At 46.1% G+C, this 144179-nt stretch overlaps 1 protein-coding gene across 1 annotated transcript; it reads left to right on the forward strand.

Moving 5' to 3' along the window:
• The first annotated feature begins 19791 nt into the window (after nt 1-19791).
• Nucleotides 19792-104875, forward strand: LOC139255025 (cyclic nucleotide-binding domain-containing protein 2-like). The gene is made up of 11 exons (XM_070873858.1): nt 19792-19890; nt 28871-28927; nt 30424-30587; nt 50987-51143; nt 52304-52455; nt 65894-66023; nt 77625-77739; nt 78977-79247; nt 89500-89650; nt 100790-100953; nt 104554-104875. Exons 1-11 carry the CDS (start codon nt 19792-19794, stop codon nt 104873-104875), a joined length of 1782 nt encoding a protein of 593 aa, XP_070729959.1.
• Nucleotides 104876-144179: the final 39304 nt, after the last annotated feature.

Below are 144179 nucleotides of genomic sequence, written 5' to 3' on the forward strand. Positions count from 1 at the left end.
GGGTACCGCAAGGTTCTGTGCTGGGGCCCCAGCTGTTTACATTGTACATTAATGATTTGGACGAGGGGATTAAATGTAGTATCTCCAAATTTGTGGATGACACTAAGTTGGGTGGCAGTGTGAGCTGCGAATGGATTCTATGAGGCTGCAGAGTGACTTAGATAGGTTAGGTGAGTGGGCAAATGCATGGCAGATGAAGTATAATGTGGATAAATGTGAGGTTATTCACTTTGGTGGTAAAAACAGAGAGACAGACTATTATCTGAATGGTGACAGATTAGGAAAAGGGGAGGTGTAATGAGACCTGGGTGTCATGGTACATCAGTCATTGAAGGTTGGCATGCAGATACAGCAGGCGGTTAAGAAAGCAAATGGCATGTTGGCCTTCATCGCGAGGGGATTTGAGTACAGGGGCAGGGAGGTGTTACTACAGTTGTGCAGGGCCTTGGTATTATGTACAGTTTTGGTCTCCTAACTTGAGGAAGGACATTCTTGCTATTGAGGGAATGCAGCGAAGGTTCATCAGACTGATTCCCGGGATGGTGGGACTGACCTATCAAGAAAGACTGAATCAACTGGGCTTGTATTCACTGGAGTTCAGAAGAATGAGAGGGGATCTCATAGAAACGTTTAAAATTCTGATGGGTTTCGACAGGTTAGGTGCAGGAAGAATGTTCCCAATGTTGGGGAAGTCCAGAACCAGGGGCCACAGTAAAAGGATAAGGGGTAAGCCATTTAGGACTGAGATGAGGAGAAACTTCTTCACCCAGAGAGTGGTGAACCTGTGGAATTCTCTACCACAGGAAGTTGTTGAGGCCAATTCACTAAATATATTTAAAAAGGTGTTAGATGTAGTCCTTACTACTAGGGGGATCAAGGGATATGGTGAGAAAGCAGGAAAGGGTTACTGAAGTTGCATGTTCAGCCATGAACTCATTGAATGGTGGTGCAGGCTCGAAGGGCCGAATGGCCTACTCCTGCACCTATTTTCTATGTTTCTATGTTTCTAAGATTACTGTGCAATGGTGACCACCACGAGATCAAGAGGCCAGTGTCAAAAGAAAAGAAATCGCAGGACCTTGGTCAAATAGTTAGTGTAAGTAATATTTTCATTTATTGAATGGACTTGCAATTGTAAATGTGACCAACTGTATATGTCCCACCCCGCAGAAAGACACCCTCTCTAAAAAGTTGCATTTTCATTTTGCAGAGGAAAGTGGCACATAATAAAAGGGAAAGAACTCGATCAGGAGGAGGCCCAACAAATCTGCACCCACTGACACCCTTGGAAGAGAGGGTCGCTGCTTTGATGGGTCCTGCCTGGAGAAAAGCAATCAGTACTGCACAAGCTGGGCCTAAACTCCAGGGAGAGGGTAAGTCCTGCAAATTCATCGTGGTCCTTCAAATCAACCTGCTGCCTGGCCTGCGATGTGTGAGCCTACTCATGCCACCCACCCTGCCCCCTCCTCTGCTGCTAACCATTTGACTGTTCTGTTATATTTCGCAGAACTTGAGGCCAACCCTGACGATGCAGAAAAAGATTCAGATGTGGATGAGCCTGAAGAGGAGAACATCGTCCAATCCCACCCTCCAGACTAATATTGGGGTGAGAGGGAGGGGGAGGGGATGGAGCTGAATGAAGCTGACTTTGGAGGAGGTGCCACTCATGGAGGTGACAGCCCCTTCCGTGACTAGTGATTTGAGTGTTGTTGGGACATTCCCTGGTTTCACACCTTCCGAGGTTATGGGTCCCAGTGGTGGGGTGCGAGCCACACCCGTGGGGAGGAGGGGAAGGAGAGCTCGACCGCGCTCTCCTGAGGTGCAGGATCTAATGGATGTGGTTCAAATGATGTCATCGAGTGCGGAGATCATTGACCTTACCCGATCACTCCTGGACACCATCAGTGGGGTGACTGATGAGGTAGCGGGACTATCAGGAGAAGTAACAGCAATGACACGAGAAATGGGAACGATATCCGGGACCATCAGTGAGGGAATACTGGCCATGAGGGAGGGAATGTCAGAGGTAGTGCAAACCATGTCACTGACCATGAGGGAGGGAATGTTGCAGGTTGTTGAGGCACTGTCAGGGCACATGAGGGACGACATGTTGGAGTTGGCTGCTGCAATAAGGGAACATGCCTAGACCCTGCGTCCATTGACAGAATCAACTGTCATTCCCACTCCAATCCCCACATCAGCCTCTGAAGAGCCCAAAGCCGGGCCCTCCAACTTGCCACCTGACGCCGACGACCACCCCCTCAAGAGGTGCGCAGTACCCGAGATGTTAGAAAGAATAAGCTTGGTACCAAGCCCAGAAACACTGTGCCACCGCCTGTGGGCAGGGCTGGTGGAGTGTCCACGACCAAGCGCAGCGGGCGGTCTGAGAATAAGGGGGAGGAGAGATGGGTGTAGCCTTTCTTTGCTGTTGTTGTTGTTATTATTGTTGTAACATTTCTCAAGTTAAAAGTTTTTTGCAAGTTATGTAAATTTACAAGTTTAGGAGTGATCTTAAAATTTTTAAGTTATCTTAAAGTAAAGTTTGATACAAGAATAATTTTATTAACGTTAAGTTAAGTACATTGTAAACTTTTGAATAAAATATATTTTATATTAAAACTGAATCATGTTCCAGTAACACAACACAACATTACGGAACAGCTCCAAACAGTAAACATGTCCATCTGGAATAGTTGTCGCTGAGCCCTCAGGCATCAGTAAAGCGTTCACGGATGAGCTGCTGGTGCAAGGCTCGAGCAATCGTTAAAGGGGCACGATGGCCCTCCCTCCTCCGCCATCGTGCTCCGGCCTCAGGCACTTGCATGGTTTCCTCATCCTCGTCATCCTCCTCCTCCTCCTCCTCCTCCTCCTCCTCCTCCTCCTCCTCCTCCTCCTCCTCCTCCTCCTCCTCCTCCTCCTCCTGCTCGTCACCTGCATCTTCCACATCATTATCATCAACCACTCTCACCGCAGGTGGGTCTTCCACTACCAGGTGCTGCTGCCTCATGATGGCTATGTTATGCAGCATGCAGCACACAACAGTGAACTGACCAACAGTCTCAGGGGAGTACAGCAAGTAGCCTCCGGAATGGTCCAGGCATCGGAAACGCTGTTTCAAGATGCCAATGGTTCTCTCAATGATGCTGTGCGTCGCAATGTGCGACATGTTGTATTGACGGTCAGCTTCCATCCGGGTTAGGCGTAGGGGAGTCATGCGGCAGGTGACAAGGCCGTATTCTTTGTCTCCCAGTAGCCAGCTCTGCCCTTCTGGCTGCTGCTGCGGAAACATGGCAGATATAACGCTGTCGCGTAGAAAGAACACATCATGGGTGCTGCCAGGGTATCTTACATCGACTGACATGATGCGATGCATGTCATCACACATGAGCTGTACATTAATGGAGTGGAAGCCTTTTCTGTTCCTGTACATCTCGGAATCCTCCAAAGGTGCTCGCAAGGTGATGTGGGTAGAATCAATGCAGCCCTGCACCTTGCGAAAGCCAGCAATCCTGGAGAAGCCCACAGCCCCATCATGGATTGCTTGGACGGCCATGGGGAACTTTATAAAGTCATTCCTCTGCGCGTACAGTGCAGCATTCACCTGGTGAATGTAGACATGTGTTGCATGTTGAGAGATGGCACACACATCCCCAGTTGTAGCCTGAAACGATCCGGAGGCATAGAATGAAAGTGCAGCTGGAACCTTCACTTCAACAGACAAAACAGTCCTCCTGATGTTTCTAGGTTGCAGGTCTGCTTTGATCAACTCACAGATCTCACTTACAACTTCTTTGTGGAAATGCAGCCTTCTGACACAGTCTGCATCACTCAGGTGGAGGTACGAATGCCTGTCTCGATATACCCGAGGTGGGTAAAGCCTCCTGCCCAGCACCCTATGGGCTCTGATGTTCCTGATGCGATGAAGTCAAGTCAATTGTCTCCTACATAGCACCATGAAGCAGAAGGCTTGCACAAGGTATGGCATTGTCAGTATTGCCCCCATACTTAAATTTACCCTTTGAAAGAAACTCCAAATGGCAGGAAAGCAGGCAGGCAGGACAGATTCGCAGTTCTCGCTCTCCCCAAGATCTGTATGGATGGACCAAACCCAAAGGTCTTGTGACTTCTCCTCTCTTCCCCCCACCCCTCCCCCTTAACTAATTGGAGTCTTGTGATTTCTCCACTTTTCTCTCTCTTCCCACCCCCCCCCCCCACCCTCACTCATTGCAGTCTTCAACGGAGAAGGCACCCCGCTCCCCGGGCTACAAGTCTTTCAATCGACAACTCACTCTCTCTCTCTCTCCCTCCCCCCCCTCCACGGCTTGTTTTGTAGCTGAGCCCCAAGCCGATTTGGCCGGCCAAAACTACGATCCTCCAGCCCTGCTTTAAGACGCTTGGTGGTGGCGTGTGAGTGAGTAAAAAAATGAGAAAACTTCTGAAATCCAACAAATTTACACTTCTACGTTGACAGGTTAAAAAAAAGTTGAACTTTATTATTGATTTTGACAGTGTTCTTGACTCCCTCTAAAATCTTCGATTTAAAAACAATGGCGTCTTTCAGCGCAGATTTGTGAATGTGCGCTGGTTTTCTTAAGTGCCCAGAAGGTTTTTCAGGAGTGGCTAGATATGCCAACCTAAGAGGAAAAAATGTTGGCCAAACTGCGAACAATTGAAAAACTGACGCAGACATGAGAAAGCCCCCCAGATGTCAAAAATAACTGGCCTAGAAAAATCTTAACAAAGTCAGTTACGCCAGTGCAGATCGCAGGGGGAAACTTTGAAAAAATAAATACGTCCAAAAAACGGCGTGTGCCAAAAATCGGCACAAATGACTGGGGAAAATTGAGCCCTTAATAATGGACTCCAGCATTTTCCTGATGACATATGTTAGGTTAACTGGTCTATAGTTTCCTGCTTTCTGTCTCCCTCCTTTTTTAAATAGGGGCGTTACATTTGTGGTTTTCCAATCTGCTGGTACCTCTCCAGAATCCAAGAAATTTTGGTAGATTATAACCAATGCATTCACTATCTCTGCAGCCACTTCTTTTTAGACCTTAGGATGCAGGCCATCAAATCCAGGGGACTTGTCCACCTTTAGAGTCCCATTAGTTTTCCTAGTGCTTTTTCTGCAGTGATAGTGATTGTTTTAAGTCCCCCTCCCCCCTCCCTAAAGCCCCTTGATTATTAATTATTGGGATGATTTTAGTGTTTTCTACCATGAAGACCGATACAAAATATTTGTTCAAAGTCTCTGTCATTTCCATGTTTCCCATTATTAATTCCCCAGTCTCATCCTCGAAGGGACCAACGTTTACGTTACCTACTCTCTTCCTTTTTATATACCTGTAGAAGCTCTTACTGTCTGTTTTTTATATTTCGTGTTAGTTTACTCTCATAAACTATCTTCTCTCTCTTTATCATGTTTTTTTAGTCATCCTTTGCTGGTTTCTAAAAATTTCACAATCCTCTGCCCTTCCACAATTCTTCACAACATTGTATGCCTTTGTTTTCAATTTGATGCCATCCTTTACTTCCTTAGTTATCCACGGATTTTTAATTTTCCTCTTGGAGTCTTTCTTTCTTGCTGAGAGTTATGAGATATCTCCTGAAATGTTTGCCATTGCTCATCTCATCTTACCCTTTAATCTAGTTCCCTAGTCCACTTTAGCCAACTCTGCCTTCATACCTTTGCAATAGCATTTATTTAAGTTCAGGACATTAGTTTGAGACCGAGCTTTCTCACCCTCAAACTGAATTTGAAATTCTACCATGCTATGATCCACTCTTCCCAAGAGGATCCTTTATTATGAGATCATTAATTAATCCAGACCCATTACACATTACCAGATCTAAAATAGTCTGCTCCATGGTTGGTTCCACAATGTATTGTTCTAAGAAACCATCCCGAATACACTCTATGAACTCTTCCTCAAGGCTACCTTTGCCAATTTGATTTGTCCAATCAATATGAAGATTAAAATCGCCCAGGATTATTGCCGTACCTTTCTTACAAGCCTGCATTATTTCTTGTTTTATACTCTGTCCTACAGTGTGGCTACTGTTAGGGGGCCTATAGACTACTCCCACCAGTGACTTCTTTCCCTTATTATTTCTTATCCCCACCCAAACTAATTCTACATCTTGATCTCCTGAGCCAGTATCATTTCTCATTAATGCACTGATCTCATCCTTTATTAATAGAGCTACTCCACCTCATTTTCCTTTCTGCTTATCCTTCCGAAATGGCAAATACCCCTGAATAAGGGCACATGGGGTTAGGGGTAATGTATTAGCATGGATAAAAGATTAGTTAACAGACAAAAAGCAGAGCGTAGGGATAAACGGGTCATTTTCAGATTGGCAAGCTGTAACTAGTGGGGTGCCGCAAGGATCAGTGCTTGGGCCTCAGCTATTTACAATCTATATTAGATGAAGGGATTGAGTGCAATGTATCCAAATTTACTGACGATACAAAGCTTGGTGGAAAAGTAAGATGTGAGGAGGACGCAAAGGGACATACAGGTTAAGTGAGTGGGCAATAAGGTGACAGATGGAGTAAAATGTGGGGAAATGTGAGGTTATTCACTTTAGTAGGAAGAATAGAAAAACAGAATTATTTTCAATGGTGAGAAACTATTAAATGTTGGTGTTCAGAGAGATTTGGATGTCCTCATACAAGATATACAGAGCGTTAGCTTTCGGGTACAGCAAGCAATTGGGAAGGCAAATGGCATGTTGGCCTTTATTGCAAGGGCATTGGAGTACAAGAGTAAGGAAGTCTTGCTACAATTGTACAGGGCTGTGGTGAGACCTGGAGTACTGTGCACCGTTTTGTTCTCCTTATCTAAGGAAGGATATACTTGCCTTAGAGGCAGTGCAATGACGGTTCACTAGATTGATCCCTGGGATGAGAGGGTTGTTCTATGAGGAGAGATTGAGTAGATTAGGCCTATACTCTCTGGAGTTCAAAAGAGTGAGAGATGATCTCATTGAAACATATAAGATTCTGAGGGGGATTGATAGGGTAGATGCTGAGAGATTGTTTCCCCTGGCTGGAGAGTCTAGAACTAGGGGGCACAGTCTCTGGATAAGGTTTTATCCTTTTAAGACTGAGATGAGGAGGAATTTCTTCACTCAGAGTGTTGTGAATCTTGGGAATTCTCTATCCCAGAAGGCTGTGGATGCTGAGTCTCTGATTATATTCAAGGCTGAGATAGATAGATTGTTGGACTCCAGAGGAATGAAGGGATATGGGAATCGGGGAGGAAAGTGGAGTTGAGGTTGAAGATCAGCCATGAACTTATTGAATGGTGGAGCAGGCTCGAGGGGCCATATGGCCGACTTCTGCTCCTAATTTTTGTGTTCTTATGAGGCTACAACAGATGCCAAGGAATAACCAACTGGGGCTCGAGTAACGACGCGGACTTTACTGGTCCATTTCAGTTCCCAGTTTGTATTAAAAAAACTGTGCATCGCCAACCAGTGTCTGTAGGGGGTCATTGTAACCGAACCATCCTGGAGGGAAACCGAACGGCTGGTGATGAAAGCCGAGTTTTACACCTGCACCATTGTACTCTCCACTGAGAGCAAATTCGGGTGTGATCTAAAGCCGGCCTTCGACGTGATCTTGGAAGCGCTCCACCTGGCACGTTAGGTTAAAATTAGTCTCAGAAATATTTCAATTTGAATTTTAGTTCTCTGAAGCCTGCGACTCACACCAGGGTACAGTTCTACTGATTCCCCCGCTCCCTCCGCTCAAGTCCACGCTTGCCTCACCCAGGAGGTCAATCCACATGTCGAGTCACTGCTCACCACGCCCATGCAATTTGAGGCGGCAATAAAGAACAAGATTCAGATCCTTGTGAAGTGCGTGTGAGCTCAAACAATGAATGATGGAGGGAACTTTGAGTTTGGAGGGCCTTGCGAACGGAGCCTGGGCAACCAGTGGTAGGTGTAACTGGACAGTAATCGGGAGCAGGAACCCCGATGACATCAGGAACTTCAATGGAACAGGATGAAATCACTTGCTGAATTGCTGTTATTTTCTGACTTTCAAAGCTTGCGGGGATTCACATTCTCTTCACCCCTTCACTCTGTAGGAGCCTGCAGGCGGCGCTGAATCGCACAAGCTCCATGTAAGTTACACTGCTACCTATTTCTCTCACAATGTGCTGTGTGATATGTTTATAATGAAAACACTTCTGAGTGTGGCTATAGTGTCAGCTGTGGCTCAGTGGATCGTACTCCTGCCTCTCTGTCAGAAGGTTGTGGATTCCAGTCCCACTCCAGAGACTTGAGCACATAATCTAGGCTGACACTCCAGTGCAGTACTGAGGCAGTGCTGCACTGTCAGAAGTGCCATCTTTCGGATGAGACGTTAAACCGAAGCCCCGGCTGCCCCCTCAGGTGAATGTAAAAGATCCCATGGCATTATTTTGAAGAAGAGCAGGAGAGCTCTCCCCGGTGTCCTGGCCAATATTTAGCTCTCAACCAGCACCTAAAAGCAGATGATCTGGTGAGCATCACATTGCTGTTTGTGGAATTTTTTTAACTCAGCGAGTTATGATGATCTGAAAGGGTGGTGGAAGCAGATTCAATAGTAACTTTCAAAAGGGAATTAGAAAATGAATCATTTGCAGGGCTATGGGGAAAGAGCTGGGGAAGTGGGATTAATTAGTAGCTCTCTCAGAGAGCCAGCACAGACACAATGGGCCAAATGGTCTCTTTCTGTGCTGTGTGATTCTATGATAACTTTTATTTTGCATTAAAAAAAAAAATTTCCCCCTAGAGCTGGGACTCACATCAATAAAATTTGCTCTCTCATTGAGTCTAATTGTTGATCATTAGTGTTTGACTGTGTTGCTTGATTAAAATCAAAGCTCTCAGTTTTACTTTTCCTATTTTTAACCACTGTCTCAGGAGATTACGTGACTGGGGAAGAGCTCCGTCATGTATCTTACATTATTATATATAACTGTATCCTAACATGCTTTACATGACTGTAATAAGATATGACCTGTAACCACCAGCTTACCTTACCACCAGGGGTGCACTTGCAAGAGACAGGTATATAAGGACAGGTCTCAGGCAAGTGCAGCATTCCAGAGCTGTGAAATAAAGGTGCAGGTCCAGAGTGACCTTGACTTCACTACATGTCTCGTGTGAATCTGTACTGAGGGGATAGGACTTTACAAGTTGGCTCAGTGATGAATGAGGCTGCACCATGTACGAAGGGGACATCCAGGCAGGCTCGATAAACCAGACAGTCTTCTCACATCTTCCTTTTTTCCTGTGTTTGTATGTTGTGAACAAGATCATTTGACTGCGGCCCAGGGATGTAGGCACTCTAAAATAAGTGAGTCGTGGCTCCTGGGTTAACGTTTATGAAGCGCTATTGGTGGTGTTTGGCATCAGTATGTTGGAAACTAGGGGGCCGAAATTGCCCCTCTCTTTAAGGCCTGTTACCGCCGTGAATCAGTGCCCATGCTGCGGAGTGGAGTGGCCGCCGACTTTTCATGGAATGGCCGCTGATAGCCCAATTGCACTCACGAGTTTTCCCGGCAGTGCCCCGATCCACCCTCTACCGCTCCACTGCTGCTGATCCATGGTAAACGCGTCATCACCGTGTGCACTGCTGATCGAACCCCTCAACGGCGACATTCCCCTCTGAAAATCTTCAGCCCGCCTGTTTTTTTCCTGGTGCTCCAGTGAGGCTGTGGCTTTCTGCAGCGGTGGTGCAGCTTCCCTTAAAGGGGAGGATGCACTGCCGCTGCCGCCATGTGTTTTTTTTGTTGGCCGACTGCCATGCTGGGCCGACAATTATGCTCCTGGGTTCGGCCGGGCCGCCAACAGGCAGTCTGGCACCCCCTCTTGGGTGCCAGGCCGCTGGCCCGGCCTAAACCCTCCCTGGTGGCCTAGTGGGCCGAAGTTTTTAAATCGCGGAGGCTCTCCCCTTAAAGTGAAGGGGAGAGCCGTGGTGGCATGGTGCCATGATGACGTCATCGCAGCGGTCACTGCACCGCCCGCAACTTCTGCTCCTCAAGTGTTGCCACCGCCCTGTACCCGCCCCTCAACTGTCGTCACTGCCCCCATTAAGAGCGACTTCCGGATCCAAGGAAAAAAATAACAACAAAGAGCCGAATGTCGCTCAAGAGGTGACCTGAACCGCAGCTGTGGAAAAAAAACATCGATACAGGGTGGGAGTGCCCCGTTTCTGGCAGGGGGCAAGTTCTATGCCCAGGTTTTTTGGCTCTCCTCTGTGTACAGACCACCTCAGATACATTACCCATAGCAATATAGGAACAGGAGGAGGCCATTCAGCCCCTTGAGCCTCTTCCTCCATATAATTATGGCTGATCTGTATCTTAACCCCATCTACCTTCCTTGACACCGTATCCCTTAATAGATCAGAGTGGCCACAGCCATTGTGCACACCACGTGCTCGACTGAGACTCCGCCATTGAGTGGGGCCAGTGGTCGGCCAGAATGTCGTTGGAGGGAGGAAGGCTAGGATGTCGCCGGTGGGATGGAGGCCCGAACATCACCGGAGGGATGGAGTGCATACGCCCCAACACTCAACGTAACAGATGAGGCCAAAGAGGGATTTTAAACCAGCCTCGAACAATCCCTGTCCCGTGTCCCTACGGACGACAAACTGATGCTCCTCGGCGACTTCAATGTCAGAGTCGGTAAGGACACAGACCTCTTGGGAGGCGTGATCAGCAGAGAAGGAGTAGGGAAAACTAACTCCAGCGGTACCCTGCTCCTGACAAAATGCTTAGAACATAACCTTGTCATCACCAACACCCTGTTCCGCCAGAGGCACAAGTACAAAGCATCGTGGCAACACCCTCGCTCCAAGCACTGGCATCTGCTTGACTACGTCATTGTTCGAGCCAGGGATCGCAAGGATGTGCGCATCACCCACGCCATGACAGGAGCCGACGACTGCTGGATGGACCACTGCCTAATCCGTTCCGTCATCAACATTAATATAGCACCAAGGCAACAGAAGCAGTGCCGCAGAAAAATCAACGGCGGAGCACTCAAAGGCCCAGCTACAAGAGCCCTATACAGCCAGTGCCTCAATGCTAACCTGGTGACCCTTGATGACCCTGAGCCGCAGAGTGCCCACAGCGCTTGGTCTGCCCTCCAGGCCACCATAACCAGTGCCTGCGAAGAAACACTTGGTCACTCAACCAGGAAACACCAGGACTGGTTTGATGAGAATGACCAGGAGATCCAAGAGCTAATAGATCGCAAATGGAGGGCATTTCTGAACCTAAAACAACCCAACTCGGGAGCAGCAAAGCAGCTTTACAGACGGCTTAAGGCCGAGGTCCAACAAAAAACCTGTGACCTAAAGAATAGATGGTGAGTGGAGAAAGCACTGTAGATTCAGCAGCTGGCCTGACAGCCATGATGTGCGAGGTTTCTTCATCGCAGTCAAGGCCACCTATGGCCCAAGCACCTAAAGCCCCACCCCACTGCTGGCCAAGAACTGGGAGACACTCATCAAGGACACCGAGGCAGTCAGGACCCGCTGGAAGGAGCACTTCGAAGAGCTCCTCAACCGAGACTCTGCCTTTGTCTCGAGTGTCCTCGACTCCATCCCGCAGAATGTTACCCGCCACCACCTCAGCAAAACCCCAGCCCTGCACGAGGTAGAAAAAGCCTTCCGCCACCTTAACAACAACACGACTACGGGAACAGATGGAATCCCCGCTGAGGCACTAAAGTATGGCGGACAGGCACTATTGGCACAAATGCACAACCTCATCTCTCTCATCTGGAAGGAGGAGAGCATGCTGGGAGATCTCAGAGATGCAGTAATCGTGACCATCTTTTAAAAAGGGGACAAGTCCGACTGCAGCAACTACAGAGGAATCTCCCTATTGTTGGCCACTGGGAAAGTCATTGCTAGAATCCTCCTCAACCGTCTTCTCCCTGTGGCTGAGGAGCTCCTCCCGGAGTCACAGTACGGATTCCATCCACTACAGGGTACAACGGTCTTGATCTTTACAGCGCAACAACTACAAGAGAAATGCAGGGAACAGCACCAACCCTTGTATGTGGCCTTCTTTGACCTTACAAAGGCCTTTGACACTGCTAACAGCGAGGAACTATGGACCGTCCTCCTCCATTTCGGCTGCCCCCAAAAGTTTGTCGCCATCCTCCGCCTGCTCCATGACGACATGCAGGCCGTGATCCTGACCAACGGATCCACCACAGACCTAATGCACGTCCGGACCGGGGTCAAGCAGGGCTGCGTCATCGTGCCAACCCTCTTCTCGATCTTCCTCGCTGCAATACTCCATCTCACACTCAACAAGCTCCCCGCTGGAGTGGAACTAAACTATAGAACCAGTGGGAACCTGTTCAACCTTTGTTACCTCCAGGCTAGATCCAAGACCTTGCCATCCTCTGTCGTCGAACTACAGTATGCGGACGATGCTTGCGTCTGCGCACATTCTACGAAAGCATGGGCTTTACACTAAACATCCGCCAACCTGACCCCGCCACACAGCACTGCCCCCCCCCAGTCATCAAAATCCACGGCGCAGCCTTGGACAACATGGACCACTTTCCATACCTCGGGAGCCTATTATCAGCGAGGACAGGTTCAACACCGCCTCCAGTGCATCAGCGCAGCCGTTGGTCGCCTGAGGAAGTGAATGTTCGAAGATCAGACCTTCAAATCTGGCACCAAGGTTATGGTCTACAGGGCTGTAATAATACCCGCCCTCCTGTATGGCTCAGAGACATGGACCATATACAGTAGACACCTCAAATCGTTGGAGAAATACCACCAACGATGTCTCCGCAAGATCCTGAAAATCCCCTGGGAGGATAGCTGCACCAACATTAGTGACCTCGATCAGGCCAACATCCCCAGCATCGAAGCACTGACCACACTCGACCAGCTCTGTTGGGCGGGCTACATTGTCCGCATACCCGACACAAGACTCCAAACGCAAGCGCTCTACTCAGAACTCCAACATGGCAAGCAAGCCCCAGGTGGGCAGAGGAAACGTTTCAAGGACACCCTCAAAGCCTCCTTGATAAAGTGCAACATCATCACCAACACCTGGGAATCCCTGGCCAAAGACCGCCCTAAGTGGAGAAAGAGCATCCGGGAGGGCGCTGAGCACCTCGAGTCTAGTCACCGAGAGCGTGCAGAAAAAAAACGCAGGCAGCAGAAGGAGCGTGCAGCAAACCAGACTCCCCACCCACCCTTTCCTTCAACTATTGTCTGTCCCACCTGTGACAGAGGCTGTAATTCCTGTTTTGGACTGTACAGTCACCTGAGAACTCACTTTTAGAGTGGAAGCAAGTCTTCCTTGATTTTGAGGGACGGCCTATGATAATGATGATCCCTTAATACCTTTATCCAACAAAAATCTATCAATCACAGTTTTGAAATTTTCAATTGACCTCCAGCCTCACAGCTTTTTTGGGGAGAGAGTTTCAGATTTCCACGACCTTTAGTGTGAAGAAATGCTTCCTGAACAACCTCGCTCTAATTTTAAGGTTATTCTCCCTGTTCTGGACACCCCCACCAGAGGAAATAGTTTCTCTTGCTCCCTACCTTATCCAATCCTTTAATCATCTTAAACACCTCATTTAGAACACCCCATAATTTTCTATACTCGAAGGAATACAAGCTGAGCAACTTGTCTTCATAATTTAACTGTTTTAGCCTTTTGGTGAATCTGCAATGTACCCTCTCCCAGGCCGATATATCTTTCCTTTGGTACTGTGCCCAGAACTGGGCAAAGTTCTCCAGGTAATGGGGTCCCTTACTGAACTAATTACAGGGCACTATAGGGCATTAAGGAGCACTGCAGGGTAATAAATTGTTTCCAACCAAATATTCGTATTTTTAACAATAAGATATGCCACAAAATGCATACACAACGTCCTCCCATGGCCCAAGCTTGCTTTTCATTAGATCCTCTCAGGCCTGGAGAAGCTTTTTTATTGATCTGTTACTTGTTTTGACCTACATATGCTTCCGTAGCCCATGCCGCAGTGGAAAAAGATACGGTGAGTGATTTCGCGCATTTGATTGTAAATTTAGCTAGGGTTTGCCCCGCTGGCAGGGTCTTGCAGGCTGCAGGCACCAGTTTTGCAGCCCATGAATTTGGGGATGGTGAATTCAGGACACAAAATATTAAAATTTGACATTAGATCGTCAGGGTCTGAATGCTGTGAGTTCTGATGAAGCTCCTCCCACAGTTCTGGTCACAGTAGGAGTTCCAGAGCTTGCCTACTGAAGCAAGACCCTTAAAAAGGGAAATGAAAGCACTATTAGATCCAGGTCTGCCGCAGATATTTTCTCGGGCACAGAAGTGCTGGGCACTCCCATAAGTGATCCAAATATCTTATGTTCAGGATTGTTCCCTAAACTGCCCAATATCCCATTATACAACAGCGTAACGCAGGGGTGAAACAATAGGATCCCCCTTGTGATGTGAAATGTATATCCTGTCTTTTATACGTAGCCTCACGTGCACGCCTCTGACCTTTCAGTAGGTGGACTGCGAAACACTGGTGAGACTAGGCTGATTAAATTATGTTCGGTTGCTTTATTTTACAGGCGACATGTGAATGTACGGAGTGACAGTCAAAGTGAATTCCACTTCCTTCACTTGTGTTAATCAAGTGGTCGCACTATCTCACCACTGAGTTAGAAGGTTATGGGTTCAAGTCCCACTCCAGAGACTTGAGCACATAATCCAGGCTGAAACTCTCAGTGCTACCCTTGTTGGAGATGCATTCTTTCCGCTGAGAAATTACTCTCAAGTGGATGTAAAAGATCCCACAACACTATTTCGAAGAAGAGCAGGGGAAATCTCCCCAGTGTCCTGACCAATATTTATCCCTCACCCAACATCACTAAAACAGATTATCTGGTCATTTATCTCACTGCTGTTTGTGGGACCTTGCTATGCACAAATTGGCTACTGTGTTTCCTACATTACAACAGGGACTACTGTTATGTATTTAACCCCTTGTAACCTGTATTACACTACCACCAGAGGGCCTAGCTGTTGGAGTCCCAAGGGATCCCAGCATCCCTTGGGAACAGGGTATATAAGCAGGCCACCCACGAGGTACCTGCAATCAGGAGTTATTAAAGGAGCTAAGGTCACACTTGCTCATTGTACACAGTACTCAGTTTCACCCTTTATTATGAATGTACCAATTGGCAACAAGGTAACGAACAACCGTGCAAAAATGCAAAGAACAGTTAGTATGCTGGAGAAGTTCTTAGAAGGGGACAATTGGGAGAACTTCGTGGAGAGACTTGATTAATACTTCGTGGCCAACGAGCTGGAAGGGGACGAGGATGCTACCAAACATTGTGGGGCAACAACCTATGGCCTCATGAAGAATCTCCTAGCTCTGGCAAAACCAGCAGAGAAATCCTATGAAGAATTGTGTACACTGATCCGGGAGCACCTAAATCCTAAAGAAAGCGTTTTAATGGCAAGATATTGGTTCTACACGTGTCAACGACCGGAGGACCAGGAAGTGGCGAGCTATGTCGCCGAACTAAGGCGACTCACAGGACATTGTGAGTTTGACGGATTCCTAGAACAAATGCTTAGAGACTTTTTTGTACTGGGCATTGGCCATGAGACAATCCTTCGCAAGCTGTTGACTGTAGAAATTCCGAATCTAAGTAAAGCCATAATGATAGCCCAGGCATTTATGTCCACCAGCGACAACACCAAACAGATTTCGCAGAGTAAAGAAGTTTCGGCCAGTACTGTGCATAAAGCAACGTCGGTTTCGAGCAGAAATATACATGGCAGAACGTATACACCGGCTGCTGCTGCCCGACCTCAGTTGACCCAGAGTCCGCCGTCAATCGTTAATGCGAGGCAGTTAATACCTTGTTGGAATTGTGGAGGTGATCATCGGCCCCATCAATGCCGCTTCAAACACTATGCATGCAATGGTTGCAGAACAATGGGACACCTCCAATGAATGTGCAGGCGAGCTGCAAATCTTGCAAATCACCACGTTGCAAAGGAAGATCGATCCACTGTGGATCAGGCTGAATTGGAGACTTGTACCGAGGAGGCAGAAGTGTACGGGGTATACACATTCACGATGAAATGTCCACCAATAATGTTGAAAGTTGAACTGAACAGTATTCCAGTATCTATGGAACTGGACACGGGTGCAAGTCAGTCCATAATGAGTAAAAAGACCTTCGACAGGCTGTGGGGCAAAAAGGCATACAGGCCCAAACTCAGCCCCATTCACACCAAACTAAGGACTTACACCAAGGAACTAATCCCTGTAATTGGCAGTGCAGAAGTCAAAGTCTCCTATGACAGAGCAGTACATGAACTCCCACTGTGGATTGTGCCAGGGGATGACCCCACGTTGTTTGGCAGAAGCTGGCTGCGAAAAATCCGCTGGAACTGGGACGACATCCGAGCGCTTTCGTCTATTGAAGACGCCTCATGTGCCCAGGTTCTGAGCAAGTTCCCATCGTTGTTCGAGCCAGGCATTGGAAGCTTCTCAGGGGCGAAAGTGCAGATCCATTCGGTTCCCGGTCCATGACCCATCCACCACAAGGCACGGGTGGTACTCTACATGATGCGTGAGAAAGTGGAAATTGAGCTGGACAGACTGCATCATCGCGCCGGTGGAATTCAACGAGTAGGCTAGTCCGATTGTCCTGGTACTTAAAGAGGACGGCACGGTTAGAATTTGTGGGGACTATAAAGTAACGATTAACTGTTTTTCGCTACAGGACCAGTACCCACTACCCAAGGCAGATGACCTATTCGCGACCCTGGCTGGAGGGAAGATGTTCAGCAAGCTGAACCTGACCTCGGCCTACATGATGCAGGAGCTGGAGGAGTCTTCGAAAGGCCTTACCTACATCAACACGCACAAAGGTCTGTTCATCTATAACCGGTGCTCGTTCGAGATTCGGTTGGCCGCGGCAATCTTCCAAAGGAACATGGAGAGCCTGCTAAAGTCAGTTCCTCTCATCGTGATTTTCCAGGACGACATACTGGTTACAGGTCAGGACACCATTGAGCACTTGAAGAATCTGGAAGAGGTTCTTAGTCGGTTGGATTGCGTGGGGCTCAGGTTGAAATGCTCGAAGTGTGGTTTCCTGGCGCAGGAAGTCGAGTTCTTGGGAAGAGGAATCGCGGCAGACGGCATCAGACCCACTGACGCCAAGACGGAGGCCATCAAGATCGTGCCGAGACCACAGAACATGACTGAGCTGCAGTTGTTCCTGGGACTGCTTAACTATTTCGGTAATTTCCTACCTGGGTTAAGCACCCTGCTAGAACCCCTACATGTGCTACTGCGCAAGGGAGATGACTGGGTATGGGGGAAGTCACAAGAGGCTGCCTTTAAGAAAGTCAGAAATCTGTTGTGTTCAAACAAACTGCTTGTCCTGTATAATCCTTGTAAAATATTAGTGCTAGCTTGCGATGCATCGTCATACGGGGTCTGGTGTATTACAACAGGCTAACGAATCGGAGATCTTGCAACCGATCGCTTATGCATCCAGGAGTTTGTCCAAGGCCGAAAGGGCCTACAGAATGATTGAAAAAGAGACTCTAATGTGCATTTACAGGGTAAAAAAAATGCACCAGTACTTATTTGGACTCAAGTTTGAGCTTGAAACTGACCACAAGCCGCTCATATCGCTTTTCTCTGAGAGCAAAGGGATTAACACCAATGCCTCTGCCCAGATCCAAAGATGGGCGCTCACGCTGTCGGCATACAACTATGTAATCCGCCACAGACCAGGCACAGAGAACTACGCAGATGTTCTCAGTCGGCTGCCATTGCCCACCACCGGGGTGGAAATGGCACAGCCAGCGGACTTGCTCATGGTCATGGAGGCATTCGAAAACGATAAGACCCCCATTACGGCCCATCAGATCAGGACCTGGACCAGCCAGGATTCTTTACTGTCCTTGGTAAAAACCTGTGTCCTTCAGGGGAGCTGGTCCAGTGTCCCAGCGGAGATGCAGGAGGCGATTAAGCCATTCCACAGGTGCAAAGACGAAATGTCCCTGCAGGTGGATTGTCTGTTGTGAGGCAATCATGTGGTCTTGCCCAAGAAAGGCAGAGATACGTTTATATGTGAACTGCACAGCACCCTCCAAGGCATTGTAATGATGAAAGCCATAGCCAGATCCCATGTGTGGTGGTCTGGCATCGCCTCAGATTTAGAGTCATGCGTGCGCCAGTGCAACACTTGCTCTCAGCTGAGCAATGCACCCAGAGAGGCATCGCTAAGTTTGTAGTCGTGGCCCTCCAAACTGTGGTCAAGGATCCACGTGGACTATTTCTAGGCAAAATGTTTTTGGTTGTCGTGGACGCTTATTCAAAATGGATTGAATGTGCGATAATGTCTGTAAGCACGTCCACAGCCACTATTGAAAGCCTACGAGCCACGTTTGCCACGCACGGCTTGCCTGATGTCCTAGTCAGCGACAATGGGCCGTGCTTCTCCAGTGCTGAATTCAAGGAATTCATGACCCGCAATGGGATAAACACGTCACATCTGCTCCGTTCAAGCCCGCATCCAACGGCCAGACAGAACGGGCTATTCAGACCATCAAGCAAAGCTTGAAACGTGTTTCGGAAGGCTCCCTGCAGACCCAGCTGTCCCGAGTGCTGCTAAGCTACCGCACCAGACCTCACTCACTCACCAGGGTTCCCCCAGCCGAGCTGCTCATGAAAAGGGCGCTAAAAACAAGGCTCTCTCTTGTCCACCCTGATCTCCATGATCACGTGGAGGGCAGGCGGCATCAACAAAGTGTGTACCATGACTGCGTAAATTTGTCATGCGATATTGAGATCAATGATCCCGTGTTTGTGCTCAATTATGGACATGTTCTGAAATGGCTTGCTGGCACGGTCACAGCCAAAGAGGGGAATAGGGTGTTTCAGGTCAAATTGGCCAATGGACAAATGTACAGAATACATTTGGCCTATATCAAATTGTGGTTCACCAACAACTACGAACAACCTGAAGAAGACACCGCCAACTTTGACCCTCCAACACACACACATGTGGCAACTGACATCATGGTTGACCACGAAGCCGAACGCACCATCCCCAGCAGCCCGGCAAGGCCGGCTGCCCAACAGCCCAGTGAAGAACTAACCAACTTACCCACACCCGCATTTCTACCGAGACGATTGACAAGGGAGCGAAAAGCCCCAGATCGTCTCACCTTGTAAATAAGTATACTGTTAACTTCACGGGGGAGTGATGTTATGTATTTAACCCCTTGTAACCTGTATTACATTACCATCAGAGGGCCTACCTGTTGGAGTCCCAAGGGATCCCAGCATCCCTTGGGAGCACTATATATAAGCAGGCCACCCACAAGGAACCTGCACTCTGGAGTCTCATTAAAGGAGCTAAGGTCACACTTGCTCATTGTACACAGTACTCAGTTTCATCCTTTATTATGAGTGTACCAACTACATTTAAAATGTACTTCATTGGCTGTAAAGTGATTTGAATGACCCGAGGTCTTGAAAGGCACTATTTAAATGCAAGTTCTTTCTATTTTCATATATCGGTGTATAATGTGTGTGCTGAAAACATGCAGGAGTATCTAGTCCTGGAAGGTGGCCAGTTTCTTGAACCAGCCAGCAGTCTAAAGGGTAAAGGTTAACTGTGGGCCGGTTACAGCATATGCTCTTATTGTTTGCTTTTGAGTTCAAATTATGTTCTTCCAGTCACTTCACCAGTTCCTGCATGTCGCAAGAAAAGTGGTTCTGATGTGCCGTGTTGCCATGAATCTACGTGTGGCATCTAAGGCCTTCATGGAGGTCTGGGCGACATTGACAAAGTACGGCAGCAAGGATCAGACTGAAGAGGTAAGATCATCCACTATGTTCTGAAAATGTTGGCTGCAAATGTAATACTGTAGGTTGGAAGCTTAGCCCACCCGTTAGTGCAAATAACTAGTTTCACAGCACCTGTATAACAGGAATTCCTAGGAAAATTCATCAGTTTGAAGCTATAGATAGAGGTTGAGAAATGAGGAAAGTTAAATGAGTGTTAGAGAAGGGGAGCCATTTCCAGCTAGTTACAGGTCAGTTTTGGGTTGGTGAAACAGAATAAGGCAGGAACTGACAGTGTGTGCGGTCCATTCTAGCAACCGATGAATGATTTAGGCCATTCTTACCCTGATGCTATTGCATTTATCTCTCTGTTACTAACTGTCAGGAGACTTTGATTGAGTCTCTACTTTCATTGGTGCTTGTATGAGTTTGGGAGACAAGGGACGATCTAGATCGCCCATCAAAACTCAGAACTGAACACTTAGCTGGGCTTCAGAGGGCTATGGGTATAGCTGTGTGTTGCTTTTTGGCGGGGGGTGGGGGCGGGGATGGTGGAGGAGGAGAGAGGATGAGACACATGGAATTACAAAGAATTTACAGCTCAGGAATAGGCCTTTCAGCCCAACTGGTCTATGTTGATGTTTATGCTCCACACGAACCTCCCCCCACCTTCCCCGAGATTGCTAATTAATCCTCTCTCATTACACAACAGCCAGTCTAAGATGGCCTCCCCCCTAGTTGGTTCTTCGAAATATTGGTCCAGAAAACCATCCCTTATGCAATCCAGGAAATCCTCCTCCACCGTATTGCTTCCAGTTTGGTTAGCCCAATCTATATGCATATTAAAATCACCCATGATAACTGCTGCACCTTTATTGCATGCATCCCTAATTTCCTGTTTGATGCCCTACTACTGTTTGGAGCTCTGTACACAACTCCCACTAACATTTTTTGCCCTTTGGTGTTCTGCAGCTCTACCCATATAGATTCCACATCATCCAAACTAATGTCCTTCCTAACTATTGCATTAATCTCCTCTTTAACCAGCAATGCTACCCCACCACCTTTTCCTTTTATTCTATCCTCCCTGAATGTTGAATGCCCTTGGATGTTGAGTTCCCAGCCCTGATCATCCTGGAGCCACGTCTCTGTAATCCCAATCACATCATATTTGTTAACATCTATTTGCACAGTTAATTCATCCACCTTATTACGGATACTCCTTGCATTAAGACAGAAAACCTTCAGGCTTGTTTTTTTAACACGCTTTGTCCTTTTAGAATTATGATGTAGTGTGGCACTTTTTGTTTCTTTCCTTTGTTTACTCGGCCTTCCACTATTGCTTTTTACCTTTCGACCATCTGTTTCTGACTCCATATTACTTCACCCTATCTCGCTGCATAGGTTCCCATCCCCCTGCCATATTAGTTTAAACACTCCCAAACTGCATTAGCAAATGTTACCCCCAGGTCATAATTTCCAGTCCTGCCCAAGTGCAGACCGTCCCTTTTGTACAGGTCCCACTTCCCCCCAGAACTGGTTCCAATGTCCCAGGAATTTGAATCCCTCCCTCTTGCACCACTGCTCAAGCCACGTATTTATTCTAACTATCCTGCTCCATCTACTCTGATTAGCACATGGCACTGGTAGCAATCCAGAGATTACTACCTTTGAGGTCCTACTTTTTAATTTAACTCCTTGCTCCCTAAATTCAGCTTGTAGGACCTCTTCCTGCTTCTTACCTATATCGTTGGTACCTACATGTACCATGACAACTGGCTGTTCACCCTCCCTCTCCAAAATGCTCTGCAGCTGCTCCAAGACATCCTTAATCCTTGCACCAGGGAGGCAACATACCATCCTGGAGTCTCGGTTGTGGTCGCAGAAACTCCTATCTATTCCCCTTACAATAGAGTCCCCAATCACTATAGCTCTCCCACTCTTTTTCCCGCTCTTCTGTGCAGCAGAGCCACCCATGGTGCGATGAACCTGGCTGCTGGTGCCTCCTCCTGGTAAGTCAGCTCCCCTAACTGTATCCAAAACGGTATATCTGTTTTGGAGGGAGGTGACCGCAGGGGACTTCTGCACTACCTTCCTGCTCTTGCCTTGTCTCTTGGTCACACATTCACTATCTGTACTAATCCTTACCTGCGGTGTTACCAACTCACTAAATGTGCTATCCACAACATTCTCAGCATCGCGCATGCTCCAGAGTGAATCCATCCGCAGCTCCAGTGCCATCATGCGGTCTGTCAGGAGCTGCAGCTGGTCACACTTCCCGCACACATAGTAGTCAAGGACACTGGAAGTGTCCCTGACTTCCCACATAGCACAGGAGGAGCATGACACGGGTCCGAGCTCTCCTGCCATGACTTAACCCTTAAATTAATCTACATACTAAAATTTACTTAAATACCAAACAGTTACTTAGTAGTTCGCTGCCAATTAAACCAATCTAAAAGTCAGTCTAAAAGAGAGTTATACTTACCATTCGAACAGCCAACCACTTACCAGCTTGGCTCTGACATCGCCACTCAATTTCGCACCCCTCTATCTTTGCCTGCAGCTAGTTGGGCTGGTCACTGGGCCTCCGTCTCCTATTCTTGCACTCCTTATCAGCTGCTCTAGTGTCAGCACTGGTAGGAACAACAAGACAAAATAGCACCTGCCACCCCCATTTCCCGAACTCACCCACTTACCAAACTCACGAATGCCACTCTTTGCTGCTGCACTCTGTGCTCTGCACGAGCTGCCTCGTTTTAAACTGTATCTAGGTCAGATGACTCACTACTGGTCAGTTGTTTATGAACTGGTTTTAACTAGCTGCTAATTGCCTGCTACTGGAGAGTTACCTTGTTTTTCTCTGCCTAAACCTGAAAGATTCCCAACTATTTAAGTTTTCCCCTTTAAATTAAACTGCTACTTACTTAGAAGCTACTGGCAATTGCCATTAACAATTTACCCCAGCCTCCAAATGGTTTAAAGCGAATAACCCTGAAAACTCACCCCCTTACCAAACTCACGAATGCCACTCTTTGCTGCTGCACTCTGTGCTCTGCACGAGCTGCCTCGTTTTAAACTGTATCTAGGTCAGATGACTCACTACTGGTCAGTTGTTTACGAACTGGTTTTAACTAGCTGCTAATTGCCTGCTACTGGAGAGTTACCTAGTTTTTCTCTGCCTAAACCTGAAAGATTCCCAACTATTTAACTTTTCCCCTTTAAATTAAACTGTTGTTACTTAGAAGCTACTGGCAATTGCCATTAACAATTTACTCCAGCCTTCAAATGGTTTAAAGAGAAGAACCCTTAAAACTCACTCACTTACCAAACTCACGAATGCCACTCTTTGCTACTGCACTCTGTGCTCTGAACGAGCTGCCTCTTTTTAAACTGTATCTAGGTCAGATGACTCACTACTGGTCAGTTGTTTATGAACTGGTTTTAACTAGCTGCTAATTGCCTGCTACTGGAGAGTTACCTAGTTTTTCTCTGCCTAAACCTGAAAGATTCCCAACTATTTAACTTTTCCCCTTTAAATTAAACTGCTACTTACTTAGAAGCTACTGGCAATTGCCATTAACAATTTACCCCAGCCTCCAAATGGTTTAAAGCGAATAACCCTTGAAACTCACCCACTTACCAAACTCACGAATGCCACTCTTTGCTGCTGCACTCTGTGCTCTGAACGAGCTGCCTCTTTTTAAACTGTATCTAGGTCAGATTACTCACTATTGGTCAGTTGTTTACAGAACTGGTTTTAACGAGCTGCTAATTGCCTCCTACTGGAGAGTTACCTTGTTTTTCTCTGCCTGAACCTGAAAGATTCCCAACTATTTAACTTTTCCCCTTTAAATTAAACTTCTACTTACTTAGAAGCTACTGGCAATTGCCACTAACAATTTACTCCAGCCACAAATGGTTTAAAGAGCATAACCCTTGAAACTCACCCACTTACCAAACTCACGAATGCCACTCTTTGCTGCTGCACTCCGTGCTCTGCATGAGCTGCCTCTTTTTAAATTGTATCTAGGTCAGATTACTCACTACTGGTCAGTTGTTTACCGAACTGGTTTTAACTAGCTGCTAATTGCCTCCTACTGGAGAGTTACCTTGTTTTTCTCTGCCTAAACCTGAAAGATTCCCAAGCATTTAACTTTTCCCCTTTAAATTAAACTGCTACTTACTTAGAAGCTACTGGCAATTGCCACTAACAATTTACCCCAGCCTCCAAATGGTTTAAAGAGAATAACCCTTAAAACTCACCCACTTACCAAACTCACGAATGCCACTCTTTGCTGCTGCACTCCGTGCTCTGCAGGAGTTGCCTCGTTTTAAACTGTATCTAGGTCAGATGACTCACTACTGGTCAGTTGTTTACAGAACTGGTTTTAACTAACTGCTAATTGCCTCCTACTGGAGAGCTGCTTTGTTTTTCTCTGCCTAAACCTGAAAGATTCCCAACTATTTAAACTTTCCCCTTTCAATTAAACTGCTACTTACTTAGAAGCTACTGGCAATTGCCACTAACAATTTACTCCAGCCTCCAAATGGTTTAAAGAGAAGAACCCTTAAAACTCACCCACTTACCAAACTCACGAATGCCACTCTTTGCTGCTGCAGTCCGTGCTCTGCACGAGCTGCCTCTTTGTCCCTTGGGAAAGAGTGACCATAATATGGTGGAATTCTACATTAGGATGGAGAATGAAACAGTTAATTCAAAGACCATGGTCCAGAACTTAAAGAAGGGTAACTTTGAAGGTATGAGGAGTGAATTGGCTAGGATAGATTGGCGAATTATACTTAAGCGGTTGACAGTGGATGGGCAATGGCAGACATTTAGAGACCGCATGGATGAAGTACAACAATTGTACATTTCTGTCTGGCGTAAAAATAAAAAAGGGAAGGTGGCTGAACCGTGGCTATCAAGGGAAATCAGGGATAGTATTAAAGCCAAGGAAGTGGCATGCAAATTGGCCAAAAATAGCAGCTGGGGACTGGGAGAAATTTAGAACTCAGCAGAGGAGTACAAAGGGTTTGATTAGGGCTGGGAAAATAGAGTACGAGAGGAAGCTTGCAGGGAACATTAAGACGGACTGCAAAAGCTTCTATAGATATGTAAAGAGAAAAAGGTTAGTAAAAACAAATGTAGGTCCTCTGCAGTCAGAATCAAGGGAAGTCATAACGGGGAACAAAGGAATGGCAGACCAATTGAACAAGTACTTTGGTTCGGTATTCACTAAGGAGGACACAAACAACCTTCCGGATATAAAAGGGGTCAGAGGGTCTAGTAGGAAGGAGGAACTGAGGGAAATCCTTATTAGTCGGGAAATTGTGTTGGGGAAATTGATGGGATTGAAGGCCGATAAATCCCCAGGGCCTGATGGTCTGCATCCCAGAGTACTTAAGGAGGTGGCCTTGGAAATAGCGGATGCATTGACAGTCATTTTCCAACATTCCATAGACTCTGGATCAGTTCCTATCGAGTGGAGGGTAGCCAATGTAATCCCACTTTTTAAAAAAGGAGGGAGAGAGAAAACAGGGAATTATAGACCGGTCAGCCTAACCTCAGTAGTGGGTAAAATGATGGAATCGGTTATTAAGGATGTCATAGTAACGCATTTGGAAAGAGGTGACATGATAGGTCCAAGTCAGCATGGATTTGTGAAAGGGAAATCATGCTTGACAAATCTTCTGGAATTTTTTGAGGATGTTTCCAGTAGAGTGTACAAGGGAGAACCAGTTGATGTGGTGTATTTGGACTTTCAGAAGGCTTTCAACAAGGTCCCACACAAGAGATTAATGTGCAAAGTTAAAGCACATGGGATTGGGGGTAGTGTGCTGACGTGGATTGAGAACTGGTTGTCAGACAGGAAGCAAAGAGTAGGAGTAAATGGGTACTTTTCAGAATGGCAGGCAGTGACTAGTGGGGTACCGCAAGGTTCTGTGCTGAGGCCCCAGCTGTTTACACTGTACATTAATGATTTAGACGAGGGGATTAAATGTAGTATCTTCAAATTTGCAGATGACACTAAGTTGGGTGGCAGTGTGAGCTGCGAGGAGGATGCTATGAGGCTGCAGAGTGACTTGGATAGGTTAGGTGAGTGGGCAAATGCATGGCAGATGAAGTATAATGTGGATAAATGTGAGGTTATCCACTTTGGTGGTAAAAACAGAGAGACAGACTATTATCTGAATGGTGACAGATTAGGAAAAGGGGAGGTGCAACGAGACCTGGGTGTCATGGTACATCAGTCATTGAAGGTTGGCATGCAGGTACAGCAGGCGGGTAAGAAAGCAAATAGAAACATAGAAACATAGAAAATAGGTGCAGGAGTAGGCCATTTGGCCCTTCGAGCCTGCATCGCCATTCAATGAGTTCATGGCTGAACATGGCATGTTGGCCTTCATAGCGAGGGGATTTGAGTACAGGGGCAGGGAGGTGTTGCTACAGTTGTACAGGGCCTTGGTGAGGCCACATCTGGAGTATTGTGTACAGTTTTGGTCTCCTAACTTGAGGAAGGACATTCTTGCTATTGAGGGAGTGCAGCGAAAGTTCACCAGACTGATGCCCGGGATGGCGGGACTGACATATCAAGAAAGACTGGATCAACTGGAGTTCAGAAGAATGAGAGGGGATCTCATAGAAACGTTTAAAATTCTGACGGGTTTAGACAGGTTAGATGCAGGAAGAATGTTCCCAATGTTGGGGAAGTCCAGAACCAGGGGTCACAGTCTAAGGATAAGGGGTAAGCCATTTAGGACCGAGATGAGGAGAAACTTCTTCACCCAGAGAGTGGTGAACCTGTGGAATTCTCTACCACAGAAAGTTGTTGAGGCCAATTCACTAAATATATTCAAAAAGGAGTTAGATGTAGTCCTTACTACTAGGAGGATCAAGGGGTATGGCGAGAAAGCAGGAATGGGGTACTGAAGTTGCATGTTCAGCCATGAACTCATTGAATGACGGTGTAGGCTCGAAGGGCCGAATGGCCTACTCCTGCATCTATTTTCTATGTTTACTTCATCTCACTCTATCAGCATTACCTGCTATTCCTTGCTCCCTCATATGTTTATCTAGCTTCCCCTTAAATGCATCGATGCTATTTGCCTCAACTATTCCATGTGGTTGCTAGTTCCACATTCTAAGCACTCTGCTGAATCCTTTAATAGATTTATTAGTGAGTTATGGCCCTAGTTTTGGACTCCCCCACAAGTAGGAACATCTCCTCTACATTTACCCTATCGAACCCTTTCATAATTTAATAGACCTCTATCAGGTCACTCCTCAGCTTTCTCTTTTCTCGAGAAAAGATCCCCAGTCTGTTCAGTCTTTCCTGATAACCTCTCAGTATAACCTCTCAGTTCTGGTATCAGCCTTGTAAATCTCTTTCTGTAGCTTTTGCAGTGCCTCTATATACTGTTTGTAATATGGAGACCAGAACTGTTCACACTACGCCACAGTACTCCACAGTACTCCAAGGACATACCTCATTGGTTAAGGTATTTTGTCTAGCTTGCTACCCCTAGGATGGATAGGTACTTTAGTGTCTGCTTGCTGCCACTCTACAGCTGTGCAGCTGACACAGCACAATGCGTCGGCACAGACCGAATGGCGTCTCTCTGTGCTGTATGATTCTACCCTCTAGTGTCGGAGGGCTGAGTTATGCGGAAAGCTTAATAAAACTTGGAAATGAGGCAAATAGGAGGGATTCCGTGGAGCCATGTAAAAGATGAAGTTTATTGGAAAAGGTTAATCTTGAGCCCTATTTTAAGTTAAGCTCAAACTGTAGCTCAAGGGGGCATCAGTACTAACTCGATAAAGGCTAGTTCAGAAATAATATCAGAGAACACTTCTTCATGTGAACATCTGGGACTCTGAATTGGTTCCTGGGCTCGGATTTTAACTCTCCCCATCTGGCAGAAATTGGTCGAGGGGGCGGAGCGCAGTTAAAATGAGGCAAGTCACTCAGACCCATTGCCTCCCGCCATGTCCCGATGATAATATGCTCTTTTGAGCATGCGCGTGGGACACCCGCAGGAAGGAAGTGGGATCCTTCAATATTCAGATAGGGTCTTGGCGATGTAATTGGGAGCTATTTCAGTCAGCAGCTTCACTCTGCCCTCCACCCCCTGCCCAGGTTAGACCTGTCAGGAGGGGGACTGAGGACCTAGGCAGCTAAATTTTAACATTTCAATTGAGGCTTCCTGTGTGCGAGAGTGCTCCTTTGGGCCTTACAAGGAAGCCTTGGGCCTCCCACTTGTCCCCCACTGTGGCCTCCTGTGGCCCAAATTCCTGCTACTGCCTGCAGATCAGGTGGTGAAACTGGCCGGGTTCGGGTTCAGGTGGGGGTGGAGTCGAAGAAAATTGATGCACATGAAGCTTAGACGTTAAAATTGTCCCAGCTCTGACCTCTGAGTTAAGTCTGGGTGTGCAGTTCCCAACCCCGACCCCCATCCCCAACCCCCACTAAAATCAGGACTCTAGTTTCAGGATTCTAGATCCTGCACGACTACTACTTCGTATGGCTGATGTAGATGTGGAGCGACAACTATCATTTTATATTTAGGTGCCTAAGTCAGATAATTTCATCAGGAGTAGTGGAGTGTATCGCTGTGATGCCTCCTTGTATTTGTGAATTGGTTATTGAGTTATTGTATGTTTGATGGTCTGTTCTGGGTGACCACAGTCGCACACTGGAGAGGTTTTAATTCTCTATTTGTGCGACATGTATCTGCATCTGCCATGGTTTGTGCGGATACGGTTTAGGATTGCCCATAAGCATCACAGTAGATCAAAGCCAAGGATCTTCTACACCAGGTCTTTCACAAGATGTTTCTTTCCAAGCATCATCGGGGTTGAAGTCGTGAAGGAGGTGCAAATTACCACTACACAGAGCACGTTTGGTTTTGGCACCTTCAGTTTTCTCTTGGATCTTCTCTCCTGCCCTCCTGGGCTACCATTAGGCATACAAAGGATTAACATTGGTCGCTTTCTATTTTATTCTAACAGGAACAGAAGGAATGCAGCAGAGTAGCTTTTGACTTACAATACTTCAAGGCACAACATGTAAGTAGGTCCCCTGTATTCCTGGTTTGACTAATGTGCAAAATGGTCATTTGAAAAAGAAAAATTCAGGGACTCGGAGGGAAGTCGTTGCCCTTGATGCTTTGGTTAGATTGATAGTAGGCAGAAACCAACAGGCTAAATCTAGAATCTTACTTCAAAGTATGTCAGACCAGAGGACTTAAATTAGTGAAAAGGGCATTTGGAACACGTTACAAAGAAGGACATAGGAATTACAAGATAGAAACGGCCCAACTACTCCGTGTTGGTGTTTATCCTCGGTAGTAATCCTCATCCCATGTTCCCACCATGTTTCCACATCCTTTTATCCCCCTTTCCTTCAACCACCTATCTAACCTAGTCTTAAATGTTGACATGGTTGCTGCTTGGTAGCACTCTCATCTCTGAGTCAGAAAGTCATGGATTTGAGTCCCACTTCAGGGACTTGAGCCCAAAATCCAGCCTGACATTCCATTGCAGTACTGAGGGAGTGCTGCAGTGTCGGAGGTACCACCTTCCAGATGATATGTTAAACCGAGTTCCGTCTGCCCTCTCAGGTGGATGTAACAGATCCTACTATTTCGAAGAAGAGCAGGGGAGTCCTCCCTAGTGTCCTGGCCAATATTTATCCCTCAACCAACATCATAAAAACAGAATATCTGGTTATTATCACATTGCAGTTTGTGGGAGCTTGCTATGTACATTGGCTGCCGCGTTTCCTACATTACAACAGTGACTACACTCCAAGAAGTACCTCATTGGCTGTAAAGTATTTTGGGATGTTCTGAGATTGTGAAAGGCACTATATAACTGCAAGTTCTTTCTTTCAATCAGTAACTCCACTAGTGTAATCCACCATCTCACAGCCATCAGCGTAAAATAAAGGTTTCTCCTGCTCTCTGTCCCAAAACTCATATAGGATGTTAGGAAGAATTTCTTTACTCCAAGGATGATAAAGGTTCATAATAATGTCACGCAAAGTAATTGAGACATAAACAGCAAGGCTGGTCAAAGTGAAACAGTTTACTTAGGGTACTGAAGGGATGGGCTTTGATGGGCTAAATGGACTTTTCACACCCTTGACTGTTTTATCGGTGTCCCCAGGAACACCTTTTTAAATAATGAACTTTTCTTTTATTTAGCGACTTTCACGAATAACCCTCATCAAAACCTCAACCTGCCACGCTTAACACCAGGGAATGCACTAACATGGAATTTCCCAGTCATGTTCCATAAAAATTCAATCTGGGGATATGGGCTTCACTGACAAGGCCGACAGTTATTGTCCATCCCTAGTTGCCCTTGAGAAGGTGATGGTGGGCCTGCATCTTGAATTACTGCAGTCCGAGTGAGAAGGTGCTCCCACCGTGCTGTTAGGATATTTGTCATCGCTGGAGCAGATCACAGTGTCCCAATTCCATTCATTCTGTTCTTCATCCTATGTTAAACTTGAATATCTGAGGTTTCATTGTAATTGATAACTTATTTGTGTTCCACAGAATAAACTTTCCATCAGAGTGATTCAGATCACCATGAAAGTGCCCGAGCACAGGTCGCTGGAAGAGTTAGAATTGTTGTTAATTGCACTGAGATCTTTGCTAAGCTTCAGACAGTACAGCAAGTCCTACCAGCTTTTGCTGGCGAAAATAATGAGATATGAACGGTAGGTGGGCGACTTTGAGACATCCTCGACCAGGAGAATGAGTCAACAGTTAAAGCAGAGGGTTTTGGTACAAGCAGTAATGGGAAATAGAGTCTATTGCTGTATTGGCGCTCTCTACCGGAGTGTGCTAAAATACATAGTTATCTTCAGAATATGTTCCTGATTCATGTTCTCCGAGTGAGGCAAATATCCCAACTTACCTGGTATGGAATTTTGGGTAACTTGGCACGGTGGACTCGTGCCCACTGGAAAGTGGATTTTGTAAATAAAAAACAACTGTCCCATCAAGCCTAACCAAGCTTGGTGTGAGCTTGGTGTGTTGTAACTTGTGAACACCAGACTCCACTCCATTCCCATCTCACTCAGGAAGCCATGCAAACTCCTGAGAGAGACAAAATAATCTTAGGCCAATTTAGCAAATAAACGCTTAGAAAATTCCATCTGATCCCTGGTCACTGACGTCAATCAACCACACTCTAGGACACCATAGATATCAAATTCCAGGAGACTCTGTTAAGCAAGTTCCAGGAGTCCATCTGAAGCAAGTTCCAGGAGACCATGTTGAGCAAGTTCCAGGAGACCGTGGTCAATAAGTTCCAGAAGACCATATTAAGCAAGTTCCAGGAGACCATGTTCAAGGAGACCATGTTAAGCAAGTTCCCGGAGACTGTAAAGCAAGTTCCAGGAGTTCATGTTAAGTAAGTTCCAGGAGACCATTTTGAGGAATTTCCAGTAGACCATTTTAAGAATCTTCCAGGAGACCATGTTAAGCAAGTTCCAGGAGACCGTGTCAGCAAGTTACAGGAGATATTTTTAAATAAGTTCCAGGTGACCATGTTCAGCAACTTAAAGGAGACACTTTTAAGCAAGTTCCAGGAGACCATGTTAGCAGGTTGCAGGAGACCATGTTAAGCAAGTTCCCGGAGAACATATTAAGCAAGTTCAAGGAAACCATGTTAAGCAGGTTGTAGGAGACGGTTAAGCAAGTTCCAGGAGTTCATGTTAAGCAAGTTGCAGGAGACCATGTTGAAGAATGTTCCAGGAGACCATATTAAGCAAGTTCCAGGAGACCATGTTGAGCAAGTTCCTGGAGACCATTGAGCCAGTTCCAGGAGACCATGTTAAGCAGGTTCCAGGAGACCATGTTGAGGAATTTCCAGGAGACCATTTTAAGAATATTCCAGGAGACCATGTTAAGCAAGTTCCAGGAGACCATGTTAAGCAAGTTTCAGTTGAGCCAATTCCAGGAGACCATTGAACCAGTTCCAGGAGACCATTGAGCCAGTTCCAGGAGACCATGGTCAGCACGTTCCAGGAGACCATGTTAAGCAAGTTGCAGGAGACCCTGTTAAGCAAGTTCTAGGAGTCTCTGTTGAGCAAGTTCCAGGAGACCCTGTTGAGCAAGTTCCAGGAGACCCTGTTGAGCAAGTTCCAGGAGACCCTGTTCATCATCATCATAGGCAGTCCCTCGGAATCGAGGAAGACTTGCTTCCACTCCCAAAGTGAGTCCTTTGGTGGCTGAACAGTCCAATGTGAGAGCCACAGACCCTGTCACAGATGGGACAGACATTCGTCGGGTGAAGGGGAAAGTGGGACTGATTTGCCGCACGCTTCTTCTGCTGCCTGCGCCTGACTTCTTCATCCTCGCGCCGTTGAGATTCGAAGAGCTGAACGCCCTCCCGAATGCACTTTTTCCACCTAGGGCGGTCTTCGGCTAGGGACTCCCAGGAGTCAGGGCTTTGAGGGTGTCCTTGTAACGTTTCCGCTGCCCACCTTTGGATCATTTGCCGTGAAGGAGCTCCGTATAGAGCAATTGCTTAGGGAGCCGCATGTCTGGCATGCGAACTATGTGGCCAGTCCAGCGACGCTGATCGAGTGTGGTCAGTGCTTCAATACTGGGGATGTTAGCCTGGGCAAGGACACTAACGTTGGTGCGCCTATCCTCCCAGGGGATTTGCAGGATCTTGCAGAGACGTCTTTGGTGATATATCTCCAACGACTTGAGGTGTCTTCTGTACATCGTCCATGTCTCTGAGCCATACAGGAGGGCGGGTATTACTACAACCCTGTAGACCATGAGCTTGGTGGTAGATTTGAGGGCCTGGTCTTCGCACACTCTTTTCCTCAGGTGGCCAAAGGCTGCACTGGAGCACTGGAGGCGATGTTGAATCTCCGCATCAATGTCTGCCTTTGATGATAAAAGGCTCCCGAGATATGGGAAGTGGTCCACGTTGTTGAGGGCCGCGCCGTGAATCTTGATGACTGGGGGGCCGTGCTGTGCGGCGAGGACAAGCTGGTGGAGGACCTTTGTCTTACGGATGATAAGCATAAGGCCCATGCTTTCATATGCCTCGGTGAATACATTGACTATATTCTGGAGTTCAGCCTCAGAATGTGCGCAGACGCAGGCGTCGTCCGCATACTGCAGCTCAATGACAGAGGTTGGGGTGATCTTGGACCTAGCCTGGAGGCGGCGTAGGTTAAACAGCTTCCCACTGGTTCTGTAGTTTAGTTCCACTCCAGCGAGGTGGAGTATGGCAGCGAGGAAGATTGAGAAGGGGGTTGGAGCGATGACGCAGGATTGTTTGACCTCGGTCCAGACATGCATTGGGTCTGTAATTGAATCTGTTGATAAGGATCACGGCCTGCATGTCGTCGTGGAGCAGGTGAAGGATGTTGACAAACTTTTGGGGGCATCCGAAACGGAGGAGGACGCTCCATAATTGCTCATGGTTGACAGTGTCAAAGGCCTTTGTAAGATTGAAAAAGGTCATGTATAAGGGCTGGCGCTGCTCCCTGCATTTTTCCTACAGCTGTCGCGCTGCAAAGATCATGTCCATTGTGCCCCGTAGGGGACGAAATCTGCATTGTGATTCTGCGGGGAGCTCCTCGGCCACAGTGAGAAGACGGTTGAAGAGAACACTAGTAACAACCTTCCCAGTGGCTGAAAGCAGGGAGATTCCCCTGTATTTGCCGCAGTCGGACTTGTCCACTTTTAAAGATGGTCACAATCACTGCATCTCTGAGATCTCCCGGCATGCTCTCCTCCCTCCAACTGAGAGAGATGAGGTCATGTGTCTGCGCCCACAGCGCCTGTCCGCCATACTTTAGCGCCTCAGCAGGAATTCCATCCGCACCCGTAGCCTTGTTATTCTTGAGCTGTTTTATGGCTTTGCCTACCTCGTGCAACGTAGGGGTTTCACTGAGTGGTGGTGGGTCGCATGCTGCGGGATGGAGTTGAGAACACTCGAGTCAAAGGCAGAGTCTCGATTGAGGAGATCTTCAAAGTGCTCCTTCCAGCGGGCCCTGACAGCCTCGTGTCCTTGATGAGTGTTTCCCCGTCTTTGGTCAGGAATAGGGTGGGGCCTTGGGAGTTTGGACCGTAGGTGGCCTTGACTGCAATGAAGAATCCTCGCATATCATGGCTGACGGCCAGTTGTTGTATCTCCTGTGCTTTCTCCATTCACCACCTGTTCTTTAGGTCCCGGGTTTTTTGCTTGAGCCGTCTGTAATGTTGCTTTGCAGCTCCCGAGTTGGGTTGTTGCTTGAGGCTCAGAAATGCTCTGCGCTTACGATCTATTAGTTCTTGGATCTCCTGCTCAATTTCATCAAACCAGTCCTGGTGTTTTCTGGTTGAGTAACCAAGTGTCTCTTCACAGGCACTGGTTATGGAGACCTGGAGGGCAGACCAAGCGCTGTGGGCATTCAGCATCTCAGGGTCATCAAAACACACCAGAATAGCTGTGAGGCGCTGGCTGTACAGGGCTCTCTTAGCTGGGTCTTTAAGTGCTCCGGCATTAACTTTTTTGCGGCATTGCTTCTGCTGTCCCCTCTGCTTTGGGGCTATGTTTATATTGATGATGGATCAGATTAGGTGGTGGTCCATCCAGCAATCATCAGCTCCTGTCATGGTGTAGGTGATGCACGCATCCGTGCGATCCCTGGCTCGGACGATCGGACGATGACGTAGTTGAGCAGGTGCCAGTGTTTGCAGCGAGGGTGTTGCCATGATGCCTTGTATTTGTCCCTCTGGCGGAACAGGGTGTTGGTGATGAGGAGTTCGTGTTCTAGACATTTTGTCAGGAGTGGGGTAGCGCTGAGTTGGTTTTCCCTACCCCCTCTCTGCCAATCACGCCTCCCCAGATGGCTGTGTCTTTGCCGATCCTGGCATTAAAGTCACCCAGAAGGATCAATTTGTCGCCCGTGGGGATGTGGAACAGGGATGTCTCGAGGTTGGAATAAAAACCCTCTTTAGCCTCATCTGTTGCATCGAGTGTTGGGACGTATGCACTGATGACTGTGGCGCATTGGTTCCGGGATGGGGTAAGGTGAAGAGTCATGAGGCATTCGTTACCCCGCAGGGGGAGTCTTTGAGGCGGTCGACCAGTTCATTTTTGATGGTGAAGTCGACTCCATGAAAGTGCCGTTCTTTCTCTGGTTTTCCTTTCCAGTAAAAGGTGTAACCTCCACCATGTTCCTAGAGCTGGCCTTCCCCTGCCCGCCGGGTCTTGCTTAGGGCGGCGATGTCAATGTCAAAACGTCTAAGTTTCCAGGCAACTATGGCGGTGCGGCTTTCCGGCCTGTTCCTGTTGGAATTGTCCATAAGGGTCCTGACGTTCCAGGTCCCGAACTTCATATTGGCGAAGTGGAAGATGCCTGTGCGTGAGTTCTTTTAACGTGGGGTGGCCACTGCACACCGGCAACCACACGGGCTTAGCTGAGCAAGGTCTTGGTCCAGTGGCAAGGGGGTCCAAGACGACTGGAGACCAGGCACTGCCGTATAAGCCTAATTGCCTACGATGAGATGTTGGCCGCAATTCAGCGCCGAGTAGTGCCATTGATGGTAGATGGCCCGAGGCTTGGTTGGGGGACAGGCATTGGGAAGGTCAGCTGTCCACTGGGGTAGTTGTTTTAAAAGTTCAAGCATTTAAAAGTATTTCCAAATTATTTTTTTTTAAAGTTGCACAGGTTGATTGAAGGTTTAATAAATAAATTAAGAGTTGTTTAAAAGTTATAGGAAAAAAAAAGTTCTCCAAGTTGATAAAAATTTTTAAAGTTTTCCCGAATTGTTTAAGAAGTTTAGAAGTTGATTAAAAGTTTAAAAATTGAGTCCCTTCGGACGGTTCAGCACCGGCCCCGGAGTCCCTTTGGCTGGTTCGATGTCGGACCCGGAGTCCCTTTGGTTGGCTCAGCATCGGCCCCGCAGTCCCTTCGGCCGGTTGAGCACTGGCTCTGGGCAGAATGTTTCACAGTACTGCTGGAACACTCCACCCCAGCGCCTTTCTTGTGGCTGGCAGGCCAGCAGACCCAGAAGAGTCGGCGGGCCTCGAAGAGTCTCGGAAGAGTCGGCAGATCCTGGTGGGCCCCGAGGAGCCAGCGGGCCTCGAAGAGTCAGCGGGCCCTGAAGTGTTGGTGGGCCCCAGAAGAGATCCTGTTAAGCAAGTTTCAGAAGATCATGGTCAGCAAGTTCCAGGAGACCATTTTAAGCACGTTCCAGGAGACCATGTTAAGCAAGATACAGAAGTCATTTTTGTTGTGTATGGAGAACGAGTCAAACTGAACACTGTGAGCTCAAAGTAAAGTGTGACCTTAGTCTTTTATTGTAGGTCTCCAGAGTGCCTCTCCAACCTGTGAAGCCTCCTTAAATACCTGTGTTCCCAAGGGATTATGGGATCCCTTGGGACTCCAGAGGATGAGCCCTCTGGTGGCTGTATAGAGTAAATACAAGTTTACATATATAACAACAATCCCCCCCCCCCCACCAAAGTCAATAGTGTAACTATTTACAATGTGAGTCGATCTGGGGCCCTTGCCCTGGTTGATCGTCTCGGTGTGAAAGCTGGTGTTGTTGAATCATTTGTTGGGCCCTCGCTGGGCTGCTGTGCAGCTGGCCTTGCTGGGCTGCCTGGTGTGTTGGGTCCTGCTGGGCTGCTGTGGATGATGGGTTCTGCTTCGTGGCCAACCATGGTGCCAGTTGCCACTGGTGTGTATGTTGGGGGATCAAAAAAGATAGGGTCCAAGATGGGTTGCTCAGAATATTCCGTGAATCTGAGTTTGATTTGGTCCAAGTGTTTCCGGTGAATGAGTCCATTTGAAAGTTTGACCCGGAACACCCTGCTCCCCTCTTTGGCCACGACAGTGCCGGGAAGCCACTTGGGACCTTGCCCATAACTTGATACAAATACAGGATCATTGATTTCAATCTCGCGTGACACATTTGCGCTATCATGGTATGCACTTTGTTGAAGCCGCCTGCTCTCTACCTGTTCATGTAGATCAGGGTGAACTAACAAAAACCTTGTCTTAAGTGCTCTTTTCATGAGCAGTTCAGCAGGTGGGATCCCAGTGAGTGAGTGGGGTCTCGTGCGGTAGCTAAGCAGGACTCGGGATAGACGAGTCTGCAGTGAGCCTTCAGTTACCCTCTTCAAGCCTTGGTTGATGGTTTGCACTGCTCTCTCTGCCTGACCATTGGACGCTGGTTTAAATGGGGCAGATGTGACATGTTTGATCCTGTTGCGGGTCATGAATTCTTTGAACTCAGCACTGGTAAAACATGGCTCATTGTCGCTCACCAGGACATCGGGTAGGCCATGTGTGGCAAACACGGCCCGCAGGCTTTCAGTAGTGGCAGCGGACGTGCTAGCCGACATTATCTCACATTCCATCCACTTGGAGTACGCGTCTGCAACTACAAGGAACATTTTACACAAGAACGGGCCTGCATAGTCAACGTGTGCCCTAGACCATGGTTTGGAGAGTCAAGACCATAAACCTAGCGGCGCCTCCCTGGGTACATTGCTTAATTGCGAGCATGTATTACATCTGTGAATGCAGGACTCTAAGTCCGCATCGATACCGGGCCACGTGGGATCTGGCTATCGCTTTCATCATTACGATGCCTGGATGGGTACTGTGGAGGTAATTGATGAAGGTGTCTCTGCCCTTCTTGTGGACCACTACAGATTGCCCCACAGAAGGCAGTCTGCCTGTATAGACATTTCATCTTTGCGCTGCTGGAATGGCTTTATCTCTTTCTGCATTTCCACTGAGACACTGGACCAGCTCCCGTGAAGCACACAGCTTTTGACTAGGGATAATAAGGGGTCCTGGCTTGTCCAGGTTTTGATCTGCTGGGCAGTGACGGGTGATTGCTCACTCTCAAATGCTTTCATAACCATGGCTAGATCTGCGGGCTGCACCATTTCCACCCCCGTGATGGGCAATGGCAGCCTACTGAGAGCATCAGCGCAGTTTTCTGTGCCTGGCCTGTGGCGGATGGCGTAGTTGGATGCAGACAATGAGAGCAACCATCTCTGGATCCGGGCCGATGCATTGATATTTAACCCTTTACTCTCGGAGAACAGGGATATAAGTGGCTTATGGTCAGTTTCCAAATCGAATTTTAGCCCAAACAGGTATTGATGCATTTTCTTTACCCCATAGACACACGCTAACGCTTCTTTCTCAATCATGCTATAGGCTCTCTCAGCCTTAGACAGACTCCTGGATGCATAAGCAACCGGTTACAGTTTCCCGAAATCATTAGCTTGTTGCAATACACACCCGATGCCACATGACGACGCATCACATGATAGTACCAAACGTTTACATGGATCATACAACACAAGCAATTTGATAACAATTTTCTCGCTTGTACAAAGGCATCTTTTTGGCTTTTGCCCCAAACCCATTTGTCCCCTTTTCGTAGTAAGACATGCAGTGGTTCTAACAGTGTGCTGAGACCCGGTAAGAAGTTACCAAAGTAGTTCAGGAGTCCCAGCAACGACCGCAGCTCCGTCACGTTCTGTCGCCTCGGTGCGTTCTTGATTACCTCTGTCTTCACGTTGGTGGGCCTGATGCCGTCCGCCGCAATCCTCCTTCCCAGGAACTCCACTTCAGACACCAGGAAAATGCACTTCGAGCGTTTTAACCTGAGCCCCACGTGGTCAACTAAGAACTTCCTCCAGGTTCTGCAGATGCTCGACTGTGTTCCAACCTGTGACCAAGATGTCGTCCTGGAAGACCACGGTGTGCGGGACCGACTTCAGTAAGCTTTCCATGTTTCTCTGGAATATCGCTGCCGCAGATCAGATTCCAAATGGGCATCTATTATAAACAAAAAGACCTTTATGCGTGTTGAGGGCCTTCGATGATTCCTCTAGCTCCTGCATCATGTAAGCTGAAGTCAGATCCAGCTTGGTGAACATCTTTTCTCCCGCCAGCGTTGCAAAGAGGTCGTCGGCATTTGGTAGTGGGTATTGGTCCTGGAGGAAGAAACGATTGATAGTTACTTTGTAATCGCCACAGATTCTGACGGTGCCGTCTCCCTTGAGAACTGGGGCGATAGGACTGGCCCACTCGTTGAACTCGATCGGTGAAATGAAGCCCTCTTGTTGCAGCCGGTCCAGCTCGATCTCTACCCTTTCTCTCATCATGTACGGTACTGCTCTTGCCTTGTGATGGATGGGTCGCGCCTCTGGAATTAGGTGGATCTGCACTTTTGCTCCTTGGAATTTCCTGATGCCTGGTTCGAAGGAAATTTGATTAAGACCTGGGCACACGAAGTCTCATCAGCGGGCGATAGCGCTTAGACATCGTCCCAGTTCCAACATATCTTTCCCAGCCAGCTCCTGCCGAGCAGCATGGAACCATCGCCCGGTAGCACCCAGAATGGTAGCTTGTGCACCACTCCATCATAGGTGACCTTTACAGTAGCACTGCCGATTACAGGAATCAGTTCTTTCGTGTAAGTTCTTAGTTTCGTGCGAACTGGTGTTAAGACTGGCTTTGAGGCCTTGTTGCACCACAACCTTTTGAAAGTCTTTTTGCCCATGATGGACTGGCTCGCGCCCGTGTCCAGCTCCATTGACACCGGGAGTCCATTTAGTTCAACATTCAGCATTATCGGGGGACAATTCGTGGTGAATGTATGCACCCCATGTACCTCTGCCTCCTCGGTCTGAGGCTCTGGTTCATAGTGATTCTCTGTGGATCTGTCCTCCTCTGCAACATGGTGATTTGTAGGTTTAACAGGCTTTGCAGCTCGCCTGCACACTCGTTGGAGGTGTCCCATTGTTCCACAGCCCTTGAAATGTACTCTTTAATCAGCCTGAATGGAAACGATGATCATCCCCGCAACGGCAACAAGGTGTTAATGGCCTTGCATTCATCACCTTTGATGGTCGACTCTGAGACATCTGCGGACATGTAGCTGCAGGTATGTGTGACCTGCCCTGTACGTTACGATTCAAAAGCAACATCACTTTGTTCACAGTACTTGTAGCAGCACTTGTGTGCTGAGAGATTTGCTTCGTATTGTCACTGGTGGCTATTGCTATGGCCTTATTCAAAGTTGGGGTCTCCTCAGTCAAAAGTTTGCGAAGTATGGTTTCATGGCCAGTGCCAAGTACGAAAAAGTCTCTGAGCTCCAAATGTCCTTCAAATTCGCAATGTCCTGCAAGGCGTCTTAGCTCGGTGACATAACTCGCCTTCAGACCTTTTGTAGGTATAGAACCGGTACCTCGCCATCAGAACGCATTCCCTTGGGTTCAAATGCTCTCGGACCAGTGTGCACAAATCAGCATACGATTTCTCCATGGCTCTCGCTGGAGTGAGCAGATTCTTCATAAGGCCAAACACTGGTGCCCCACAGACGGTGAGGAGGATCGCCCTTTGTTTGGCAGCGCTCTCTTCCCCATCTAGCTCATTGGCCACAAAGTATTGGTCGAGTCGCTCCACAAAAGTTTCCCAATCATCTCCCTCTGAGAATTTCTCCAGGATACCCACTGTTCTCTGCATCGTTGGGTTCGCTATCTGTATCTCGTCGCCAGTTGTTGTGTATGAAGAAAGAGTCAGACTGAACACTGTGAGCTCAAAGTAAAATGTGACCTTAGTCTTTTATTGCAGGTCTCCAGAGTGTCTCTCCAACCTGTGAAGCCTCCTTAAATACCTGTGCTCCCAAGGGATTATGGGATCCCTTGGGACTCCAGGGGTTGAGCCCTCTGGTGGCTGTACAGAGTAAATATGAGTATACATATATAACAATTTTTAAGCCAGTTCCAGGAGACCCTGTTAAGCAAGTTCCAGAAGACCATTGAGCCAGTTCCAGGAGGCCATGTTAAGCAAGTTCCAGGAGACCATGGTCAGCAAGTTCCAGGAGACCATGGTCAGCAAGATCCAGGAGACCATGTTGAGGAATTTCCATGAGACCATATTAAGGAAGATCCAAGAGACCACTGTCTGCAAGTTCTAGGAGGCCATGTTAAGCAAGTTCTAGGAGACCATGTTAAGCAAGTTCCAGGAGAAAATATTAAGCAAGTTCTAGGAGACCCTGTTATACATCTTCCATGAGACTATGGTCAGCAAGTTCCAGGAGACCATGTTGAGGAAGTTCCAGGAGACCATATTAACAAGTTCCATGAGACCATGTTGAGGAAGTTCCAGGAGACCATATTAAGCAAGTTCCAGGGGTGCATGTTAAGCAGGTTCCAAGGGACCCTGTTCAGCATGTTCCAGGAGCTCTTGGTCAGCAAGTTACAAGAGTTATTTTTAAGCAAGTTCTAGGAGACCCTGTTCAGCAAGTTCCAGGAGACCATGTTAAGCAGGTTCCAGGAGACCATGTTAAGCAGGTTCCAGGAGACCATGTTAAGCAAGTTCCAGGAGAACATATTAAGCAAGTTCCAGGAGACCCTGTTATAAATGTTCCAGGAGACTATGGTCAGCAAGTTCCAGGAGATCATATTGAGGAGGTTACAGGAGACCATGTGAAGCAAGTTCCAGGAGACCATGTTGAGCAAGTTCCAGGAGTCCATTGTCAGCAAGTTCCAGGAGATCATGTTAATCAAGTTCCAGGAGATCATGTTAAGCAAGTTCCAGGAGACCATGTTAAGCAAGTTCCAGCAGACCCTGTTGAGCAAGTTCCAGGTGGCCACGTTGAGGAATTTCCAGGAGACCATGTTGAGGAAGTTCCAGGAGACCATTCTAAGTAAGTTCCAGGAGACTATATTAAGCAAGTTCCAGGAGACTCTGTTAAGCATGTTCCAGGAGACCTTTAAGTAAGTTCCAGGAGAGTCTGTTAAGCAAGTTCCAGGAGACCACGGTGAGGTATTTCCATGTTGAGGAAGTTCCAGGAGCCCATTCTAAGCAAGTTCCAGGAGACTATATTAAGCAAGTTCCAGGATGCCACGTTAAGCAAGTTCCAGGAGACCATGGTCAGCAAGTTCCAAGAGACCATATTGAGGAAGTTACAGGAAACAATGTTGAGGAAGTTCCAAGTGACTACTGTCAACAAGATCCAGAAGACCATGTTAAGCAAGTTCCAGGAGACGATTTTAAGCAAGTTCCAGGAGAGCATGGTCAGAAGTTCCAGGAGACTATATTAAGCAGGTTCCAGGAGATCATATTAAGCAAGTTCCAGGAGACCATTTTAAGCAAGTTCCAGGAGACCCTGCTGAGCAATTTCCAGGAGACCATTAAGGAAGTTCCAGGAGACCCTGTTAAGCAATTTCAGGAGAACATGTTAAGCACGTTCCAGGAGGCCATGGTCAACAAGGTCCAGGAAACCATTTTAAGCAAGTTCCAGGAGACCATGTTGAGGAATTTCCATGAAACCATGTTAAGCAAGATCCAAGAGACCACTGTCAGTAAATTCTAGGAGACCATGTTAAGGAAGTTCCAGGAGACCGTGTTAAGCAGGTTCCAGGAGACCATAGAAACATAGAAACATAGAAAATAGGTGCAGGAGGAGGCCATTCGGCCCTTCTAGCCTGCACCGCCATTCAATGAGTTCATGGCTGAACAGTACCCCATTCCTGCTTTCTCACCATACCCCTTGATTCCCCTAGTAGTAAGGACTTCATCTAACTCCTTTTTGAATATATTTAGTGAATTGGCCTCAACAACTTTCTGTGGTAGAGAATTCCACAGGTTCACCACTCTCTGGGTGAAGAAATTCCTCCTCATCTCGGTCCTAAATGGCTTCCCCCTTATCCTTAGAGTGTGTCCCCTGGTTCTGGACTTCCCCAACATTGGGAACATTCTTCCTGCATCTAACCTGTCTAAACCCGTCAGAATTTTAAACGTTTCTATGAGATCCCCTCTCATTCTTCTGAACTCCAGTGGATACAAGCCCAGTTGATCCAGTCTTTCTTGATAGGTCAGTCCCGCCATCCCGGGCATCAGTCTGGTGAACCTTCGCTGCACTCCCTCAATAGCAAGAATGTCCTTCCTCAGGTTAGGAGACCAAAACTGTACACAATACTCCAGGTGTGGCCTCACCAAGGCCCTGTACAATTGTAGCAACACCTCCCTGCCCCTGTACTCAAATCCCCTCGCTATGAAGGCCAACATGCCATTTGCTTTCTTAACCGCCTGCTGTACCTGCATGCCAACCTTCAATGACTGATGTACCATGACACCCAGGTCTCTTTGCACCTCCCCTTTTCCTAATCTGTCACCATTCAGATAATAGTCTGTCTCTCTGTTTTTACCACCAAAGTGGATAACCTCACATTTATCCACATTATACTTCATCTGCCATGCATTTGCCCACTCACCTAACCTATCCAAGTCGCTCTGCAGCCTCATAGCATTCTCCTCGCAGCTCACACTGCCACCCAACTTAGTGTCATCCGCAAATTTGGAGATACTACATTTAATCCCCTCGTCTAAATCATTAATGTACAGTGTAAACAGCTGGGGCCCCAGCACAGAACCTTGCGGTACCCCACTAGTCACTGCCTGCCATTCTGAAAAGTCCCCATTTACTCCTACTCTTTGCTTCCTGTCTGACAACCAGTTCTCAATCCATGTCAGCACACTACTTCCAATCCCATGTGCTTTAACTTTGCACATTAATCTCTTGTGTGGGACCTTGTCGAAAGCCTTCTGAAAGTCCAAATATACCACATCAACTGGTTCTCCCTTGTCCACTCTACTGGAAACATCCTCAAAAAATTCCAGAAGATTTGTCAAGCATGATTTCCCTTTCACAAATCCATGCTGACTTGGACCTATCATATTACCTCTTTCCAAATGCACTGCTATGACATCCTTAATAATTGATTCCATCATTTTACCCACTACCGATGTCAGGCTGACCGGTCCATAATTCCCTGTTTTCTCTCTCCCTCCTTTTTTAAAAAGTGGGATTACATTGGCTACCCTCCACTCCAAAGGAACTGATCCAGAGTCAATGGAATGTTGGAAAATGACTGTCAATGCATCCACTATTTCCTAGGCCACCTCCTTAAGTACTCTGGGATGCAGTCCATCAGGCCCTGGGGATTTATCGGCCTTCAATCCCATCAATTTCCCCAACACAATTTCCCGACTAATAAGGATTTCCCTCAGTTCCTCCTCCTTACTAGACACTCCGACCCCTTTTATATCCGGAAGGTTGTTTGTGTCCTCCTCAGTGAATACCGAACCAAAGTACTTGTTCAATTGGTCCGCCATTTCTTTGTTCCCCGTTATGACTTCCCCTGATTCTGACTGCAGGGGACCTACGTTTGTCTTTACTAACCTTTTTCTCTTTACATATCTATAGAAACTTTTGCAATCCGTCTTAATGTTCCCTGCAAGCTTCTTCTCGTACTCCATTTTCCCTGCCCTAATCAAACCCTTTGTCCTCCTCTGCTGAGTTCTAAATTTCTCCCAGTCCCCGGGTTCGCTGCTATTTCTGGCCAATTTGTATGCCACTTCCTTGGCTTTAATGCTATCTCTGATTTCCCTTGATAGCCACGGTTGAGCCATCTTCCCTTTTTTATTTTTACGCCAGACAGGAATGTACAATTGTTGTAGTTCATCCATGCGGTCTCTAAATGTCTGCCATTGCCCATCCACAGTCAACCCTTTCAGTATCATTCGCCAATCTATCCTAGCCAATTCACGCCTCATACCTTCAAAGTTACCCTTCTTTAAGTTCTGGACCATGGTCTCTGAATTAACTGTTTCATTCTCCATCCTAATGCAGAATTCCATCATATTATGGTCACTCTTCCCCAAGAGGCCTCGCACAACGAGATTGCTAATTAATCCTCTCTCATTACACAACACCCAGTCTAAGATGGCCTCCCCCCTAGTTGGTTCCTCGACATATTGGTCTAAAAAACCATCCCTTATGCACTCCAGGAAATCCTCCTCCACCGTATTGCTTCCAGTTTGGTTAACCAAATCTATGTGCATATTAAAGTCACCCATTATAACTGCTGCACTTTTATTGCACGCACCCCTAATTTCATGTTTGATGCCCTCCCCAACATCACTACTACTGTTTGGAGGTCTGTACACAACTCCCACTAACGTTTTTTGCCCTTTGGTATTCTGCAGCTCGACCCATATAGATTCCACATCATCCAAGCTAATGTCCTTCCGAACTATTGCCTTAATTTGCTCCTTAACCAGCAATGCTACCCCACCTCCTTTTCCTTTTATTCTATCTTTCCTGAATGTTGAATACCCCTGGATGTTGAGTTCCCAGCCCTGATCATCCTGGAGCCACGTCTCCATAATCCCAATCATATCATATTTGTTAACATCTATTTGCACAGTTAATTCATCCACCTTATTGCGGATACTCCTTGCATTAAGACACAAAGCCTTCAGGCTTGTTTTTTTAACACCCTTTGTCCTTTTAGAATTTTGCTGTACAGTGGCCCTTTTTGTTCTTTGCCTTGGGTTTCTCTGCCCTCCACTTTTCCTCATCTCCTTTCTGTCTTTTGCTTTTGCCTCCTTTTTGTTTCCCTCTGTCTCCCTGCATTGGTTCCCATCCCCCTGCCATATTAGTTTAACTCCTCCCCAACAGCACTAGCAAACACTCCCCCTAGGACATTGGTTCCATGTTAAGCAATTTCCAGGAGAACATATTAAGCAAGTTCTAGGAGACTAGGGCAAAAAACGTTAGTGTGAGTTGTGTACAGACCTCCAAACAGTAGTAGTGATGTTGGGGAGGGCATCAAACAGGAAATTAGGGGTGCATGCAATAAAGGTGCAGCAGTTATAATGGGTGACTTTAATATGCACATAGATTGGGCTAGCCAAACTGGAAGCAATACGGTGGAGGAGGATTTCCTGGAGTGCATAAGGGATGGTTTTCCTGACCAATATGTCGAGGAACCAACTAGGGGGGAGGCCATCTTAGACTGGGTGTTGTGTAATGAGAGAGGATTAATTAGCAATCTCGTTTGCGAGGCCCCTTGGGGAAGAGTGACCATAACATGGTGGAATTCTTCATTAGGATGGAGAATGAAACAGTTAATTCAGAGACCATGGTCCAGAACTTAAAGAAGGGTAACTTTGAAGGTATGAGGCGTGAATTGGCTAGGATAGATTGGCGAATGATACTTAAGGGGTTGACTGTGGATGGACAATGGCAGACATTTAGAGACCGCATGGATGAACTACAACAATTGTACATTCCTGTCTGGCGTAAAAATAAAAAAGGGAAGGTGGCTCAACCGTGGCTCAACCGTGGCTATCAAGGAAAATCAGGGATAGTATTAAAGTCAAGGAAGTGGCATACAAATTGGCCAGAAATAGCAGCGAACCCGGGGATTGGGAGAAATTCAGAACTCAGCAAAGGAGGACAAAGGGTTTGATTAGGGCAGGGAAAATGGAGTACGAGAAGAAGCTTGCAGGGAACATTAAGACGGATTGCAAAAGTTACACCGGAGAGGATGTAACATGGAGAGTGTATCGGAGAGGTTGTACCAGGGATGGTGTACCGGGGATGGTGTAACATGGAGAGTGTACCAAGGAGACTGTCCCGAGAGACAGGGAGAGTGTATCGGGAGGGTATAATGTGTAGAGTGTCCAGAGAGGGTGTACCAGGGGAGTGTACTGGGGAGGGTGTACCAGAGAGCATGTACCGGGGAGAGTGTATAGGGAGGGTGTACCAGCGAGAGTGTATTGGGGAGAGTGTATAGGAAGTGTGTGCCGGCGAGAGTGTATTGGGAGGGTGTACCGGTGAGTGCGTACCGGGGAGAGTGTATCGGGAGGGTATACCGGTGAGTGTGTACTGGGAAGAGTGTACCGGGGAAGATAAGAACATAGCCTAACATCTATGGTTGGGAAAATGTTGGAGTACATTATTAAAGAAACAGTAGCAGGACATTTGGAAAAGCATAATTCAGTCAGGCAGAGTCAGCATGGATTTATGAAGTGGAATTCATTTTTGACAAATTTTCTGGAATTCTTTGAGGATGTAACGAACAGGGTGGATATGGTGTGTTTGGACTTCAGAAGGCATTTGACAAGGTGCCACATTAAAGATTACTGCACAAGATAAAAGTTCAGGGGGTGGGGGGTAATATATTAGCATGGATGGAGGATTGGCTAACTAACAGAAAACAGAGAGTCGGGATAAATGGTTCATTTTCGGGTTGGCAATCAGTAACTAGTGGGGTGTCACAGGGATTAGTGCTGGGACCCCAACTATTTGCAATCTATATTAACGACATTGGAAGAAGGGACCGAGTGTGACATAGCCAAGTTTGATGACGATACAAAGATGGGAGTAAAAGCAATGTGTGAGGAGGACACAAAAAATCTGCCAAAGGACATGGACAGGCTAAGTGAGTGGGCAAAAATTTGGTCGATGGAGAATAATATTGGAAAGTGTGAGGTCATGCACTTTGGCAGAAAAAAATCAAAGAGCAAGTTATTATTTAAATGGAGAAAGATTGCAAAGTGCTGCAGTACAGAGGGACCTGGGGGTTCTTGTGCATGAAACACAAAAGGGTAGTATGCATGTACAGCAAGTGATCAGGAAGGCCAATGGAATCTTGGCCTTTATTGCAAAGGGGATGGAGTATAAAAACAGGGAAGTCTTGCTACAGTTATACGGGGTATTGGTGAGACCACACCTGGAACACTGCGTGCAGTTTTGGTTTCCATATTTGAGAAAGAATAAACTTGCGTGGAGGCAGTTCAAAGAAGGTTCACTAGGTTGATTCCAGAGATGAGGGGGTTGACTTATGAGGAAAGGTTGAGTAGGTTGAGCCTCTACTCATTGGAATTCAGAAGAATGAGAGATGATCTTATCAAAATGTGTAAGATTATGAGGGGGCTTGACAAGGTGGATGCAGAAAGGATGTTTCCACTGATGGGGGAAACTAGAACTAGAAGGCATAATCTTAGAATAAGGGGCTGCCCATTTAAGGAGGAGGAATTTCTTCTCTCAGAGGGTTGTAAATCTGTGGAATTCGCTGCCTCAGAGAGCTGTGGAAGCTGGGTCATTGAATAAATTTAAAACACCGGCCCTTTAGAATTCTGCTGTAAAGTGGCCCTTTTTGTTTTTTGCCTTGGGTTTCTCTGCCCTCCACTTTTACTCTTCTCCTTTCTATTTTTTGCTTCTGTCTCCCTTTTATTTCCCTCTGTCTCCCTGCATAGGTTCCCATCCCCCTGCCATATTAGTTTAACTCCTCCCAAACAGCACTAGCAAACACTCCCCGTAGGACATTGGTTCCGGCCCTACCCAGGTGCAGACCGTCCGGTTTGTACTGGTCCCACCTCCCCCAGAATCGGTTCCAATATCCCAGGAATTTGAATCCCTCCCTTCTGCACCACTGCTCAAGCCACGTATTCATCTGAGCTATACTGCGATTCCTACTCTGACTAGCACATGGCACTGGTAGCAATCCTGAGATTACTACTTTTGAGGTCCTACTTTTTAATTTAACTCCTAGCTCCTTAAATTCGTCTCGTAGGACCTCATCCTGTTTTTTACCTATATTGTTAGTACCTATGTGTACCACGACAACTGGCTGTTCACCCTCCCTTTTCAGAATGTCCTGCACCCGCTCCGAGACATCCTTGACCCTTGCACCAGGGAGGCAACATACCATCTTGGAGTCTCGGTTGCGGCCGCAGAAACACCTATCTATTCCCCTTACAATTGAATCCCCTATCACTATCGCTCTCCCACTCTTTTTCCTGCCCTCCTGTGCAGCAGAGCCAGCCATGGTGACATGAACTTGGCTGCTGCTGACCTCCCCTGATGAGTCATCCCCCTCAACAGTACCCAAAGCGGTGTATCTGTTTTGCAGGGGGATGACCGCAGGGGGCCCCTGCACTACCTTCCTTGCACTGCTCTTCCTGTTGGTCTTCCATTCCCTGTCTGGCTGTGGACCCTGCGGTAAGATCAACTCACTAAATGTGCTATTCACATCATTCTCAGCATCGTGCATGCTCCAGAGTGAATCCACCCGCAGCTCCAGTTCCGCAACGCGGTTCGTCAGGAGCTGGAGGCAGATACACTTCCCGCACACGTAGTCGTCAGGGACATCGGAGGCGTCCCTGATTTCCCACATGGTACTGGAGGAGCATAACACGTGTCCGAGCTCTCCTGCCATGACTTAACCCCTAGATTAACTTAATTTGGCAACAGCAATGCTAAATGTTACTTGCTGATTTAGAAAAGAAAAAGAAAAGCTACTTACCAATCACCTGCCAATCACTTACCCTCTTGGCTGTGACGTCACCTGTTGATTTCTTTCTACTTCTTTTTTGCCACATACCCCTGCTGCAGCTGCACAAGCACGCCTCAGCAACGAGCTCCTGACGGCCGCTTCGCCTCCGGCGATGCTGCTCCCCGGACTCCCTGCTGTGCCTTTTGTAGGCCTCAACAATGAACTCCTGAATGCCGCTCAGCCTCTGATGAGGAGGGGAAGGGTTAGAGGTGGGAAGAAAAAACGAGAGGGGGGAAGGAAAGTTAGGTGCATGTCCACAGGTGATGGCTGTGTTATACCTCCATCTGGGTGTATGCAATTTGTTGCAATGTATGGGGGCTGGGGGCCACGCTCCTGCTTTGCCTTTGTATTCTATGTTGGTGGACACGTTGACCATGTGATTTATGTCAATGGTGGAAAAAGTGAGATGTGGGCAGTGTTTGGGGGTTATTGACTGTGTTACTTATGATTTCAAACCAATGTTGGTACTAAATTTTTGTTATTGAACATAACCTTGTTGCGCATTGTCTCAGATAGCTGGACCATTACACACTGGTGATTCCTTACTGTGAAAGGGTTAAATACAACTTTACATCAATCAACATAACTTTAACTGGCACCAAGGTGATGGTCACCATTGATGTCTGAGCTGCACACACAGAGCAGTGTGTCAGCATTGTCACTCACATCAGCGCTCTTTCAGGCAAATCTTTCTGATATCAGCTCCTCACATAAGAGTGGGATTCAACAAATGCCAGCCACACCACTGGCGTCCATCCCTGTTAGTTCCACTTTTTGTGCGAGGTGGTGAAATTGACGATGGGCGATCTCCATGGCCGCTAGTTTGGGTAAATATGCTCTTTATGACAAAAAACAGTTGCTGGGTGTTATTGAATCTTGGCGTTAAGTCCACGAGGAAAGTAACGCTGGGCAATAACATGGGCATCGAAATCGTCCATTCTGCTGATACTGCCCCAAAAAAGTGGGGAGATGGTAATTTTTTTTCTCGGCATTAAACACATGGGGAAAATAACACTCAGCGATAAGTCTCCTAAAAAGGCCATCAGTTTCCATTTTGTGCCAAAATGGGCGATCATCTGGGCATTATACGTCATTTCAGTGGTTAAAATGGGCGTTAAGTTGGCGTTCAGGCAAAAAAAGTGGAGATTCTAGCCCATGGATTTTTTTTCCATGGTTACAAATCAAGCTTAACCACTTGTTTTTTTTGTTTCGAAAAGGATATCTTCGCTCTCAAACAATTTTTCAGGGTTTCATACACCTTGTGGCCTGCTTCAGTTAAGAAAATAGCCCATTTTCTCTCCAACTGCACCCGGTTACAGTTTTCATCAACGGGGACTTCGATGATACTATTTGTGGTGAAAAACATTTCTAGCTGCTCCACGTATGCTCCGAAAGTTTCACGGTGATGTTGGAACTCACCCAAGTGCCCTATTATTCCCATAGGCACGGCCATCTGGACTCTGGCAAATCAGCCAAGTGTGCTTGTAATTTACTTTGGATCTTTAGCTGTTAATCAAAGCATAGAAGCCCGCAAAGTCTCTCTGTCAGTTGGCTGAATTATCCATCAATAAAAATTTCAGCTAGGTTATCCAGAACTCCTATCCTTCGTCGCCAAATGTGATATCTTCTGTACAACCTCACAAACACACAAGCTTTAAGATGGCTGATAACTTCAGGAACCTGTCAGGTGACCTGTTCCCTCTTTATTGTTGTAAACAGCAATGGCTGCATTACCACAGTAGTCCACTGGGTAGAGCTATATATATTACAATAAGTGCAAGTTGTTGTTGTTGTACCCAGATGAGGTATTGAAGGACAATTCATGGAATGGTGCTGTAATGTGAGGCAAGTATGAAAAGAAAGGATATTGGGGGAGAAGCACGGAAATACAAGGTTGCATGATATTCACCCAGTTTGTTGCATCTGCCCTAGGTTTAGGAGGAGAAGGGTGATAACAAAGAAGGGGCATTGTGCAAACAGTTTCTATTTCATATACTCGGGGGGAGTTAGCTTCACCAGTGATGAAGATGGAAGCAGCGCGTTTGAAAATGAACATCAAGCTGACTTACGAAAGGGTGCCAGGTTTGGAGTGAGTATTCTCAGTGTACATGCTTATCCGGACATCTGAGGTGTAACATCTGGGATAGTGAAATGGGGAGGGATGGGATTGGATGCATCTTTACCCCTGTCCCTGTCTCCCACCAACCCCCAACTCCCAAAACACATGCTGAAAATAAGTCACAAAGATCCAATTTCAAGCCTTGGTATTTTGCTGCGTTTTTCAATGTGTTACATTTTTTTTAAATAGAAAATTGCAAGCCTTATCCTTAAATGGGTTAGTCAGCCAGGGCTCAGTGGGTAGCCCACTCGCCTCTGAGTCAGCAGGTTATGTATTCAAGTCCCACACCAGAGACTTGAGCACAAAATCTAGTACTGAGGGAGAGCTACACTGTCAAAGGTGCTGTCCTTTGGATGAGACATTAAACCGAGGTCTTGTTTGCCCTTTCAGGTGGATGTAAAAGATCCCTTGGCACCATTCAAGTCCTGGCCAATATTTATCCTTCAACCAACATCAAAAACATTATCTCGCCATTACCACATTGTTCCTTGTGGGAGCTTGCTGTGCACAAATTGCCTGCTGTGTTTCCTACATTACAACAGTGACTACACTCCAAAAAGTACTTCATTGACTGTAAAGCACTTTGGGATGTCCTGAGGTCATGAAAAGCTTTCTAAATACCTTTAGCTGCACTAGATATAATGTAACTTGTGTCAAAGTAATATTTGTACCCGACTCATTCATGCTTGTTTTGTTTGGCTCAGTTCATAGCACCATTGCCTCTTGGGCAGAAGGGTCAATGGGTTGAGCCCCACTCCAGAGTTTGCGCATACAATCCAGGCTGACACTCCAGTGCAGGACAGAGGGAGAGCTGCACTGCGGTGCGAGGAGCGAAGAGTGCCAACCTGTTCCAAGACATGGTGCTGCCATGAGAACCAATGAGAGTGGGCCTTGTGTATAGCTACCACTCCCTGCTTTCCCCTGTCCCCTTGTTGAGGAAGCCTCTTTTCCACTTGACACGTGAAATCATGAGCACGGCCAAGATAGGAAATTCACTAGCGTGCGATCCTACGCATAGGCAAATGGCCTGCCTTGGCCTAACATCCTCAGGCGCTTCATGAATGATTTGCGAGCTTCCTGTTTGCTAAGGGTCACATGGACCAGATGTAATCCTTTTCTTTCCATTGCAGGAAATTCCAGTGTTGAAAGCCCTGCGAAGGAACTTCACTGCTGTCTGCATGGAGGAGACTGAGCTACTGGTTGTAGACAAAGAGGACTTCTTTTCAAACAGACTTGACCAGGTGCTGGTGGAAGAATCTCATCAACGCTTTATATTTTTTAGGTAGAGCAGTTCCTGCAGTTTTCTGTTTATTTGTTATTGCCGATTCCTTTCCAAAAGTTAAAGAAAAGTTAAGTGACGTGAGTTATTCTGAGGTAGTTTACACATGAGATAGAAACTATTTGCATGCAGGACTCTACAAATCGCAGCTCATAAGAACATAAGAAATAGGAACAGGAGTAGGCCATACGGCCCCTCGAGCCTGCTCCGCATTCAATAAGATCATGGCTGATCTGATCATGGACTCAGCTCCACTTCCCTGCCCACTCCCCATAACCCCTTATCCTCTTATCGCTCAAGAAACTGTCTATTTCTGACTTAAATTTATTCAATGTCCCAGCTTCCACAGCTCTCTGAGGCACGAATTCCACAGATTTACAACCCTCTGAGAGAAGAAATTCCTCCTCATCTCAGCTTTAAATGGGTGGCCCCTTATTCTAAGATCATGCCCTCTAGTTCTAGTCTCCCCCACCAGTGGAAATATCCTCTCTGCATTCACCTTGTTAAGCTCCTCATAATCTTATACGTTTTGATAAGATTACCTCTCATTCTTCTGAACTCCAATGAGTAGAGGCCCAACCTACTCAACCATTCCTCATATGTCAACCCCCTCAACTCCGGAATCAACCTAGTGAACCTTCTCTGAACTGCCTCCAAAGCAAGTATATCCTTTTGTAAATATGGAAACCAAAACTGCACGCAGTATTCCAGGTGTGACCTTGTATAACTGTAGCAAGACGTTCATGCTTTTATACTCCATCCCCTTTTCAATAAAGGCCAAGATTCCATTGGCCTTCCTGATCACTTGCTGTACCTGCATACTAACCTTTTGTGTTTCATGCACAAGTACCCCCAGGTCCCGCTGTACTGCGGCACTTTGCAATCTTTCTCCATTTAAATAATAACTTGCTCTTTAGTTTTTTCTGCAAAAGTTCATGACCTCACACTTTCCAACATTATATTCCATCTGCTAAATTTTTGCCCACTCACTTAGCCTGTCTATGTCCTTTTGTAGAGTTTTGATAGAGTAAATAAGGAGAAACTGTTTCCACCGGCAGGAGGGTCAGTAACAAAATGACACAGATTTAAAGTAATTGGCAAAGGAACCAGGGGGGAGGTGAGGAGAATTTATTTTTACGCAGCAAGTTGTTATGATCTGGAATGTGCTGCCTGAAAGAGGGGTGAAAGCAGATTCAATTGTAACTTTCAAAAGGGAATTGGATAAGTACTTGAAAAGGAAAATTTACTGGGCTATGGGGAAAGAGCAGGGAGTGAGACTAATTAGACAGCTCTTTCAAAGAGCCAGCACAGGCACGATGGGCCAAATGATTTCCTTCTGCCTCAATGCGAGGAATATTCGGAATAAGGTGGACGAATTAACTGCACAGATAGCAGTTAATGGGTATGATGTAATTGGCATTACGGAGACATGGCTCCAGGGTGACCAAGGCTGGGAACTCAACATCCAGGGGTATTCAACATTTAGGAAGGATAGACAGAAAGGAAAAGGAGGTGCGGTAGCATTTGTAAAGCCCTGTCCCCTCAGTACAGATTCACACGAGGCATGTAGTGAAGTCAAGGTCACTCTGGACCTGCACCTTTATTTCACAGCTCTGGAATGCTGCACTTGCCTGAGACCTGTCCTTATATACCTGTCTCTTGCAAGTGCACCCATGGTGATAAGGTATGCTGGTGGTTACAGGTCATATCTTATTACAGTCATGTATAGCATGTTAGGATACAGTTATATATAATAATGTAAGATACATGACATCATCCTCCCCCAAGGTCTTATTATCTTTATAGGCTCAGTCTCTCAGGTGGTCTACGCTCTCGCGTGGAGTGTCTGAGTTGTGGCTCTGAGTTGCCTTGGTGTCTGTTTTTCTTTGGGTGTGGTTGCTGGTATCTCGCCTGGGCTGTCTGTTTCGATTGGTGTGATTGTTGTTGACTCGCCTGGGCTGTCTGTTGGGATTGCCCTTTCCTCAGGTTGTTCCCTCTGTCTGTCCACCAGGTGTGGTGCGAGTTCCACATTATAGTCTTTTACTAAGGATTACGTGGAGTCGCTGGCCGTCCAGGCTCTGATTTGGCGAGCCGTCATGGGCAAACCTGTGGACTCAAAGGCATTGATTGCCATGACTATCTCACAGTCCTGTTCCTCAGACCCTTCCGTGGTCGCCAGGGGTAGCCTGCTGAGCGCGTCGGCACAGTTGTCTGTGCCTGGTCTGTGCCTTATGGTATAGTCGTAGGATGCCAGCATGAGTGCCCACTGTTGAATTTGCGCCGAGGCGTTGGCGTTTATTGCCTTGCTCTCGGGTAGGAGGGACGTGAGGGGCTTGTGGTCGGTTTCTAACGCGAACTTGGCCCCGAAAAGGTATTTTTGACACCGTACACGCACGCGACCGCCTGCTTCTCTACAATTCTGTACCCGCGCTCCGCCCGCGAAAGTGACCTGGAAGCATAAGCTATGGGTTGTAATTTGCCTGCACTTTTGGCATGTTGCAAAATGCACCCGACCCCATACGCTGACGCATCGCATGTGAGAACTAGCTTTTTACCTGGGTCAAAGAAAGTCAAAACACTGTTGGAACACAGAAGGTTGCGTGCCTTATTGAAGGCGCGTTCCTGGGCGCACCCCTTTCTGAGTAGCACGTGGAGAGGCTCCAGCAGCGTGCTTAAGTTCTGCATAAAGTTCCCAAAGTAATTGAGTAGCCCGAGAAAGGCACGCAGTTCTGAGACATTCCGGAGCCTGGGTGCCAGGCAAATTGCTTCTGTTTTGGACTCTGATGGGCGGATTCCATCAGCAGCAATCCTTCTGCCCAAAAATTCAACCTCGGGTGCGAGAAACAGGCACTTGGATTTCTTGACTCATAGGCCTACTCGATCCAACCGCTTTAATACTTCCTCCAAATTACGGAGATGGGAGTCGGTGTCCCTGCCCGTGATAAGTTTGTCGTCTTGAAATACAACCGTCCCCGGGATGGAATATGGCAGCTGCCGACCTGATGCCGAATGGGCATCGATTGTACATGAAAAGGCCTCGATGTGTGTTGATGGTGGTGAGTAGCTTGGATTCCTCGGTCAATTCTTGCGTCATATATGCAGATGTGAGGTCTAATTTTGAGAAAAGTTTACCTCCAGCCAATGTGGCAAATAAGTCCTCCGCTCTGGGCAGCGGGTACTGGTCCTGAAGGGAGACTCTGTTTATGGTAGATTTGTAGTCCCCACAGATTCGTACGGATCCATCAGGCTTCATGACTGGGACGATGGGACTTGCCCAGTCGCTAAATTCCACAGGTGATATAATGCCTTCCCGCAGAAGCCTGTCTAGTTCGTGTTCAATCTTTTCCCTCATCACATAGGGTACAGCTCTGGCCTTGTGATGGACCGGTCTAGTATCCTGTGTGATATAGATTTTGACTTTGGCCCCTTTGAAAGTGCCCACACCTGGATGAAAAAGATGTTCAAATCGCTTTATAACTGTTGAGCAGGAGGTCCGTTCCTCTAATGACATGGCATGGACATCATCCCATTTCCAGTTTAGTTTTGCCAGCCAGCTTCTCCCCAGCAGTGCTGGGGGGTCTCCGGGGACAATCCACAGGGGAAGTTGGTTCACTGTCCCTTTGTGTGTGACAGAGAGCATGGCGCTGCCGAGGACTGGTACAATTTCTTTGGTGTAGGTCCTTAGTGTGGTGTCGACCCTTGTGAGTTTTGGTCTGTCTCTTTTATGCGGCCACAGTTGTTCAAATTGTTGAGCGCCCATGAGAGATTGACTCGCTCCCGTATCCAGCTCCATGTTGACAGATATCCCGTTGAGTAGGACTCTCATCATTATAGGAGGCATCCTGTTGTAGGAGCAACGGCCATTGATCGTGTTGACCCGCTATACACCGGTGTCCCGGGTACTGTCCCCACCTTCTTCTGGTCCGCTTTCCGACCCATCCGATTCATATACCAGCCGAGCTGCCATTTTTTGCACATGCGGGCCAAATGCCTTGTATATTCACAATTTCTGCAAACAGCCTGCTGAAATCGACATCCCCTTGCTGAGTGCCCACCCCCACACCTCCAGCACAGACCTGTTCCATTGTTCAAAGTGTTCCCAAAGAATGAGCTGCATCTGACTGATCTCTCCTGAGCTTCTCTCAGTTTGTAGTTGATTGCTCGCATTGTGGGTTGATGAGGTGTGAACGGCCGCCGTTCCTGTGGCCCTTGATGGCTTCTGCCTGCTGTTGAGAACCTGTTCTCCCGGTTTTGTCTGTGTGTGGGGGTAGCAGCTTGTTTTGTGCTGTGAACTTCTTGTTCCAATATTTCGTTAGTTGTCATACCTGCATTGTAAATCAACCTTGTTTCTTCTTCCCTACCAAGAATGTCTGTGCAACCAGTGCTGCTGCCTCTAAGGTCAGGTTCTTGGTCTCTATGAGTTTTCGGAATATGCCTGCGTGGCCTATTCCTTCAATGAAAAAGTCTCTCAGCATTTCTCTCCTCAGTTCATCGGAGAACTCACATAAACTAACCAACCTCCGAAGTTCCACCACGAAGTCGGGTATACTCTGGCCCACACAGCGTCTGTAGTTGTAGAACCTGTGTCTGGCCATGTGTAGGCTGCTCGCTAGCTTCAGGTGGTCTCTTACCAGTGTGCTCAATTCTTCAAACGACTTGCTTGCTGGTTTCTCGGGTGCCAACAGATCCTTCATTAAAGCGTATGTTTTCGAGCCAGAGCTGGTCAAGAGATGGGCTCTTCTCTTGTCTGCCTTATCGTCGCCTAATCAGTCTTTGGTTACAAAGCTTTGCTGGAGCCTTTCTATAAAGTCCTCCCAATTGTCTCCCGCATTGTACTTTTCATCTGATCCGTTGTTCACCATTCTGTGGATTCTGTAATCCCATCCTCGTCGCCACTGTAAAGTCCTGTCCCCTCAGTACAGATTCACACGAGGCATGTAGTGAAGTCAAGGTCACTCTGGACCTGCACCTTTATTTCACAGCTCTGGAATGCTGCACTTGCCTGAGACCTGCCCTTTTATACCTGTCTCTTGCAAGTGGACCCCTGGTGGAAAGGTATGCTGGTGGTTACAGGTCATATCTTATTACAGTCATGGAAAGCATGTTAGGATACAGTTATATATAATAATGTAAGATACATGACATCGTTACTGGTTAAAGAGGAAATCAATGTAATAGTAAGGAAGGACATTAGCTTGGATGATGTGGAATCGGTTTGGGTGGAGCTACGGAATGCCAAAGGCAGAAAATGCTAGTGGGAGTTGTGTACAGACCACCAAACAGTCGTAGTGAGGTTGGGGACAGCATTAAACAAGAAATTAGGGATGCGTGCAATAAAGGTACAGCAGTTATCATGGGCGACTTTAATCTACACATTGATTGGGCTAACCAAACTGGTAGCAATGCGGTGGAGGAGGATTTCCTGGAGTGTATAAGGGATGGTTTTTTAGACCAATATGTCGAGGAACCAACTAAAGGGCTGGCCATCCTAGACTGGGTGATGTGCAATGAGAAAGGACTAATTAACAATCTTATACGAGGCCCCTTGGAGAAGAGTGACCATAATATGGTAGAACTCTTTCTTAAGATGGGGAGTGACACAGTTAATTCAGAGACTAGGGTCCTGAACTTAAGGAAAGGTAACTTCGATGGTTTGAGACGTGAATTGGCTAGAATAGACTGGTGAGTGATACTTATAGGGTTGATGGTGGATAGGCAATAGCAAACATTTAAATATCACATGAATGAACTTCAACAATTGTACATCCCTGTCTGGAGTAAAAATAAAACGGGGAAGGTGGCTCAACCGTGGCTAACAAGGGAAATTAAGGATAGTGTTAAATCCAAGGAAGAGGCATATAAATTAGCCAGAAAAAGTAGCAAGCCAGAGGACTGGGAGAATTTTGTAATACAGCAGAGGAGGACAAAGGGTTTAATTAGGAAGGGGAAAATAGAGTATGAGAGGAAGTTTGCTGGGAACATAAAAACTGACTGCAAAAGTTTCTATAGATATGTGAAGAGAAAAAGATTAGTGAAGACAAACGTAGGTCCTTTGCAATCAGATTCAGGTGAATTTATAATGTGGAACAAAGAAATGGCAGACCAGTTAAACAAATACTTTGGTTCTGTCTTCACGAAGGAAGACACAAATAACCTTCCGGAAATACTAGGGGACCGAGGGTCTCGTGAGAAGGAGGAACTGAAGGAAATCCTTATTAGGCGGGAAATGGTGTTATAGAAATTGATGGGATTGAAGGCCGATAAATCCCCGGGGCCTGATAGTCTGCATTCCAGAGTATTTAATGAAGTGGCCCTAGAAATAGTGGATGCATTGGTGATCATTTTCCAACAGTCTATCGATTCTGGATTGGTTCCTATGGACTGAAGGGTAGCTAATGTAACACCACTTTTTAAGAAAGGAGGGAGAGAGAGAAAACGGGTAATTATAGACCGGTTAGCCTGACATCAGTAGTGGGGAAAATGTTGGAATCAATTATTAAAGATGAAATAGCAGCACATTTGGAAAGCAATGACAGGATCGGTCTAAGTCAGCATGGATTTATGAAAGAGAAATTCTGCTTGACAAATCTTTTAGAATTTTTTGAGGATGTAACTGGTAGAGGGAGAACCAGTGGATGTGGTATATTTGGACTTTCAAAAGGCTTTTGACAAGGACCCACACAAGGGATTGGTCTGCAAAACTAAAACACATGGTATGGGGGTAATGTACTGACGTGGATAGTGAACTGGTTGACAGACAGGAAGCAGGGAGTCGGGATAAACAGGTCCTTTTCAGAATGGCAGGCAGTGTCTAGTGGGTGCTGCAGGGCTCAGTGCTGGGACCCCAGCTCTTTACAATATACATTAATGATTTGGATGAGGGAATTAAGTGTAATATCTCCAAGTTTTCAGATGACACTAAGCTGGGTGGTGGTGTGATCTGTGAGGAGGACGCCAAAAGGTTGCAGGGTGACTTGGACAGGTTAGGTGAGTGGGCAAATGTGTGGCAGATTCAGTATAATGTGGATAAATGTGAGGTTATCCACTTTGGTGGCAAAAACACAAAGTCAGAATATTATCTGAATGGTGGCAGATTAGGAAAAGGGGAGGTGCAATGAGACCTGGGGGTCATGGTACATCAGTCATTGAAAGTTGGCATGCAGGTACAGCAGGCGGTGAAGAAGGCAAATGGTATGTTGGCCTTTATCGCAAGGGGATTTGAGTATAGGAGCAGGGAGGTCTTACTGCAGTTGGTACAGGGCCTTGGTGAGGCCTCACCTGGAATATTGTGTTCAGTTTTGGTCTCCTAATCTGAGGAAGGACGTTCTTGCTATTGAGGGAGTGCAGCGAAGGTTCACCAGACTGATTCCCAGGATGGCAGGACTGACATATGAGGAGAGACTGGAGAGACTGGGCCTGTATTCACTGGAGTTTAGAAGGATGAGAGGGGATCTCAGAAACATATAAAATTCTGACGGGACGGGACAGGTTAGATGCAGGAAGAATGTTCCCGAGGTTGGGGAAGTCCAGAACCAGGGAACATAGTCTAAGGATAAGGGGTAAGTCATTTAGGACTGAGATGAGGAGAAACTTCTTCACTCAGAGAGTTGTTAACCTGTGGAATTCCCTACCGCAGAGAGTTGTTGATGCCAGTTCATTGGATATATTGAAGAGGGAGTTAGATATGGCGCTTACGGCTAAAGGGATCAAGGGGTATGGAAATAAAGCAGGAAAGGGATACTGAGGTGAATGATCAGCCATGATCTTCTTGAATGGTGGTGCAGGCTCGAAGGGCTGAATGGCCTACTCCTGCACCTATTTTCTATGTTTCTATGTTTCTATGTTTCTTCTGCACTGTTTGATACTATGATTCTACATGCAGCCTCCAAGCCCTCAAAGTCAGTGAGTCAACTCTTTGCCTTTATATTTCTTATTCACTGGGCCATCGTGTTTGAACTTTGTGAGACTAGAGGTTGGTGCTGTGGCTTCATTGGTGCATAAACCTCAATTCAGAACGCCCAAGATCCTTTGGCATTAGTAGGTTGAGATGTAGCACCACAGTGCTGAATACTGGTGAGGGCATTGGTTCCTCTGGGGAGGACAGCCAGAGCCAAATCCACGGCACCATGGGTGACTCAGCTGTACAGTGGGGGAGGAAGATGATCGGGAAAGCAATAATGGTAGGGAATTCGATAGTTAGGGGAACAGACAGGCGTTTCTGTGGGCGCAGATATGATTCCAGAATGACATGTTACCTCCTTGGTGCCAGGGTCAAGGATGTCACTGAGCGGCTGCAGGACATTCTGAGGGGAGAGGATGAACAGCCAGAGGTCGTGGTCCATATCGGTACCAATGACATAGGTAGAAAGAGATATGAGGTCCTGCAGGCAGAGTTTAGGGAGATCGGAAACAGATTAAAAAGCAGGACTTCAAAGGTAGTAATCTCCGGATTACTCCCGGTGCCACAAGCTACTGAGTATAGAAATAGGGAAATAGAGCAGATGATTGCGTGGCTGGATGGATGGTGCAGGAGGGAGGGTTTAGATTCCTGAGGCATTGGGACCGTTTCTGGGGAAGGTGGGACCTGTACAAGCCGGACGGGTTGCACCTCAACAGAACCGGGACCAATATGCTCGGGGCGGGTGGTTTGCTAGTGCTGTTGGGGAGGGGTTAAACTCATTTGGCAGGGGGATGGGCACCAGGATATAGTATTAGAAAGGAGAAACAAGGTGCACAAAGGATTGGAACAGACGGATAGCACTAGAGTAAGAAATAGTACAATATTAGGTGGGGTCAGACTAAGAGAGAATAGAAAAAGATCTAAGATAGATATACTGTGTTTATAGGTATAAATGCACAGTGTATTCTGTAGGCCACCAAGTAGTGGGAAGGATATAGAGGAGCAAGTTTGCAGGGGAATTACAGAGAGGTGCAAGAACTATGGAGTAGTGATAATGGGGGACTTCAACTATCCGAATATTAGGCTCAATTTTCCCAGGTCATTTGCACCGTTTTTTTTGTGTATGCCGGGTTTTTTTGTGTAAGTATTTAAATCAAAGTTTCCCCAGGAATCTACGCCGATGCAACTGAGCTAGTTACGATTTTTTTTACGTTAAGTTTTTTTGACGTCATGTCTGCGCCAGTTTTGTTCATTTTTCAGTTTTCCCAAAAACATTTTCTGCTCGGTCAGCGAATCTGGCCACTCCTGAGTTAACAGAAAGCAGCGCTCATTGAGAAATCGGCACAGAAAGATGCCATTGTTTATCATCGAAGTTATATCCATAATAAAGATGAAATTTGTTTACCTTTCAACGGAGTACATGGAAGCTTGATGGAATTCTGAAGTTTTCATTTTTTTTTACTCATATGCCACCACCGACAGGATTAGTAATAGTAGAGAGGGAGAGGAATTTCTGAAGTGTGTTCAGGAGAACTTTCTTGCTCAGTACATTTCCAGCCCAACGAGGAAGGAGGCATTGCATTGCAGGATCTGTTTCGAGGGAATGAGGTGGGTCAAGTGGAGTGTCAGTAGGGGAACAGTGATCACAGTATCATAAAGTTTAGTTTAGCTATGGAAAAGGACAGGGACCAATCTAGAGTAAAAATACTTAATTGGAGGGAGGTCAATTTCAGTGGTTGAGATTGGATCTGGCCCGGGTAAATTGGAATCAAAGATAGGCAGGCAAAACTGTAATCGAACAATGGACTGCCTTTAAAGAAGAGATGGTTCGGGTACAGTTGAGGTACGTTCCCATGAGGGGGAAAGGTAGGGCAACCAAAGCCAGAGCTCCCTGGATGACAAAAGAGATATAGAGCAAGATAAAGCAGAAAAAGAACGCGTATGACAGATGTCAGGTTGAGAATACAAGTGAGAACCAGGCTGAATATAGAAAGTTCAAAGGGGTAGTGAAAAGGGAAATAAGTGAGAGTATGAGAATAGATTGGCAGCTGACATAAAAGGGAATCTGAAAGACTTGTATAGGCATATAAATAGTAAACGGATAGTAAGAGGAGGGGTGGAGCCAATTAGAAACCAAGAAGAAGACCTATGCATGGAGGCAGAGGGCATGGCTAAGGTATTAAATGAGTTATTTACATCTGCCTTTACCAAGGAAGAAGATGCTGCCAAAGTCATAGTGAAGAGGAGGTAGTTGTGATACCGGATGGGATAAAACAACAACAACAACAACAACTTATATTTATTTAGCATCTTTAATGTAGTGAAGCGTCCCGCTTCACAGGAGTATTATGGGATATAAAATTTGACACCTAGCCGCATAAGGAGAAATTAGGGCAGGTTGGTCAAAGAGGTAGGATTTAAGGAGCATCTTGAAGGAGAAAAGAGAGATAGAGAGGCGGAGAGGTTTAGGCAAGAAATTCCAGAGCTTGGGGCCAGGCAACAGAAGGCACGGCCACCAATGGTTGAGCGATTATAATCAGGGATGCTCAAGAGGGCAGAATTAGAGGAGCACAGACATCTTGGGGGGTTGTGGGGCTGGAGGAGATTATAGAGATAGTGAGGGGTGAGGAGTTGGAGGGATTTGAAAATAAGGATGAGAATTTTGAAATCGAGGCGTTGCTTAACCGGAAGCCAATGTAGGTCAGCAAGCACAGGGGTGATGGGTGAGCGGGACTTGGTGCGAGTTAGGAAACGAGCAGCTGAGTTTTGGATCACCTCATGTTTATGTAGGGTAGAATGTGGAAGGCCAGCCAGGAGTGCATTGGAATAGTCAAGTCTAGAGGTAACAAAGGCATGGATGAGAGCTTCAGCAACAGATGAGTTGAGTCAAGGATGGAGACGGGCGATGTTACGGAGGTGGAAATAGGTGGTCTTAGTTATGCAGCGGATATGCGATCAAAAGCTCATTTCAGAGTCAAATATGACACCTAGGTTGTGAACAGTCTGGTTCAGTCTCAGACAGAAGTTGGGGAGAGGAATGAAGTCAGTGGCTAGGGAACAGAGTTTATGGTGGGGACCGAAAACAATGGACCGAGAACAATGACTTTGGTCTTCCCAATATTCAATTGTAGAACATTTCTGCTCATCCAGAACTGGATGTTGGACAAGCAGTCTGACAATTTAGAGACCAAGGAGGAGTCGAAAGAAGTGATACTGAGGTAGAGCTGGATGTCAGTGTACATGTGGAAACTGATGCTGTGTTTTCGGATGATGTCGCCAAGGGGCAACATGTAGATGAGAAATAGGAGGGGGCCAAAGATAGATCCTTAGGGGACATCAGAGGTAACGATGCGGGGCGGGAAGAGAAGCCAGTGCAGGTGATTCCCTGACTACGATTAGATAGATAAGAATGGAACCAGGCGAGTGCAGTCCCACCCAGCTTGGCGATGGTGGAGAGGTGTTGGAGAAGGATAGAGTGGTCAACCGTGTCAAAGGCTGCAGGCAAGTCGAGGAGGATGAGGAGGGATAGTTTGCCTTTGTCACAGTCACAAAGGATGTCATTTGTGACTTTGATGAGAGCCGTTTCGGTACTGTGACAGGTGTGGAAACCAGATTGGAGGGATTCAAAACATGGAGTTGCGGGAAAGATGGGAACAGATTTGGGAGGCGACAACACATTCAAAGACTTTGGAGAGGAAATGAATGTTAGAGATGGGGTGGTAGTTTGCAAGGACGGAGGGGTCAAGGGTTGTTTTTTTGAGGAGAGGGGTGATGACGGCAGATTTGAGGGAAAGGGGGACAATATCTGAGGAGATAGAACCGTTAACAATGTCAGCTAACATGGGGGCCAGAAAAGGAATGGTCAGCAGTTCGTTGAGAATAGGATCAAGATGCAGGAAGTGGGTCTCATGGACAAGGTGAGCTCGGAAAGGCCATGAAGGGAGGCCGAAGAGCAACTGGAGAAAGATGTGAAGTCAGGACTAGGGCAGGGGGGATCCTTAGAGGAAGTTTGGCCCGGAGGGCTAGGAGAAGGAAGGGAAGAGGCAGAGGCGGCTGAACAGATGGTCTCAATCTTAGAGACAAAGAAGTCCATGAGCTCCTCACACTTATTGTCGGAGGTGAGGGTGGAGACTGGGGAGAGGGGTTTAAGAAGACAGTTAGCAGTGGAGAATAGAAGCCGGGGTTTATAGTGAACGATTTTGACAGACAAGCGCAGGACCTGATAATGCTTCATGTGGTCCAGCCAGATCTGGCAGTAAATGGCTAAATCTCTTGTCCTCCATATCCGTTCAAGTCTGCGTCCTTTGGACTTCAGGGAGCAAAGATCAGGGTTGTACCAGAGGGAACAGCCAATGTGAGAGAGAGTAATTGTTTTAATAGGGAATAGGGCATCAAAGGTGGTGAGAAACGGAGAGTTGTGGCGATTATTTTCGGACTGGAGGAAGGTACACAGTGGTGTTCCCCAATGGTCGGGACTGGGACTACTGCTTTTCTTGAAATATATATAAATAACTTGGACTTGGGTGTACAGGGCACAATTTCAAAATTTGCAGATGACACAAAACTTGGAAGTACAGTGAGAAGGATAGTGATCGACTTCAAGAGGACATAGACTGGACTGACAAGTGGCAGATGAAATTTAATGTAGAAAAATGCGAAGTGATACATTTTGGTTGGAAGAACAAGGAGAGGCAATATAAACTAAAAGGTACAATTCTAAAGTGGTTGCATGAACAGAGAGACCTCGGGGTATATGTGCACAAATCGTTGACGGTGGTAGGGCAGGTTGAGAAAGCGGTTAAAAAAGCATATGGGATCCTGAGCTTCATAAATAGAGGAGTAGAGTACAAAAACAAGGAAGTTATGATGAACCTGTATAAAACACTGGTTTGGCCTCAACTGGAGTATTGTGACCAATTCTGGGCAGCGCACTTTAGGAATGATGTGAAGGTCTTAGAGAGAGTGCAACAAAGATTTACAAGAGTGGTTGCAGGGATGAGGGACTTCAGTTACGTGGCAAGACTGGAGAAGCTGGGGTTGTTCTACTTGGAGCAGAGAAGATTGAGAGGAGTTTTCATAGAGGTGTTCAAAATCATGAGGGGTCTAGACTGAGTCGATAGAGAGAAACTGTTCCCATTGGCAGAAGGGTCGAGAACCAGAGGACACAGATTTAAAGTGATTGGCAGAAGAACCAAAGGTGACATGAGGCAAAATTTTCTTACGCAGCGAGTGGTCAGGATCTGGAATGCACTGCCTGAAAGTGTGGTGGAGGCAGATTCAATCAGGGTTTTCAAAAGAAAATTGGATATGTACCTGAAGGAAAAAGATTTGCAGGGCTATGGGGAAAGGATGGGGGAGTAGGACTAGCTGAAGAGCTCTTGCAGAGAGCCGGCACGGGGCTCGACGGGCCGAATGGCCTCCTCCTGTGCTGTAACCATTCTATGATTCTATATAAATGGCTGAGTCAAACTTCGTGGGCTTCTCCCGAATTACCAGGCAGGTCTGGGTTTTTTTACATGCAATCTTCCTTTACTCTTCCAGATCACTAAATCTTCTGGAGTCGTTACCTGACAGTTCCATTGCGGTCCTTTCCGATCATGCCAAAACAGAAGAGTTCCTATACGGTCAGGTTATTCCCAATTGTATGGACCACCTCATTTTCGTGACCAAGGTGAATTCCTCAACCTCTCCTGCTTCACAACATGGTGTGGTGCTGAGTTGTACACATTCGATGAGTCCCAGGTTTAGTCCCTTGGTGCTAATGTCCCTTGGTCCCAGAATGTACTTGGAACAGTGGTGAGGATGTTGGAGGTTGATTTTCTTATTCATAATTAGATGTTCTATTTATTTCTCAAAAATCAATCAGGTTCTTGAAACGTTGAGGTCAAGCGCTCATAGTTTTATTATTTGCAGTATGTGCAATAACATTTAAACCTACACTTAAAAGATTATACTTGCAACCATGGTTGGGGGTTCATAGGCGTTAGAGTTCTGAGCTTAGTATTCAGATTGATTGAACCTCTCAATGAACTTACAAATTGCCACTTTTTATACATTTGTCTTACCCTGACTATGTGATCCACAGCATGTCTCCACATTGTTTAGTTACAACAAAATGTAACAACTCCATATAAGGAAAAACAATCAGGATCTATCAATATTCAGTTAATAAACTGCTTCCCTCCCCATTGAGCTCTTTTTATCCTGTTGAACAGAAACATATCAGTATAGCTCCCGATTGTTAACTTTAACTTTCTCTTTGATTAAGTATCATTCAACACTGGTTTCATAGAATAATACAGCACAGAAGGAAGCCATTCGGCCTTTAAAAAAGAGCTGCCCAATTAGTCCCACTACCCTGCCCTTTCCCCATAGTCCTGCATATTGTTCACAGTTGGCGGCGAGATGGGATTTTTCAGATGATTTTAAGCTGAAATTTTGTTGGTGAAGGATTCAGCCAGCTGACAGAGAGACTTTGGGAGCGTCTCTGTCTTTGGAAAAAGCCACAAAATCCGAGGCAAAATACAGCAACATGCGTGAACAGCTAGAAATCAAAATGACAACACCCACAGGTGTAATGAAACATTTGGGTGAATATAGACACGACCGGGAACGTTTTAAAGCATATGTGGATCAGCTAGAAATGTTTATCACTGCAAATAACATAATCGAAGTTCCAGACAATGCAGTCCAAAATCAAGCAATATTGGAATGTAAGAGAGCAATTTTCTTATCGGAAGCAAGACTGGCACTGATAAATCTGCTTGTGCCTGACGAGCCAAAGGACACAACGCTTAAAGAGATTTTAACGAAGCTGGAGCAGCACTATAACCCCAAACCGTTAGAAATTGCTGAAAGCTATCGTTTAGGGATTCAGAATCAAAAGACTGATGAAAGTATCAGTGATTAGCATTGTAGCATTAAAAAAGCTATTGATTCACTGTAATTTCGGAAACTTTCAAAACCGAGCATCACGGGATTGTTTTGTTTGTGGGGTGAAAAATGATGCGATCAGAAGAAAGTTATTGATGACGGATGACTTGACTTTTGAGCTTGCGAGGTCGATGGGCATGGCCGATCAATATTCCCAAGAATTGCATAATAATTACGGTCGTCAGTCAACCGAGGTAAATTGCCTGCAGGTTCAAAGTAAAAGGCGGCGGGGGCCCAAAGTCTCAGAAACTGGAAATTCTAACAGAGCGTCGAAGTCGTGCTATAGGTGCCTGGGACAACACATTGCTCAAAGTTGTCCATATGTGAAGGCAGAGTGTTTCTTCTGCAAAAAGACTGGGCATCTTGCGAAGGCATGCCGACTGAAGGGTAAGCCAGCTTTTAAAGCTATGAGTCCAGCGTTCAAAGCTACAAGTAGAAATCCCTAGAGACTACATAGCATGGATGAACAACAACAGCATGAGGAGATGTTAGAGTTACACGTCATCAGGAGCACAAGGTTAACGGACAGCGATTCGGAAGGTATCAAAATCCACATAGATGTTGCGGGATTCAAGATACCAATGGAAATCAACACAGGTGCATCCTTGAGTGTAGTACCGGAGTCGCTATACCTCAACAAATTGCAGGAATTCCCATTGGAGAAATCCAAGATAGAGCTGCGAAGCTACTAGGGAGAGAAAATTCCTGTGGTAGGTTGTATCACCAAACCGGTGAAATACAAGGATCAATTTCAAACTTGCCTCTAATAGTAGTGAAAGGAGACAAGCCTGCCTTACTAGGAAGAAATTGGTTGAGATCACTGAAGCTGGATTGGAGTGAGATTTTTCGTGTGGAAGCGAGATTTGCATCAGAGGATGATGTCATCAAGAATTATCCGAAGGTGTTCTGTGAAACGGGCAGTCCGATCCAAGGCTTCAAGGCGAGTGTCAGGGTACAGAAGGATGCTAGATTGGTTTACTACAAGCTACGTTCCATACCATATGCACTCAAGGAGAAAGTTGAGCAAAAACTTAAAAGACTAGAGACTGAGAATATTATTTGTAAGATTGATCGATATAATTGGGCTACACCCATTGTTGTTGTACCTAAGTCCAATGGTAAGGTAAGATTGTGTGGTGATTATAAAGTAACCGTAAACCGGGTTCTAGAGAGTAATGTCCCCAATACATTGCCAAATATAGAAGATTTGTTCACAACACTGACAGGTGGTCAGATCTTCTCAAAATTGAATCTTACGAATACTTACTTACAGCTTGAACTAAATGAGGAGTCCAAGTCATGCTTGACTATAAATACTCATCTAGGCCTGTATCAATTTAATAGGCTACCGTTTGGAGTGTCTTCCGCCCCTGCCATATTCCAAGGGGTGATGAACCAGATTTTGCAAGGTATTGAAGGGGTAGTATGTTATTTGGATTACATACTAATTTCAGCACCAAACAGGCAAATTCATAATAACATGGAATGAAGTCCTCAAATGGCTAGAGAAGCACAGAGTACGAATGTCTGCCCGCAAGTGTGAGTTATTTAAAAACTCAGTGGAGTACTTAGGGTACAGAGTAGACAAAGATGGTTTACATCCAACCATGGGAAAGCTGGATGCAATTCGAAATGCACCCACTCCAAGGAATGTCACTGAACTTCGTTCATTCTTGGGTCTTTTGAACTATTATGGGAATGCCTACCAACTTTGGCAACAGTATTACATCCATTGAATGAACTATTGGAAAAACAGGTCCATTGGAAGTGGTCAAAAGAATGCGATACAGCATTTAAGGAGTGTAAAAGCAAATTGGTAGAGAGCACCATGTTAGTTCATTGTGACATATTTAAGGAGATTAAGCTACCATGTGATGCCTCTCCGTATGGAGTTGGGGCAGTAATCTCTCATGTATTACGTAGTGAGAAGGAGAGACCAATTGCTTTTGCTTCACGCACTCTCAGTGCCAGTGAAAGTAATTATGCGCAAATTGAAAGGGAAGCTTTGGCATTAATTTTTGGGGTCAAGAAGTTCCATAAATACTTGTATGGTCATAAGTTTACCATCGTTACGGACCATAAGCCCCTAACAGCAATCCTCCATCCAAAGTCCCCAGTTCCAACATTAGCTGCAGCCCGAATGTAGAGATGGGCTTTGATTTTGTCAGCATATACATATGATATTGAATACAGATGATCAGCTGATCACAGTAATGCTCATGCAATGTCTAGATTGCCTTCCACATCACAAGTTACACCCGATAGGGAAGAAGTGTTTTATTTTTCATACATTGATGAACTGCCAGTCACAGCTGAAGAGATTGGCAGAGCAACCAAACGTGACCCAGTGATGTCAAAGGTGTATGATTATATTGCAAATGGATGGCCAAACCATGTAACGGACAAAGATATTCATCCATTCTTCATTCAAAGGAATGAATTATCAGTCGATAAAGATTGTATCATGTGGGGTGCAAGAGTGGTTATACCAAATAAATTCAAGTCCAAATTATTAGGAGACCTCCATGACCAGCACCTGGGAATGTGCTTTACCAAGAGTTTTGCACGCAGTTATTTATGGTGGCCAGGTCTCGATAAAGATATAGAGTACATCGTGAGTCAGTGTACGACATGTCAATGGCAAGCAACCACCATAAATATCATTTTAGCAATGGAAATTACCTCCCAGGGTGTGGCAAAGGCTACATATCAATTTTGCTGAGTTAGAAGGACAACAATTGTTCATTGTGATTGATAGCCTTTTGAAGTGGGTTGAGGCGTTTGCAATGTGGAAAATAACAACAATAAAACATTGAACATTTTGCGAAGTTTATTTTCTTCATTTGGCCTCCCAGAAGAAATTGTTTCAGATAATGGACCACAATTTCATTCAGAAGAATTTGCACAGTTCACGAGCAAAAAATGTGTGAAACATACCAAGGTTCCACCATACCACCCTGCCTTGAATGGTGCAGCAGAGGGCACTGTACAAATTATAAAACGTGCCCTCATAAAACAAACGTTAGATCCAAATCCAAAGAAATGACAGTTGTCAGTGGATCACAAATTGGCTAATTTTTTGATTACATATCGTAATACTCCTCATACAACTACTAGTGGAACACCAGCAGAATTGTTTCTCAAACGACAGCCATGAACCAGATTCTCGTTGTTAAAACCAAATTTGGCACAGTCCGTAGAAGAGACACAATTAAGACAGAAAGAGAATCATGATAGAGGTAGAGTAAAAGAGAGAAGTGTGAAATTAAACCAGAAGGTGAGAGTGAAGAACCATCACCATAAATGGTTAAAGTGGTTACTAGGAAGAGTGGTGAAGATATGTGGTCCTCGCACATATTTGGTGAAGATGTTTGATAATGGACAGGTTAGGTTTGTTCATATTGATCATATTTTATCTACAGGCATAGAAGGAGTTGAAGGTGGGAATGATTCAATTATTTCTGACTCATCAGATAGTTGTGATATACCAGTAGCATATCCTAAATCCAATGTACTGGAAACAAATCCAAGAGAAAATCAGAATTTAAGTCTGAGTCCGAGTCAGGAAAACAAAGAGCCTGAAGTTAGAGTGAGTTCAAATGAAAATCAAGGAAATTCCGTGGAGGAAAACGTTCCTCAGGATGAGCCTCGAATGAGTTTAGATTCAACACCATGTTTGGAAGGTTCCATTCGAGAGCGAAGGTATCCTCTTTGAAACAGAAAACAAGTGGTTAAGTTAAATTTGTAAATATGGAAAAAAAGTCTATATCCTGTGTTATGTATAAACATGCAAGTTAGGTATGATGTTGTTATAATAACGCCTTCATTAAGGAGGGAAAAGTGTAATGTCTGTCAGCTTATAATGTTTGTAGTGCCACACTGTGGCTGTGGACGTATTGTGTACTGCAAATACAGAGTTAATAATAAACAGAACCAGGCATGTTCCGGTGGCTTCCGATAGAGCTGCCTGCCATGTTAGAAAGCTGTGAATGCTGTGCTCTATGAATATATCACACAAGTATTATCCAATTCCCGTTTGAAAGTTACTATTGAATTTGCATCCACCACCCTCTCAGGCAGTGAATTCCAGTTTTGATCCGATCAGTGATTTGATTCTAAACCTAGTTCGCGACAATGTTTTACAGGGATGTTTTGTCCTTGATTAGTGCTACGAGTGACTCAAGTGAAGTTGTAACCTTCCTGCTTTCCACTTTCTAAGGTTCCTTACCTCTTTCTCAGGGCACCGAGCCATGCTTTAATTACGTCTCAATGGGCTACTGCCAAGCAGTACCATGTTCATGTATCAGAGAACGTTAAGATGACAGGTGGGATCTGCTGATCATTAAACTACATGATGTAGCAGAGAATGGACTCCCTGATGTGCTGTTTCTATGGTTGTCTAACCTACTGTCAGCCGTGGCTCAATGGTGGTAACAGCCTCAGCTCTGAGTCAGAAAGTTGTGTGCTCAAATCCCCCTCCAGAGACCTGAGCACAAGATCCATTTTAGGTGCTGCACTATCGAAGAGGCCATCTTTTTGATGAGACATTAAACCGAGGCCACGTCCACTCTGTCACGTGGATGTATACGATACCACGGCACTATTTCGAAGAAGAGTAAAGGGGGTTCTGCCTGGTATCCAGGCCAATATTTATCCCTCAATCAACATCACTAAAGACCGATTATTTGTTCATTATTACATTGCTGTCTGTGGGATCTTGGAAATTGGCTGTTGCATTTCCGCTCACATCTCCGGAATGGGGCATGAGCATTAACCCACAATCTTCTGACTCAGAGGTGAGAGTATGACCATGCAGCCATGGCTGACACCTTAGCCCCAATATTGATGGGGCTGTGCGTTCGGTGCATGTGGGGGGCCCAGGGGAGGGAGTTATGGATGGGAAACCCAGAAGTATGGGTTTCACCAAGATCCTGCCGTTTTTAACTGCAGGACATCTTTTAGATAGAAAAGGATTCCCGGCTGACAGCCAGCCTGATTGACAGGTTGTCTACCTGTCGAGCGGGAAAAAGAAAAGAAAGAAAGCATTTATATAGCACCTTTCAACCACCGGGCATCCCAAGGCCTTTTACAGCCAATGAAGTACTTTTTGATGTGAGCTAAGCGATCTCACAATCAGATGATCAGATCAAAGATCTGCAGTCCTGCCACATCCAATCATGAATGGTGGTGGACAATTAAACAACTAACGGGAGGAGGAGGCTTCATGAACATCCCTATCCTCAATGATGATGGCACCCAACTTGCAAGTGCAAAAGACAAGGCTGAAGCATTTGCAACCGTCTTCAGCCAGAAGTGCCGAGTGGATGATCTATATCGGCCTCCTCCTGCGATCCCCACCATCACAGAAGCCAGTCTTCAACCAATTCGATTCACTCCACATGATATCAAGAAATGGCTGAGCACACTGGATACAGCAAAGGCTATAGGCTCCGACAATATCTTTGCTGTCATGCTGAAGACTTGTGCTCCAGAACTAGCTAAGCTGTTCCAGTACAGCTACAACAATAGCATCTACCCGACAATGTTGAAAACTACACAGGTATGTCCTGTCCGCAAAAAGCAGGACAAATCCAATCCGGCCAATTACCGCTCCACCAGTCATCATCAGCAAAGTGATGGAAGGTGTCATCGACAGTGCTATCAAGCGACACTTATTCACCAATAATCTGCTCACTGATGCCCAGTTTGGGTTCAACCAGGACCACTCGGCTTGAGACCTCATTAGAGCCTTGGTCCAAACATAGACAAGAGGTGATTTCCAATGGTGAGGTGAGTGACGGCCCTTGACATCAATACAGCATTTGACTGAGTGTGGCATCAAGGAGCCCTAGTAAAATTGAAGTCAATGGGAATCAGAGGGAAAACTCTACACTGGCTGGAGTCATACCTACCACAAAGGAAGATGGTTGTGGTTGTTGGAGGTCAATCATCACAGCCCCAGGACATCGCTGCAGGAGCTCCTCAGGGCAGTGTCCTAGGCCCAACCATCTTCAGCTGCTTCATCAATGACCTCCCCTTCATCAAAAGGTCAGAAGTGGGGATTTTCACTGATGACTGCACAGTGTTCAGTTCCATTCGCAACTCCTCAGAAAATGAAGCAGTCCATGCCCACATGCTACCCCTGGACAACATTCAGGCTTGGGCTGATAAATGGCAAGTAACATTCTCACCACACAAGTGCCAGGCAATGACCATTCACAACAAACGAGAGTCTAGCCACCTCCCCTTGACATCCAATGGCATTACCATTGCCGAATCCCCCACCATCAACATCCTGGAGGTCACCATTGACCAGAAACGTAACTGGCCCAGCCACATAAATAGACTGTGGCAACAAAAGCGGGTCAGAGGCTGGGTATTCTGCGGTGAGCGTCTCACCTCCTGACTCCCCAAAGCCTTTCCACCATCTACAAGGCACAAGTCAGGACTGTGATGGAATACTCTCCACTTGCCTGGATGAGTGCAGCTCCAATACTCAAGAAGGTCGACATCATCCAGGACAAAGCAGCCCGCTTGATTGGCACCCCATTCGCCAGCTTCAACATTCACTCCCTCCACCACCAACTCGCCAAGCTTCTTCGGCAGCACCTCCAAAACCTGTGACCTCTACCACTTAGAAGGACAAGGCCAGCAGGTGCATGGGAGCACCATTACCTGCAAGTTCCCCTCCAAGTTACACACCATCCTGACTTGGAAATACATCACCGTTCCTTCATCGTTGCTGGGTCAAAATCCTAGAACTCCCTCCCTAACAGCACTGTGGGAGTACCTTCACCACACACACTGCAGCAGTACAAGAAGGCTCACCACCACCTTCTCGAGGGCAATTAGGGTTGAGCAATAAATGCTGACCTCACCAGTGATGCCCACATCCCGGAATGATTAAAAACAACATCACTGTTGTAATGTAGGAAATGTGGCAGCCAATTTGGGCACAACAAGCTCCCACAAACAGCAATGTGATAATGACTAGATAATGTTTTTTTAATGATGTGGATTGAAGAATGAATATTAGCCAGGACACCAGGGATAACTCCCCTGCACTTCGAAATAGTACCATGGGACCTTTTACATCCACTTGAGAGAGCAGACGGGGCCTTGGTTTTACATCTCATCCAAAAGGTGGCACCTCCGACAGTGCAGCACTCCCTCAGCACTGCACTGGAATGTCAGCCTAGATTTGTGTGCTCAAGTCTCTGGAAGTAAGATTTGAACCAACAACCTTCTGACTCAGCGGTGGGTGTGCTACCAACTGAGCCATAGCTGACACAAAGCCTGCAGCATGCAGTGTAGGAGCAGGTAGGGAGGCAGGGATGAGATTGCTGTCGGGGTAGGTGGGGGGTGGTACGATCGTGGCAGACTGTGGTCGGGTGGTATCATCGCGGGAGGACGGGACAGATTGTGGGGTGGTTAACATGCAATGTTGCCGTTAAGCTGCGGCCATGCAGCGCTCTGCAGCTCCCGCGCAGCCGGCTCACCGGCTCTTAAATAGGAAAAAAATGCACATGTGGTGTTTTGAATGGTCTGTTCAGCTCCTTAATGAGGCACTTTGTTGGGCCTGGGGGAAAACCTCTGTTGTGTATGCACGCCTGTTTACTGTGTGATGTCTGTAACACTGTTATGCAACACTGAATGTACCCTTACACTGTGCACACCTTACCTGTACACCAGAGGTGCTGCTGCTGGAGACCTAAGGGTTGCCGGCACACGGCAGGTAACCCAGTATAAAAAGGAACTCACAGCTTGTTATCGGCACTCAGGAGCTGCAAACAAAGGACTACAGGTCGACATAGTTTTAAGTATCATACCCTGCCTCGTGGAGTCATTACTAAAGGTGCCTACATACACTACAACTGGCTACGGGAATACGAGGTTACGGACCACAAGCTCAGCATGTCGAATCTCAGCATCTCTCAGCAATTTACCGATGGGGAAGATTGGGATACTTTTGTAGAAAGATTGGAACACTCAAGGAGATCGGCTGCACCGTGCGACTTTGGCGACCACCTAAATAAAGCACTAAGGGACTCTAAACCGACGAGAGCAGTGCACCGCATTGATACTTCTAAGGGTAGAAATGCTGCCCCAAGTCCCGCAACCCTGAGTTCGCCACATGGGGCAAACCGGCTAGCCCCGTGCTGGCGCTGTGGAGGAAACCACAGGGCCCACCAGTGCCGCTACAAAGACTATGCATGCAAAGAGAAAAGGCACCTTCAAAGGATATGCAGAAAAAGCTTTACTCACCGCGTCTCTGATGAGTTGGCTGATCACCTTCATCTATGTCAGAGCCCCAGTGAAGGTGCTCAACCCCTGGAAGAAGAGTATGGAACTCATAGCTGCTCCACCGAAAGTTCTCCGTGGACAATGAAAGTAGACGTCGACAGTTTCTATGGAGAGCGACACAGGGGCAAGCCAGTCTGCGATGAGCCAAGCAACCTTTGAAGAACTTTGGATGAATCCCGCTAATCGACCACAACTGCATCCTGTCCAGCGAAGCTGCTTCCAGGCCTCTGGACTCCAGCAATCGACCTCGAACATGGATTTATCGCAGCATCCGGAGGTTCCATTATCCAGCTCGACTGCGAGCCGACGACTCCACAGCACCACGGTGAAATTTCCAGGGCCGAGGATCCAAACTCCACTTTCCGGGCCGAGGCAGGACTCCAAGAGGTGAACATCGCCAAAAGAAATGGATTCCCAACATCCAGGATCGAACCTGGAAGAAACGAGTACCACAGCCTACCTGCAGCAGGGCCAGAAAATGGCTACCGCACCACAAGCAACAGAACCTAAAATCATACCACGAGGAGCATTGGAGGAGCATCACATGACACCGAGCGGTCAATCGGATTTGAAGGCTCCCTTAAAGGAGACCGGTAACCAAAAAAAATTAAAGGGGAAGTTTCAACTATTTGAGTACACGGACTTTAAAGCTAAAGATGCAATTAAAGGGTGCAGGTATGAAAATGTATGCAATGTAACCATGAATTGTGATGCTGGTTCAACTAATGTGACTAATGAGATGAATGCAGGTGTCAGTAAGGTTAAGAACAAGTTTATTATGCTTAACAATAATGATAGAGAATGTGATGCCCCTTGCAGGACACACACACAGCCAGTGGGAGCACACCCACTACAGGGACAGTGGTCAATGGGCAGCCCAGCCACCACCAATGGCAACCTGCACCAGACCAGCCCTACAATCCCTGGCCACCAGGGCCAATACCAGGAGCATGAGGCCAATACACTCCAGCTTCCCTGGCAAACCCTGGGATGACCTGACCCTCATCCCAATTGGTGGACAAGGAGCCCACACAGTCTTGATGCCCTACCCACCAGCCCACAACAACGGTGGACAAGGAGCCCTCCCAGTCTTGTGGCCTTGCCCACAACTACAGTGTATACTCACCACCCACTGTTGCCGTGGTTACCCCCCCCCCTCCCCGAGGGATCCCACAACAGTGACAGCCACATGGTCTGCGTGTGAGGGAGGGGAAACATACGAGGCCAGTCTCAAGCACAGGGGTCACACCTGGCAACCACACAACCCTCACCACAACCTCCCATCACTGATCACCTCCCCTGGTCATGACAATAGGATATGAAAAATGCTTAGGGGGGAGTATTGTTCTGTATGCATGCCTGTTTACTGTGTGATGACTGTAACACTGTTATGCAACACTGAATGTACCCTTACATTGTACACACCTTGCCTGTACACCAGAGGGTGCTGCTACTGGAGACCTAAGGGTTGCCTGCACACTGCAGGTAACCCAGTATAAAAAGGAACTCACAGCTTGTTGTCGGCACTCAAGAGCTGCAACTAAAGGACTACAGGTCTACACAGTTTAAGTATCCTACCCTGCCTCGTGGAGTCATTACTAAAGATGCCTACATACACTACAACCTCCTGCTTCTCCTGGTCCACTAGTAGTGCTGTAAATGAATTTACTTTATTGATCCAGCTCTTCATGCTTAATTTTACCTGTTGGATCTCCGGAAGCCAGCGGGTTTAATGTGGATCGGGTTCCTGTTTCTGATTTTCACCATTTCAACTTCCCACCAATGTTCCCTGTAAGCTGCATGGCTGCGAAACACTCGAGGGAACCCGTGCAGCCGGTTTGCCAGTTTTTCAAGATAAAAACTGTGCATGTGTGGTATTTTGAATGGCTTGCGCTCAGCCCCTTAAAGGGACCCCTCAGCGCCAAACAACATTAGAGAGAATATTTCTTCTCACCTGACTTAAACCCACCCGTTTTGGGAGTTAAAATGACCTCCTTGAGTTGCTTCTTCTCTAATTATTTCCGTCTGTTTGCAGGGACGGTTTGTTATTCTACGGTTGGTGGATCTCACACTGTGTCACTCCTATCACAAGTTCATTGCTCAAGAGCTTCCTTTTATGAAAAGCACTTTGAAAACAATGGAATCAATAGGTGAGAATCAGAGAAAGTCAGCTCCATGGAGACTTGTTAAATGAGGGATCCTTGTTGGTGGAATTGTCTGCAGCAGAAATCACTGAATTAGCTGCACTATCACTACTAAGAAAGGTGGGAGGTTATCGGAGGCTGGCTAATGCATTGGGATAAACCATTTTCTTTCATCTCTGGTGTCTGGGTTAGAATCCATCAGAGACTGTGACTAAAAGAGTTAAATTATGAGGAGAGTTTGTATAGACTTGACTTGTATTCCCTCAGGAATAGAAGATTAAGGGTGATCAAATTGAGGTGTTTAAGATGATTAAAGGATTTGATAGAGTAGATAGAGAGACACTATTTCCTCTGGTGGGGAAATCCTGAACAAAGGGATGTAACCTAAAAATTAGAGCTAGGCTGTTCAGGTGCGATGTCAGGAAGCATTTCTTCATACAAAGGGTAATGGATATCTGGAACTCTCTCCTCCAAAAAGCTGCTGAGGCTAGGAGTCAATTGACATTTTCAAGACTGGGATTGGTAGAACTTTGTTAGGCCAGGTTATTAGGAATATGGAACCAGGAGGGTTATTGGAGTTGAGATACAAATCAGCTATGATCTAATTGAACAGACTCGATGGGCAGAATGGCCTCCTCCTGTTCCAATGTTCCTGCAAAGAAACTTAGAGCTGGCCCACAAAGTATAGGCTACCTAAATGAAAGGAGCGATGTATCGCTCATTGATGCTTTTCTCTCCAATTCACAGGGCATTCTATCTTTTGGGGATGGGGATGAGAAATCCTTTATACTGACAGCCTCCTCAGAGCCTTTGTCCATACCTTGCATAACAGACCCAACTTTCCTTAGTATCACATTTGGCTGTACTTGCTGGCAGTGGTGTGTCGACTGGTGTGCAGGTGCATCAACAACGCAAGAAAGCAGGTGTTCTCACTGGACACTATTCCCCTAGCACTCTTCCTGACCGGATGCAGGGGGGAGGGGCGGTGATGTAATTGGAAGTGATGTCACCTTCACAGGCACGCGGACGTGATGCCTTTGGATGCACTGGCACATATGGGCAGACGGATGACATCATTGGGCTGTCTGTCCACATGGATGTACCCGCATGGTGCTCCAATGACTCCGAAAGTTGTCAAAGGGAATGCCCAAATTCAGTAAAAGATTGAGGCCAACTTACTTGTGAAACAGACATTCCTTCAAATTGCAGGAACTATTGTGAATTGTATTTTTTTTGATGACAGATACTTTTCAAGTTGACAAAAGATTGCTCGACTTAACGAGTAGAAGATCTTCGAACCCCCGCCAAACCAACGTGACAGATACTCCTACTAAACCCAAAGACAAGCTACGGAGCGTAACCAGGTTCAGTGGCCGACGCTATACAGTCAGCAGCACTAAAGACATGGCTACCCTCAGTCCAACTAGTTCCACTCCTAGGGTGGTAATATCTTCTTCTGCTTCGCAACTTGAGAAGACAAGAACTGAAAAACGGAGACTGATAAAACTGAGCAGGTACATTTATCTACATATTGTCTATATATTTGTCTGTCTTGACATGGTATTATCTGATGTATCTGCAAGTGCAGCAACAGCAATTTGCATTTATATAGCACCATTAACATAATAAAACATCCCACAGTGCTTCACAGGAGTGTTATCAAACAAAATTTGACACCAAGCAGATATTGGGACAGGTGACCAAAAGAGGTAGGTTTTAATGAGCGTACTAATGTAAGAGAGAGCGATAGCGAGGCGGAAAGCTTTAGGGAGGGATTCCAGAGTTTAGGTCCAAATCGGCTGAAGGCACGGCCAGCAATGGTGGGGCGAGGGAAATCGGGGATGCGCAAGAGGCCAGAATTGGAGGAGTGCAGCTATCTTGGAGGGATAGAAACATAGAAACATAGAAAATAGGTACAAGAGTTGGCCATTTGGCCCTTCGAGCCTGCACCACCATTCAACAAGCTCATGGCTGATCATTCACCTCAGTACCCCTTTCCCGCTTTCTCTCCATACCCCTTGATCCCTTTAGCCATAAGGGCCATATCGAACTCCCTCTTGAATATATCCAATGAACTGGCATCAACAGCTCTCTGCGGTAGAGAATTCCACAGTTTAACTTCTCTGAGTGAAGAAGTTTCTCCTCATCTCAGTCCTAAATGGCTTACCCCTTATCCTTAGACTGTGTCCCCTGGTTCTGGACTTCCCCAACATCAGGAACATTCTTCCTGCCTTTAACCTGTCCAATGCCATCAGAATTTTATATGTTTCTATGAGATCCCCTCGCATCCTTCTAAACTTCAGTGAATACAGGCCCAGTCGATCAGGTCTCTCCTCATTTGCCAGTCCTGCCATCCCTGGAATCAGTATGGTGAACCTTCACTGCACTCCCTCAATAGCAAGAACATCCTTCCTCAGATTAGGAGACCAAAACTGAACACAATATTCCAGGTGAGGCCTCACCAAGGCCCTATACAACTGCAGTAAGACCTCCCTGTTCCTATACTCAAATCCCCTAGCTATGAAGGCCAACATACCATTTGCCTTCTTCACCACCTGCTGTACCTGCATGCCAACTTTCAATGACTGATGTACCATGACACCCAGGTCTCATTGCACCTCCCCTTTTCCTAAGCTGCCGCCATTCAGATAATATTTTGCCTTCGTGTTTTTGCCACTAAAGTATAACCTCACATTTATCCACATTATACTGCATCTGCCATGCATTTGCCCACTCACCTAACCTATCCAAGTCACCCTGCAGCCTTTTGGCGCCCTCCTCACAGCTCACACCGCCACCCAGCTTAGTGACATCTGCAAACTTGGAGATATTACATTCAATTCCTTCATCTAAATCACTAATGTATAATGTAAATAGCTGGAGTCCCAGCACTGAGCTCTGCGGCACCCCACTAGTCACTGCCTGCCATTCTGAAAAGGACCCGTTTATCCCGACTCTCTGCTTCCTGTCTGCCAACCAGTTCATTATCCACATCAGTACATTACCCCCAATACCATGTGCTTTAATTTTGCACACCAATCTCTTGTGTGGGACCTTGTCAAAAGCCTTTTGAATGTCCAAATACACCACATCCACTGGTTCTCCCTTGTCCAGTCTGCTAGTTACATACTTAAAAAATTCTAGAACATTTGTCAAGCATGATTTCCCTTTCATAAATCCATGCTGACTTGGACCGATCCTGTCACTGCTTTCCAAATGCGCTGCTATTGCATCTTTAATAATTGATTCCAACATTTTCCTCACTACTGATGTCAGGCTAACCTGTCTATAATTACCCATTTTCTCTCTCCCTCCTTTTTTAAAAAGTGGTGTTACATTAGCTACGCTCCAGTCCTTAGGAACTGAACCAGAATCGATAGACTGTTGGAAAATGATCACCAATGCATCCACTATTTCTAGGGCCACTTTCTTAAGTACTCTGGGATGCAGACTATCAGGACTCAGGGATTTATCGGCCTTTAATCCCATCAATTTTCATAATACAATTTCCCGCCTAATAAGGATTTCCTTCTGTTCCTCCTTCTCACTAGACCCTCGGTCCCCTAGTATTTCCGGAAGGTTATTTGTGTCTTCCTTCGTGAAGACAAAACAAAAGTATTTGTTCAACTGGTCTGCCATTTCTCTGTTCCCCATTTATAAATTCACCTGAATCTGACTGCAAGGGACCTACGTTTGTCTTCACTAATCTTTTTCTCTTCTCATATCTATAGAAGCTTTTGCAGTCAGTTTTTATGTTCCGAGCAAGCTTCCTCTCATACTCTATTTTCCCCCTCCTAATTAAACCCTTTGTCCTCCTCTGCTGCATTCTAAATTTCTCCCAGTCCTCAGGTTTGCTGCTTTGTCTGGCCAATTTATTTGCCTTTTCCTTGGATTTAATACTATCCTTAATTTCCCTTGTTAGCCACGGTTGAGCCACCTTCCCCGTTTTATTTTTACTCCAGACAGGGATGTACAGTTTTTGAAGTTCATCCATGTGATCTTTAAATATTTGTCATTGCCTATCCACCATCAACCCTTTCAGTATCATATGACAGTCTACTCTAGCCAATTCACGTCTCATACCATCGAAGTTACCTTTCCTTAAGTTCAGGACCTTAGTCTCTGAATTAACTTTGCCACTCTCCATCCTAATAAAGAATTCTACCATATTATGGTCACTCTTCCCCAAGGGGCCTTGCACAACAAGATTGCTAATTAGTCCTTTCTCATTCTCGAAGGGCTGAATGGCCTACTCCTGCACCTATTTTCTATTAAACATCACCCAGTCTAGGATGGCCAGCCCTCTAGTTGGTTCCTTGACATATTGGTCTAGAAAGTATCCCTAATACACTCCAGGAAATCCTCCTCCACCGGTATTGGTTAGCCCAATCTATATGTAGATTAAAGTCGCCCATGAAAACTGCTGTACCTTTATTGTACGCATCCATAATTTCTTGTTTGATGCTGTCCCCAACCTCACTACTACTGTTTGGTGGTCTGTACACAACTCCCACTAGCGTTTTCTGACCTTTGGTATTCCGCAGCTCTACGCATGCAGATTCCACATCATTCAAGCTAATGTCCTTCCTTACTACTGCGTTAATTTCCTCTTTAACCAGCAACGCTACCCCACCTCCTTTTCCTTTCTGTCTATCCTTCCTGAATGTTGAATACCCCTGAATGTTGAGTTCCCAGCCTTGGTCACCCTGGAGCCATGTCTCCGTGATGCCAATTATATCATATTCGTTAATTGCTGCCTGTGCAGTTAATTCGTCCACCTTATTATGAATACTCCTCGCATTGAGGCACAGAGCCTTCAGGCTTGTCTTTTTAACACACTTTGCCCCTTTAGAATTTTGCTGTATTGTGGCCCTTTTTGAGTTTTGCCCACCACTTTTACTTTTCTTCTTTCTATCTTTTGCTTCTGCCCCCATTCTACTTCCCTCTGTCTTCCTGCATAGGTACCCATCCCCCTGCCTTATTAGTTTAACTTCTCCCCAACAGCACTAGCAAACACTCCCCCTAGGACATTGGTTCCTGTCCTGCCCAGGTGCAGATTGTCCGGTTTGTACTGGTCCTACCTCCCCCAGAACCGGTTCCAATGTCCCAGGAATTTGAATCCCTCCCTTCTGCACCACTCCACAAGCCACATATTCATCTGAGCTATCCTGCAATTCCTACTCTGACTAGCACATGGCACTGGTAGCAATCCTGAGATTACTACCTTTGAGGTCCTACTTTTTCATTTAACTCCTAGCTCCCTAAATTCAGCTTGTAGGACCTCATCCCATTTTTTACCTATATCGTTGGTACCTATATGCACCACGACAACTGGCTGTTCACCCTCCCCCTTCAAAATGTCCTGCAGCCGCTCTGAGACATCCTTGACCCTTGCACCAGGGAGGCTACATACCATCCTAGAGTCTCGATTGCGGCCGCAGAAATGTCTATCTATTCCCCTTACAATAGAATCCCCTACCACTATAGCTCTCCCACTCTTTTTCCTGTCCTCCTGTGGAACAGAGCCACCCACGGTGCCATGAACTTGGCTGCTGCTGCCCTCCCCTGATGAGTTATCCCCCCCGCAACAGTACCCAAAACGGTGTATCTGTTTTGGAGGGGGATGACCGCAGAGGACCCCTGCACTACCTTCCTTCCATTGCTCTTCCTGCTGGTCACCCATCCCCTATCTGAGTGTGTAACATTTACCTGCGGTATGGCCAACTCACTAAACGTGCTATTCACGGCATCCTCAGCATTGTGGATGCTCCAGAGTGAATCCACCCACAGCTCCAGTGCCACAATGCGGTCTGTCAAGAGCTGCAGCAGGATACACTTCCCGCACATACAGTCGCCAGGGGCACTGGAAGCATCCCTGAGTTCCCACATAGCACAGGAAGAGCATGACACGTGTCTGAGCTCTCTTGCCGTGACTTAACCCCTAGATTAACTTAATTTGGCAACAACAATGATAAAGGTTACCTACTGATAAAGGAAAAGAAAAAGAAAAAGTATTCACCAATCACCAGCCAATCACTTACCCCCTTGGCTGTGATGTCACCCTTTGATTTCTTTCTACTTCTTTTTTGCTTTCTTTCCCTGCTGCAGCTGCACCAGCTGGCCTCCTCGATGAACGCCCACTGCTCCGACTGATGGTCCTTTTATAGGCCTCCCTCCGAACTCCCGCACCTCCTCGATCACCCGCCACTCCGACTGATGGTCCTTTTATAGGCCTCCCTCCGAACTCCCGCGCCTGCTCGATCTCCCACCGCTCTGACTGATGGTCCTTTTATAGGCCTCCCTCCGAACTCCCGCGCCTCCTCGATCACCCGCCGCTCCGACTAATGGGCCTTTTATCGACCTCCCTCCAATCTCCCGTGCCTCCTCGACGAACGCCCACTGCTCCGACTGATGGGTCTTTTATAGGCCTCCCTCCGAACTCCCACACCTCCTCGATCACCCGCCACTCCGACTGATGGTCCTTTTATAGGCCTCCGTCCGAACTCCCGCGCCTCCTCGATCTCCCGCCACTCCGATTGATGGGCCTTTTCTAGGCCTCCCTTCGAACTTCCGTGCCTCCTCGATCACCCGCCGCTGCGACTGATGGGCCTTTTACAGACCTCCCTCCGAGCTTCCACATCTCCTCGACGAACTCCCGCCGCTCCGACTGATGGGCCTTTTATAGGCCTCCATCCGATCTCCCACGCCTCCTCAACGGTTGCAGGGCTGGAAGAGATTTCAGAGATAGTGAGGGGCAAAGCCATGGAGCGATTTGAAAACAAGGATGAGAATTTTTAAAAGTGCAGGAAAATAAGTGTTTGCAAATGGGAGAAAATTAACCAGACTCAGCAGGTCCAAGGAATTTCTGGTTCCCAGGGTGAGCCGTTTAAATTTTTTAAATTCCTCTTTGGTACACAATATGGGTAATGTTCGGCACAGGCTGCTCGCTTTATATTCTGCACAATGTTTCTTGGCCTTAACTTCCCTGGAAAGGAAAATTGGATGGGATGTATGATGGGCAGTTGACCCATGGCCCATGTCAGTATTCTCCCTGGTCTAAGAATGGAATTGATCCCTCAGCGATACTCAAATATAGCCTCGTGGCTCATTTACTGCAATATTAACTCTATGCAACAAAATAATTAATCAAATACCAAAAAAAAATCTAAGAATTTACTTAGCATCCTTTTTCTTTCCTACATTACTCCAATGACTGTACTTCAAAAGTACTTCATTGGCTGTAAAGCGCTTTGGAATGTCCTGAGGTCATGAAAGGTGCTATTCTTTCATTTAATCTGAGAGATATGACATTATAAATGTGAATCTATCTTTTATTTGTTCTTCCAAATTCTCTTTGTCCTATTTTTATTATTTCAACTTTTAATACTGATGTAAACTCTATTCTAACAACCAAATTACTTTATTTTCTCTTAAATTAACTTTAAACACTTTTTCTTGGCCTCTCGAGTGTCAGCGTCCATTTTGGAAGTGGGTGTTGAAAAAAACCTAGCAGTGATTGGCTGAAGCTCAGTTCTTAAGGCTAGATTTTCTACATCCAATTATGGTTCATAAGTGTCAAGATTGACAGGTGCATGTCATACGTGTGGTCTGGCCAATCTTTGTGATAGCTTTTTAGCGACAAATCTGCAAGTTCTACCCACCTCCTCCCTAAATAAGCATATTTTGTCAGAAGCACTGGAAACCTAGTCCCATGAGGTAACTCATTCAGGATAAAAAACTTTTGGAAAGACTTGCATTTCTATGGTGCCTTTCATGACCACAGGACGTCCCCCCAAAGCGCTTTTCAGCCAATCAAGTACTTTTCTGACGTATAGTCATTTTTGTAATGTAGGAAACCCAGCAGACAATTTGCACACAACAAGGTCCCACAAACAACAATGTGATAATGACTAGATGATCTGTTTTAGTGATGTTGGTTGAGGGATAAATATTGTCCAGGACTCCGGGGAGAACTCTCCTGCTCTTCTCCGAAATAGTTCCATGGGATCTTTTACGTCCACCTGAGAGGGCAGACGTGGCCTCGTTTTAACATCTCAACAAAAAGACGGCACCTTGTGTAAATGCTGCCTGAATGCAGTCAGTCCCCTGACACCAGAATGAAGCAGAGTGAGACTCCCAGGAGGAGGGAATTCCCACTCCACTTCGGGCCTTCACATTTGACTTACATTCTAACTTCAGTGTGGTGCAAAATGATTTTGACTTCTCAGCGGCATTAACTTGTGTTATGTGAATATATCGATAATTACCTGCAAGTGCTCACATTATAGAGCATATAGGAACTCTCTATACATGAGATCTTCCCCTGAGAACTTCAGAAAGAAAGACAGAGGAAGAGAGAAAGAAAGACTTGCATTTATATGTCATCTTTTATGACCTCAAGATGTCCCATAGCGCTTTACAGCCAATAATGTACTCATATAGAAACATAGAAATTTCTGGATGAAATAGACCAAGTTCGCCTCCTGCCATCCTAGTAGTCACGAGATATAATGATACCGGAGTTGTTGACTAATTATAGAATACCATCTCCATCAATTAGTCTACAACAGACTCAGACATGACACAACATCCTTATCAAGGTTCTGCTAAATCATAAAGACATTGATTTGAAACATTACTGGGAAACTAGAGTTACTAGATATTGGCCCAGAAATTGGGTAAAAAACGTTTTTAAAAGGGGCACTTACGTGAAGCTGCTGTGCTCATGTGAGTTCCCGGTCCTGAGGCCTCCACTGACTGCGCATTGGAGCACGTGCACGTCAGGACGTGCGCAGATCTAGGAGCTGCAGTCACATGACTCTGGCTAGCCAATCAGGTAAAGTATGTTCTTATTCATAATAATGGGAACACCGTAAGTTGGAGTTCCCATTATTATGAATGAGAAACTCCCCCAAACACACAAAACATTGAATAAAAAATAGAAAAAATACACCACATATTTATCATTAATTTAAATTAAAGTTATTTATGTATTATTAAAAATATATATTTTTCCGACGTTTAAAAAAGTTTTTTTTAATTATGCTTTAAAATAAATTTAATGTAGTGGGCAGGGTTTTTAAAAATACAGTGTGTTTTTTTAATTTTATTTTTTATGTTTTAAATGTGTTTTAAAACTGCTTTTATCAGGCGCAAGGGTTTTCAGGACATTTGCTGGGCAAGTTATGGGTAAATACCACAATCTTGTCCCTTGCAAATGTCCTCGCTCCCAAGATATGGAAGAACTGTCAAGCTGCTTGACAGATCGGAAAAGCCAGTTTTCAGCGAATGCGCATTGTGCGCTGAAAACCGGCTTTTGCGCTGCCTTCCCAGGTCCGTAGGCATTCAGTACAGACCTGGGGAGGCCGGAATTTCTGCCCCAATGAATAACTTAAAACAGTGTTTTCTTCTAAGTTGCTAGGAGCAAGTTGGGACTAGTGGGTTGATGGTAGTGGTGAGTGAATGTGTTTGCGTTGAGTTGTGAGCAGGCCTCTGAAGGTTAGAGAATTCTTGAGATGTAGCGAAGAACTGAAGCAATGTGCAGATGATACCAAATTGAAGGGATAGAGCTAATAATGTGGCGGACCAAAATACAGGAAGACACTAAAGAGGCTTGTAGAGTGGGTAGAAAAATGGCAAATCAAATTTGACATAGTGAAATGTGAGATAGTTTGTTTTGGTAGGAGGAATAAGGAGGCCACTTATTGCTTGGGAAGTAAGAAACTAAGTCGTTAGAGGAGTAAAGAGATCTGGGACTACAGCTACAATTCGCTAAAAGTAGCAGCATAAGTTGATAAGGCCATAAAGAATGGAAAATAAGTACGAGGATTCATTGCTAGAGGAATAGATGACAAAAGTTAATGTTAACCTTGTATCGAACCTCGGTTGCACCACACTCGGAGTACTTTGCGCAATCTGGTCTCTATACTACAAAAAGAGAAAGTGCAGCAAAGATTCACGAGGATGTTACCAGAATTGAGAGGATGCAACTATCAGGAATGCTTGAGCAGGTTGGGGCTCCTTTTTCTAGAAAAGAGGAGACTGAGAGGAGACCTGATGGAGGCCTTTAAAATTATGAAGGTTTCGATAGGGTGGATGTTGAGAAACAGTTTCTGTTTGTGGGTGAGTCCTGAACAAGGAGGAAAATAATAAAATAGCCACTAATAGATAAAGTAAAGAATTTAGAAGGAATTTCTTCTCACAGAGAGGCGAGAATGTGGAACTCGTTGCCACGTAGAGTGGTTGAAGCAGATGGTATTACCACACTTAAGGGGAGGCTTGATGCACACATGAGGGAGCAGGGAATATAGGGATATGGGGCAGGGTGGGAAGTGATTATTAGATTGGGAGGAGGATCATGTGGCGTGTAAACACCGGCATAGATTAACTGGGCTGAGTGTGTTTAGCTCCTGTTGTGTGGCTCCATGTTCTGTCATAGCATCTTTGCACCTACACGATTTGTAAATTTTGAGAATAATTTGGAATAATATTCATTGAGAATGAATTCTGTAAATCGTGCGTTGGTAATTGGTTGTGAGGTAGAAGACACAGAGAGGAGATAAAGGGTATGTTCTCTGATTGTTGGGATGTGACAAGCCGTGTTCCCCGGGGATCTGTTCTGGGACCTCAGCTTTTCACCATATTTATTTAAGACTTGGATAAAGGAATAGTTGTATATAGTCTGTTCTATATCCAAGTTTGCAGATTACACTAAGTTAGGAAACTCAGCAACTTTTGTGGATTGGAGCAGGAAGGTATAATGGCACATAAGCTAAGTAAGTGGGCAAAACGATGACAGATTGAATTCTTTGGAACTGAGAAAGACAAATCAGAATATTTTCTCAATGGTGAGAGACTAGAAACTGTGGAGAACAAAGAGATTTAAATGTCCATGTACACAGGTCACTAAAAGCTGGTGCAAAGGTACAAAAAGTAATCAAAAAGGCTAATGGAATGTTGGCCTTTATCTCAAGGGGGTTGGAATTCAAAAATGAGGAAGTGATGCTTCAGTTGTATTGAGCCTTGGTCAGACTCCATCTGGAGTACTGCGTATTGTTCTGGGCACCGTACTTCAGGAACGATGTACTGGCCTTGGAGGGGATGCAGTGCAGATTCACCAGAATTATATCAGGGCTTAAGGGGTTAAATTATGAGGGCAGGTTGCAGAAATTTGGCTTGTATTTCCTTGAGTGTAGGTTATGGGGTGATCTAATCAAGGCCTTCAAAATGATGAAGATTTCAAGAGGGTAGATGCAGAGAAACCTTTTCTTCTGATGGGGATTCCAGAACAAGCAGGCGTAATCTAAAAAATTAAAGCTATGCCATTTAGGAGTGAAATCAGGAAGCACCTTTTCACACAAAGGGCAGTAGAAATCTGGAATTCGCTCCCCGAAACGGTGGTGGATACTGGGTCAATTGAAATTTTCAGGACTTGTGATCGCTAGATTTTTTTGGGTAAGAGTATCAAGGGATATGGAGCTAATGGAGGTAAATGGAGTTAAGATACAGATCAGCCATGATTTAACAGAATGGCAGAATAGGCTCGAGGGGCTTAATGGCTTCCTCCTGTTATTATGCTCCGATGGTTATTAAATGTAATGAATACAGAAATAAAGTTCAGGAAAGAATGGTTATCATTTGATGGTCAGAATTGGATGGGCCAAAGGTCTTCTCCTGTGGGTAATACTACAGGTATAGATCAATCTATTGATAAAAGTGTTAGAAATGTTCCAAGTATTCCCATTAAATATTTCTATATGTCTGCAGTGCCAAAAATTCTTCAGGGATGGAAAACATTCCGCTCTCAAAAAGAAAATCCACAAAGAAGCCAACTTTCATCCGGCAATCAGTGATCCCCAAAGCCCTGGCTGTTGCTGTCTACATGAAGATAGATTCAGTTCTACCAGAAGAAGTTTTTGTAAGTTGTTACTGTAGCGCTGCCAGTTTGAAAATGTATTGGACAATGGTTTGAGATATCCGATGAAGAAAAGGATGCAAGTTTTCACCATTTCCAACCTACCTATATGCTGTCACCCAAACCTACAGTGATACTTACTGACTAAGATAACATTGAGCAGGTGCTGAGTTACTACTATATTGGGGCTTAATTTGCGGCCCCTACAGTACGAGATGCACACGTGCCCGCAAGTTCCGGGTTTAGGCATGCACTGCATTCTCTTGACAGATCGTACGAGTCCCCGGGAGGAGGGCATCCGCGGGTGGAGAGTTGGGCTATTTACCCAACTTCTGCCCAGCGAATGCCCGTGATATTGTTATACCTGGTAAGAGTTTTAAAAAACAGAAAAATAAAAAGTTTTCAATCATTTTTACATTAAAAACCCCATGCAATAATGTAAGTTTATTTTTAATATATGTTCCAAGTATTCCCATTAAATATTTCTATATGTCTGCAGTACCGGCAGTTTGTCAAGGGTGGAAGACATTTTGCTCTCAATAGAACATTTTTAGAGCAGAACCTCTGGCCATCTTTGGCTCCCTTCCATAACCGCACGGCCGCGCCCTCCCCCCACCCCCCCTCCCTCCCCATCTTGGGTTTCTTTTCTTTTTTTCTCGCTGACTCTAATGGCAACTGTTCATTACTCCGTCATTCACACCCTATCCAGATTAACCTTTTTCTAACCTCTATCATTACCATTTCAATTCGGCCCATCATCCCTTTTGTCTCTCTAATCTCTCCTGCCTTCCACCCTATCACAGACCTTCCCTTTTGTTCTTTCTTCCCCTCCCCCTTTCAGTGTTTAAGAATGTGCTCTTTTCGAACATTCGACAGTCCTGACGAAGGGTCGTCGATCCGAAACGTTAACTTTATTTTTCTCCCACAGATACTACCTGACCCGCTGAGATTTCCAGCATTCTCTGTTTTTATTTCAGATTCCAGCATCTGCAGTATTTTGTTTTTGTATTAGTGTTTAATTCACTGCCACTTCTCTTCTAGGAATGCCCACCTTGAAGAAGTTATGCTCTTCCCTCAGACGGGATTTCCATTTGTCTCTTTTACCTTGTTCATCTTCTTTGTTTTCTGTTTCTCTTCTCGTGTTTGATTCAGTATCTGCCAAGACTCGCTTTCACAGCCACATCTCTTTCCTCAGTAACTGTCTCCGCCTCAGATTTTAATCCACATGGATTTCAATTGAAATTCCACCCTTCATGTTTTGGATCCACCCGGATTGCAGATATCTCCGAGATATTCAGCGTTCCTCAAACCACTGCTCTCGCCGCATCCTGGGATCCACACTCAACGCTATGTGCCACCACATGCACGCTCTCGACCTCTCTCTTCAGCAGCACTGACTCACTCTGTCTCTAAGCCGTCCTGGTCTGTAGTTCCATTTCATCCTTCGCCTCATCCAGTGCTTTAACCAAAAACTTTTTTTCCTTCCTTTCAGGTGCCAAGGATTGTAAACTTCAACAACTCTTGGACACCAACGCCCCTCCGGAACCTTCTTCCCCTACACTTCCCTCTGATCCCATCCCTTCTTCCAATCTCACCCTCTGCAGTATTTTCACTATCCCCTCTGACCTTCCTCTCTCTGACCCCGAACCATCAGTGCTTCATCCCCTTATGCCCCACCTCAATGAATTTTGAGCTCGGCACGATGCTGAGCACTTTTTCCACCGCCTTCGCCTCCGTGCCCACTTCTTCGGCCAGGAGTCTTCCCCCCACACAGCTGACCCTTTCTCCTACCATCTCTAGACCTCGTCATTGCAAATTGCTGAGGGGATATCGGCCGTCTCAATTTCTCTGCTCCCCTCACTCACTCCAACCTACCTCCCTCTGAACTTGCAGCACTCCACTCGCTCAGATCCAACCCCAACCTTGTCATTAAACCTGCTGACAAGGGTGGCGCTGTTGTTGTTTGGCAAACCGACCTCTACCTTACAGAGGCTGATCACCTCCTCCTACCTCCCCCTGGACCATGACCCCACTACTGAACATCAAAGCCATCATTTCCCAGACCGTCACTGCCCTCAGCTCCTCTGGAGATCTTCCCTCCACAGCCACCAACCTCATAATTCCCCTTACAGCCCGTTTTAACTCCTTCCCAAGATCCACAAACAGGACTGCCCCGGTAGATCCATCGTTTCAGCCTGCCCCACAGAACTTATTTCTTCCGATCTCGACTCTATTTTTTCCCCCCTTGTTCACTCTCTTCTCACCTACATCCGCGACTTCTCCGTCGCCCTCCATCACGTTAACAGTTTCCAGTTTTCTGGTCCCAATCGTCTCCTTTTCACCATGGACGTCCAATCCCTCTACACTTCCATCCCCCACCAGGATGGCCTGAAGGCGCTCCACTTCTTCCTCGAGCAGAGGCCCAACCAATCCCCATCCACCACCCCCCTCCTCCGCCTGACTGAACTTGTTCTCACATTGAACAACTTCTCCTTTAACACCACTCACTTTCTCCAAATTAAAGGTGTTGCTATGGGAACCTGCATGGGTCCTAGCTAAGCCTGCCTTTTTGTGGGATATGTGGAACATTCTTTGTTCCAGTCCTACTTGGGTCCCCTCCCTCACCTCTTTTTCTGGTACGTTGATGACTGTATCTGTGCCGTTTCCTGCTCTCACCTGAACTTGAAAATTTAATTCACTTTGCATCCAATTTCCACCCTTCCCTCACCTTCACATGGTCCATCTCCGACTCTTCCCTTCCCTTCCTCGACTTCTCTGTCTCCATTTCGGGGGATAGACTTTCGACCAGTATCCACTATAAGTTCACTGACTCCCACAGCTACCTGGACTACACTTCCTCCCGCCCTGCATCCTGTAACTTTTTGGCGTATTTTTTTCCAAGTTTCTCCCTGCGATCTGCGCCGGCATAACTGACTTAGTTACGATTTTTCTAGACCAGTTTTTTTTTACTTCATGTCTGCGCCGGTTTTTATAATTTTTCACAGTTTGGCCAACATTTTTTCCTCCTCGGTCGGCGTATCTGGCCACTCCCAAAAAACCTTCTGGGCACTTAAAACCAGCGCACATTGACAAATTGGCACTGAAAGATGCCATTGTTTTTAAATCGGAGATTTTGGAGGGAGTCAAGAACACTGTCAAAATCAATAATAAGTTCAACTTTTTTTTAACCTGTCAACATAGTAAATGTAAATTTGTTGGAGTTCAGAAGTTTTCTCATTTTTTTACTCACTCACAAGCCACTGTGGCTGTGGGCTTCTCCAGGATTGCTGGCTTCCCAAAGGTACAGGGCTGCATTAATTGTGCCCACATTGCCTTGCGAGCACCTTTGGAGGATTCCGAAATGTACAGGCAGAGAAAAGGCTTCCACTCCATTAATATACAGCTCGGGTGTGACGACATGCATGGCATCATGTCAGTCGATGCAAGATACGCTGGCAGCACCCATAATGCGTTCATCCTACACGACAACCATGTTTCAGCAGCAGCAGCCAGAAGGGCAGAGCTGGCTACAGGGAGACAAAAGGATATGGCCTCACTACCTGGCTCCTGACGCCTCTACGCGTAACCCGGACGGAAGCTGATCGGGAATACAATATGTCGCACATTGCGACACGCAGCATCATAGAGAGGACCATTGGCATCTTGAAACAGCGTTTCTGATGCCTGGACCATTCCAAAGGCTACTTGCTAAACTCCCCTGAGATTGTCAGTCAGTTCACTGACTTACCTTAGCCATAACTTAGCCATCATGAGGCAGCAGCACCTGGCAGTGGAAGACCCACCTGCGGTGAGAGTGGACGACGACGACGACAACGACGGGCGGTTGCGCAGTTTTTCTGGGCTTGGTATCAAGCTTATTCCTTCTCACATCTCGGGTACTGCGCACCTGTTGGGGGTGGGGGAGGGGTCGTGGCGGTGGCAGGCAACAAGTTGGAGGGCCTGGCTTTGGGCTCTTCAGAGGCTGGGTGGGGATTGGAGTGGCAGTTGATTCTGTCAATGGACGCGGGATCTGGGCGTGTTCACTTATTGCAGCAGCTAACTCCAACATACCGTCCCTCATGCGCCCTGACAGTGTCTCAACAACCTGCAACATTCCCTCTCTCATGTTGAGCAAAACTGTCTGAACTATCTGCAACATTTCCTTCCTCATGGTCAGTGACGTGGTTTGCATTACCTCTGACATTCCCTCCCTCATGGCCACTATTTCCTCACTGACGGTCCCGGATATCATTCCCATTCTTCATATCATTGCTGTTACTTCTCCCGACAGTCCCGCTACCTCATCACTCACCCCACTGATGGCGTCCAGCAGTGATCAGGTAAGGTCAATGCTCTCCACACTCAATTACATCATCTGAACCACATCTGTTAGATCCTGCACCTCAGGAGACCTCGGTTGAGCTCTCCTTCCCTTTCTCCGCACAGGTGTGCCTCGCACCACACCACTGGAACCCGCAGCCTGGGAGGTGGGGCCCTGGGTGTGCCTCACTGCACAACTGGGACCCCCAACCTCAGAAGGTGTGAAACCATGGAATGTCCCACTAACACTCAAACCACTAGTCATGGAAGGGGCTGTCCATGAGCAGCACCTCTTCCAAAGTCAGTACAACAGTGGGAGCTTCATCCAGCTCCATCATCTCCCCCTCACCCCCATGTTCTTGGTCTGGAGGGTTGGATTGGAATTTGTTCTCCTCTTCAGGCTCGTCCACGTATGAATCTTCTGCATCGTCAGGGTTGGCCTCAAGTGTTGCAAAATAAACAGAACACAGACAAATGGTTAGCAGCAGAGGAGTGGGCAGAGTGGGTGGCATGAGTAGGCTCACACAGCGCAGGCCAGGCAGTAGGCTGATTTGAAGGACTACGATGAATTTGCAGGACTTGCCCTCTCCCTTGAGTGTGGGCCCAGCTTGTGCAGTACTAATTGATTTTCTCCAGGCAGGACCCATCAAAGTAGCGACCCTCTCTTCCAAGGGTGTCAGTGGGTGCAGATTTGCCGGGCCTCCTCCTGTTCGAGCTCTTTCCCTTTTATTATGTGCCACCTTTGCAATGATGAAAACCTAACTTTTTAAAGAGGGTTTCTTTCTGCTGGGTGGAACATACAGATGGTCACATTAACAATTGCAATTCCATTGAATAAATGAAAATATTACTTACACTAACTACTTGACCAAGGTCCTGCCACTTCTTTTGACACTGGCCTCCAGATCTCGTGGTGGTCACCATTGCACAGTAATCTTCTGCAACTTGGTTCCAGCGTTTCTTCATTTCTTTGGGTGGAACTTTTATGTGACCTCTGCTGGTGTCCAGCTCCTGCCATCTGTTCTCAATCACAGTAACTAGTGTCTCCACTTCTTCCTGTAAGAAATTCTTGGTCCTTGCATCACATTGCATCTTGTATTGCTCCAGCTTCGATTTTTTCAATGTTCTCACACAGCGCTCAACGTTCTCTCACACACAACTGGCTCTTTAAAATCCATATGTTAACAAGAGCCTGGTGAAAACCCAGTTAGTCTGTGATTGGCCTGTAGGAGTTAAATACATTCACTGCAGTGATACTGAGGTGCTCCCTCGGTCCCAGCACATATTGCAGTCTCTGCAATTAATGCTTTGAACTTATTTGGAGATGAGTGACTGACCAGGTGAATGGATACAGGACTCTATCATGCAACCCTGTAAATTCAGGACCTTTAAAAAGTACAGTGGAACCTCTATTGTATGGCATAATGAAGGAGGGGATAATGGAAGTTGACGAATAATTTAGTGATGGGCTAAGGCATGGAAATAAATATCATTCGGAGTTATATATATCCCTTCACATCAATATCTAAAAATACTTCACACACCAAGTTACTTTTGGAGAATTGGAGGAGCGCAGTGATCTTGGAGGATTGTACGACTGGAGGAAGTTAGAGATAGGGATGCGCAAGGAAGGATTTAAAATGAAGGACGAGAATTTTAAAATCGAGTCATTGTTGACCAGGAGTCAATGTAGGTCAGCAAGCACATTTTTCATATTGTCGGCTCGATGCCAGTGTTGTAGCTGTACTAGAACAGCTTGGCTAGATACGTGGCTGGTTCTGGAGCACAAGCCTTCAGCACGACAGCTGGGTTGTTGTCGGGGCCCATAGATTTGCTATCTCCAATGCACTCAGCCATTTCTTGATATCACATGGAGTGAATCGAATTGGCTGAAGACAGGCTTCTGTGATGGTGGGAACCTCAGGAGGAGGCTGAGAAGGATCATCCACTCAGCACTTCTAACAGAAGATGGTTGCAAATGCTTCAGCCTTGTCTTGTGTGGTGGGCTCTGGCATCATTGCAGACGGGAATGTTCATGGAGCCTCTTCCTCCCATTTGTTGTTTAATTGTTCACCACCATTCACGACTGGATGTGGCAGGACTGCAGAGCTTTGATCTGATCTGTTGAATGTGGGATTGCTTAGCTCTGTCTATAGCATGCTGCTTCCACCGCTTAGCATGGATGTAGTCCTGTGTTGTAGCTTCAGCAGTTTCACCTCATTATTAGGTATGTCTGATTATGACTATGTCAGACTGTTGCTTTGACTAGTCTGTGAGACAGCTTTCCCAATTTTGGCACAACTCCCCAGATGTTAGTAAAACGACCTAGCAGGGATGACTGGACTGGATATCCATTTCTTGTTTGCGAATCCAATGCTGGCTGGTATCCGTTTTCATTCTTGTTATACTTTTTTGTAGCGGTTTGATACAACTGAGTAGCTTGCTAGGCCATTTTAGAGGGCAGTTAAGAGTAAACTATATTGCTTTGTTGCTAAGGGAAGAATGTTGGTCAGAACTTCAGAGGAAATTACTGCTCTTTTACATGATAACCTGACCGTCTACCTGAACTACCAGAACAGCAGACAGGTTATCACAATAGCGTCTCATCTGAAATCCCCCACCTCCAACAATGCAGTACTCTCTTGCACTGGAGTGTCAACCTAGATAAGTGCGAGTGTCGGGCTTGAACCCACAACCTTCTAAGCTGATGAGAGCCAGGTGAAAAGTTATGGAGAAGGCCCTTGTGTAAAATTTATTAGATCTGACTTGACTTGACTAATGAAAAATTTTCTTAATTAGGACAGAGTCAAGAATTATTTACGACTTGACTAATGTAAAACGTATTCAGAATTCGAACGTGTGAGACAAAGAAAACTAACATTGTAAAGAAAGCGGAAGTTTAACATCTAAACAAGTCATGGACCTAAAAGACTCTCCAGATCTCTTTTACTTGTATCCATCCATTGTGGATAATTCTTACTCAATTTATTTCTCCCTAGCTTTCAATTGTTTTTTTAAACTTAAACTTTAATCACTTTTTTAAACATACTTTCAATCCCTCTAACAGGTACCAGTGTGTTTCACTGTCTTCTGATTGTTTCATTAATTAGATAGTTTCTCGAGAAACTATGTGTCAATGCATTAAAAAGTCTCACTTCCTGAACCATATTAAATATTTCATGTCATGCTGTTGTCAGCATGTCTGAGGCCTGTTCTTCAGTGCAAATTCACCACGCATTTCCGCATGCTAATTGCTTCATATACTAAAAATCACATCTGGACACTCACACCAGTATCTTGATGCTGCCCGATACAAGCCATCTTGGGCTTTCAGGTGATCTTATCAAAAGATTATCTGGAGATCTTTGCTCATCTTCCACTGAATGTTCCCGATGTCTTGAGTAGTTGCCAGGCTATCAAATTAATTTCTTTTAAAGTTTTCCCTTAAACTTCAGTTAGATTTTCCTTTCTCGAGTATTTGAATAAAGAGCTCAAGGAGTTAATTTGACAAATCATAATAATGTCCAAAATCTTTAAAATTTCATACAGCAATTCAAAAAATGGACCCTTGCTGAATTTTTTTTTAAAACACTTGTCAGCGGAAAGGGTTAACTTCTTTCTAGGTTTAGAAGAAGGCGAAGAAAAACATCGATGTCCTGGCATCACATTAAAAAAACCCTTACCGATTTTTTTTTTTGTCTTCAAAACTTCCTCTCTCGATTTTACACATTAAATTCAATTTAAATTTCAAAAACAAGTGATAGTTTACAAATGTCTTAACATACAAGTGCTCACAATTCAAGTGCTCGCAAATTAATTTACAAGGCTGCTTCCATATCTTATCTCATCTCCCCCAAACGGCATTTCTGTCTCTCATCAGAGAAAATGGAATGTCTCAAAATTCTAATTCAAATACTGCCAATCTTTTATTTAAATCTCTTTTTCTGAACTAAAAGCTTTCAAGTAATTTAAAATAAAATATTCCAAACAACCAAACAGCAACTTTTATTTTTCCTTGCAAAATTCATTCTCAACATAGGGTGTCTTCATTCGTTTTTTTTTTCCAATGTGAAGTCTCATGTCCGGAACTAGGGACATTCACACTTTGAAATAACCAGAATTTTACCGTGGCCAGAATGAAATGCAGATTTTCATAGGTTAATTAATCTCAATAATTCTAATTAAGTTCAGACCAATATTTTTTTTTCAGAGCTAATATGTTATTAACTAAACACAATACAGAGCAGATAAAATAAAACAAAATAACATAGTAAGTTTCCATTGTCTTTTTCGGATCCAATTGACTGTAAAAATACTGAATATAACTGGAGAAACATTAGTTTTTGTATTTAACAAACTTCACACAAATTCTACACAAAAAGAAAAAGAGAGGGGAGCTTCCCTTAGCTTGCAGCTCCGAGAAATTTATGCAGGTTTTTTTTTAAAAAGGGACATTAAAGAAGATGGTGCTTTTTAAATGTTCAAATTGATTTGCTTGCAATAACCAAATTAAAAAGACAGTGCTTTGTTATGATTCAAATTGACTTAAAATGAGACCACACATTTTAATTTAAACTACACAAGACAATCGCAATTTTTTACTGTAATCTAATTAAAATGTCCAATTTATCATTTTTTTAGCAACTGTAACTTCAAGGCTGAAGTTTTATCTTTTGTTAAACAAACAATTCATAGCTCCGTAAATTGTAATCAAAATAAATCCACATCTGCGTTTCTAACTTAAAATACAATTCAATTCTAGGTGCACAATGTACATTTTTAACACTCAAATTATCCACACTCTCGTAAAACTTCCCACATCCATGACAAAAGGGTTAACCAGCTAGATTCTGCACAGAAGTGGGTGGAGCTTAATCAAACATAACAGACACTTTCTTTTAAAGAGACATTCACACCAACCTTTCACTCAACAAAGCTTATCTTTCTCTTTCTCGGCACAAAAGCTAAAGCTTCTGTGTCGGTTTTACTTTCTCTTTTTTTATATTATTATTAGTTTTTTGTTTCAGCAACTTATTTTCTAGTTCGCTGTTTTTTTCTTCCTTTGCGGAGTTCTTAGATCTTCCCACTCTATCTCCTACTCTCTCCTGCACTTTATACTTATCCTATTTCTGACGTTTCCGCGCTTCGCGCAGAGATGGATTATGTTAGCCAGTTTCTAACCAGCTTCTTTAAGTTTAGTTTTTTTTCCTCATTCACTTGGGATACTATCTCAGCCAAGCGCTTGCAATTTCCACCAGATTCATTACATTCTGGGCCATAATTTAAGTAAGGGTCACCAATTAAGGCTCCCCGTGAATCAGCTAATTGCCAAGTGAGGCGGTTATTATCTTTTGTTAGGGTGCCTATCTGACACCCAGCTTCGTCAAAATTCTGTTGTTCATACATTCTATCATTCTGGTTGAGGATGACAGCACTATCTCTCTCTGCGCAGTACATGCAATCAAACTTATTAGATACTCCACTACTAGTGTCTCTACCAGTGTCTCATCACATTACTTACCTAACTTTGCTTTATATTCCAAAGATCCCCTTTCAGCATCTTGGTGTACTTAAGAGACACTATCGGACAGTTAATACTGATGCTCCCTCTCATGAGGTTAACCCAACAAGGATTGATTCATTTGGCCCAATGAAACCCTTTCCTCTGTTGCCTTATTCACAATAAATCTGGTTTCAATTGAGGTCAAAGTCCCTTCCGTGGTAGCCAATTGTAAAATTTATTAGATCTGTCAGATTTATTATATCTGTCAGAAGAGACTTATGTCCGTGACCACAACAAACCATACTGGGTACAGGTATTTTGTAAATAAGCACAACAGATTTTATTACATAGTTTGCTTCCAGTACAAAGAAAAAATATTTAACAAGGCGAGTCAACAGTCTGTTCCTTGAAACCTCAACAGTAGCCCACTGAGTGAGTGCGGCGCTTGTCTCTTGCTGTGTTTTGTTGTGTGTAGTCCTCCTCCAGTCTTCTTCCCCAGTTTTCTTCTGTGTTAGCGCTGCCCCCCAAAATCCAATAGCTGTTACTTTATACCCTTTTCCTCTCATACAAATGCTGTGAGTGTCTGCAACTGTCTCAGGTTTACAATAGATCATTCTAAGTCTGTGCCTCTGACCTTCTATGTTATCTCTAGTTCTTCTCTGAGAACCTTTACAGAGACTGTGTCACAGAATCCATTACTGAGCTTGGCTTTACAAAATGATGCATGCTGCATACTTTTATCTTATTGATTATTATTTGGCCTTGGTCATTCTAGTTCTAAATGGAGCAGTTTCAGCAATGACAAAAATGGTTAACATAATAATGGCTCAATTTACCATGATGCTTTGCTTCTCAGTTTTTGCCATGGTTAACTAAGCTTATACACATTTTACTTACTTTCATCATATAACAGTTAAACAAAAGCATTATCAAAACACTACTATAACATGCAGGTAAGTTTTATCTTACACTTGAGCCAAATGCAGCCAAAGTGAGCCAGAGAGACACAATTCAGCGGTATTCTTCCCCCTTATAGGAAACTGCTTAGCTTCTTCCCTGGTAAGATGTGTGAGACCATGGACCATGGCGTGAGATATCAGTGCCCAGTCTTCAGCCACTCTGTGTTAGCGTGCTTATTTGGGATGTAGGGTTTTTGGCATTCTCTGATGGATGAATGATGTGGTGTTGAAACAGAAAGAATAAGGATGTCACACCTTTGACCTGTAGCCTGTGTTGATTTGCCTGATCTCTCACCATGTGCGATTAAGAAGCTAAATGATTGAGAGTGCTGTAACGATCTTGCTATTGTCTGTATGCAGGGCTTATGGCAATACTTTGTGCCCAATAACCTTAAGGATAGGCGACCCTTGAGTATCAAAAGCCAAGGCACGAAGATCGTAAGAATCGACATGAAGACTTTTGATGAAATAGCTGATCATCAAACATTGCAAAAAGTTAGGAAGCTGAAGTCTGTTTATCCAAGGTGAGTAAAAATCAAAGAATGGAGTGGCGGGGGAAGGAGTTGATCACATACATATCGATGGATAAAAATGGTCTGCAGTGACAGATGGCGGAATGGCATAGCACAAGAGAATGATCAGATGGCGAATGCCTGATCCCAGCCCTCCCACTGCATGGAGGTCCTGGACTAACTTCCCGACGGGGAAGAAGGGTCGCATCACAATCTGGTGTGCTACACAATGGCACAGAGTAGGTTCCCTGCTCCCCCTCTCTTTGCCTGAATATTGGAAATTAGACTGAAATCTCGCACAGTTGAATTATAGGGAACATAGGAACAGGAGTCGGCCATTCAGCCCCTCGAACCTGTTCCACCGTTTAATTAGATCACGGCCGATCTGTATCTCAACTCTATTTATCTGCCTTTGTTCTATATCCCTTAATAGTTTTACCCAACAATAATCTATCATTCTCAGTTGTGAAATTTAAAAAAAATTGAAAATTGAAGATGTTACTATTGTGGAGGAAACCAAAACTAATATAAGATAGTCACTAATAAATCCAATAGGAAATTCAGGAGAAACTTTTTTACCCAGAGAGTGGTTAAAATGTGGAACTCACTACCACATGGAGTAGTTGAGGTGAATAGCATAGATGAATTTAAGGCGAGGCTAGATAAGTACACAAGGGAGAAAGGAATAGAAAGTTATAATAATAGGGTGAGGTCAAGTTGGGTGGGAGGAAGCTCGTGTGGAGCATGAACCAGTTGGGCTGAATGGCCTGTTTCTGTGCTGTATATTCTATGTATGTAATTCTGTTTCACCAAGTCTAAACAGCTTTTGGTGGAGAGTTCTAGATTTACACCACCCTTTTTGTGAAATGGGTAGAGCTGCAGAACACCAAAGGGCAAAAAACGTTAGTGGGAGTTGTGTACAGACCTCCAAACAGTAGTAGTGATGTTGGGGAGGGCATCAAATTAGGGGTGCATGCAATAAAGGTGCAGCAGTTATCATGGGTGACTTTAATATGCATATAGATTGAGCTAACCAAACTGGAAGCAATACGGTGGAAGAGGATTTCCTGGAGTGCATAAGGGATGGTTTTCTAGACCAATATGTCAAGGAACCAACTAGGGGGGAGGCCATCTTAGACTGGGTGTTGTGTAATGAGAGAGGATTAATTAGCAATCTCATTGTGCAAGGCACCTTGGGGAAGAGTGACCATAATATGGTGGAATTTTACCTTAAGATGGAGAATGAAACAGTTAATTCAGAGACCATGGTCCAGAACTTAAAGAAGGGTAACTTTGAAGGTACGAGGTGTGAATTGGCTAGGATAGATTGGCGAATGATACTTAAGGGGTTGACTGTGGATGGGCAATGGTAGGCATTTAGAGACTGCATGGATCAACTACAACAATTGTACATCCCTGTCTGGCGTAAAAATAAAAAAGGGAAGGTGGCTCAACCGTGGCTATCAAGGGAAATCAGGGATAGTATTAAAGCCAAGGAAGTGGCATACAAATTGGCCAGAAATAGCAGCGAACCAGTGTTGGGGACTGGGAGAAATTTAGGACTCAGCAGAGGAGGACAAAGGGTTTGATTAGGGCAGGGAAAATAGAGTACGAGAGGAAGCTTGCAGGGAACATTAAGACGGATTGCAAAAGTTTCTATAGATATGTAAAGAGAAAAAGGTTAGTAAAGACAAACCCCTGCAGTCAGAATCAGGGGAAGTCATAACGGGGAACAAAGAAATGGCAGACCAATTGAACAAGTACTTTGGTTCGGTATTCACTAAGGAGGACACAAACAACCTTCCGGATATAAAAGGCGTCAGAGGGTCTAGTAAGAAGGAGGAACTGAGGGAAATCATTATTAGTCGGGAAATTGTGTTGGGGAAATTGATGGGATTGAAGGCCGATAAATCCCCAGGGCCTGATGGTCTGCATCCCAGAGTACTTAAGGAGGTGGCCTTGGAAGTAGCGGATGCATTGACAGTCATTTTCCAACATTCCATAGACTCTGGATCAGTTCCTATGGAGTTGAGGGTAGCCAATGTAACCCCACTTTTTAAAAAAGAAGGGAGAGAGAAAACAGGGAATTATAGACCGGTCAGCCTGACATCAGTAGTGGGTAAAATGATGGAATCAATTATTAAGGATGTCATAGCAGCGCATTTGGAAAGAGGTGACATGATAGGTCCAAGCCAGCATGGATTTGTGAAAGGGAAATCATGCTTGACAAATCTTCTGGAATTTTTTGAGGATGTTTCCAGTAGCGTGGACAAGGGAGAACCAGTTGATGTGGTGTATTTGGACTTTCAGAAGGCTTTCGACAAGGTCCCACACAAGAGATTAATGTGCAAAGTTAAAGCACATGGGATTGGGGGTAGTGTGCTGACATGGATTGAGAACTAGTTGTCAGACAGGAAGCAAAGAGTAGGAGTAAATTTGTACTTTTCAGAATGGCAGGCAGTGATTAGTGGGGTACCGCAAGGTTCTGTGCTGGGGCCCCAGCTGTTTACATTGCACATTAATGATTTAGACAAGGGGATTAAATGTAGTATCTCCAAATTTGCGGATGACACTAAGTTGGGTGGCAGTGTGAGCTGCGAGGAGGATGCTATGAGGCTGCAGAGTGACTTGGATAGGTTAGGTGAGTGGGCAAATGCATGGCAGATGACGTATAATGTGGATAAATGTGAGGTTATCCACTTTGGTGGTAAAAACAGAGAGACAGATTATTATCTGAATGGTGACAGATTAGGAAAAGGGGAGGTGCAATGAGACCTGGGTGTCATGGTACATCAGTCATTGAAGGTTGGCATGCAGGTACAGCAGGCGGTGAAGAAAGCAAATAGCATGTTGGCCTTCATAGCGAGGGGATTTGAGTACAGGGGCAGGGAGGTGTTGCTACAGTTGTACAGGGCCTTGGTGAGGCCACACCTGGAGTATTGTGTACAGTTTTGGTCTCCTAACTTGAGGAAGGACATTCTTGCTATTGAGGGAGTGCAGCGAAGATTTACCAGACTGATTCCCGGGATGGTGGGACTGACCTATCAAGAAAGACTGGATCAACTGGGCTTGTAGTCACTGGAGTTCAGAAGAATGAGAGGGGACCTCATAGAAACGTTTAAAATTCTGACGGGTTTAGACAGGTTAGATGCAGGAAGAATGTTCCCAATGTTGGGGAAGTCCAGAACCAGGGGTCACAGTCTCAGGATAAGGGGTAAGCCATTTAGGACCGAGATGAGGAGAAACTTCTTCACCCAGAGAGTGGTGAACCTGTGGAATTCTCTACCACAGAAAGTTGTTGAGGCCAATTCACTAAATATATTCAAAAAGGAGTTAGATGTAGTCCTTACTACTAGGAGGATCAAGGTGTATGGTGAGAAAGCAGGAATGGGGTACTGAAGTTGCATGTTCAGCCATGAACTCATTGAATGGTGGTGCAGGCTCGAAGGGCCGAATGGCCTACTCCTGCACCTATTTTCTATGTTTCTATATAAATTATCTAATACAACAGTTATTTTTGCAAGAAAAGTTGCCTTAAACTCTCTGTTAGTGTCAATTCAGCTACGCATCCACTGACAAAGTCAATGACTATTTTTTAAATCTCTTTTTAAGTGACGACCAGCTCTGTGAATACTTCATCAGGAATAATTTCTGGAAAATCTTTAAAAAGAATATGGTCGCTGAGCTCACCAGTAAGTCTCACCGCCATTCGACTCATCAAGGTGAGGCCATGTATGAGATTGACAAAACTGGCATCCTGAACCTTCCTGAAATTGCCAGCAACCCAAGTCTTGTTTACTCAAAGCCGACGTATTATGTAACGCCTCTTACAAGCGCAAAGGAAGATCATGGCACCACATCGTCAAAAAGAAACCTCCAACTGATTCATGGAATGGCAAAGTTTCCGTCGAGTATAAACTACCTGCTGTACTGAGCACATCCAGGCCACCAATACACTGTTTGCTTCCTCTTGATTGTGAATCTTCTTAGCCTGTTGCCGTTATTTGTTTACTATTATTTTGTTTCAGTTCCTATTCCCCATTGTTGCGATCGCTGCAAGAAATTCTGCTTGGATTTTTCTTTCACTTTTTATTGATCTTACACAAGTTTTATCTCTTGCTCATTCTCTCCCCAATTAATGCCACCAGCATCACCACAAGTGTTCATATAATGTGTCCCAGTCAGGAGACTTAGTGAAGACCCAAGATCACAAAACCCAGTGTCAGACAGACCCAGTGTCAGACAGACAGACCCAGTGTCATTGACCCAATGTCAGACAGACCCAGTGTCAGACAGACCCAGTGTCAGACAGACCCAATAATAACTGTTGTATTAGATAATTTATATAGAAACATAGAAAATAGGTGCAGGAGTAGGCCATTCGGCCCTTCGAGCCTGCACCACCATTCAATGAGTTCATGGCTGAACATGCAACTTCAGTACCCCATTCCTGCTTTCTCACCATACACCTTGATCCTCCTAGTAGTAAGGACTACATCTAACTCCTTTTTGAATATATTTAGTGAATTGGCCTCAACAACTTTCTGTGGTAGAGAATTCCACAGGTTCACCACTCTCTGGGTGAAGAAGTTTCTCCTCATCTCGGTCCTAAATGGCTTACCCCTTATCCTTAGACTGTGACCCCTGGTTCTGAACTCCCCCAACATTGGGAACATTCTTCCTGCATCTAACCTGTCTAAACCCGTCAGAATTTTAAACGTTTCTATGAGATCCCCTCTCATTCTTCTGAACTCCAGTGAATACAAGCCTAGTTGATCCAGTCTTTCTTGATATGTCAGTCCCACCATCCCGGGAATCAGTCTGGTAAACCTTCGCTGTACTCTCTCAATAGCAAGAATGTCCTTCCTCAAGTTAGGAGACCAAAACTGTACACAATACTCCAGGTGTGGCCTCACCAAGGCCCTGTACAACTGTAGTAACGCCTCCCTGCCCCTGTACTGAAATCCCCTCGCTATGAAGGCCAACATGCCATTTGCTTTCTTAATCGCCTGCTGTACCTGCATGCCAACCTTCAAAGACTGATGTACCATGACACCCAGGTCTCGTTGCACCTCCCCTTTTCCTAATCTGTCACCATTCAGATAATAGTCTGTCTCTCTGTTTTTACCAACAAAGTGGATAACCTCACATTTATCCACATTATACTTCATCTGCCATGCATTTGCCCACTCACCTAACCTATCCAAGTCACTCTGCAGCCTCATAGCATCCTCCTCGCAGCTCACACTGCCACCCAACTTAGTGTCATCTGCAAATTTGGAGATATTACATTTAATCCCCTTGTTTAAATCATTAATGTACAATGTAAACAGCTGGGGCCCCAGCACAGAACCTTGCGGTACCTCACTAGTCACTGCCTGCCATTCTGAAAAGTACCCATTTACTCCTACTCTTTGCTTCCTGTCTGACAATCAGTTCTCAATCCATGTCAGCACACTACCCCCAATCCCATGTGCTTTAACTTTGCACATTAATCTCTTGTGTGGGACCTTGTCGAAAGTCCAAATATACCACATCAACTGGTTCTCCCTTGTCCACTCTACTGGAAACATCCTCAAAAAATTCCAGAAGATTTGTCAAGCATGATTTCCCTATCACAAATTCATGCTGACTTGGACGTATCATGTCACCTCTTTCCAAATGCGCTGCTATGACATCCTTAATAATTGATTCCATCATTTTACCCACTACCGATGTCAGGCTGACCGGTCTATAATTCCCTGTTTTCTCTCTTCCTCTTTTTTAAAAAGTGGGGTTACATTGGCTACCCTCCACTCCATAGGAACTGATCCAGAGTCAATGGAATGTTGGAAAATGACTGTCAATGCATCCACTATTTCCAAGGCCACCTCCTTAAGTACTCTGGGATGCAGTCCATCAGGCCCTGGGGATTTATCGGCCTTCAATCCCATCAATTTCCCCAACACAATTTCCTGACTAATAAGGATTTCCCTCAGTTCCTCCTCCTTACTAGACCCTCTGACCCCTTTTATATCCGGAAGGTTGTTTGTGTCCTCCTTAGTGAATACCGAACCAAAGTACTTGTTCAATTGGTCTGCCATTTCTTTGTTCCCCGTTGTGTCTTCCCCTGATTCTGACTGCAGTTTGTCTTTACTAACCTTTTTCTCTTTACATATCTATAGAAGCTTTTGCAGTCCATCTTAATGTTCCCTGCAAGCTTCCTCTCGTACTCTATTTTCCCTGCCCTAATCAAACCCTTTGTCCTCCTCTGCTGAGTTCTAAATTTCTCCCCGTCCCCAGGTTCGCTGCTATTTCTGGCCAATTTGTATGCCACTTCCTTGGCTTTAATACTATCCCTGATTTCCCTTGATAGCCACGGTTGAGCCACCTTCCCTTTTTTATTTTTACGCCAGACAGGAATGTACAATTGTTGTAGTTCATCCATGCGGTCTCTAAATGTCTGCCATTGCCCATCCACTGTCAACCCCTTAAGTATCATTCGCCAATCTATCCTAGCCAATTCACGCCTCATACCTTCAAAGTTACCCTTCTTTAAGTTCTGGACCATAGTCTCTGAATTAACTGTTTCATTCTCCATCCTAATGTAGAATTCGACCATATTATGGTCACTCTTCCCCAAGGGGCCTTGCACAACGAGATTGCTAATTAATCCTCTCTCATTACACAACACCCAGTCTAAGATGGCCTCCCCCCCTAGTTGGTTCCTCGACATATTGGTCTAGAAAGCCATCCCTTATGCACTCCAGGAAATCCTCCTCCACCGTATTGCTTCCAGTTTGGTTAGCCCAATCTATATGCATATTAAAGTCACCCATGATAACTACTGCACCTCTATTGCATGCATCCCTAATTTCCTGTTTGATGCCCTCCCCAACATCACTACTACTGTTTGGTACACAATTCCCACATATTTTTTTTGCCCTTTGGTGTTCTGCAGCTCTACCCATATAGATTCTACATCATCCAAGCTAATGTCATTCCTAACTATTGCATTAATCTCCTCTTTAGCCAGCAATGCTACCCCACCTCCTGTTCCTTTTATTCTATCCTTCCTGAATGTTGAATACCCTTGGATGTTTAGTTCCCAGCCCTGATCATCCTGGAGCCATGTCTCTGTAATCCCAATCACATCATATCTGTTAACATCTATTTGCACAGTTAATTCATCCACCTTATTACAGATACTCCTTGCATTAAGACCTTCAGGCTTGTTTTTTGAACACCCTTTGTCCTTTTAGAATTATGATGTAGTGTGGCCCCTTTTGTTTCTTTCCTTTGTTTACTCGGTCTTCAACTATTGCTTTTTACATTTCTACCATTTGTTTCTGACTCCATATTACTTCGCCCTGTCTCGCTGCATAGGTGCCCATCCCCCTGCCATATTAATTTAAACACTCCCAAACTGCATTAGCAACTGTTACCCCCTGGTCATCATTTCCAGTCCTGCCCAAGTGCAGACCGTCCCTTTTGTACAGGTCCCACTTCCCCCAGAACTGGTTCCAATGTCCCAGGAATTTGAATCCCTCCCTCTTGCACCACTGCTTCAGCCATGTATTTATTCTAACTATCCTGCTCCCTCTACTCTGATTAGCATGTGGCACTGGTAGCAATCCAGAGATTACTAATTTTAAGGTCCTACTTTTTAATTTAACTCCTAGCTCCCTAAATTCAGCTTGTAGGACCTCTTCCCACTTCTTACCTATATCGTTGGTACCTACATGTACCATGACAACTGGCTGTTCACCCTCCCTCTCCAGAATGCTCTGCAGCTGCTCCAAGACATCCTTGACCCTTGCATCAGGGAGGCAACATACCATCCTGGAGTCTCGGTTGCGGCCACAGAAACTCCTATCTATTCCCCTTACAATAGAGTCCCCTATCACTATAGCTCTCCCACTCTTTTTCCCGGCCTTCTGTGCAGCAGAGCCACCCATGGTGCCATGAACCTGGCTGCTGGTGCCTTCCTCCTGGTAAGTTAACTCCCCCAACAGTATCCAAAACGTTTTGTAGAGGAATGACCACAGGGGACTCATGCACTACTTTCCTGCTCTTGCCTTGTCTCTTGGTCACCCTTTCACTATCTGTCCTAACCCTTACCTGTGGTGTTACTAACTCACTAAATGTGCTATCCACAACATTCTCAGCATCGCGCATGCTCCAGAGTGAGTCCATCCGCAGCTCCAGTGCCGTCATGCGGTCTGTCAGGAGCTGCAGCTGGTCACACTTCCCGCACACTGGAAGTGTCCCTGATTTCCCACATAGCAAAGAAGGAGCATGACACGGGCCCAAGCTCTCCTGCCATGACTTAACCCTTAAATTAATTTACTTACTAAAATTTACTTAAACACCAAACAGCTGCTTAGTAGTTCACTGCCAATTAAACCAATCTAAAAGTCAGTCTAAAAGAGAGTTATACTTACCAGTCGAACAGCCAACCACTTACCAGCTTGGCTGTGACGTCACCTCTCAATTTCGCACCCCTTTATCTTTGTCTGCAGCTGGTTGGGCTGGTCTCTGGGCCTCCGTCTCCTACTCTCGCACTCCTTATCAGCTGCTCTAGTGTCAGCACTGGTAGGAAAAACAAGACAAAACAGCACCTACCACCCCCACTTGCCCTTAAAACTCACCCACTTACCAAACTCACGAATGCCACTCTATGCTGCTGCACTCCGTGCTCTGCACGAGCTGCCTCTTTTTAAACTGTATCTAGGTCAGATGACTCACTACTGGTCAGTTGTTTACAGAACTTGTTTTAACTAGCTGCTAATTGCCTCCTACTGGAGAGTTACCTTGTTTTTCTCTGCCTAAACCTGAAAGATTCCCAACTATTTAACTTTTCCCCTTTAAATTAAACTGCTACTTACTTAGAAGCTACTGGCAATTGCCACTAACAATTTACTCCAGCCTACAAATGGTTTAAAGAGAATAACCCTCAAAACTCACCCACTTACCAAACTCACGAATGCCACTCTATGCTGATGCTAGACCATCATGTGTGGCAGCGGCTCAAAGTGAGCAACCAGGCTTGCTGCAGGTCCTGAGACCCCATTGAGGAGGAGCAGTAAGCGTAGGAGCTGGAGAAGGGAAGAGGTGGGAAAGCACTCAGCAAAACCCATTAAACAACTGGGGGATAGTGGCCACAGATGCTGGCCTTGTTAAAACTTGTTTAAATCAGAACTCATGTAAAATAGTTGCTCTTGGATGAACCAACAAACAATTATTTGATCGTCGCCAGAGATGGCTACCTTGTTCGAAAATGAACTCATGTAAATAGTTGCACTTGGATGTCGCTGGTAATGTTTGAAGCGGTCTTGTGGCTTTGATTATTTGCTGATGATTATGGCGTTATGCTGTGTTTCTTTACAGCACACTATGATTTTTCTGTTAAATAAATGAGGTATATACAGGGAGGCTTGCAGAGTGGGGAGCGATGTGTTCAGCCGATGCCAAGGTGTATAGGGTGGCCATTCAACTCCTCTAGCATCATTCACTGGAATCGATGCGCGATGAGTCTCTGACGAGCAGCTCTTCCAGCTGCAGCAATGACAGGCTCTGTCACCACCTATTTGCTGAATTGGAGCCCTCTTATGCATTCTTCCTCTTACATTCAGGTAAGAGTAATGCGCATTGTAAACCCTGCATGTGCACGGCCTCCTACCCTGATGTCTGGAGCCTCTCCTCTGGCGTGGACCCACATTCGCCATAAGCCATCTCTGTCGCCGGCACCTTTGAAGTCTACACTGCGGGATGACGTGGAGTGACATCACTGCCCCCATTGAGTTACAGAGGTAACAGCGAGATACGAGTTGCCAATGTCAATGACCTGAAGCCCACCAGTGTTTGGGAAATCCTAGTAACCAAGCTGAGTAGTCAGCAGACGCATCACGCCAACACATATGCACTGTGCGAGGAACAAACCCTGCATTGACCGCGACCTCTGTGCCCCGGCTGCAACTCCATTTCAAGGCTGTTCCAGAATCCTTACCTCACCTTGTGAACATCAACCTTTTGTTGCGTTTTCACCACCAGCTGGTAAGTGAGGTGGCAAAAGTGAATTTGGCAAGACCGGCGCAAACAATGCGTTCATTGCACATGAACTGATGCCATTATTTCCATGGCGGTGGTTGGCAGGGTGGCAATTCTTTATGCCCTTGCAAAACCACAACTGAATTTTGCACCAAGCATCAACGCCGCCTAACGCTAGTGCAAAGCCGCTGCTGCCCAGTCAATACCCAACGCCGGCATTATCAGCTGGTGTTAGCAACTGAATTTCGGCCCCCCATTCTCAGACAGAACCAATATCAAACAGACCCAATATCAGACGGACCCAATGTCAGACAAACCTACTGTCAGACAGAGCCAATGTCAGACAAACCTACTGTCAGACAGAGCCAATGTCAGACAAACCTACTGTCAGACAGAGCCGATGTCAGACAGACCCAATGTCCGACGGACCCAATATCAGACAGACCCAATGTCAGACAGAACCAATGTCAGAGTGATCTAATGTCCAACGGACCCAATGTCCGACAGACCCAAAGTCAGAGAGACCCATTTTCAGAAAGACCCAATGTCAGACAGAACTAATGTCAGAGAGCCCCATTGTCAGAGAGACCGTGATGGACTGTGGTGTTTCTTGACAGATTGGAGCCACCGTAGCTGTTTTACCGTTTCCTGCCACTGGGTGGCATTTTCCGATTAGACACAGACAGCCAGAAAGGCAGGGAGAGAGAGAAGCTGCATGGTCTGTCTCCATATTAGCCAGAACTATTTTAACTTTTGTTAATCAGAAATGAAACTTCTGTGTTTGTGAACCTTCTGAGAAGTACAGTTATTTAAGTAACTTCACCTTATCCAATCATTTTTTAATTATTGTATTTTATCTTTGATGTACAGTAAGAGATAAGTAACTTCTCTTTCTTGCTGATTTATTTGATTGTTCCTGTTGTAGTACAAGAATTCTAGATCTGTCTTTATTCTTTGCTAACAGTATACATTGCATTTATTAAAGGATTTGGATTCTGAAGCTCTGACCTTTAGCCATATTTCTTGGTACAATGTTGAAGCTAGCTGGAGAATCAGAGTTATTGCTAGCCATAAGCTACACTCTGACAGAACCAGTACAGTAAAATAACTGTGAAATAACTTAAGAATTACATCGCATAATCGCCCTGGCCACTAGGAAAAAGATGTTAGGCACTCCCAACAGCGCAAATTCCCTTCACAAGGAAACTCTACGCTCAGAGCTGGAGGAGATCTCGCCCCGTGAGCCACACCCTCTGAGTCGATCACACAGAGAGAAGCACCTTATCCTAAAAGCCCTCAACAATGGCGTAGAAGCAGGAAAAAAGAAACTACATCGTCACTGGCGGGGAACCAAACCAATTCTTGAGGAACTTCAAGATGCCCCAGATGATGAGACCACTCTTCAAACAGCCATGACCGAGGCTCGTTCAGCACTCCAGACGTACAAGGAGCTATCGTCTGTGCCCAGCTATCTCTACATTCAAGATAAAATGCGAGCATTCAAGGAAGATGCCCAACAAACTGAATTAATCTTCCAAGAGAACTATGACCTCGCAAACAGCGCCATCGCCCACATGATGGAGTGGCCCCACACCGTGGCCCTAGAAGCCAGGTCGAGCATCAGCAGATGGTCGGGACACTTGACAAGGGGCTCAAGAACATCGTCCTCAAATCAGAGTATCTGGACCTACGCTCGAGCCGATGCCGCTGCTGCCACCAAGAACACAAACTTTGAGGAGGTCATAGCGAGACAAACGGCCGAGTTGAAAGCGGCACAAGCAAAGACAAAGGCGGATCTCCAGATACTTCAAACCAGAAAAAACACCACTGTACAGCAAGCCAGGGTCGAGGAGATGCAGCGAGCCCAGCAAGAGGCACAGAGGCCTTGGACCCAAACCTCAGCAGAACAGACCTCAAACGAACATGACTCGCAATTTCAGCACCTCGCAGACAGGTCAGTTAAGTCTGTCCCTGTAATCTGGCTTCAGGCAGCAGCCCAGATCTTTCAGCCATCCATAACGGGACCAACAGCAGGCCCACCAGCTAGCGGCGTAGCACCGAACGACTCGAGCCCCACTCCTCTTGAGCTGGCAACCAGCAAGGAGGACCCATTCCTCAATCTGACAAAAGAATTTCCGACACTCTCGCTCGTCAGCGCCATTCTGTACACAAGCCGGGTGTCTATGATGGGGACCCTATCATGTTTCAGCCATGACGCTATGCATTTGAAACCATGGTAGACCAGGTCCCCACCCCAGCCACGCAGAAGCTTACCTTTCTTGCCAAGTTCACAAAGTGGAAGGCCAAGATACTGGTAGACATGTTCCTACACTGGTACGTTTCTGATCCTGAAACGGTCTACCAGGAAGCGTGGAAGGAACTCGAATAGAGTTTTGGTAACAAGGTGAGGTAACATCTCCTTGGCTACGCAGTGCTGAATGACGAATCGAACGCCTGTTTCAGAGACCCCGAAATCTTCAATGCTTTAGACCTCACTGGTCCAGCCTTCCCATATGAGCTTGCCACCTGCAGCGGAGACAGGGTGTGAAATGAGGCGTCCAGGATTTAGTGCCCGGCTGGACATTTCGGAAATGGTTTTGCAGGGGCGGAAATGCCTATGACACGGACCTCTGTTTTGATCGTCAGTATGACGTCAAACATCATGCAAGGCTGCATGAGTGCCCTGGATGGAACATTTGGCCCTAACACCTCCCCCGCCCCCCCCCCCAGAAAACAACTGAAAAAAACAGGCGCTCCCAGGGTGCAGCAGGCGCTATTGGCGGCATAGTTACATGGAGGCTGGAGGATTTTATATCGCAGTTGTCAGTGACTGCTACGGTTGTGAGCAGAATGCTGCGTGAGGCTCCAAGTTGTAAACACCACATTTATGTGCCTGACACTTTGCTTACAAGGTCAGTGAGAGATTTCAATGGGGGCAATACTCGCTCGGCAGCAAATCATGCTGGTTGCTATTGGCAGGCGGCTTCAAGCTGGAAGAAGGGTTCTTATCCATGTTGGGCCATGGAATCGAAGAGGTCGCAGATGCTTGGGGAGGAGGCCTTACCCCCCACAGTTTTACAGTGTGCATCTCTCATACCTCCACATCTCTGATGCACAGTGTGTTAGAAGGCTGCACTGCCAAAAATAAGTGCTGACAGAGATATGCCAGCTCATACTGGCAGACTCATAGTCTACCAGCACCAACAGGACTGTGCTGCCCATCGAAGTGAAGGTGATTGTGACGATGGCCTTCTTTGCCTCGGCTCTTTCCAGGTAGCAGCATGGGACATATGCAGCATCTCGCAGCACACTGCACATTGCTGCATTTGCCATGTTACAAGGGCTCTGTATGTTCACAGAATGGACTTCATAAAGTTCCCAATGAGCAAGAAGTGCTAGCATGAGAGCACTCTAGGATTTGGATTATGTACTGGTTCTGTCAGATACTGCGAGCGATAACTCTGATTCTCCAGCTAGCTTCAACACTACTTCAAAAAATAAGGTCAGAACATCAAAATCCAAATCCTTTAATAAATATAGTGTGAGATGTTGGCAAAAATAAAGACAGATCTAGAATTCTTGTATTACAACAGGAACGATTTACAAAGCAGCAATAAAGAGAAGTTACTTATCTCTTACTGTACATCAAAGATAAAATACAATAATTTCAAAACAATTAGATAACGAGAAGTTACTTACATAACTACTTCTAGGGAGCTTCACAAACACAAAGTTTTATTTCTGATTAACAAAAGTTAAAGATAGTTCTAGCTAAAATGGAGGCAGACCGTATGGTTTCCCTCTCTCCCTGTCTTTCTGGCTGTATGTTTCTAATCAGAAAATGCCACACAGTGGTGGGAAACAGTAAGACTGCATACAGTGGCTACAAGCTATCAAAAAGCTCCGATCATTACACTCCCTGTCTAAAATTAACAAGAATTGACATTTTTACTAATTAGAGATCAGTTCATCTTAATTCGTGGGATGACTTACAGGTGGGCATCATCTGTATGAGTACGAGTTCAATCTCGGGTAGCTGCGACGTGTGCCATCACTGGAGACCGTGACGTCTGCCTTGCATACTCTTCCGTCATCAATTTGGAATTGATCTGCTAGACATTGGGCACGTCGCCGATGTCGGCGTCCATACAGATTTGGTTGTAGCTGAAGGATGGTACAATTGACATGGACGTTCTCACTGGCACCGCTTGGGCAAACCTGTTCGAAGACTGTTCAGCCTAGGTCGGTACGTTGTGCCCAGGGTGTGCCTCTCCGCCGGTTGCGAGACTCCCTGATCTTGAGTGGTTCAGGGCAGTTTCTTCTAATGAGGTGGAAGATCGGTGCATCTCTCAGCTCGGGTATCCTTTTCGCCACTGATCTGAGGTGGGGGAACTTCTCGCAGAAATCGGGACGTGAGATCTTCCTTCTGTCTCCGGGGATGTGGGCATTCTCTATGATGGTAGGCAGCTGTTCGGTCTTTCCATCTGCTGCTTCTACAACCAGACCATTTGCTTATCTCCCTTTTGCCATGATTCAGTCTCCAAGTGGAAAGCTTGTTGGGGAAAGCTGGGCCTGGGAGGTCTAGAGCATTGAAGATTTTGGGGTTCCCAAAACAGCCATTAGGTTGGTTGTTCAGCACTGCATAGCCAAGGATACATTTCGAAGGATGATCCCTGTGGTAGATTCGGCATATAATGATCTTACAACAAGATCATGCGGAAGGGCAACCCAGGTATCTGGTGCACTTTGTGTTGACCTCTATGACCTGTGGCTCCTCTATTGGCTTCTCGTTGTGGGTCTCCCCACCATTCTGTCTCAGCATCACGTGCATGAATGTGGCATGCTCTGTGCCTTGGCATTCCTTGCAATGCACCTTGGTCTGGCAGTCTTACATTCTGTGTTGATTGCCACACTTGAAACACAGGCCGTTGGCTTTGAGGAATTCTCTTCGTTCTTGCATGGGCTTTCAGCAATCCAACAGATGAAGGCCCCAGCCATCATGGTAGAGGCATATCTTTGATGCTAGCAGCGTGGGCACCGACTTCATAGTTGTGCATGTTGCCAAGATGCGAAGGGAAGAGCTGAGACTTCTGTTTCTTCCTGTCCTCTCCGAGGTTGGATGACAGACCTGGCTTTATGTGTAAAGGTCGAGGTTGCAGTGCTGTTTGGCTTCATTTTTCAGGAATTTAGCAAGCACGGCGAAAGGAGGGTAGCTGCCGTTATCGGTCTTATGCTCTGATACACGTTTCATTCATTCGTTGTGTATGTAGGTAGGGAGATTTTTGAACATTGGGTGAAGATAGTGGGCGTAGTTAAGCACCCCCAAGTCGGGCAAATTGTCCATCCGTGCTGCAATGTCCATGCACAATTTGGCAAGTTCGAGAAGTTTGAGGCCTTTAGAAAGCTGTCAAGCTTTTGAAGGATGGATGTTGTAATCCTCGTCTTGTTACCAAAACTTTCTTCGAGTTCCTTGCACGCTTCCTGGTAGGCCGGTTTCAGGATCAGAAACGTATCAGTGTCGTACCTGTCTACCAGTATCTTAAGCTTTTCCTTTGTGAACTTGGCAAGAAAGGTAAGCTTCTGCGTGGCTGGGGTGGGGACCTGGTCTACCATGGTTTCAAATGCATAGCGTCATGGCTGAAACATGATAGGGTCCCCATCATAGACATCGGGCTCGTGTCAGAATGGTGCTGACGAGCGAGAGTGTCGGAAATGTCTTTTATCAGGTTGAGGAATGGGTCCTCCTTGCTGGTTGCCAGCTCAAGAGGAGGGGGGGCTCGAGTCGTTCGGTGTTACGCCGCTAGCTGGTGGGCCAGCTGTTGGTCCTGTTACGGATGGCTGAAAGATCCAGGCTGCTGCCCGAAGCCAGATTATAGGGACAGACTTAACTGACCTGTCTGAGAGGTGCCAAAATTGCGAGGCATGGTCGTTTGAGGTCTGTTCTGGTGAGGTTTGGGTCCAAGGCCTCTGTGCCTCTTGCTCAGCTCGCAGCATCTCCTCTACCCTGGATTGCTCTATGCGGTGTTTTTTCTGGTTTGAAGTATCTTGAGGTCTGCGTTGGACTTTGCTTGTGCCACTTTCAACTCAGCCATTAGTCTCACTATGACCTCCAAAAGGTTATGTTCTTGGTGGCTCGAGCTCTGATCCAGGCACCAACACTTGAGGGCAATGTTCTTGAGCTCCTTGTGAAGTGTCCTGACCTTCTGCTGATGTTCAACCTGGCTTCTAGGGCCACGGTGTGGGGCCACTCCATCATGTGGGCGATGGCGCTGTTTGCGAGATCACAGTTCTCTAGGAAGATTAATTCAGTTTGTTGGACATCTTCCTTGAATGCTTGTTTTTTATCTCGAGTTTAGAGATAGCTGAGCACAGACGATAGCTCCTTGTACGTCTGGAGTGCTGAACGAGCCTCGGTCATGGCTGTTTGAAGAGTGGTCTCATCATCCAGGGCATCTTGAAGTTCCTCAAGAATTGGTTTGGTTCCCCGCCAGTGACGATGTAGTTTCTTTTTTCCTGCTTCTACGTCATTGTTGAGGGCTTTTAGGATAAGGTGCTTCTCTCTGTGTGATCGACTCAGAGGGTGTGGCTCACGGGGAGAGATCTCCTCTGGCTCTGGGAGTAAAGTTGCCTCGTGGAGGGGATTCGCACTATCGGGAATGCCGAACATGCTGATCTTCTGCCTTGTGACCTGGACGGTTACTTAGGGTAATTCTTAAGTCATATTTCACAGTAATTTCACTGTACTAGTTCTGTCAGAGTGTCGTGTATGGTGAGTGATAATTCTGATTCTCCAGCTAGCTTCAATTCTACATTAAGAAATATGCCTAAAGGTCAGAGCTTCAGAATCAAAATCCTTTAATAAATGTAGTGTGAGCTGTTGGCAAAAATTAAGACCGATATAGAATTCTTGTAATACAACAGGAACAATTTACAAAGCAGCAATAAAGAGAAGCTACTTATGTCTTATTGTACATCAAAGATAAAATATAATAATTACAAAACGATTAGATAAGGAGAAGTTACTTACATAACTGTACTTCTCAGAAGGCTCACAAACACGGAAGTTTTATTTCTGATTAACAAAAGTTAAAGATAGTTCTAGCTAAATTGAAGGCAGACCATGTGGCTTCTCTCTCACCCGGTCTTTTTGGCTGTCTGTGTCTAATCAGAAAACAGTAAGACAGCATATGGTGGCTACAAGCTGTCAAAAAGCTCTGACCATTGCAGACGATTTGTAGGCTTCCTTAAGGATTTATGAAAGGAAAATCATGTTTAACAAATCTACTAGAGTTTTTTGAGGATGTAACTGATAGAATAGATAAGGGAGAACCAGTGGATGTAGTGTATTTGGATTTTCAGAAGGCCTTTGATAAAGTCCCACATAAGAGGTTAGTGTGCAAAATTAAAGCACATAGGATTAGGGGTAATGTATTGGCATGGATTGAAAATTGGTTAACTGTCAGGAAACAGAGAGTGGGAATAAACAGGTCCTTTTCAGGGTGGCGGGCAGTGACTAGTGGGATACCACAGGGATCAGTGCTTGGGCCCCAGATAGTCACAATATATATAAATGATTTGGATGAGGGAACCAAATGTAATATTTCCAAGTTTGCTGACGACACAAAACTAGGTGGGATTATGAGTTGTGAGGAGGATGCAAAGATGCTACAAGGCGATTTAGATAGGTTGAGTGAGTGGGCAAACACATGGCAGATGCAGTGTAACGTGGATAAATGTGAAGTTATCCACTTTGGTCGGAAAAACATAAGGACAAAGTATTATTTAAATGGTGATGGCTTGGTGGCTTGGGAAGTGTCGATGTACAGAGGGACCTGGGTGTCCTTGTACACCAGTCATTGAAAGCAAACATACAGATGCAGCAAGCAGTTAGGAAGGCAAATGGTATGTTGGCCTTCATTGCAAGAGGATTTGAGTACAGGAGCAAGGATGTCTTACTACAGTTATATAGGGTCTTGGTGAGACCGCACCTGGAGTATTGTGTGCAGTTTTGGTCTCCTTACCTAAGAAAGAATATACTTGTCATAGAGGGAGTGCAGCGAAGGTCCACCAGACTGATTCCTGGGACGGCAGGACTGTCGTATGAGGAGAGATTAGGTCGCCTGTATTCACCAGAGTTTAGAAGAATGAAAGGGGATCTCATTGAAACGTATAAAATTCTGACTGGGTTGGATAGACTGGATGCAGGGAGGATGTTTCCCCTGGCTGGGAAGTCTAGAACAAGGGCTCACAGTCTCAAGATACGGGGTAGGAAATTTAGGACCGAGATGAGGAGAAATTTTTTCACTCAAAGGGTGGTGAACCTGTGGAATTCTCAACCACAGAAGGCTGTGGAGGCCAAGTCACTGAATATATTTAAGAGGGAGAGAGATAGATTTCTAGAAACAAAAGACATCAAGGGGTATGGGGAAAAAACGGGAATATGGTGTTGAGATAGAGGATCAACCATGATCATATTGAATGGCGGTACAGACTTGAAGGGCCGAATGGCCTACTATTGCTCCTATTTTCTATGTTTCTATGGGCTAGACTTTCCACTTCACATCGCCCATATATCGCCCATATATTGCCCAAAATGGACATCTATCGCCCATTTTGAGCAAAACATGGAAACTCAGGCTGGAACATCGCCGGAAAATTAAGCCCCCAAGTTTTAGCTCACTTCGCCGAGCTGATCGCTGAGTCAATCGCCTGCACATCGCCGAGTTGAACTTCCAGCACATTGCCGTCACATCGCTGGGCTGAGCGCTCGCCGAAAACATAGCTGGATAATAGTTGCTTTTCCTGGGCCTTCCTCACCGAATTGGGCACTACGGATGCCAGTTTGAATTTCGGAGGGAGGAAGCAGCTAAAAAAACTCGAGCTAAGATATTTGTGAGTTATTTAAGGGTCTTTTACAGATAGATTCACTCAGATTTATACTTTTATTTAATTGTACTAATAGTAGCTTAGTGGATTAGGCATTTTTTAGTGAAAAGTGCATTTATAGCAAGTGAAAATAATTATTGATGGTGATGGGACCTATGCTTTCTCTGCCAATACTCATAATTGCTCACAAGCTGGTTTCTGAAAGGATCAATCGAAGAGGTGTCAGAGTAATGCGTAGACAGATACAGAGGAGGCAAGCGTATACCAAAGAAGGTATAAAGAAACACAATCTTACCTCAACTTGTCTTAAAATGTGTGTCTTAGGAGGCTGTGCTTCCGGAGGGAGGTCATCGATGAGATTTGCCAACTCATCAAGGAGGATCTGCAGCCTTCCAGCACCATCAGAACCACACTGCCCGTTGAGGTAAAGGTTACTGCGGCACTATCCTTCTACGCATCGGGATCTTTTCAGACTTAAGCTGGTGACATCTGTGGTATCTCTTAGCACGCCACACACTGCTGCATTCGACAGGTGACTGAAGCCCTTTATGCTCGCAGGATGGACTTTATAAGCTTCCCTATGACCAGGGAGTGTAAGACCGGGAGGGCTTTGGGTTTCTTGAGAATAGCAAACTTCCCCAAGGTGCAGGGAGCAATAGACTGCATGCACATTGCTCTGAAATCCCCTTTACAGAATGCAGAGGTGTTTCATAACAGAAAGGATTCCACTCCCTAAATGTGCAGCTTGGTCGACCACAACCAAATAATCATGACAGTAAGTGCTACATTTCCTGGCAGCATCCATGCTGCGCACATCCTACGTGAGCGTGCTATCCCTGACCTGTTTGTCAATCAGGAGAAGGTCACGGTTGGATGCTGGGGGATAAAGGATATGGCCTTGCCAGCTGGCTGATGGCCCCACTGTGTAATCCCGTCACTGAAGCAGAGAAACATTACAACGAAAGCCACATAGTGACACGCAACATCGTCGAAAAGACAACTGGAGTCCTAAAGCAGCGCTTCAGATGCCTGGACCACTCTGGTGGCAGCCTACAGTACCATCCTGACCAGGTCACTGAGTTTATTGTGGTGTGCTGCATGCTGCATAACCTAGCTATAAGGACAACAAATGCCAGATGGGGCTGCAGGTCCACCTCCAGAAGGAAGGGAGACGGAAGAACCAGCCGGCGAGGAGCAAGAGGAGGAGGAGGAGGAAGAGGAGGCTGGTGAGGATCTTGGGGAGGACAATCAGCCTGGCGATCTAGCCATGGTTCCATCTCTCACCCCCCGCAGAAGACCAGTGCCCAGTGGGAGTTACGGGGCTGCAAAGCTGTTGTGTCAGCAGCTCATAAATGAACGCTTTGCATGAACTTACATTGGGGATCGTCACATTTACAGTTACAGTTCGGTTAAATAAAAGTTGCATTTGCGTTGAGTTATGTTTTTGCCTTGCCTGCATTGGCCGGGCCTTTGTTGCACAACATTTGCATTAATGCTTAACTTAACTAAACTTATGTTAGTATAAGTGAATGCACAACAAATGCAGAACAATTGTTAAAATGTGAAATTTAAAAAAAATGCTTAACTTAACTATAAGGGAATGCACAACAATTGTTAATTTCAGTAAATTTTTTTATTGCAAATAACGAATTTAATTTTTTTTTATCAACACCCTCCCCCCCACCCCACCCGCCACACACACACACACACACACACACAAAACTATGAATGCACATTAGCAGCAACAAATTAACTATAAAAAATTTAACATGAACATGAACATTGCAAAAACAACCCCCCTCCCTACCTGCGGCCACGTTTCCCTCCAGGTCCTTTACCAACCCGTGTATTTGCATCACCCTCCTGTTTTGGTCCCCACAGACCAAGACGACGCTGCCGTGCAGTGGGCGACGGCAAGATTTCCTGCTGTGGTGGAGGTGTTGGAGTGGAAGACGAAGCTGGCTGTTCATCTTCCGAGTCAAGAGGAAGTGTATCCTCTGTACTCGCTTGAGTGCTCGGGGTTGTACTTGGACCCAACACGACATTTTGGGGTGCAGCGTGTGTTCAGCCAGCAGCGCATGCCGAAGGGCATCGGTTGCAGCGGTCTGCTCACGCATCTCTTGCAGTGTCTGCCGCGCCACCTCCAGTTGCATAGCAGACATGTGTGAAAAGTCACGCGCAAACTGGGTAAACCCCTGGAGAAGCTCGCGACCTATCGCGACCGTCTCCGAGCACAGGGACATCAGGCCCTCCAATGAATCATCCATGGGAAGCGATTGCTGACCTCGCTGACCCGGCCTTCGTGGGGTCGGCGTGCGCAATATAATTCGCCTTGGCATTGCCGGCTGCACGCCGCTTGGTCCCGGTGCCTCTTCAATCTCAAGTGAGATGACAATTGTCTGCTGCTGCTGCTGGTGCTCCTCCTCCTCTTCCTCCTCGAGCTCAGTGGTAGTGATGGTGGTGTCGTGCTCCTCCTCCTCCTCCACCTCCTCTTCACCAGGTGCTGGTGCAGGTGCTGGTTGCACTTCGACCAGCATCTCAGGCTGACCTTAAAAACACCTATGATCTTATTACAGAGCTTATTAGAACGGTGCACATTAACAAGGGACATTACATATCAAAACATTTCAATACCCCAGAAAGCTGTAGCAGCTGCATCCCCCGCTTCTTATGCACCAGGGCTGCATGCATGACATGACATCATTCGTATATTGCATATTGCATTATAATTACAGGACATTACTTTTTAATACTGTTTGACACATTACTCATGAGATGCATAGTTGGGCTCTGCCAGACCCCGGGTGGTGGCCGAACAGCTTTTGTGGACCACCAGCGCAGCTGCACGCTCCTCAAGGTCCGTAAGTGGCTGAAATTGAGCAGATCCCCCTCCGGTGCGCCTTTGCTCTGCCCGGTTGTTAGATATCTTCTTTTGCAAATGAGAAAAGAGCATAGCATAAGCTAATTGACTAGGTAGTATCATGAAGTCACAACAGTTTAAAACGTTACATGCTACAGCTTGACACATATACATCTCTCTATACTGCAGCAGCCACAGAGACTTCCATTCCATCAAACATTCGCAGGGCAGCTGCAGCATGGGGTTATTTACAGACTAAAGCTCCCTCTACATAGTCCCAGGTTCAGAGCTCTGTCCGGATCTTAACATAGAGTTAATGTAATACATTTATGAATAACAAACTTAAATTCAATGCAGGAGATTCATTATTATAATTAAAATTTGCATCAGTACAATATAAAATGCAACTTACTCTTGCTGCAGCTACCAAGCTGTTCCAGCGTTTCCGGCACTGGTCCGACCGGCTCTCCTCATGGGATGCGGAGGACACCACATCAGCGATCTTGGCCCAAATTTTTCTATAAATATGGGGTGGGGTTTCCCGTGCGCACCCCTAGTCAATTGGCCCCACCGGGTATGCACCTCATTGACTAGGGCCTCATTGGCCTCGTCACTAAAGGGCTTCCCCTTCTTTCTCTCCCCCTCAGCATCATGATGCATTTCTGACATTTTTACTAATGTAACTTTTAACTGTATATTGTAAAGTCTGTAAACTATCTTATGTCTAAACTATTTTATAAGTTTATCTGTAAACCTCTTTTCTGATCTGTAAACCTCTTTTCTCTCTTTCTCTTCTCTCCTCTACTTCACTGCCTTCTCAGTATCTCTCCTCTCTCTCTCTCTCTCTTTCTGCCCCTCCCTGTGCCATGTGTGGATGACCCCTGACCTCCCGAAACACGGGAAAACCAGTCCCCAAGGAAAAAAAACGCATACGCAGAAGGCCGTTGCTAGGGAAGCTTTTGCCTTCCACATCGCTGGCCGTTCGCTGGGCGCATGTCACATCGCTGACCTTTCGCAGAGAGGAAAATCGCTATCCAAAAAATCGGCTATTTCCCAGTGATCGGTAAGGCTGAGACATCGTACATCGCTGGAATATTGCCCATTTTTGGGGTGATAGGCAGCAAAGTGGAAAGTCTAGCCCTATGTTTCTATGTTCAAGGAGCCATTGACTGTACACACGTGGCCTTGCGAGCAACATCACATAATGCAGAGGTATTCAGAAACCAAAAGGGATACCACTCCTTAAACGTTCAGCTGATCTGTGACCACACTCAGCGCATCCTCACAGTAAATGCCCGCTGTCCAGGGAGCACACATGATGCGTGAGACCAGTGTCTCACGAATGTTTCAACGATAAAGACAAGATCAGAGTTGGCTGATAGCGGACAAAGGATACGGCCTGGCCACCTGGCTCATGATGCCCCTCCGGAACCCTGCCACAGAAGCCGAGCAGCGCTATAATAAGAGCCATGCAGCCACCCGCAGCATCATCGAACAGACAATTGGGGTGCTGAAGCAACGCTTCTGATGCCTGGACCGCTCTGGAGACAGCCTTCAATACTCCGCTCAGCAGGTCTCAGAGTTCTTGTTGTCTGCTGCTTGCTACACAACTTAGCCATCATGAGGGGACAGGCATTGCCAGTGTGGATTGCAGGTCCACCTCAGGAGGAGGATGAGGATGAGGACGAGGATGAGGAGCTTGGCAAGGAACCCATTGTGCATCCACCACAACCACAGGGGAGTTAGCGTGGAGATGTGGCCACAGCAAGAGCCTTACATCGGCAGTTCATCGTTGACCGGTTTGGTAGAAGGAGGAAGATGGGGTTGCAGCATTGACTCACTACTCTGTTCCACCATGCCGGCTGTTTTACACTTGATTCTGCAAATGAGACACAAGACACCAATGGCAAAAAGTCAAACAAACATGTTTATCGAGATCCAACATCAACAATTTTTCACACCCCAAAAACTCAAACCTATATAATCCTTAAATACTATGTAAATTAACACAAAACTGCTCCCTGCAATGAACAAAAAGTGATTTCACACAAAGGTACAGATTTTGCTGGCAATGAAGTGATGCCAGCCCTTAATGGATTTTTGCTAAATATTCCCCCTCCCATGCCTGCTGCTCATCCTCTATGAGTCCTCAGGGCATACAGCAGGGCTACTAGAGGGCTGCTGTATTGGGGGGCCAGATAATGGGGACAGTGTGGACCAGCTCTTGGCTGGCTTTGAACTGGGGCGCCTCATCATTGGCATCTCCAGTCACAGGTGGCTGGGGTGTAAACCGTGTATGGAGCATGGTTGGTGAGTGAGTGGTGGTATCTGGAATGCTGCCATCCTGAGGAAGGACACCACCACGCATTACCGTGGAGCCACTGACTCTCCGACTGGGGCTGGGCCTTAGCAACTGGAGCACGGTGTTTCCCCACACCTTGCTGGCCTGCTTTGTCACTGTCACTTCCACGATGGACAGTGGGGAATGCAGAGAGTATGGAATCAGACATGGACTGTATCACTTGCCCAAGTTGAAGCAAAGCTTGTGCCTGTGATGCGCTGAGTCTGTGGCGTGATCAATGACACACTCTGGAATTCCACTGTCACTGCTGGAGGCCACCAGCCTCTGTGTGAGGGCAATGATGGCCTCACTGGATTCATGACTTGCAACGACAATCTGCGACGCTGCCTCCATAACAGTCGCAGTGAGCTTGTCGAGGCTTGCTGGGATCCATCCCAATGCATCCATCAGCTCACAGTGTATCATTGTGATTTCCCTGGATATTTCCACCAGGTCCAATTTCACGGCTACCTGTCTTTGAGCAGAGCGACTTTGCCGACTCACCTTCTAGAGAGCTGGCCTGCAAGATTCTACCCTGGCACTGCATTGCTGTACGCCACTGGGACCAGGAACCTCTAACTTCTCAAAGTCCAGGAAGTCAGCATCATCCCCAGATGAACTTAGTCCCAATGGAGCAACTGGTGGGCTGCGATGCTCCGCAGGAACAATCTTCTCTCCCTCGTTGTCGCCACCATGTCCTGACTTGGAGGCCTCCCTTGAGGGATGTTGCGCCTCTGGTTGGTCATCTGAAAGTGGAAAACAACAGAGGGGGGCTCAGTATGAGGATGAGGAGCCTGGCAAGGAACCCATTGTGCATCCACCACAACCACAGGGGAGTTAGCGTGGAGATGTGGCCACGGCAAGAGCCTTACATCGGCAGTTCATCGTTGACCGGTTTGGTAGAAGGAGGAAGATGGGGTTGCAGCATTGACTCACTACTCTGTTCCACCATGCCGGCTGTTTTACACTTGATTCTGCAAATGAGACACAAGACACCAATGGCAAAAAGTCAAACAAACATGTTTATCGATATCCAACATCAACAATTTTTCACACCCCAAAAACCCAAACCTATATAATCCTTAAATACTATGTAAATTAACACAAAACTGCTCCCTGCAATGAACAAAAAGTGATTTCACACAAAGGTACAGACTTTGCTGGCAATGAAGTGATGCCAGCCCTTAATGGATCTTTGCTAAATATTCCCCCTCCCATGCCTGCTGCTCATCCTCTATGAGTCCTCAGGGCATACAGCAGGGCTACTAGAGGGCTGCTGTATTGGGGGGCCAGACAATGGGGACAGTGTGGACCAGCTCTTGGCTGGCTTTGAACTGGGGCACCTCATCATTGGCATCTCCAGTCACAGGTGGCTGGGGTGTAAACCGTGTATGGAGCATGGTTGGTGAGTGAGTGGTGGTATCTGGAATGCTGCCATCCTGAGGAAGGACACCACCACGCATTTCCGTGGAGCCACTGACTCTCCGACCGGGGCTGGGCCTTAGCAACTGGAGCACGGTGTTTCCCCACACCTTGCTGGCCTGCTTTGTCACTGTCACTTCCACGATGGACAGTGGGGAATGCAGAGAGTATGGAATCAGACATGGACTGTATCACTTGCCCAAGTTGAAGCAAAGCTTGTGCCTGTGATGCGCTGAGTCTGTGGCGTGATCAATGACACACTCTGGAATTCCACTGTCACTGCTGGAGGCCACCAGCCTCTGTGTGGGGGCAATGATGGCCTCACTGGATTCATGACTCGCAACGACAATCTGCGACGCTGCCTCCATAACAGTCGCAGTGAGCTTGTCGAGGCTTGCTGGGATCCATCCCAATGCATCCATCAGCTCACAGTGTATCATTGTGATTTCCCTGGATATTGCCACCAGGTCCAATTTCACGGCTACCTGTCTTTGAGCAGAGCGACTTTGCCGACTCACCTTCTAGAGAGCTGGCCTGCGAGATTCTACCCTGGCATTGCTGTACGCCACTGGGACCAGGAACCTCTAACTTCTCAAAGTCCAGGAAGTCAGCATCATCCCCAGATGAACTTAGTCCCAATGGAGCAACTGGTGGGCTGCGATGCTCCGCAGGAGCAATCTTCTCTCCCTCGTTGTCGCCACCATGTCCTGACTTGGAGGCCTCCCTTGAGGGATGCTGCGCCTCTGGTTGGTCATCTGAAAGTGGAAAACAACAGAGGGGGGCTCAGTATCGCTCCACGGCAACTGCCCCAGCTGGGACTCTGATTAGGGCCAAGACCCTCTCCTCCAAATCCGTGAATGGGATTGGTTGAGGTGGACCCCCGCCTGTCTGCAGCTGCTCTCTTCTATTATGAGAATAAGAACGTAAGAAATAGGAGCAGGAATAGGCCATTTGGCCCCTCGAGCCTGTTCCGCCATTTACTTAGATTGTGGCTGATCTGATCTTGGGCTCAGCTCCACTTTCCTGCCCGCTCCCCACAACCCTTATTGTTCAAAATCTGTCTATCTCCACCTTAAATATATTCAATGGCCCAACCTCCACAGCTCTCTGGGGCACAGAATTCCACAGAATTATGACCTTCTGAGAGAAGAAATTCCTCCTCATCTCAGTTCTCGATGGGCGACCCCTTATTCTGAAACTATGCCCCCTAGTTCTAGATTCCCCATGACGGGAAACATCCTCTCTGCATCTACTTTGTCGAGTCCCCTCAGTATCTTATATGTTTCAATAAGATCACCTCTCATTCTTCTAAACTCCAATGCGTAAAGGTCCAACCTACTCAACCTTTCTTCAGAAGTCAACCCCTTCATCTCTGGAATCAACCTAGTGAACCTTTTCTGAACAGCCTCCAATGCAAGTATATCCTTCCTTAAATAAGGAGACCAAATCTGTACGCGGTATTCCAGGTGCGGCCTCACCAATATCCTGTACAGTTGTAGCAGGACTTCCCTGCTTTTATACTGCAAAGAGAAAAATAGGAAGGGTTCAAAAAGGGTTTCTCTGCTGTTGTGGCACATATGCCGACCAGAGTACAATAGGTGATACTGTGTGAATGTTATTGTTACTTCCATTCAGTCTGTTTGGATGTTGCATGTGCTTCGTCGGTATTTGTTTGCAGGTTTGGGGCATCTAACGTGGGGGCTGTAAGTGATCTTTCAGAAACGCATGGCAGCAGTTGGAGTGCATTGCGAGGGACACTGTGAATGATAGAGTTAATGTGCATGGATCATTAAAAGCCAATGGGTGCTGAAGTAAGCCTTCATCTTTCCTAGACATTGTGATAGCGACCTCACAGAGTGTTGAGAGGGACCATATGCATGCTAAACTTCACATAGTATGTGAGATTAATGTTAGAAGTCAGGGAGGCAAATGGTTCTCACCCTGACGATCCTCGCAAAGTAGTTGAACTTTCTGCGGCACCGTGTGCCAGTCCTGGGCACAGTGTCTGCAGCAGACATCTCCTGCACTTTCTCCATATTCTCTTAAACACAGGAGGGAGTGGTCTGGCTCTTCCAGCAAGATGGAGTGAGGCCCACCTCCTCTCCACTCTATGGACTAAGGCATTACTTGCTTCATGGCTGAAGCGGCTGGCACACTGCCTTCCCGCCTGATCCTCCAGCTCAGCAGACGTGGGTGAAGTGGGTCGGTTTTTATGCGCATGTGTGCAGGAAACTGCCGCGCCCTGCATTAGCATTTGCAACCGGAAAAGGAAAAAAACACTGCGCATGTGCAAAATGGCCACCTCCTTTAATGCCAAAGGTTTCGGCTCCGGCACACAAAGTCAGTCGTGCAATGCCTGACTTAACGCCAACACTCCTCCAGATGACTTTTTTGCCGAAACTTCCTGACGAAAACGCAAACTTTTTTCAGGCGCAAAATTTTACACCCTGCCGCGATTAACACCTTGAAATCCAAAAAGCCGAAAATCCATCCGCCAATATCAGACAGACCCAATGTCAGAGAGACCCAATGTCAGAGAGACATAGGGGCCAATATTCAGGGTCCGGATTACGCCCGTTACTGTTGTTTTGCGGCGGCTATGCGGCGGAATCGAGTGACCGCCATATTGCAATCAATTGGCCGCCATGATCCAAATTCATCTTGGAGATTTTTCCGGCGGTCCCCACTCCCGCCACGCTGCTGCCGACTGCCCCAAGCACGTCATCAATGCACCCACTGCCGCTCTCCCGCACCTCCATCCCGCACCGTGCAAAATTTACCAAAAAAATCCACGATCTGCCGCACGGTGCCCCCGACAGCTTTTTCTGTCGATGGACCTTGTTTTCTGTGTGTGAGCCACGGCAGCGGGACAGCCCTTCAAGGAAAGGGTGCACTGCCACAACCGACCGCCATGTTTTTTTTTGCCAGCCAACTTCCTAATCAGCCAGACAATTAAGGCCCCGGGTTCTGCTGGGCTACCAACAGGCAGCTGGCCCGGCTGAAGCCCTCTCAGGTGGCCCAGTAGCCAAACCTAAAACATCGCTGCTTCTCTCCCCTTTAAATGAGGGGAGAGACGTGGTGAAGCACATGCGCACTTACATCACCACTGCTCCACCGCTGTGCTGGAGACTCTGACCTGCCCCCACCCCCGCCCCACACCAGCACTTACCGCCGTACTTCCGCTTCCATTATGAAAAACTTACGGTTCACTCAAAAAAAATTGCCAAAGAGGTGAAAATGGATCAAGAGTCCACCTCATTGGACCCGATGGTAAAAAAGTCTAGAAAATGGTAGGTGCACCAGCTTTCTGGCGGGCCTGAATTTTTGCACAGACCCAATGTCAGACAGACCCGATGTCAGACAGAGCCGATGTCATAAAGCCATAATGCCAGAAAGAGCCAATGTCATAGGGGCTAGAAATTGCCCCTCGTCCCGATTAGGGGCAGTAACCTTCCGAGGCTGAGACTTCCTGCACCCGGCCCGGATGTCTCGCCCCCCGTTGCGGAATTGGGACATACGCCCCTCCGGCGCTCTGTTTTCTTTGAGGAGTGAGCCCTGAGCACAGCGCTGAGTCCCTTTGGATACGCTACAACGCCCTTCCCCTTCCATTAAAAGGGCGGATCGCTGTGCACTTTGCAGGCCCTTTGGTGGCCGCCACTGGGCTACCAGGGACACGATCGACCGGGCCAGCAGCCCACCACCCAAGACAGATTGCCGGGCTGCACAATGGCAGCCCAATCGACGCGAGGGCCGCCATTGTTGGGCTGACCCAGGCGTCGCTCGAGAAATAAAGATGGCGTTCCATGGAGAGAAAGACCCAATGTCACAAAGATTATTTGGGGCAGTAACTTTTCACTTTTAGAAAATTTAGCGCCCGGCGAGATGGCTTGACAAATTGTGTGACATTCGGCATTTTCGCCCAGGAGTGAAGGGGGGCAGCAAATGAGGCGCTGATAGCCTCAGCTGGATGCCGCAGGTGCGCTATTCACAGAGAGTTACCCAAAATTTCTGCTCGATTCCATTTAGCAATCAGCCTTCAATCCTTGACTCCAGCTCGATTTGGCTTTTAAAGAGGAGGTCATTTGAACCTGCTGCTGCTCATTTTCAGCATTGCTGCACTTCAGTCAGTGATCTGTGGACCTGAGGAACATTCAAAAATGGCTGCTGCTAATCTCTCTTCAATGGAGAGGGCCACATTGGAGAGGGATTTAACAATGTGGCTCTGGAGGCATTGGTGGGGGCACTGAAGACCAGGAGGGTGTCGCTGTTCCCTGCAGCGGGAAGGAGGCCATCTCCGCAGGTTTTCCGGGCCATGTGGCAAGAGGTGCCCCAGGAGGTGTCGGCCAGCACAGTGCTGCAGAGAAGCCTCACCCAGTGCCAAAAAAATTCAACGACTTCTGTCGGGTGGTGACGGTTTCAAGCTTCCACACCTCTGACATACCATCCTCTCAGCCTCTGCCTGCGCACACTGAGCAAACCACCACTTCCCCACCACTCAACCACCAAGCATCTGCAGATTCTCACACTCACATCCTCGTCTCACGCCGTGCCTACATTCACAGATATTCAACCATGGCAGGCATATCTTCCACATACATAGCTGGACTCTTAGTCACACGATTTCCTTACTTTTGCAGGCCAAGATGGCACATAACAGACAGGAGCCGGAGAGGACTGGAGGAGGGGAACCTTACTGTAGCCCCTCTCTGACCTTGAGGAGCGAATGCTGATGCTCATTGGCCCACAGGTGGTGGGCACCATGGCCGGCAGAGACGTCGTTCCCGGTGGGGGCAGCAACTGTATCTTTATCCCCCCTCCTTCTCCATTCCTTGCTCCATTCCTGCCCCACTGCCTTCACCTTAATGTGAGTCTGCTTTATGCTTTCAGATATCCACACAGTAGCTGTGGAGCCTGCATCTGGAGCCCCCGCCCTCCCCCCCAAGAGATTCTGGAGGGAGAGGAAGAGGAGGAAGAGCAGGAGGAGGAGGAGTCAAGCACAGCATCAGTGCTTCTTCCACCGCAGTCACCAGCTCAGATACTGGCACTATGCATTCATTAGAGGTTAGGTCAGTAGAGGGTCTGCACTCGGTGACACACGGGGCCTAGCGAGCTGCAGCAAGGTCACAGGGAAAGGGAATCTCGGGAGCCAGCTCCCCAGAGTTAGCGCGCGAGTTCTGCTCTACAGGACTTAGATGAGGACCTCGATGGGGAGCCATTCACAAAAAGGGTGATGGCCATGCACTCTGACATCATAGGTATGTCGAAATCTCGATTCCCGATAAACGACTCAGACACCTTCAGCTCTGGCAGAAGTTTCTTTAATTTACTTGCAGCAAGGGGAAAGGTCTCACCCAGTCAAAGGCTACATGGAGACCCCCGAAATGGTACAATTTCACAAGATATTTATACAGTATAACCCAAGTTATGGTCTCTCCCTGTGTATTGGCTCTGTCTTGCAGTCAGTGAATACAGATAAAGAGTTAATTACTACATCCTTGTCCTGACATGGTTTCCAGATATTTCCTTTTATCAGGGTTATTAGTTGGCCAGCCGGCCATCACTCGATGAGAGTGTGGTAATGAGCTATTACCTGCATTGCATTGTGTCAGGATTGTCCAGTTTCCTGGTCAGTTATCTTTTTGCATCAAATGGATGAGGTCGCTACAAGAGATAATGGCTGGTGGTTTGAGTACTTCGAAAAGGGTGGGGTGGAGTGGAATTGGTGTTGTATAGACAATAGGAGAGCACCATGGGGGTTACTTGTCTCAGCAGGACTTGTCTCCTAGCTGTCTGGTGGCTATCAGCCATTTCAAGCCAGGTTTAGTTGTTTATGCAAACCGACTGCTTGTTGCAGAAATTTCTGGAAGGACCAGGACTCCATTTTGTTTTATATTGAAAAAGGGTGCAAAAATACAGTGTGGTACAGCTTAGATAAAAATACATTTCCACATTCCCCCATTTTGTCCTTCACAAGGACAACTTAATCCATTCTGATCTTGTACAGTCTCTCTATTTCCATTTCCACACAGCCTTCAGTAGTTGTTGCTACCATAACTCTAGCCGTGGTCTCGGTAGGTAACATGGTTTTTCCCAGCCTAGCCCAGCAACACTTAACTAAGACAAATAAAAGATATAGGGTGAAGACTATCAGCAGGAATATGATCAAACCTTCTACCACAGATCTCCCTAGGGATCCCAACCATCCCAATGCCCAATCCCACAAGGTGGTACCATCCTGGCCAACTGTCTGTTTATACTCTATTACCTTGTTCCTAATGTATTCAGCTAGAGTGCCGATTTCTTCTGACTTATTCGGGATATACGTACAGCATTCTCCACCTATTAATGCGCATGTCCCTCCTTCCTTGGCTAGGAGATAATCTAAGGTCAATCGATTTTGGAGAGCCACTGTTCGAATAGCTACCATTTCATCATTCACCCCTGCGAAGGCTTGGGAAGTTGCGTTGGCTACTGATTCGACTAAGTTAGCCAGATCCCGTAACTGCCATTCGGTTGATGCTATTCCATAGGGTGGCACCATTATCCTGAATATTCCATTTAGCCATGTCAAATCCCGTTTAAATCTATGACTTCCACAGGCATCCCTTAGAGTCTTTATTGATCTGATAAAGGGTACCACATATCCTAAGTAACAGGACCCTGTCCAGTTGGCTGGTAACCATGGGTAGGCTTTATAGCCACAAATAAAGTTGGTGCAATTATAGGACGTCAGCTCCTGGTCCTTTTGCGCCATCCGTACTCGAGTGGTCTCACCTTCCCACCCTTCACCTGGGGCTTTGTTATGGGCCATTGTCCAGCCAACGGTAGCTATCTTTCTCCCATCAGTGGGATTAGTTGTGGCTTGCCATTGGGAACACTTGCTGCGTCCCATTTCTGGTCCTTTAGTCTCATTACTCACTAGGCATATTATACCTTCAGGATTTCCTATTCTGGGAGTAATGCTTAGGAAGGGAGGCTGACAGTTATTATTATAATTGGGCTGGTACCATCCCTGGAAGGCTTTAAGTTTATACCCCGTTGACCTCCATTCTGTTTGCTCCTTCGTTTCTGACACCTTGGTTAGGTTTGTCCTATTTTGCACTATCAACCATTCTACCATTTCTGATTCGTTAAAGGGGACAGATCTTAGGGGAATACCCCCTTCGGAGTGGATAGGTACATGGGAACATATCCAACAACTCGACAAGTTTCTTTCTTGAGCATACTTATGACTCAGTGCCATAAATACGTTTACTTGCAGTTCCCTTCAGTGGCGTGTCTGTACCCCTGGTATAATCAATAATGCAAAGCAAAACCCTATCAAGCCCAGCACCATCTGTCCCCATAGTCCGTACAGTTCCTTATTCAGTCTTCCTTTTTCTGTTCCTCTGGTTCCTTCTTCCTTTCCTCCTGGTTGGGTGCCCTTTTTCAATGGGACGCATGGATCCATGTTGGTCTTTCCTTTACCTTGATTGCAGTATTAGTCGCCAGCAAGACCTGGTATGGTGCTTCAAATCTTGGCTGTAGACTGCTTTTTCTTTTAAAGATTTTGATATAAACGATTTCCCCGGGCTCCAGGTTATGACACTTCCCTTCCGCTGGCTTGACTTGAGCTTCCTTTACCTGTGAATGAAAGCTGGAAATACATTTGGTTAGTGCAATACAATAATTCAACATATTTTCCTCCATTTTGTGGATGTCCATTTGTTTTGCAGTAAATGGTGCTGTAAAAGGTAGTCGTTGGGGACGTCCCATAACTATCTCATGCGGTGACAGGTCTGTTGTTCTGTTGGTTGCAGATCGCATTACCATCAAAGCTAAGGGCAGCAGTTCTATCCATTTCAGTCCAGTGTCATTGCATAATTTTGCCAGCTTATTTTTTAGCATTCCATTATATCTTTCAACAAGTCCAGCTGATTGTGGATGATAACTGCAATGAAAACATTGATTAATCTGCAAAGCTTTACACATTTCTCTTATAACAGTTCCCGTGAAATGTGACCCGTTATCACTAGAAAGCTTAGCAGGGATTCCGAAGCGCGTTACCATTTCCTTTAACAAACATTTAGCAACAGTAGTGGCATCGGTCTTTTTACATGGAAAGGCTTCAATCCATCTAGAGAACACATCTACAATAACTAATACATACTTGAATCCCATACACATTGGTAATTCAATAAAATCCATTTGTAAATGTACAAAAGGCCCCACTGGATTTGGGTGGGAGGCAGATTCTACTTTTTCCGTCTTACCCGGATTCATTGTCTGACAGGTAATACAATTTTCACAGATTTGTTTTGCAATTGCCGAAATACCTGGTGCATACCAAGTTGCCAAAATATAATCTGCCATCCCCCCTTTGCCTGCATGTTTGAACGTATGAACACATCGGGCAATCCATGGAAGTAAGGATCTGGACGCCACCACGCGGCCGTCGTGGTGAACCGATATTCCTTCTGGATTTTTATAACATTGATCCTTCGTCCAGGTCACCACCTCCTCCATACTGGCCTGTGTCTGAAAGGCCAGCATGTCATTAATAGTGGGTGGCGGGTCTGAGCAATTATTTTTCCTCAGTGGGAACAATGACACCTGCATCCCCCCTTTTGACAGAGCTGCTGACTTAGCTGCATTATCAGCTCTGGCGTTCCCAAGTGCCACCTCATTCGACTGGCCTGTATGTGCTTGGCATTTGATAATGGCAAGTTTCAAGGGGCATTGAATGGCTCGCAGGAGATTTTCCACTTGTTCTGCATTTTTGATGGTGGTTCCTGAAGAAGTCAGGTACCCGCAAATCTTCCAAATTTGTCCATAGTCATGTGTTACTCCAAAAGCATACCTGGAGTTGGTGTAAATATTAACTGTTTGTCCTTCAGCCCGAATACAGACTAGAGTTTACGCAAACAATTCGGCTTGTTGGGCTGAAAAGGAGTCTGGAAGAGAGGCTGTTTCGACAACATTAAACTGGGTTACAATTGCATAAGCCGCTCTAGGTTGGCCCCTATCATTTCGTAAGGCTGATCCGTCAACATAGTACACTAGGTCAGGATTACAAATTGGTACATCTGTTAAATTGATATGTGGTTTAGTCACTAATTTGGTTACCATTTCACATGAATGGGGTTCGCCGTCTTCTTCCGTGGGGAGTAGAGTGGCTAGATTTAAGGTAGTACATTTTTTAATGATAAGGTTCGGATTTGATAACAGTTCGACTTCGTATTTAGTGGTTCTTGCAGAAGTTAGGTGTTGGGTGGCACATTTAGTAAGTAAAATCTCGACAGAGTGTGGGATATATAAAATGGTTTGATGATTTAGAGTTATTGTCTGAGCCTGTTGTACAGCGTAATAAGCTGCTGCCAACGAAGGAAGACATCCTGGTAGTCCGCGTGCCACTGGGTCTAGTTGGGCACTGAAATACGCTACCGGTCGCTACCTGTCCCCGTGTAACTGAGTCAAAACAGATTGTGCAAAACCTGACTTGTGATGAACAAATAAGTTGAATGTCTTAGTGTAATCTGGTAATCCCAAGGCTGGTGCTGAAGTGAGGGACTGCTTAAGATTCTGGAAAGCATTCCGGGATACTTCATTCCAAATCCTTCTTTAAGCATTGTGAGAATATAATAGATTCATTCACATATCGTAGGTCTTGGACAAACCTCCATTTGTCACTATTGGGCTTCTGAACCGGAAGAATCGGTATGTTACACGGACTTCTCATTTATGCTTATAGTGATTCACAGATCACAGAATATACGTATTTGTTTTATAATTTTATTAAAAAGCTTCCAAACCCAAGATTTTTCCAATACACCCAAGGTGTTGATCAAGAAGAATCACCTGAAATATCTCAAAATCCCAATTCAAATATTGTACTGCCAACCTTTATTTTTTTTAAAAATCCACTTACTGAGATAGACGCTTTCGCGTCAAGGTTTTACACCAATGACAATGGGAGCGTACTCCCCCAGCCTGCAGCCTCGAGAGACCCACAAAGGCTTTTTTAAAAAAAAGGGATTACAACTTCCCTTCCCCGTTCTTTATCTCACTCCTACACTAAATTTATGTCATTCAACCCAATGTAATCAATGATTGCGTGTCTTCTTTCGACAAGTAAGTCAGCGTGTCAGATAAATTCTCTTTTTTTTTAACCGGGACCATGTCCCAACAAATCTATCCTTTGTGCATTTCCTAGCTCCGTAACTTCTCATTCGAATAAATCCACACCTGCGTTTTTAACTTAAAATGTCTTAAACTTCCCACATACAGGACACTATGAAGGGTTAAAAAAACCTTCACTCTATTTGGAAAAAGTGGGTGGAGCTAAAACAAACAAGCAGTTCCACAACCCTCCCAAACAGGCTTCCAGACACATGAAAAATTCAAAGACAGACATTCACAAAAGTCTCTCTTCATTCAATACAGCTTATTGTTCGGCCAGCTCTATTTTTGGATCCATAAGTCACTATCGAGTTCCTTTTTGATTTAATTCCTCTGTTAATTTTATGTGGGTTCGAAGAATCGGAACCCAGGCCTTTTCTATTACTTTCCTTTTTTTTCCCTTTACCTCTTCCACTTGGGCCTCTGTTTATAAGACACACTTCGAGACATGTTGTTCTCTCTAAAGTAAATGAACCATCAGGTGGAAATGACCTGTTTTCACCCTTAGTCCACCTTACCCATTTTTTTTGGTGGTCAATTGAAGACTGACATAACATAGGCTGGTGTGCCCTTTTGTGGTGTTTTAACTTGCTCCGGCACCCATTCTGGATGATTCAGATTTTCCACAGTTTCTGATCTCACAATCCTTTCGGCCAACCGAGTTCTCTACGCCCACTTCTCCTGGCCGCTACATGGCCTGAAAAGGCTCTTAATTTGGGCTCAGTCTGGGTGTGTGAGATATGTTGGCACAAACCAACCGTAGTTGATCAATCAGTTACTGTTTCTTTTCTCAATCAATCCTTGTTTTTCCAAATCACAATTTTCCCTAGTGACTCTTCCCGTTTCTCTAATTGCAATGTTGCACAAAGGTATTGAACACAACAATATAACAAGGACAACTAGGTCAAAAAACATTCATGCGAGTATACAAATCATAACCTTAAACTCTATCTAAACAAATAATCAATTCTCAGTCTGCGTTGTATGCCACTACAGACCGAGTCCTTAACTTATCCGAATAAAACTTATAAAACTTATGGTCCCATTACCTTAACTCTTATCACATAAGAACCTTCGATCGATTAGTGCTTTTTTTCCCCTAATCTTATCACATAAGAACAGTTTACCTAATTAACTCTTATCACATAAGAACCTTTGATCGATTAGTGCTTTTTTCCCCCTAATCTTATCACATAAGAACCTTCGATAGTGCTCTTTTTGCCTTTTCCTACTGAAACCTTCCCTGGGCTGTTTCAAGATATTTCCAGGATCAGATCCCTTCTGCCTGCGAGCTGAGAAAGAAATGATCACAAAAAATAACTTTAGCTTTTAAATGTCGAGTCTCGTAGATTGCAACACCTCCCCTGTGGACAACAGATTTACATATGCGATTCAACAGTGAAGAATCCTCTTGTGAGCAAAAAGTTCACCTTGTTTTGGCCACTGAAGCCTTTCACTGGAAAGGCACTATGCCTGTATCCGTTTTACTCACAGGGTAGAGAGTATGCGTCTCGGTGGAACCTCCAAGAAGTAACTGTCGAAATCTCGACTCCCGATAAACGACTCAGACACCTTCAGCTCCGGCAGAAGTTTCTTTAATTTACTTGCAGCAAGGAGGAAGGTCTCACCAAGTCAAAGGCTACATGGAGACCCCTGAAATGGTACAATTTCATGAGATATTTATACAGTAAAACCCAAGTTATGGCCCCGCCCTGTGTATTGGCTCTGTCTCGCAGTCAGTGAATACAGATAAAGAGTTAATTACTACATCCTTGTCCTGACATGGTTTCCAGATATTTCCTTCTATCAGGGTTATTAGTTGGCCAGCCGGCCATCACTCGATGAGAGTGTGGTAATGAACTATTACCTGCATTGCATTGTGTCAGGATTGTCCAGTTTCCTGGTCAGTTATCTTTTTGCATCAAATGGATGCGGTCTCTACAAGAGATAATGGCTGGTGGTTTGAGTACTTCGAAAAGGGTGGGGTGGAGTGGAACTGGTGTTGTATAGACAATAGGAGAGCACCATGGGGGGTACTTGTCTCAGCAGGACTTGCCTCCTAGCTGTCTGGTGGCTATCAGCCATTTCAAGCCAGGTTTAGTTGTTTATGCAAGCCGACTGCTTGTTGCAGAAATTTCTGGAAGGACCAAGACTCCATTTTGTTTTATATTGAAAAAGGGCACAAAAATACCTTGTGGTATCAGCTTAGATAAAAATACATTTCTACAGGTGCAATGGCAAGGGTGCCCGAGAGCCTCTCGGCAATGGTACAGAGTGTGGAGGAGTTCACCTCCAGCATGGCACAGTGCTCTGTGCACACCATGGAGCCCAACTGCATAGGATGGTGGACTCCCAGACAGACCGTGTGGTCCAGGCCTCATGACACATGTCATAGGTGTTATGGCAGCTTCCATTGCTGCACAGGTGGAAGTAACTCAACGTCTCAGTGCTGTAATGCAGACAATGGTTGGTGGCATGGAAGCTCAGACTGCTCTCATGCATTCTCAGCTTTATGCCATGCAATGTCTCGGTGCTGTCATGCAGTCAATGACTGCTGGCATGGAGTCTTAGACTGCTCTCATGCAGTCTCAGCTGGTTGCCACGTGAGCTCTGACTGCTGCCATTGCTGCTGGATGCACCACAGTTTGCCGGGGTCTCACGGTGTCGCAGCAGCCCATCAAACTGTGCTGTAGCAGATTGGTGGGGATGCTGAGGTGCTGCCCCAGGGGATTGGCACTGGGTCAGTGGAGCAAGAACCTGCTGTCCTCTTTCAGGATGACAGCATTGCTGATCCCACCACTGCCACTCTGCCATTGCACTTGTCCATGCCTGTCACCCAACCAGCCCAGACTGCTGCTGCCCAGCCTGAGGTGGTGCATTTTACAACTGGGCCTTCGAGGCCCAGAGTTGGTCGAGGGCATCCTGCAAGGTCATCTGTAATGTCTGACCCTGACACACAGCAGCCTTCCACCGGCCATGCTACAGCCACAGGGGACACACTGCCGAATTAGTTAAAGCAAAGAGGGAATATAAGGAAATGCACAGGGTGATTATTAAATACATTATGAAAGAGTTTATTGGTGTGATATAAATTTGGATTGGAATGTTTAATCTTTGCTGTTGTCTTACATTTCAGTTTTGGGGCTTTGATATTGAGGGGAAAGTGGATGTCGTGATGGGGACGTCCAGAGTGGGATGAAATTCACTGGATACGAATTCTGATGAGACGGTCGCGGAGCACCCTTGCAGAATTGCGATGGACTCACTGTCTCCTCCATCGCTGTTATTGCTGCTCCTGCTCCTCGTCCTCCTCCTCCTGGTCCTCCTCTTGCTCCTCCTCCTTATCCTGCTTCTCCTCCTCCTCCTCATACTGCTCCTCGTCCTCCTCCTCCTGATCCTCCTCTTGCTCCTCCCCCTCATCCTGTTCGTCCTCCTCCTCGTCCACCTCCTTGTCCTCAGGTGGTGCGGCGATGCCTGGTAGCAATGGCTGTGCACTCATGATGGCCAGGTTGTGCAGCATGCAGCAGAAAATGATGAATAGGGACACCCGCTCAGCTGAGTACTGGAGGACTCCTCTCGAGCGGTCAAGGCAGTGAAACCGTTGCTTCAGCACGCTGATGGTCTGCTCAATTATGTTCCTGGTGACGGCATGGCTCTCATTGTATGAGTGCTGGGACAAGTGTTGGGATTGCGGAGGGGAGTCATGAGCCAGGTGGAGAGCGAATAGTTCTTGTCTCCAACCAGCCAGCCACGAGCTTCACATGGTGGCTGGAAGAGAGCTGACACACTGGTCTGGCGTAGGATGAAGGCATCATGGTTGCTGCCAGGATAGCGGGCATTGACATTGAAAATTCGCTGTCTGTGGTCACACATCAACTACACATTAAGTGAATGGTAACCTTTGCGGTTATGGAAAACGGAAAACCTTAGGATTGTTATGCGGTGTCCGCAAAGTCACGTGGCTGCAGTCAATGGCATCCTGCCACATAGGGAATCACGCTACTTTGGCAAAGCCACATGCACACTCCTTCTGCTTCTCTCTGGTGATTGGGAAGGAAATTTCGGCCCTTTTCCTACGTAAAGAGTCTCTGTGGCCTCCCAGATGCAGCGATGGATGGCGAAATTCGAGATGTTAGCTGTCTCCTGTTGCAGACTGGAAGGATCTCCTGGCGAATGATTTGAGGGTGACGGTGACCTTAACTGCTACTGTGAGAGTCGTGGTTTTCCTGATCTGAGGCTGGAAGTCGAGATGAAGGAGGTGGCAGAGTTCTGTGACCACCTCCTTGGTGAAGCGGAATCTTCTAATACATTGCTCCTCGCTCAATTGGAGGTAGCAGAGCTCTCGGAATGCCCTAAGAGAGTAAGGCCTCCTGTTGAGAGCCTTGATGACCCTCCTCCTCCCTCTACACGCATGTTCCCGTCTTTCTCTGCTGTAGATCCTAGAGGGCGAGGTCAACTGCCAGTGCAGCCCCCATTAATATAATCAAGTGTAACAGTTTCATTATTTTAGAATAAATGTAGCTACTTTTTAGTTCCCATAATACTCCTGATACAAAATATTCTTGAAATTACTGAATGAAACTTGCACTGTGTAAAACTGACAAGAAAGCACTGTAACTCCACTAACATGACAGCTGCAATTCATTACTGATGATCCCTTTAAATAATGTACCTGGAGATGGCTTCCTGCTGCTTCATTCCAGCTCTCCCTGTCACTGTTTACTCCAGATGTTAAGGTATGTGGCGAGAATTAATTTAGCAGATCGGGCGGTCAGTGAGCATTGCACACTCACTGACATCACGATCCACCTGGCGTTGACGATCCCGACGATACCTCTTACTGGCAGCAGTACGGTGGGAGGGGGGCGGTTGGGATTTAACGCGTGCCACTGGATTCACCTCGCCCTGGCGATACTGGTCTGGTGCCCCATTATTGCCATATGCTGGTGCTAATAGCAGGTGCTAAGGGGACAAATTTTTCCCCCTTACTGTCAGAAAGACCCATTATCAGAAAGACTAAACGTCAGACTGACCCAATGTCAGACTGACCCAATGTCAGACAGACCTAATGTCAGACAGACCCAATGTCAGAGAGTTCCATCGTCAGAAAGACCCAGTGTCAACCAGACTCAAAGTCATAAAGACCCAACGTCAGACAGACATATTGTCATAAAGACTCAATGCCAGAAAGACACAATGTCAGAAAGACACAATATCAGTCAGACCCAATGTCAGAAATACCCAGTGGCTGAAATACCCAATGTTAGAATGACCCAATGTCATAAGGGCTCAATTTCAGAAAAATCCAATGTCCCAAGATGCTTCACAGGAGTATTATAAGAAATAATGTTGGCACCAAGCCACATACAGAAATTAGCAGCGGATAAGCTGAAGCAAAAGCGGAGATGGGTGATGTTACAGAGGTAGATATAGGCAGTCTTAATTATGTCGCGGATATGTGGTTCGCAAGCTCATTTCAGGGTGAAATATGACACCAAGGTTGTGAACAGTGTGGTTAGACAGATGTTAGTGAGGGGAATGGAGTCAGTGTCTAGCGAATGGAGTTTGTGGTGGGGACGGAAAAAATGGCTTCATTCTTCCCAATATTTAATTGGAGAATATTTCTGCTCATCCAGACTGGATGTCAGAGAAGCAGTCTGACAATTTAGAAACCGTGGAGGGGTCGAGAGATGTGATGGTGAGGTAGAGCTCGGTGTCATCAGCATACATGTGGAAACTGACTCTGTGGGCTAGACTTTCCACTTTTGTGCAGATCCCCCAAATTTATTTCCAGCATTGGCGGTAAATATGGGTTTTGAGATCGCCAGATTATCACCCATTTTCAAAACCCCAACTCTTCATTTTATAAAATGGGCGTTACCGCGAGCGATCTGAAATGGATGTTAGCATTACATTTTTTTGACTTTCTGACATAAAATGTCGGCGTCCATAGCAGTGGCATGGCAATGTTCATTTCCCGCGTTTCAGGAGGTCAGGGGTCATCATTACATGCGCAGAAGAGGAGAGAGAGAGGGAGCAGAGAGGAACTGAAAGTGTATGTGGGTGTTTGTGTACTTGTTTGCTTGTTGTGGGAGGCAGGAGGGAGATTTACCAGCAGCAAAGAGACTGCTGAGCACAAAGAACGTTGTTGCCTCCGAGTTTTTGTCAAAAAAATAATATGGAGACTGAGGATGCTGGTGAAAGCAGTGAGGTGGGAGAAGAACAATTGGGAGGATGCAAATGAGCGAGGAAATTCTCCGAGGCAAATGCCTCCCTCCTGAAGGAGGTGGAGTCACGCTGGGGTCAATTTACCCAGGGAGGGCGTGGGAAGCCCACCCCAAAGGCCTACCAGAAGATATGGGCTGACATAGCCGAGGTGGTCTTATCGGCGTCCAACGAGGTGTGTGAGGACAACCAGTGCTGCAAGCGTTGGAACGACCTTGTCGGAACCGCCAGAGTAGGTATTACATTTATTCACATGTACTTTTATATTTATATAATTTGATTTGTAAGTGTAATGATTGATTGAAATCAGATGTGATGTCTTGCACTTATACCGGGAATGTTTTACTCAAAGCCTACGTTTACGGTGTACGTCTTTAAGGTAAAGAATGATAATTATCATAATAATCATGATTACATCTGTCAGTTATGTATTGTATCAGTCTCTGTGACAGTACCTAGCAATGATCGCACGCAATGATCTCATGCCATGTCGTGCCGGTGCTACCTTTTACAGAAGATGCTTTCGAAGAATAGGGCTGAGTGGAGGTGAACGGATGGCGGGTCACCAGTCATCATCGAGCTCACTGACATCGAGGAGCGTGTGCTGGCACTAGTGGGGAGTCACCCTCGGTCGGCCACGCATGCAGCTGCAGAACCTGATGTGATGCCACATGAGTAAAGTATACACCACTGCGTGATGTGTTGATATCAACATCACCGTCCTAAAGCGAGATCCGGCATGAAGGGAAGGCCAGCTCAAGGAACAAGGTGGAGGTTACAACTTCTTCTGGAAAGGGAAACCAGGGGGAGAACGCCACCTCTACAGAGACGGCTTCGCCATCAGATACGAGTTGGTCGACTGACTCAAAGACTCCCTCTGCGGGGTTAACGAACACCTCATGACTCTTCGACTCACCTTGTCCCAGAATCAATGCGCCACAGTCATCAGTGCATATGCCACAACACTCGATGCAAGAGTGTTGAGACCAAAGAGGGTTTTTACTCCAACCTTGAAAAATCCCTGTCCCGCGTCCCTGCGGACGACAAACTGATCCTCCTTGGTGACTTCAACGCCAGGGTCAGCAAGGACACAGCCCTCTGGGGAGGCGTGATTGGCAGAGAGGGTGTAGGGAAAGCCAAATCCAGTGGTACCCTACTCCTGGCAAAATGTCAAGAACATGAACTTGTCATCACCAACACCTTGTTCCGCCAGATGGACAAATACAAGGCATCATGGCAACACTCTCGCTCCAAAGATTGGCACCTGCTCAACTATGTCATCGTCCGAGCCAGGGATCGCAAGGATGTGTGTGTAAG

The sequence above is a fragment of the Pristiophorus japonicus genome, chromosome 3 (assembly GCF_044704955.1).
Source record: "Pristiophorus japonicus isolate sPriJap1 chromosome 3, sPriJap1.hap1, whole genome shotgun sequence".
Lineage (NCBI taxonomy): Eukaryota > Metazoa > Chordata > Chondrichthyes > Pristiophoridae > Pristiophorus > Pristiophorus japonicus.

Bases quoted from the DNA above. Each gene is read 5' to 3' on its own strand.
- LOC139255025 (XM_070873858.1), top strand. From the start codon at position 19,792: ATGTGCCGTGTTGCCATGAATCTACGTGTGGCATCTAAGGCCTTCATG. The intron at 28,928-30,423 runs GTAAGTAGGTCC...TGTGTTCCACAG, and splicing joins AATACTTCAAGGCACAACAT to AATAAACTTTCCATCAGAGT. The intron at 100,954-104,553 runs GTGAGTAAAAAT...TCTCTTTTTAAG, and splicing joins CTGAAGTCTGTTTATCCAAG to TGACGACCAGCTCTGTGAAT.